This window comes from Metopolophium dirhodum, chromosome 8 (assembly GCF_019925205.1).
Source record: "Metopolophium dirhodum isolate CAU chromosome 8, ASM1992520v1, whole genome shotgun sequence".
NCBI classification, from domain to species: Eukaryota; Metazoa; Arthropoda; class Insecta; order Hemiptera; family Aphididae; genus Metopolophium; species Metopolophium dirhodum.
The window spans coordinates 8,223,798-8,367,976 of record NC_083567.1 but is presented as its reverse complement, the minus strand read 5'-3'; the positions used below and the strand labels follow the sequence as shown (position 1 = coordinate 8,367,976).

Here is a 144,179-nt window from a genome sequence, read left to right as displayed (position 1 = left end):
TGCCCAATACTTTATCATTAGGTACTTACTTTTTTTTTTATTGTTATACGCCTACCACCAAATTTTAGCTTGGAGAAAACTATCTCACATCGCTACTGTTGTCTTGTCGTGCAGGGGTTAAAGTGGGGAAACTCAGTCACCCTACCACTGACGGCGGTGAAAAAGCGTCCCTTTTAACAAATTAGGATTAACATTATTCAGGGTTAAAAGTTGGATGAGTAATCACTGTTTATACATTAAATATACATAAGACATTACACATAAAATTATATATGGAACGATTAAAACTATATGGAGACGGTAGTCCCCCCCTTTGAATTTTCTTCCCACTGTAAGCCCTAGAAACATGGAGTGGCGAATCCAGGGGGAGGGAAAAAGGGGCATTTGCCCCTCCCTCCCAATCGCGTTGTTTCCCTTTGTTTTACACTGTGCTTAGCCAATTTTGTAGCAAATGTAAGTACTTTTTGTACTTTTGCCCCCTCCATGCCCCCGCAAAAATTAAGCCCTGGATCCGCCACTAGAAACATGTATGATGTAACAAATTTTAATAGGTAAGTAGGTAGTTAATATTATTTTGGATACTTGCAGAATGCGCGCTGTGTGCTGCAACTGACTTTACCGTGCTTAACCGTCATCATCGTATACGGCCAGTGGCATAGCGTATCATGCATTTGTGCTCTATGTACAGCGATATAACATTTTAATTTTAGTGACACACCGCCTTTTAAATGTTTGATAATTAAAATTTAAAAAAAAAACAGTTTATAAGAATGTGAGTAATGTTAAATCATTACTGTATGGTTGTATAGTTGATGAGAGGGTTAGTAGGGGGCCATTAGCCGTGATGACCCCTTACTCGTAATATATAACTTATAATTTATTATGCGGCACAGTAATTATTTTTTACAATTTAAAAAAAACTCTTTTTACCTATTTGTTGTTTTATTTCTGACGCATTGTTACTGCACATATTAAAATGTGAACTAAAACGATCAATAAAATGATTAATATATGAATGTCTGTATTTTGATAATTATTTGCTACCTAGGTACTATTTTATATTTTATTATACAATATAAATTTAAATTTGACCGAATGGTTCCAATACCATTGAGTCAATTTTTTTTTATTTATAAACCATTTATTATATAAATTCAAGTACAAGTATACTGAACAAACAATTTGGTTTAGCTGCCTTCTTTAAGCGAAGCTTGAGTTGAAGCTTCAACTCAAGCTCAACATAAGTAGCGAGTTATTTTCTTAGAAATTACACAGCATATACAATTTACAATTTACAATTTATAACAAAAATAACAAGCAATAATGAGAAAGTTATAAACTAGGTAATTAAGATTACAAATTAGTTATAAAAACATTAGATAAATATTTATTTATATTATTACTATAATTATTTAATCTAAGATACCTCTTAAAACTAATTTCTAGATTATTGCAATATGTTGGTCCTAAGTAGTCTACAAATTTCTGACCAATACCTTTTTTTGAATAATTGACATTTAGATCGTATCTTATATAGATTCACGTTTATTTATATTTGGGTCAAATTTAAAATGATTTTTTAAATTAAATGAAATAGAATATTTTTTATATAAGAAATTTAAAGAAAGTATACCCAGTTCTTTGTAATTGTCATTAGTAGAACCGCCTCGAACTGTTTTATTGAGGGAGATACGAACTACTCTATTCTGTAATATTTCGGTAATATTTTGTAAATGGAAGTTCCATCTCAAATATTGCAGTCTAATATTAAACCTAAGTATCTGACTTTTGTTAGGTACTCTCTTAATTTTAAAATAATTTGGACTGTCAGTTTTATGATTATGATTATATATTATTAGTTCCTGATTAGAAAACTAAGTACAATTATAAATAGAAAACGCAACAAAAACAGTTTTTTCATAATTAACAGTAATCTTTTTTAAAATTAAGGTTCTGAATGAATCTATTTAATTCTATTTCTGCTTTATTATACACCAGATCCCATGTAGCGTTAGTAAATAATAAACAGGTATCATCGGCATAGGTAACAATAGATCCATTAATTTTCATGTTACATAAACTGTTAATATACATAGTAAACCAGACTGGACCAAGCACGTTGCATCGTGGTACACCACAGTTCATATAAGATTCATTACTCAAATAGGTAGTCATTTAATGAAACATATTAAGGCCTATTTTTTAGATAGCTTATAAACCATTTAAGACTTATTGAAAATTCCAAAATCTGGTAAAGCAATTAATAGTTGTTTATGGTCAACACTTCAACAGTATCGAAGGCTTTAGCAAAATCCAAAAAACCAACAATAGCTATTTGACTGTCATCAAGTGCATTATAGATACATTTTAATACATTATAAAGAGTATCAATATTCATAGACCTTTTCTAAAGCCAAACTGATTTTTAGACAACAGCTTATTTTCCTCTAAAAATGTGGTCAGTCTACTTTTCTATTATCTCTAATACTTTAGCAAAGAAACTGATTATTGAAATGGGTCTATAGTTTCCCAGTGATTGTTTATCACCTTTTTGAAAAATGGGCTTAACGATTGCCACTGTAAACTGAGTTGGAAAAATACCTTCTTTTAGACTTTTATTATAAATAGTAATTAATGGGTCAATAATAAGAGATTAAATTATTTTAACTGATATTTTGTCAAATCCTGCAGCAGTCCTCTTTTTGCGAATTGAACAGATAAAGAACCTCTTCTTTATCCACATCTTTGGTAAAAATACTATCAAAGTGCTTATCAAAAGGTTCTGGAACTTCCATAGTATCTGTATTAAATTGTTTACTCAAATGTTGTCCAACCTCAGAGAAAAATGTATTAAAAGCATTAATAATTTTATAACTTTTGCTACGGATGAAAGTTGTAGAAGGACTGTGGGATAAATTGAATATAAATCGTGAAAGAAAAATATACGAGTAAATAGTACAAAGTCTATAAAAGGGTAGGTATCTACAAGCCTTTAATTTTAAATCATATTATACACTTTATTAATCGATAAGTCATGACATGATATGATATTATACAAATCAATATGATTTGCTGTCGGTTTTTGTTCATTGTTATTAGAGTTTAACACAATCTATATTATCGTTTGCTTTATGATCCAAGGCAATAAATACATATTCATTTAACTGAGTGGATTTTCAACGGATTTATAGATTATACTAGTATACACTATAGAATTACATATTTTCCTAATGTCCTTCACTGTGTATCTGTACGTAACTATTTACTTGTGTAATTTATACAATATTCAGAAAATCTCTGAAGGACTTAATATAGAATCTTAAATCCTTTACTATTTAACTACAAACAGAGAAATCTATTATGAAGACGGAAACGTTAAAAATGGATCTGGGACATTTTCATCTCGATGATTTCCAAATTTAATCTACTAGCAAACAAAAAAAAATGTATACAGATATTTTACAAAAATTATTACTTACCTATATAATAAATATACTAAATTTTAATAATTTATTAATTACAATTTTGTATACAACATTTAAGTTTAAAACTAAAAATACATTGCATTATATATTTGAGATGTATTTGAGTTACAGAAACTGAGAATTATAAGAATTTGAAAACTAAAACAAAATTAGTATAATTAATATACATAGCTAGGTAGGTACTAAAAACTATAGGACTTACTAAAGGGAAGTACTAAGAAAAATGTTCAAGAACACGTAAGTACAAGCTTTCGTATTTAAACGATCCGAGTCCGAACTTACCAAAATCTATAATCATTCACTAAGGAGAAAATTCGTCTGAGACCACCTCCTGTATCAAATCAAAAATAAGTTTCGTCTGAATATCCAAGGATGTATGCTGAATGCGTATATAAATGCAAATGTTTCGTTATGCTTTATTAATATAAGGTTTTTAACAATTTATACGTTACGAGGTCCTTGTCGAAGTGGATACTGGGCAAATAAGGTTATTGGACCATCTTTCCACGCACATTAGTTGTGACATACAAACATATAACTATATAATATCGGTAATTAATAAATCCTATAAGACTATACAGTTGTGACTTGTGAACCAATTTCATGTTTTAGATTTGATATATTTTGTAATTTGACTAATATATTAATTGTTGTAGTGTTATAGTTATAATGGAACAAATAATATTTTTTCAACTTTATATAAGTACCTACATATTATAGCATTGGCATTTTTGTATTTCGACGATTATTTATATATCAACAACATTTAAATATATTTAGAAGTGATAGGTAAGTAATATTTAATATTAAATTGTTTAACATTTATGTGCTTATCATTGTACGCATCACTATTTTAATAAACAAATAATTTAATTAACTTAAATAACAAACAAATTTAAAATATCTGAATTCCTATATAGCGTTATTTTTTGTTGTTGAGTTGCGATGTAAGCTAGGAAGTAAAAACAAATATATTTTGTCTTTTTTAAGCATTCACATTTTGTCTTGCTGTTACCAAATACAATTTATAACTAAATAAACATTGTCCCACTCATCACTTGTTCGGTTAGTGTGTATAAGTATAGATACTGCGTTTTAATAATTTATTTGATTTCTCATGCATATTAGTAAAACAAACCCTATGAAAGTTCATAATTGGCCACCAAACAAACTTAAGGGCACATGCGTGAGTACGTGACAATTACAAGTGATTACTATGACGGGGCTGAAATAATAATATATGTAATATCAACACACCTGCGGGGATGTATTTACCCAAAGGATAACTATAATACAAGGACTAGTAGCGTGCAAACTATTGAAACCTTGACATTGTCCAATTAATTCCAAATAAATATAACATATAAGTATTAAAGACTAAATTATATACGCATACAATTATATTATGTTATTGACACAAACAATATGTGTACAAGTATACAACTCATCAACAATTTAAATATTATGTTTTGCATTGAATAATATTAAATTGTTATCTCAAAAACATCTCTATACATTCCACCAATTAGAAACAAGGAAAAGTTGGTGCCAATCAGATCAGTAGTTTCCAAGTCTATAGTATTGTATATAGGTATACAAAGTTACATTAATTTTAGTTTTCTTAACATAAGTTTAGAACACCTAATTTCCCTGTTGTGTCCATCCGTCCATCCGTCCGTTAGTTACCATACATAGGTACATAAATACTTTCATAACGGTTCTATTCAAAGTAAATCCATACTGGCTAATATTAAAATATATCAAAATATGAGTATTTAATATAGATTTATACAAACCAATATTAAAAAGTAGCTAACCGAAATGTAAAGGTTACCAAATTATTTTTAAATATTACAGTATATGGAATATTGGAATTTATAGTTTATTACGTTGTATTAAAATACGTTTAGAAACCGGGAATTTAGATAGCTCGCAAGAAGCAGAATGAGCTTCCCTAACTTGTTTATATACATTATATATATAAAGATAAACATAGATAGGTAAATATATATAGAATACCTATATGTATATTATTATTCCTTCACTCAAATTGTATTTTTATTTTAATGCTGATGTATGCTATAATCTTTTCAATTGTAAAAAAACAATAGCGCATAACTTATGTTTAAACTTCATATTTATAAATTATTTTCTTTCCATTTGGTGGTGTAAGTAGGAACGGGAAGGATTTATGGTAGATAAATCCCTCACTATAGTCTTCTGTTCCTTGAAAAAATAATTGTATTTTGTATTTATTTATTTAGCATTTTATTTTCATCCATAAAAAAAATCGTTGGGTCCTGTCATAAAAACTGTCTTATTTCTTTTCTTGAAACTAAAAAATATAAATGTACCTATGCATTTTAAGACGTATTCTTTGTGATGGTTGATTTTTAAATGAATAGCGTACTATACAAGGCACAAGCACCTATAAACGAGGTCTATAATTATAATAATCAATTATAGAACAAAGATAGTATACAGGTAGGTATAATGAGCAAATTTTGGCAACTATTATATTATTTCCACACACAATTATTCAAGTATTTAAAAATAAAATAAATGGCATGTCTTACACTAAAATATAAGTTATATTACATTTGAATTATATATATTAGACGAGAAATTAGCAACGAACGAATTTTTAATGTGATACCTATGCAAATATGTTGATATCTCGTATAATTGTAATTGTTTTACTAAACATACAAATGAAAAGCATGAGGTTTTTACATAGCTAACATTATTATAAATTATAATACTGAGTTTACGCTTCAAATTCATTGTAAGTCTCCAGGCACAATATTGTTTTTGCATCCCTTTACTATTATTTTCTAATTCAAGCATAAGTATAACGGAGAATTAATTACTTTAAAATTATGTATTTTAGTTACAAGATACATTAAGTTATAAATGTAACAATGTAACAGAGTTCACTCACTTTCAAAATGTACAGTTCACCTATATAGGTACTCTACTTTAATTAGTTATGTAGTCGTTGTACAACTTGTTAAAGCGTATGTATGTCATTCTGATTTAGTCCTGGTTACTGAAAATGAAAATTCGGCTATCAGAAAATAATTATCATACGTCTATAATACGCAAGGCATATATTTATTTAGATTTAAGTTTTATTTTCTCCTGTTATAGACTATAGTACTATACCTGTTAACTTAAGATTTTTTTATATAAAACAAAAAACACCTGTTAACAATATTTTTTATCTATGAATAAGTTAAGACAACATATAAATATGTATATTATTAAGAACAAAATATATAGTTAAAGCTAAAACGATTTTTATATATTTAAAAAAAAAAGTGCTAGACAAAATAACATGGATAGTTTGCACTCCTCGGGTTAATATTTGAACAAAAGTCATAGAGATAATTAGATAAATTAATAACATAAGCAAATTAAGTTTGTGAATTTGTACAGTAATAATGTGTATCATTCTAGAACTGTAGGATAATTAAATAATGAGTTAATGACTACTATACATCATATTTTGTTAGGACTTTTGCAGAAATGTTTTGATTATTATATTTATTCAATAGAGAATTAAAAACTCACCAGTAACCATTATATTTGTTTCATTTATACACTAGTATTAGTTAATATTTATCACGTTAACATATTTATTTTACTTTTCTCCTTTTAATGTATGTAGCTATATAAGTAAATAAATATTTATTGATGTGAATTATTAATTTATTATACAAACAACGTATCAACTATAAAGTTAAAAACAAAATAATTTTATACCTTAGATACTTTTATAATATATAAATCTAACAGGTTCTATCGTTTCATTTTAGAATAGAATATCCATATCATAAAAGTAATGTTTATCTAATTAATAATTATGTTGTCTATAGGAGTTCATTCAGACTTCAGAGTATAATATACAACTAAATATAACTAATATAACTAATTTGCATTATTGTTAAGAAGACACCACACCTGAATGTGTTGTATCCATCTTACAAACGTACAACACGTCAAATTTTACGTGTACAGTAATATATTTTACTCTGTAAATTCTTAAATTAGAGTGAATTGACCTGTTATAAAATTTAAAGGTAAGGTTATTATCTAGAGCATCTCGGATGCTTTTATTGATATTTTTATTAAGAAGCAAGTTATGACCTTTTAGAAACTGTAAATGTTTTGTACATTTTAATAAATAATCAATGAAATCGTCCTAGGTGCCCTAGATAATAATTTTACCTTTACATTTTATAACAGGTCAATTCACTCTAATTTTAAAAATAACAGAATAAAATGAATTATTGTTAAGAGGATTGAAGGCGGTGATTTAATAAGGGGTCGCGTATAGGCAATTCGATGTCTTATACTCGTTACGCAGTGTGGTTGTGTGCGAAGTAAATGATCATTAGTGTGCGTAGATACGTTTAGAATTTGCCATGTGCCACTCTCGCACGCACACGCACATGTCAATAAATCGAGAAAAACGAAATACATTCTTCTATGCATCACCTGTAAAAACTACCAAAAGCAGTAGTAAATTAAACACACTTCCTGAAGTTTGATTGTAACTTCGAAAAAAGGGTTGAATTTGTAAGCTCTTATACTATGCTTTGTATACTTTTTTGATATAAAACCCAATAAGCTCAAAATAAATTCAAATGTAATGCAATTATTTCATGAGATTTTTTAAAAAAATATCCAAATTTTATGGTCCTTTAAAATTGAAAATTAAAAATCGACTTCCTAGAAAGCCTAGTTATTTTACCAAAGAATTCATACATATATTAAAAATTAAAATCGGACATTCGGAAGTATGTGTAATTTACCACCGCTTATTGGTCTAAAATGTACGAAAAATACGTGTGATGCGATTCCCTTAACGTAAAATTTGCTATGTTGTACATTTGTAAGACGGAGACAACACATGTGGTTGTGAGGCGTCCTATTATCCACTGGGTTCAATAAATTAAAACAACAAGTCATAGGAAATCTATACAGAATTTAAAATTGAAAAAAATTACCTGTTAAACGCACTGTACAGTTAATTTTGAACGATAGCGATTCTTGATCATTTGTAGTTTTCGAAATTTTGTCCCCAGGGGCTCTCAACAAAATGTCAGTTTCTAGAGGTTTATGGTCCTCATTAATCTTGCCCAGACAGTTTGTTTGTTTTTGGCGTCGTCCTATATTACTACAGTATACAATGATCGTTTATGAAACTATACCAAACTTATCGTCTAAAATATGGTTTTAAAAGTTTAAAAATATGTTATTTTTACAAAGACTAATAATGTTGTGGCAAACTATATGTACCTACCTACTTACTTTTCAAACGTATATATGTATATATTTTATTTGGTTTATGATATGATATAATGGCTAACTTCCCTCATTTATCTAAATAATAATTTTCCCATTTTCATCTACTAAACTTAATAAAGATAACGATATAATTAATAATTATTAATTAAGGTTTTCATATGGGTATTCAACATAAATAACTAATAAGTAATACAATTATTTTACATTTAATCATACAAATGAATATAAAACTATTGTTTGGTAATAGTATTATATTAATACCGTTATAATAGTATAAAACTATTGTATGCAGACGCGTATTAAAATATATAATACCTGAATACACATAATATATTATTAATTTTAACTCTAATATTATTAGAGATACCTTTATACTTTATACTATTTGTAAAATACCAAAATCGTATTTTTTATTTATATTTTAAACTATACTGAAACTGAACCCTTAGGCTAGCAATCAAAAGTTAAATTCATTTTGTTGTAAATAAATAATTATATACCTACTGAAAATCTACAAAACAAGTTTAAATCGCTTAAAGAGAAAAAAAATTGAATTCACTTTATAGTAAAATTGGTTATTATAAAGTTACAAAGTTTAAAATATTATATAGGTACTTGTATATCTTTATACTAATTCAGTCTGGTAAATATTTTAGAACTGCGTATTAACAGACCTATCTGCAAATCACCTGTAAAAAATTACGAAAATGCAAGGGCGATTTTGAAATGTTGGTCAATTTGTTTGTATACAATCATTAAAATGTTTTAAAAGTAACAAATAACAATACATAATGAATACGAGTACAAATCAAAAACAATTTTTAGATACGTATACTATGCACACAATATTTCTCTACAGATGACTTCAATAATTCATATAAACATTCTATATATTATAATAATTATAATTAGAAACATTTTGTTGAAAAACCACTTTGATAATCAGTTGGTACCTGTATAATAAATTAAAAACAATATTTAATTGTCATTATAGATACCTACTTTATGAATAATAATCACTACGCAGATAATAATCCGTCCCTTTGTGGACGTATTATTGGAAAGCGGATATTGTATGGCAGTCAGAGATTGTATTAAGACATTTAGTATATTAATTATTAACCCTGCTTTTGTACTGGGAACGAAAATATGGTTTGTTCCATTTTGGTCAAAAATTACACTTGGTCGGTCTATTGCCTTCCTGGGATATACCGGGGTATATACATATATATTTATATATAATGTTGTTAGTGGTAGTCGGTAGACTACAGCACAATTTAACTTTCTCTTCCGCTCAGAATTTAAAATACGTCTATATAGTGAACTGGAAATTAAAATACATATTTTATGTAATGGTATACAATTTGTATAGAGTCAACAAATATGTATTAAGCAATAACTTTATATTATATTGTTCATATAAGACACTTAGTAAAATATTAAATTTAAGTTTAAAATAGCTACGACCATTAGTGTAGAATTACTAAGTTCAACTAAAAAGTACGATTGCTTTTGCTCTTTGTTTTTTATCTTAACTCTTCACTATTATTTTGAATTAATTGTTTTTACTGTTACAATATATTTGTAAAAATTGAGAAACAAAAAGAAAACATTGAAACAAAAGAAATATGTGTTACCTTGAAAAAATAAATATTTCATTAGTGCAAACTAAATGGGTTCCTATATTTTGGAATAAACCTTTCTCTCTTAACACTTTTAACAAAGAATAAACATTAAAAAAAAATAAAAAAATTTGTTTAATAAAAAGGAAGAATAAAAATGTCTTATTTATTTAAAATATACTATGCATATTGTCTTTCTCTACTTCATTGTTCCTATTTACTATTTAGAATTCAATATTCATATACTATTTATGAATTTTTTTTATTACCTTATTTATTGTTTTTAAATAAAATATCAATTGTTGTGAAATATGCAGACTGCAGACATATAAATTGTTTAGATTACTTATTGTAATACGGCATTTTATATTTTATAGTAGGACCAATGACCATGTTGCTATTATTAGTACCATAATATTGTATATGTACCTACCACAACGTGGACAGATATAAATTAAAAAAAGGTGGGTAAGTGGATGTCGCTCTGCTGTACAGTAGATTACAAGTGGGCCACTGTAATGTATGGTGTTAAATTTGAATTCAATGATATAATATCATTGTATAAGAAAAACGATTCTGAGCGAAAACGTTCAGTCAGCCTATGATATTACCAAGTATATTTGATGATATTATTGTGAATAAAGTAATTTATAAATAATCTATTTACGTGGGGCCTTGTTTTCAATTTTCGATCCTTAGCTATAAAAGTTGAACATTTTAAAAATTTTTAACTACAAAATAATTATTAAATTATAAATTTGATAAATTTTGTCATAATTTGAACTTTAAATGCTTAAAAAAAAAATTGTGCCTATGTATTTTTAATATTTTTCAACTGCTATTAGAACGATGTATCAGGAGCCTTATATTAAAAAAAATTATATTGGAAAAAAAACTAAAAAAATTGAAAACTGACAATGTCCGTAAACAGCTCAAAAAGAGTCAAATTATTTTCAAAATTTTATCGTGTATAGAAAATGCTAATATAAACATTCAGTGAAATTTTGAAGTATCTACAGTCATACGGTTTTTAATTACAACAATATAAGAAAATCGTTACATGAGATATCGAGTGAATATTAAATTTTGTAAAAATATTAATTTCAAACGCAAAGATTCAAAAAGAAAAATTTTTATGAATTCCAACTCAAAATAATTTGCTAATTTTCGTGATTTTTCCGTATTTTGTCAAGATTTGAACTTTAAATGCTTATAAATAAAAACTGTGACTAAGGATTTTTAATTTTTTTCATCTGCCTTTGAAACAATAACCTAGGAGCCTTCTGTTAAATTTTCATCAAAATATTTGGAAAATATTATGGTGTATAGAAAATGCTAATATAAAACATTCAGTCAAAATTTCATGTACCCACGGTCATTTGTTTTAGAGTTGCACTAAAAACCAAAATCGATTTTCTCGAAAACAGATTTTGCGTAAAAATTCCCGTTTTTCCTTAATCTTAATTTTTCTTTTGTTTTCGACATCGCGTTTGAAAACTACTGAGAAATTTTTACTTTTGACCCCTTTCAAAATACCAACTAGATTCACTTTCCTATCAGAAAAGTTACTGTTGAAAATCCACGAACTTTTACTGTCCTAAAAGGTGATGAGTGATGACAGATACAAAAAAAAAAACAAAACACACACATCATTGTAAAATTAATACATTCATCGCCTCGCTCAGAATCTAAAACTTAATTAATAAAAATAATCTTTTATATTTTAAACACCATTACCTACAACAAATATTAAATAACGAATTGAACAGAGTTTAAAATATATAGATAGTTGGAATTTTTAACGGGTAACGAAGTGCACAGGATCAGCTAGTAATATAATATTATATATTTCGAGTTTATTAGGGTTTTGATTTTCATCCATTGCTTAAAATTAAGATAAAAATTATAAAAGTTAAAATGCAATTGTTTTCGTATTTTCATGCACATACTTTTAACTACATAATATTTTTAAATATATGTACTCCTAGAATCAATAAAATTTGTTTTTTTTTCATTTCAGCTTGGGTTTGACAAATAACTAACGGTGAAATGTTTTATAATATTGTATAATCCGTCCTATGCATGTGGACATGTGGTGTGTAATCATATATAAGTACTTTATAGTTTGATGAGGGACAACTTTGATTTGGGAGCCGAGCACGGGAAATCACTAAATAAAAATGACGGTTTAGAATCTAAAAGGTCGAGAACGGTGAAATTTACATGCCGCCTGTGGGACAAATAACATACCTATCTGAATTTTTAATCAGTGTCTGTGCCTACACATAACATACCTACCTATTTATAAGTACTATACCTACGACTTGATGAGGCACGAATTAGTAATTACGCAATTTTCCTTATCTATACCTGATTTTAACGTAACTTGCATATTATTATCTCCCATTATAATGATACAATTTCAGTCTTCTAGTTTAAAAACAAAAATAATAAATGTAAAAAAGCACAAGACAAATCAAATAAATCATTTATATATAGGTTTTACATAACTTTAATTTACCTAGTACAGGTACTACCAACGCTATATATTGTGACTCGATAGTGAAAATATACAACATTAAATATATTTGTAAGGAAAAAAAAATTCATACCCTTAAAAACTTTATTGGACGGAAATAAGAAAACGAAAAATAAATAATATTAGTAAATTATTAATGGTTCCTTATCGAAAACTTGTTAAGACTGCTATGCATATACTTTAGTACCTACGAAAATAACGTCATCTGCAGTTTGTTGAATTATTGAAAGACTTCATCGATATGTACCTCACTCAATTCATACGTATACCTATATAATATATTTTATTCCTATCAATCTTGTACTCTGAGAACGAACATCAGTTACATGGAGCATATTTTATGGAAAAAAAACGACCAAGGACAAAATAAAGTCACATTGTATAATACCATTTTTGACTTATACTTTATAGTGCACAAAGCGAAATTGATCATAAAATACATTCAAACGTGTATTATGTGTAGTATAATATGTATAATATTCATTCAATATTCGTTAGAATTTCAATAAAATAACTCTGTACATGTATTACTAATATACTATACATATATTATATTATTTTGTTTCTGTAAATAAAGATTATTATTATTATTATTATATTATAATGTTTGATTTGTGTACCCCAAACATTTTTGAAAATATTTCTATCAAAATTAATTTTCGTTGGGTCATAATATTATACAATCACATAGTATTATACAATATTATGTAATCTATACCCAGGCCCGGTGCTGATTTTTCAAACTTTCCGCATTCATATAACATTTTCAATTTATATTTTATAATTTAGTTGCCACCATAATTATAATACTACTCCACTAGGTAGGCAATCTTCTGCCCAATACCTATTTAGGAAGAGTTGATTATAAGATGTGTTACATCAACAAAAATTACTTCACAGAAAAAAACTGTTAGGCCTTGTAGAATTATTGGATTTTGATAACTATTTTTTTTATCTGAAAGAAGTACACTTCCTACAGGTCACATTGATTCTGATTTTTTATTTTATTTCATATAATGGGTATAAAATAATTTGTAAAAAAAGGATTACAATTGACTTATTTTTATACTTAATATTATAAAGTTATAATTCAATGGGGTTTGTAGAATATTACGCTCTATTAGCTTAAAAGCATCATTAAATTTGGTTAACAGTCTACATTTCTACAGGACACAATCATATTATTTCCGTAGAGTATATTTTGTGGACATTGGCGCCTTAAGCCTGAAATCCTAATGTCAATTATATATTATAATATTAAAGTCAGTACATACGGTGTGCGCATTGTAAATAATTTCTGTTGGAATAAAAACGATACATTTTAATGTTAAAATTTAAATATTCAACCTGCTTTTTTATCCCCACGGGCCGTGACCGCTAGATCATTAATTTTAAAAATCCAAAAACATATTTTGGACAACTTCTCAGACAGCGAAAATTATATTTTTTAATTATTGTGCAGCTTTCAAAAATATCATTTGTAAATTCTGTTTAGGAAATAGACATTATATGACTAGTGCCTATACGTTAATACATATTTTTATATTGCAATTATAAAAAAACTTTTTTTTCTCCATCCGTGTTTTAAGTTCGTACAAAAGGTTATCAAACATTCAATAATGCTCGTATACACGGTTCGTCAAAAAAATGTAATACTTCTTTTACAATCTATGTATAGGTAGGTATTTAATACATTATTATCATTATAGTATTTACATTTATCATGTTTCACAAATAGGTACCCGATACCTATCTATTTACGATAATTAAACATTAAAATAAAAATGTTAAAAAAAATTGTGTGTGGGTTTAATGGACAATATTGTAAATTGGTGATATTTTTTTTTAACTATATTTTCGTGTAGATATCTATAGCAATTATACTGAAATGAATTCATAAAATAATTACTGTAATTAATGAAAAACACATTATTTTAACATACCATTCGTTCCTATGGTTACATAAACAATGATTAATTACATTAAAAAATGTATCTGTTTCTTTAATTAATTCGATTCACTTAAAAAGTTAATTACCATGGGCATTCAAAATAGAGTTCATATACGCTATTAGATTACCTGTTGGCCATACTTTTACAGTTTTTGAGAGGTAAATCTACATTGCGTTGAGCGTTAATTTAATGGAAGCGAAAAACAGGCACGAAATCGTAACTCCGACCGGATCAGAACATATTATTATATTGTGTGCGTACTCGCTGGCTAGAATAATAACAACTCTGCACCCGTCGTCTGTGAAATATTTGTATTTTTCGGTGACAATATTTAGGACGATATTGTAATTTTGCGTTTGTTATATTTTTTGTCACGCCTGCACCGAGAGTTTGGTTTTTCAATAGCGTTTGAAGCGTTGGAAAGCGTCCTTTTTCCGTCCAACGGGTGGTAAAGCGGAAATCCCAAAAATTGCTGCGCGCACATATCACGCACGTATCGCCAAACAGACACTGAAATCTATACCACGGTCCTTACAAAACATTAACGTTTGGTTACATATTATAACCTCCTTGCATGGCGCGTAAACATTTTTTATTTCATGAAATTGTTTTCGTAGAATAATCTGATTGTTGCATACGCCGCGGCTAAATATATCGGCTGTCCAAAAACAGAACACAGTAACCACCACTTTTGATATTTTGCAGGAGAGCCAGTTTACTAAACTGATAATTTTTGCTTATAATTTTTGATAACGAGGTATAGGAATTTTGCATGTAATAATGTAGATACTGTGTTTTAGATTTTGAAAAAACCTTGTCATACAAATAATATGGTAGTTACTTGTTACTAAATCATAAACAAATGGTAATATTGCAAAGAGGTTAGAATAAAAAAAATCAGCAATTTAACAAGGAATATGAATATGTAAAAAAGTCAACTTTGATAAGAGGTGTAGTTACTGTGTTCCGTTTTTGGACAGCCGAATTTAGCCTGCATGCGGTTCGCATAGATCCCCACATAGTGCATTACCTTTGCAATTATAAAATTTTTTTTATTCTTATTTTATTTTAATATAACAATTATTATTTATACTGAAATCTATACCACGGTCCTCACAAAACAAACTTTTGGTTACATCATTTATTCATATTATACCCTCCATGCGTGACACTTAAAATAAATAGTAAACCAAATCGTTTCTTTCATGAAATATTGCACACGTCGCCCGCGACTGAATAGCTCACTTCCCGCCCTTACCGCACAATATACTATTGAAATTCCGAATCGAAACCATACACACAGTACCTATTTAAGATGCACAGAGAATATGACGACGCAGAGATCCTTATATGGACTTCGTTGAAGTATCTGTCATGGACGTGGTCAAAATGCTCTAATAGACGAAAGTGGTCCCCGATACCTGAAGATATTATATACAACGAAGACGAGGCGTTCAACAGAGGAATGGGTGACTTTGTGGTGTTGATGGTCGGCGCTGCCGTCAACGCTCCAAACGAGACTCTACAGGTGCAGCCCTGCGAAATGACCGAATCACAGCGTGGACAGGCTGCACCCCAGGAGATCGAATACGGAGACTGAGTAAAGACCGAAGACTGCTCGGCGGACACCGGGATGCGGCCGGCCGAGGTCGACACGTCGGAGAAGCGCGTGGCAACGGGAGGTCTGGACTGGTGGTCTATTGTTCCGGAGGCAAACTGACGAGTCTCCACGCCGTGGACGGACGTGGCGCCGCTACGTATCCACGGCGTGGATGGGTATGAACTATGAGACGGGCCGGGCGTCTGTTTTGCTGCTGCCGATGTAAATAACGGACGGCAGACTCCTGGGCGGCTGGGCCCGCACCTCGGCTGAAGAACATCAAACGAGACGGTGGCGACACGGCAAGTGGTACGTGAAAGAGCACAATGTGTCCGGGCGGTAAGTCGCCATATACGTTCTCTGCAGGTCACCCTCGTTGAACGACGAGATCTACTCGAGACTATCGGCTGGTGGATCGGCGAGTGCCCGGCCGCGGCGGCTATAGCGGCAATGCGGCAATGATTGCGGCGCGTGCACGAAGACGCGACTCGTAACGGCGGCCGCGGCGGCGGAGGCTGCAGCTGAACACGACGGGCGAGCGATGGAGCTATATATTTGTGCTAGGACCACGGACGTCAGAATTGCACACGGACCCGTGGAAACTATTCCAACGTTTCAGGGTCCGGCGGTGCACTATTCCTCGGCGTGGCAACGGCCGAGTCGGGTTGCCAGGGCGAAATCCACGGAGAGTATCAGGACCGTAACGCATCGCGGGTGGTCCGCCGATTTTCTCCGGTTTTCGTCTAGTGGTAATCCCGCCGGTCGAGTCTTACGACTCCGGTCACCGCCGATTCCGGAAGCGCAAATATATAGCTGTCTTCGCTCGCTCAGTCTTTTTGGTCTGCGCCATTGACGTCGTTGTCACGATACGGTCTCGTCTTCAGCACTTGAAAATGAACGGAGGTTGGTACTTATATACTATAATAATAAAAAGGTTGGTGTCAAATGGGTGTCGCTCTGCTGTACAGTAAGTTACAAGTGGGTCACTGTAATGGATTGTGTTAAATTTGAATTCAATGATATGATACCATTATAATATTATATTATATTATAAGAAAAACGATTCTGAGCGAACACGCGCGATCAGTTAGTCTATGATATTACTAAGTTTATTTGATGATATTATTATGAATAAAGTAATTATTATATTTAACCTATTTACGCGAAGCCTTGTTTTAAATTTTCAATCCTTAGCTATAAAAGTTGAACATTTTATACATTTTTAACTACAAAATAATTATTAAATTTTAAATTTGATAAATGTTGTCAAAATTTGAACTTTAAATGTTTATAAAAAAAAATTGTGCCTACGTATTTTTAATATTTTTCAACTGCTATTAGAACGATATATCAGGAGCCTTGCATTAAATGTTCGCTTTTTTACCCAACAAATACAATTTTATTGATATTTATAGAAAAATAAACTAAACAAATTGACAATGTCCGTAAACAGCTCAAAAAGAGACAAATTATTTTCAAAATTTGATCGTGTATATAGAAAATGCTAATATAAACATTCAGTGAAATTTTCAAGTATCTACAGTCATACGTTTTTTAATTACTACAGAATAAGAAAATCGTTACATGAGAAATCGAGTGAATATTAAATGTTGTAAAAATATGAATTTCAAACGCTTATAAAAATGTAATTTGACTTCTTTTAGACATTTTTTAGATTCTGAGCGGAGCAAGGAAGCTAGTGGTTTTACAATGGTGTTTATTTATTTAATTTTTTTTTATATATATCATGTATACAAAACTTCTACCAGCAGGAGTGCTTCGATTTCAACATATAGTACCTTATCTTTTAGCAAATTGGATCAAGATGATACTTCAAAGAGGTCATTTTTCGATTTTCTCAAGAGTTATTTAATGCCACAGGAAAAACTACTGACAAATTACGAAAAACCGCTTAAAATGGCATTATAACGTTTTGTTTATCACCGTAGCAACGAATAAAAATTATAATATTTTGATATTAATTTAACTTAAAGGCATATAATAAATAGTACAAATTTAAAAAATCCAAGCTGATAAACCATCTCCGCTCAGAATCGTTTTTCTTATACAATGATATTATATCATTGAATTCAAGTTTAATACAATCCATTATACATTAACGCACTTGTAACCTACTGTACAGCAGAGCAACATCCACTTTTCCACTTTTTTTGATAATGGTAGACAACCTTAATGAATAATCTTGTATTACATTTTCAAATTTTAGGTTTAAAAAGAAAAATTTTTATGAATTCTCAACTCAAAATAATTTGCTTATTTTCGTGATTTTTCCGTATTTTGTCAAGATTTGAACTTTAAATGCTTATAAATAAAAACTGTGACCAAGTATTTTTAATATTTTTCAAATATTATTGTAACAATATATTAGGAGCCTTCTATTAAATTTTAAAGCTTTTTAACCAAAAAATAAAATTGTATAGATTTGATAGAAAAAAAACTAAAAAAAATGGAAACTGAAAATGTCCGTAAACAGCTCAAAATAAGTCAAAATATTTGGAAAATGTTATGGTGTATAGAAAATTCTAATAGAACATTTAGTCAAAATTTCATGTACCTACGGTCATTTGTTTTAGAGTTACACCAAAAACAAAAATCAATTTTGTCGAAAACCGATTTTGTGTAAAAATTCCCGTTTTTCTTTAATTTTTATGTAACATCCCGGTGCTTTTGAAAACTATTGGGAATTTTAAATTTGGACCTCCAGAATGCACCAACTAGATTCACAAATCGAACAAGATACTGTTGAAGAAAATCGGAGTAGTTTTACTGCCCCAAACATTAAAAACAGACACAAAAATAAAATGTAAAAAAAAAACACACATCATTGTAAAATCAATACATTCGCTCCGCTCAGAATCTAAAATAAGAAATTAAAAAATGATCGTGTGTATATAAAACCCTCACAGATTAATAATTATATAGATTAATATACCTTTTATGTTAGTAACTACTTTTAATGGGTAGCCAGGTGTACCTATCCCTTTGTTTTACGAACAATTTGTATTAGATTATATTATTTTGTTGTATGCATTTACTATTTAGATACTTGAAATATTAATTTGAAAAATTTTAATGAGGTTTTTTTAATTTATTTATTTATCGTAAATATAATAATAGTATTATTTATTTAATCTTTTGTTGTTCAATTCTTTATGGTAACAAATGTACAACATGTACCTAATTAAAACATATTTTAATTTATAGCTACTTATAAATTATTATTACTTCGATAGCGTTGAAAATTTAATCTCATATAAATATTTATAATTAAGTATAATTATTAGTCGATTTATGAATAAGTATAAATTGAAAATATACTTGATTGGAGAAAATATTAATTATTTGGTTAATCTCGGAGATTGGAGAATGTTAGCGCACTATTTGTTTTCTCTCTCTGACCTACGCGTAACATAGCAAATTTACGTTATATATAATGACTATAATCATATTAAATTCTAAAATTAGAATGAAATAAACTTTAATAAAATTAAAGTAAGAATATTATCTAGGGCATCTCATAGGCGTTTTATTATATTTTAATTTTAAAGCGTGTTATGATTATTTTAAAATTGTTAGTTGATTGTGCATCTTAAATTCTTAAAATACCTACTCTTTACTTCGTTTTAAAATTAAAATATAACAAAACGCCTACGAGATGATCTAGATAATAATCTTACCTTTAATTTTGATAAGAGGTCATTTCACTCTAATTTGAGTAATAAAAATGATTATAATCATTATTGTGAACTTAAAATTTGGTATGTTGCGCGTGAGTCCGAGAGAGAAAACAAATACTGTGCTGACGACAATCTGACATCCCTTAAGGACTTAAAGTTTTTGGTTTATTTTTTTTTTTAATCTGATTTAAAATGCTTTGTAGTTTGTACCCATAAAACTCGAATAATTTTTATTTATTTAATTTTGATTGATTACAAACATTCAAATTTAATTAAATCATAACAATACTAAATTTAATTTGTATTAAAAGTAGTGTAACAAATAACAATTGAAAAAAAAATGTAAAGATTTGCTTTATTAAAAATCGAGATAATCTTGATCCTATGAACAGTTTAATGTTTAAAATCAAATTAATTTTAATATATAGTTAAATTAAAGTGATAATTATTTTGAAACTTTTTAAACATATAACATATTACACAAATAAAGAAAAATGTAATAAAAAAAAAAATAGATTAGTGTTTTGTATGAAATAAATATATTATACTATAGGTACTATCCACTATGTAGGTGTTATATGACTTATGGGAACGACCATCTATTTGTATTCTGAAATAATCATGTTAATTTATTTCGATTATTTAATGCATCATATATATGGACATTTGATTAAATATTAAGAACTATTAAATTATTGTATTTTTGAGAAGATTTGAATACAATATTCTTTTATAATAACTCTAACTAATTTGAATCATGTACAAGTATTTTACAAAATATATTAAATGTGTCTACTCATTTATTATATTGTATGTATTATACTATTATGACTATATGACATTAGTACATTACCTATGTACCTACAACAAAATTTTTATAATATTTATTAACTTGTTGGTTAATATCTACACCTAGGTATTTGAAGTTTGATACGCTTTTTAAAGTTAAGTCTCCGAATCCTAGCGACTCCTGTATATGTTCTCTTCGAGATACTATTAAGCATTTCGTTTTTTGATCATTGACTTAGTAGTCCTTATCTTTCTCCTTATATATTATCTTTTCTGCCGTCCATATAACACTTTTTTCGGTTTCTCCTATAATTATTATGTCGTCCACATATGCATAGGATCTACTTGCCTATATTAAATATTAACGTAGGTATACTTACTTCGTTCTTAAAATAATGCATAATGAATTATACATTTTCTTAATATTATTATTGTAATTACATTTGACTCTAATTGAATATATTATAAACTATTTAGTTTTATAATATGCATCTTAAACTATATTTATTTATTAATTATTATTATACAATTATTAAACAGTAAAAATTTGCAAATAATTAAGTTCCATTGAAATATTGTCAATAATCGGTCATTTATTGATGCAATGTAATTGTGCAAAAATATATTATGTACCTATTATAGAAGATTTACTGATGCGTACTATATTATAATATTATGTCGTATATAACACATTTATATTGCTCAAATTATATTTTTACAAACTATTAAAATATTTGTATCAAATATAATATTATGGTAGGTAAACACATTATTTAATTTAAATAGAGTAAATTATATAGACCAGTTGGTAGACAGAAAAAATTCCAGAATGGGGAGGGTTATCATCATAATCAATATAAATTATTACAAAGAAAACAATTATAATATATACTATATAACTGTCTGAAGTTCAAATTCATAAGTTATTTTGTAGTGAAAAATCATAAAATTTTTATTTTTTATATCTAATACTTGATAAATTAATACAAGGATCTTTATAAATTGTTCTTACAGCAATTTAAATTTAAGAACATCAAAAATATATTAAAACAGTTTTATTTATAGACATTTTAAGAACATTTTGTTTAACGATTTTAGTTATTTTGCTGTAGTAAAAAAATCGTTAAGACTTGAAATTGTTGTCATAAGTTATGACAAAAGTTAACATAAGTTAAGAACACTAACGATGGATATAAATACAATTTTTTAAGATTTTTACTTATTTTTATTAAAATATTAACACATTTTTACTGTTCATTTCGAATAAAAAAAATTATTTAATTGCTTTTTTAAGTGCACATAATTTTTTTTGGGCATTTTTTTATGTACATTTTTGATAGGTACAATGAGATTTTCAAAATATTTAGAATAATTAATGTAAGCTATTTATACCGCAAACTTATTCACATTATTCTACTATTCGTCAGCATTGATTTAAAATGATATAACACTTACAATAAATTTGGAAAAAATTAGTTCAACCTACCGTATTATAGGTAAAGAAAAATTAATTACTTATAGTAATATTATAATTATTTTTAGAAATATAAACTAACAAATCGTTTTTGCTCAGAATCGTTTTTCGTTTAAAATGATTTATTATTAATAAATGTATTTTGTACCTATTCGAACCTTGAATTATCGGTTTTTGAAATTTACAATAAGTTATGACTTTATAAATTAAGTAAATAATATGTTTATTAATTTACTATTAAAATTTAAAGAATACTTGTACTTATTTTTATTTTTTAGTTATGCAGCCAGGTGCGTCCCTGAGGGGAGCGAAGTAGGCAACCCCCCCTCCATAAATCGTGAGATGTTCTTTTTTGCTAATAGATAAATATATTTTATACATTTTGTTATTTGTTTGTACCTACACTGATTATACAGACCGTTGATACAAACATCAGTATATAGTCATATAGATTATATAAGCATATAGATGTTAAGTGTTTGTTTAGCAAAGTGGTATTCAAGACTAAAATGTTTTTGCCCCCCTCCCACCATGGAATTTACCCGAAGATGCCCCAGATTTCTGCAGTATTCAAAAGTTCAATATAATTTTTCAAATTCAAACGCATCTACATTTGCAAAGTTTATGATGTAAACATAATATTAGATATCTTATATTAAATGATTGTAATTCTGGTCGGTCCATAAGATGGTGGAAGATGATTTATACAGCTGAAACGGAAAGGGAATTGCAAAATTATATAATTTACTTTGTAAATACACAAAATTAATTAAATTCCAAAAATATCATAAAAATTAAAGTTCTAAATACTTACATTAATGTAAAAAGAGATCAAAAAAATAACAATTTTTTTTTACTCTTGTGGTTAAGTTTGGTATTTAGAGAAATTATTTATTAATAGAAATTAACAGTCCTTACTAATTTGACATTCCTAATTTTCCAGCAGCTATATAGGTATACTTCTATTGGGAAAAAATGAAATACATTTTAATTTTTAATCTGTAAAAACAATATGCTGTGTACTTATTGTGTTATAGGTTAGGTTAATGAAATTTAGTTGGAAGACACAAAACAGATACGTATAAATATATATATATATATATTTATATATATCTTTTTACACAGAAAATGCTTATAGAATATTACATTATTCGGTTTTTATTTATTCAAATTTATTTAACATCTCTATTTTTTTCTCAAATATGATAATTTCTGGCTGCTTTAATAATAATTCAGTAAAAAATGTGAACCCTTTTCACCTGTAAAAGTTTAAAATGATTTATAGGTACCTACTGAACGCCCAACGATAATGCGAGTAGGTAGACAAATAGTGTATTAAGATTTAAGACTGACTAGTATCATTGATTATAAATAGTATTTAATATTTATAATCAATTCTAATTGCTAGTATTAATAAGTATAGATACCAACGTTTGTTTTTGTATATATTGCAGTATTGCACCATTTTAATATGTTAAGAGGGAGGCCAAATTTTTCTTTCTACTTTCAAGTTACGCAATTGTTGTTAAAGTACTAGACCTTATGTTGTAATATACAATATGAATACAACTCAATGTTACGATAAGTAGCGATATCAAATAGTATGCAGTATGCCAGTATGTACCAAGTACCTATAATCTATATATATATTGTAAATTTATAAATTCTATACTTTAATCTTTATGTGTACCTAGTATAAAATATGTCAACCTTATAAATAGGTACCTAATAGCCAATACCATATATATATTTTGTATATCATATAAAACGCATTTTTTATACATATAAAAATTAAGATTCCAAGTAAAATGTTTATTATACATAAGAGAATGTTAAGATTCTATTTACCTATACGGGTTACAAAGAACAAAGAATCGCGGTGAAAATATCAAAAACGATCATTAAATTAGCATAATCCTTGTACGCATATGGCCGACAAACATAGCCTTGTTGATCTTGGAAACAAAAATTTGTTAATTTATAGAACAACAAATATCACTAAGATATGGATAATTTAAATTTTTAAATGATAGCAAAATATGACACTGTTGAATCATACTGGTTCGTCTATTGAATCAACTATAACAGATTATATTAATATAGTTTAATATAATCTGTGCTATAAGTACTCCTACTTTTTAGTTAAAAGATTCATGAACGTCTACTGTAAATCTACAGTTAATTATTTACTATATTAACATGATAATATACTGAATCAGTTTAATTGTTGATTATATACTTCACATAATCACATAGATAAAATTATTCATTTTGAAAATATATGAAATAAAATAAATGCATTATATAAATTGTAGTAAATAATAGCAGTATCTTATGTAGGTACTAGGTATATGTTACTGAATCCATAATTTGTATAACATTAATTGTTTCTAAAGAATATCAATATAAACAAATCCACAAAATACAAATTGATATACGTACTATGTAATTTTATTTTAAACATTTGGCATTTATTTTACATTTTACACATAATATAGAACAAAAGTACGAAATTATGAAATATTATATTAATTTCATTTGAAAGTATATTATATTATTTATATTAATACTTATATAATTTCAAATGTTATGTATTTATATTTTTAATGTTGTTAAAAATAGTAATTGAGCAAAAAAATGTTTAGTTAAATTAAATGTCTATCCGTACAAAATACTGAATATATAAAAGTATAATAATAATATATACGGGTATTGTCAACAATCAGTAAGTAATGTAAGAATGTGGTAGGTATTCAATTCCAATGCTAAAATACTTTAATGTTAAAATTATTAGATTATATTATATAATACTGTCTACAGGTTATTCGTCTGATTTGTGTTTTTAAAATAATATTAACTTGGAATTATTATTTTAATTAATCCAGTTTTTCGATGATTTATGTAAATATCATTATAAATTATTTCCTATTTTTAATACACCAAATGAATTTACTAACTATTAATTGCTCATTATAATATGACATATATTATCTTTAAAACCAACGTTTAAGTAGCTATACATAATCGATATGTGTATTTATAAAATATATTGTTTTTACGAAATACCTACGTATACAAGTAGATAATATGTATATACAGTGTGGGCCACCATATTTTCTCGTGGTAGGTTTATCAGAAAACAGGAAAATTCAGTGACCTACTCTGTATTATATAGATAATTTATAGGTACTTGGTGCAGTTTTTATTTACTATTAGTCATTGTAGTTATTATACACAACTACACAAGTACAGCTTGTTTACTAAATATGTTCTTTTAAAAAATGTAGGTAGTCTATAATAGGTATAGATACTACTGTACTAGGTTTGGATGACAAAAAAAATCGTACAATTTTTATTTTGCTACATACATGAAGCTGAAGAGGTATTATTCAATCTAGACATTGATGAAAGACAAAGACAAAATAAACGTACAAGCGGAGTTATAAGGGAATTTATGTTATAGTCGTTATAGCTATATATTATTCTAAAAGTATAGTAGAGAGACTGCAGGAGCAAGTTGTCACGGTTTTTACTGGTTCATTTTTTATTTTTAAACATAATATATCTTTTTCAAGTGGCGTTTGCTATATTATTGAAAATACTATCTTGAGAACATCCTATAAGAAAATCAAACCCTAATATTAAGTCAAAATAAATTTTTTTGTTTTTAAATAAATATGGAATTTGTGATATCCTACGTCCTGACTTTAGGGTTGGTTGTCCACCATCCATGGGCTAATTGTCACAGGTAAATCAAATTATAAACAACACCAAAGTCAAAATTTTAGTTTTCAATGTTAAATTTGGATAAAATTTGAAACTACTAAATTCACATAAACCTAATCCATAAATAATAAACAACAAGTTAATATAATGTAAGAAATTTAAATATTTTATTTAGTTCAAAACTTTAAAACACATGTGATGACCTCGTTATTCGTGACAAAAAAAACCTCATAATTCTACTATTTAATAACAAATTAACTTTATAAGTTATCATTACAGTCGTAAATGACACACCAAATAATACGTTAATATAGGTGCACTATTGACTATGATAGCTGTATTAAGTATACAGAGGCAAAACTACAGGTTCGGGCCATGGCCTGGCCTGATAATGAATAGATTACATATACTGACTTAATTGATTAGAATTTTAATAATACATATTTCTAGTTTTGCTTAATATGTACTTATATGTCATCAAGTTAATAATAAGAACGTTAGCTAAAGTATATAAATTGCAAATATTTAGTGTTTTATACATAGGTACAAAATTACTTTCAGAAATAAAATTTTTTTCAACTTAAAATCTGTTATACGACTACCATTGGTTGCTCGAGACGTTAGATAAAAATGATTATTTTTATTGTGATTATGTACACTGTACAATAGGTACTTTAGGTACACGTCATAACGATAAGTGTCTTCATGTTTCAGACTTTCGACTTTCAGAGTTATTATAATATTGTGACAACTAACCCCGGGCTCCCTGACTCCTAATAGTTTGCATACCATTTTAAATATGTACACATAATTTATATAATTTATAGTTATGAATTGTGTAACACATTAGTTGCTTTAGCAAAATAAGTTCAGAAGTCTCATTATTAATAAAAGTTGAAACGATAAGCACAGAATTAATATTGCTATTTGGGAAACCTGTTGTATTTAGGTAATACAGCGAGGAGTTTGGTGCCCTTTGAGTTGTAATTTTAACCGTAGGGAGCTTCAGGAAGTACTTACAGTTCACTTAATAACATGTTCTGGTTTATAAACATTTGCTATTAATACGCATAGATAAATAAGATAAAATACAATGTGGTTTCAACAGATTTACAGATCATAGTCATCCTGAGTTAATTAGTGTGCTAGATGTAGGTAGTTGACAAAGAACTACCTAATATACTGAACTGGGCATGCTGTGTCTCTTTTATATAGGTAGGAACTAGTATGTTAATTATATCATGGGTGTGTGACATGTGCATATGTGCGGAAACTCCGGATTTCTATAATATACGTCCAGTATTCAGTAACCATTATTATGAACTAAGTAGGTACCTATGTTTATAGTTTAACAATATATTCAACATCCTGGTCACAGCAGGTAGGTAAATTCAATATAAATTAAAATTTCAATCATCTTTTAGGTGTTAAATACTTTGGATAAATGGATAATAAATGGATAGTAAATATCATATAATATAAAAAACAATAAGATTTTATTTATTATAAATTTATTGTATGAGGTATTTAATTTAAGTTTATGTCTATTATCATATGTGACTATGTATAAGTATAATATAACGATTCTGAGTGGAGCGATCAATGTATTAATTTTACAATGATTTTAAGATAAAATATGTAGAAAAAAATATACTTAGATTTTCAACTTTGAGGGTGGATTCTGGTGTCATATTTCATCTAGTTGGTACTTTGTGGGTACATTGACTTAATACATCAAATTTACTAAAATTTGGAAATCATTTTTAGTTAAAAATGTATGAAATGTCCAATATTTATAACTAAGGCTTAAAATTCAATACAATAGTCCTCACAAGTAGCTCCCACAGAAAAAAAAATATATCAGGTACCTACCTAACTCTATCTTTTGTAGACATTTTAAGTTTGAACGGACGAAATTAGATATTTGAACGAAGGACAACGATTTTAGTTATTTTGTCATAATTTAACATATTATTCATCGGTACCTACATGAAACTTTTAACCTATATTACTATATTTTATACACACAATGACATTTTCAAATGCAAAGGTTTTGACCAAAATTAATTAGCGTTACTAAATACTAATAGTAAAATAAATTACTTAAATAGTAGTAGGTATAAATTATAAATATATCATAAAATATACTTAGTAATATAGGCTGACAAACAGTCTTCGCTCGGAATCATTTTTCGAATACAATGATTTATCATTGAATTCAAATTTAACACATAAATTACAGTGACTTTATTATTCTTCATTCACGAGGTACACATGGTACACTCGATACTTACTGTACATCAGAGCGGTTACCAGGTAACCGTTACATACTTTGCACCTTTTTTATTTGAAATCGCAATAAAAGCTGGTAAAGTACTGAAATTGCAACTCCAAAGTATGAAACAAAAATGTGTCTTACTTTTTAGTGATTTGTATCGAATTTATACCAACGTAAAAACTCTACAAGTCTCCACGGCCCTGATTATGTAATCTTATTTTCATAGGATAATATTGTAAGTATTGTTTTTCATGCTATATATACCACCTAAAATCTACTGAATATGATAATAATATGATTGTAATTTTTTAAGTTTCGTTTATTGTTACAAAAATACCATTGTCATTTGCCATATTATATGTACAATGTACTTCTTCTATATAGTTACGTTTTTAGAGTAGAAAACATTTTTATTGAATTTTTTAACGAAAACAATAAATATAACCCCATGTCTCGATGTACAATATTATTTATTGCAAACATAATCTATGCGTCCAATAGTGACATATATTTATATGTTTTTAGTGGTTTTACTCATGCTCATATTTTGTCATGATTTATGTATAATTTTGTTTTAATTCATTGAAGATAGAACCATAATTTAAACAAAATAAATATTACATGAATATAAATATATATATATATATATTATATATACTTCGTGTGGTTTTATATTTTAGTTGGTAATTATTATTTTCTGTCATATTTTCTATGTAATACAATTAAATAACTATTTTATCACTGAAATTTTGAATTGTTCTAGTCTAGCTGATAAGTATAATAATAACTGTAATCAAATTATTATGACACTTATTTTAATTTATTAATATATTTATTAGAGCATGAATTTATATGCGTTTGCATATTTTTTATAGTTGATCATAATATGATATGCTAAGACGATGATATAAGTGAGCTGTGCAGAACACATTAGGAATGTGTTTCATGACATAATTGTTCTTAAAATACAGTAATAACTTTACAGTTTCATATTTTTTTGTTTTTGAAGCATTTTTTACAATTTTACCGAATAGATTTCATTTTAATGTGCATACTTTTTTATTTTATAACAAAACTTAAATTTGTTAATATTTTTGTTTCGTTGGTACAATTTTAAACATAAAGATTAAAATTAAGTACGCAATTTGGGAAATAATTTCCATACGTTCCATAGCTGAAATGTATATCGTTCGTCGTTAGTGGACAGTGGTGGTATGATTAATAAGTCACATAATATTTTTTTATATACGACAATACATTTTACGCATATTTAAAATATTTAATGCATATATATTATATACATGGCTGGTTTTTAGTGCATATTATACAAATCTGGGCTCTATATGTGGTTGTTATTATATTTGTATTATACAATGTCCTTGGTTTAAAAAGTTTAAGCATTTTAATTGATAAATTAATTGTACAACTATCATAAAAAAATTGTAGACGCTACTAACTTGAATTTTTTAATTGTGCAGCATTGCAACTTTAAGTAAATGTATATTTGACAAAGACATTTGAGTGTTATAGTGGGAGTTTGGCACAGCACCTCTTAATTTCGCTATTAGTTTTTATACTATGTTTATTCCAATAATAATATACAAAATATAAATGCATAATATCAACAATTTAGAGTTTACATACGGCATTATCATTCTGTCCATGATTTCTCATCGTGTGGGGTTATACTATTTATTATATTTTATTTTTTTATTGATATAAACGCCAATCGGCTTTTTAAATATAAACAGTATGAAATAATACATATAAAAGTAGTTGTTATAACATTAGACGACATAAGTGTTGTAGATAACAAAATTGTAATAAATTAAAAATAAATAAAACACAATGAAATTACAAAAATTTAAGGCCATAATAATATATCAACATTATTATCATTTTAACTAGGGACGCATAGTTCTAACAAAGGGGTTTTATTCGATAAAAAGTTTGAACGGAAAACTGGGATGCGAAAGGTCTCGGAGAATCTAGTATGGGTGGATGGAACTCTGCGGCTTATACGCTCAAGGAGTGGAGGTGCATCAATCTTACCCTGAATTAATTTTAACAAAAAGTTATGATCGGCCCTTAGACGTCTGATTTATATCTACATTATACCATTAATTAAATAATATGGATATATTTTCATTAATTATTAAACTTATACAAATAAAAATATATCAGTGGTCAGGAGCCCCCCTTGATAATTAGGCATATTTTCGGCAATGAGTATCTAGTTAATTTTACATATAGGTACGGTGTACGGCGTTAAAATATATAGTGATTAAAAGTAATGAGGGGTGACATTGTTGTATTATACTGATCCCATCATTACCAGAACCCTCTTTTTGGACAATTCATTCCGTCTTTCTCAAAATAAACTTTTTACCAATTATTGCAGACGACAGCTAGGGGACTACACTAGAAACTTGTTCGTCTAACTACAGACTTATTGCACTTAATTTTCGTATAGTTGATACGCCCATTTATATTTAACGAAGGTAACAGAATAATGATACCCATTCCAGTAGGTCGGTAGGGGGACATGGGACGAGATGAGTGGATGAGTTCACGAGGTAATATGAAACGACTGGATTTTTCCATGCCTATAGTCAGCGATTGAGTAATATTAATAAAACATTTTTGGAATGCTTTATGGAGTTGGTTGATTATTTTTAAGAAATTAATGGTAACTGATTGATACATGAATTAATAATAATATCAAGAGTTTTTCAATTTTCGTCTCTCGACGAATAATTTCGTAAAAATGTCTACATTATTTCAATTTCCGAGCTAAGAATAATAATTTATTAATTCTTACTGAATAATTTACTAATATATTTATATAATGCAGTACCTAGTTTGGTTTTGTGTAGTATTATTAAAAATGTATGTAGTGTTCAATGGTGTAAGTTTAATGTTGAAAATAATTTTAAAATAAGTCTACGTGGGGCGTGTATTATGAGACAAGGTCATGTGGATATAACTATTGTGATATTTGGCGTGTAGGGTGTTTTTCAGATATAAGAAAAATGAATGTTACAAAATAATGTATTTTCTGAACACTGCTCGGCGGTAATAGACGCATTCATCCATTATATCTTCCAGTTTTTTTCTTGTGGTCCCTCACCAAATATACCTACTTGTTATTGCAATTTTAAATTTCACAGGTTGTGCATTTGCATACTTGGGTAATTATTTATTTTTAAAAAACAAAAAAAATCGATTTGTCTCATCTTATTACGGGACTTATGACTTGTTTTAAAAATAATTTTTTGTTATCACAATTATTACATTTAAATCCTGTATAATGTAAAACAGTTTTCATATGTAAAATAAGAGTAAGGTTTATTAAAAATGCAATAGGTACCCTATACATAACAAGGAGTTATGCGTATTGCGTATTATTATAGGTGTCTCGTCAGTCGTCTCACACCTGCAGGGATCCACTACATACAATTATATAATATTGAGTATTTCAGTGAGGTGCTGTATACATTTTCACGTGACAAAAACCAATTTTTTTTTATCAGGTAAGTACCTACTTAAAAAGTTGTAAGTGTTAGGAAGGCACGTGTAATACAAAGGTAAACCTATATTTTATAGATTCGTTGCGCATATAATATGTATAATATTATAAAAGGTCGCAGGACGATGTACAAAAAAATAAAATTTGATCAGTTTAGCGCATATCAAACACTGAAACGCGCTCTGCTCTTATAAAAGGATATAAAATATTGATATTGCGCATGTATATAGTGGCCGTAATACGACAGCTGGTTATCAAATTATTTAGGTGCGACGATGAATTTAAAAAAATAAAAACGAATGCGTCGAAATTGTTACTCTCGTCGAGCGGGCGAGACGCGTAGGTACCTATTGGTATAACAACGGTCATGCGGTGCGGTCCGCGGGGTTTCGGAAGAGAACGATTTTTGTTTCGAACCGTCCCGACAACACGCGCGCAGCGTTCAAGCAGCACGGCGGCGGCGAGCGCGCCGTTTACATGCATGCGCGCGGCGTGCGCGCGCGCGCGTGTTTTCCAACGACGATCGAGAATCCTGGTGTCGTTCGGGACCGGGCGAACTAGAGCGCGCTGATGCGGAGCAAGCGTGATGCGCAAGCGCACATCACTGCCATAACGATTTTATAACAAACCCGGCGCGCGCGGCGGTGGCTGTCGGGTCGGCGGCGGTTGAATTAGGGGCGGGCGTGGTGAGGAGTTGCGCCTTGGAGTGGAGGGATGGCGGAGACGGTGTTTTTTTATCATTATATCCATTCGCTTTCGCCCCTCGCCCTCCCCGCACGGTCAATGTTCGCCCATTTCTCACTCACTCCCGCGGCCGCTAGCCCATTTCTCTCTTGCTCCCGTGGCCGCTTGTTTCACACACATTCATAAACACACACACATACACACACACACACACACACGCGGTCTCGCATTCGTTTGCCCTCAACTGCGGTGTGTGCGCGTACATACTTATGCGTGACGATATATTATAATAATAATAATAATAATAATAATAAAATATCAAGATACGCATAATACAATAATAATAATAATATAATTGAGTAAATTATAATATTATTATTGTAAAATAACGAGTGACAACGCCGCAGTGTTGTGCGCATCGTGTCTATACGTATATTATAATAATACCATCGTCGTACGAGACACACTACTAGGCGGCGGGCGTTAACTTTATATTTAATAATATAGTAAATAATAATAATAATATTGTTTTTTTACGCGGTACACGTCGTCGGACAGTGCAAGCTCACCGGCTGACGACGACGACGACGACGATGGCCATCGTCACGGAGCGCGCACTGGCCGCCGGGTCATCATCGTCATCATCATCATCCGTACGCGTACAATAGTTGACCGAAAAAAGAAATCGTCCGACGTCGCCGTCACCGCTGCCGCCGCCGCCGCGTCGCGCGCGCCTGCTGCCACCGCCGTCGACGCCGCCGCCGCTGTAGCCGCTGCTGTTGCTGCTGTGGCCGTCGCAGCAGTAGTAGTACACACGGACGAATCCATCACGGTGCCCCGCGATTATGCGGCCTGCTAGCGACGGACGATACGTGTGAACCTTAAATTGATAAAAAAAAAGAGGAGAGGAAATCGGCCGGGTGCGTGCAATCATTATATTTTCAGTTTATTTTTCTAAACATTTTTTATTTTATCTTTTTTCGTTTTTTTTTTCATACATATATATGTATAATATATATATATATATATTAACGCTCTTTCCCTCCCTCCCACCCTCATCCAACCCTCGCTTCACACCCCGCCCAACCATATTTCTATGAGATATAGTTATTATCAACAACACACATAATAATAATATAGGTACCTACAGTTTCTCTCATATTTCTTTCGTATTTCATTTCTTAAAACTATATTATTATACTTGATAAATTATTGCTGTTGTGTCGTAGTTTTTTATTTTTATTTTTTTTTTTCTGTTCTATTTTCATGGCCGTAAATAGATAAAAAAAAAAATTAAACTCGTTACGCGTTTAATGGTACACGCGGTGTGACGGTGACCCGTGGACGCGACACACAAGGCAGAAACGACGACCGGGTACGTGTCGAAGACGACGAGCGTCGAACAACCAGCAACAGCAGTACCGGCGTAGCACCGCATCATCGTGGCGAACGAGGATCGCGTCAGTCCAACAATGTCGAACAACAGCCAGAAGCTGCCGACCACCGAGCGGGTTATAAAAAGTGAGTTGCCCGATGAATGATAATATTATAGCAAAATAATAACATTATAGCGTAATAATGTAGTAATAATAATGCGCATAACCCATAACAATAATATATTATTGCGTTTTCGTTATTTGTATTTTTCTGCGTTTCGTTCTCGTTTTAACGATCGTCCTTTTTTTTTACTACCACCCTCGCTAGCACGGCCGTTGTTATACCCTCGCCCGAGTGTCTGTTCAAACTTTAAATATAGGCGCGTGGGTGCCGGTCGACGCGTTTTTTGCATTATCACCATATTATTATTATTATTATTATTATTATTGTTGTTGTTGTTTCATTTCACAACAATATTCTCGACACTTATCATCTCTGCTTGTATAATAATATATATTATTATATCACGAAATAATTCGACCGAAGACTTACTCTGATAACGGAACGGTGGCTGCTGCACCAGCTGCTGTTATAATAATTATATGTATGTAGCTCCTTTACGCCGTCATCGTCGGCATATTATGACACCTTCTTCTCCTCCTACCAAAAAACGCGACTCCCCCCCCCTACGTCCCTCCCCACCAACGACGGCTCTCGCCGAAATCGGGTCGACCGTTCTCGCGGACGGACGACGGCAATAATCATTCGCTTGTATTATAATATTTTGCACCGGAGCTCGTCGTGTGATCAAAAAATGTACAGAAATCACAAAAAAATAATCATAGTTAAATCGTATCGCCGCGCGCCCGGCGATGTGTGTGGAAGTAACGTGCGTTAATTCATTATAATATTGCACGAAAACAATACTTACGTCACGGCGTCCGTGTGTAGTACGGTCTGCGTACGCATAAACGTTTGTTTCTAATGAGTTTTCCTATAGATTAGAAAAAATCGCGGCGGCGGCGCATATTAAGCACGCCCGGGCCACCTACCGGAGTGGGGAAGGTTACAGCCGCGTTTGCCCTGGAAATGCGTTATCACAGTTTTTTCACGTCCATTCTATATTATAGGTACAACCGTAATATACGTAGAGGTACAACGCCTCGTATACCTAGGTGCCGGCTTCTTTATTACTGCTGGTTGATTGATTTTAACCCTTTTGTAATATTGTCGGTGCGGCAAAGGAGAGACCGCGACGTCGGCGGCGGCCAATTCGATAAGTCCATTTTTGTTTAACCTTTTTCATCGACTTCAACGCCGCCGGTGCCCTTAAATGGTTTCCATATACCTATCTCCGCCAAACCACCAATAATATTATTCAAACGTATGATAATATACAATTTAATATTAACGATATTATACGCCATTCGCCCGGTACCCGTTAGGGACAATAAAAATAATACAGTCATATTTTTATACGAACAACAATAACAACTGCATCGTTTTAACAGACTTGATAATGACCGAATGTAACACGTTTATAATAATATACGATAATATGATGTATGTAATTTATACGCGGTAATTCGTGAGGCCGTTTTGTATTCGTTTATACCCACGCGTTTCCTACGTGGATAACAATTTTAATATTTCCAATCGATCCTTTCACAATGTTATATTATAGATCCTGCGCGTAATGGTAAATGTACATTCCATGGATATAACACTTTTTGATGACCTTATTATTTTATAACATTATTATTAGTACAGAGTTCAATTTGAAAATTAATAATTACTGTTAATTTAACACAGATATGCAGCACATGTTATTACTGTATTTGTTCGTCACTACTGTCGTTATTTTCAAAACTCAATCAACACAATACCTATACATTATAATGAAATATAATATATTGACATACGTACTGTACACGTAATAACCCAACGAGTTGTATAGCTTTTACACCTTAATCGGTGTTTATTGATTATTATAAAAATAATACTATAATATTATTATGATATGGACATAATATAGGCAAAACACTATTATGTAAATTCTTAATCGATAAATTGATATCGCATTATTCTGACCCAACTCCACCGTCGTATTAATATAGTGACCCGTTCCCAAAGAAAAATGGGTATTTCAATGTGTATGTATACATAATAATACCGTTTTCGGATGTAAAATATGATTCCTTATACATACACATGTATAAGTATTGATTTTGATATTAATTAGGTCAGAAAAGAGTCTGAAGTAAAAATGTAAATTTCGTCACACAGCGCTGACATTGCGGAATTATAAATTTGTAGTTGAACGTGTTGGCTGTTAGGGACAGTCGCGTGTTTGTGTGTGTGTGTGTGTGCATACCGAGATATTTCAATGGCCGTAAAAGAGAAACACGAAGAACAAGTGTACGTTTAGAAAGAAGGTCGTGTAAATGGGAAACAAGCGCGGGTGGGAAACACACACACTCGCGCGCCACCACTAACGTACCGAGTAGTTTCAAATAGATAATAACCAATAGGTATTATCCTGCCTATGTATTATATTATATTATATACCTCCTTATTCCTTAAACGAACTGCAGGCGACTGCGACGAATTAAAAATAATCAATAGCAATAATATATTGTAGGTATACGCGCACTTGTTTGATTTTTACACGTCTACCTATATTATTCGGTTATTCGAGAGGAGTTCAAGTATATATCATGTACCCACCCATCTATCAGGGTCTAAAATTGTGCGCAGTAGCACACACTATGTGCAGTAGCTAATATTAAATGTGCAGTAGCAAATTTAAAAGTGTGCAGTACTTATTTTCGGCTTTTATAAATTTTTATTTGATTAATATTCAATATTGATTTTTGAAAATTACTAATAAGCATATTGTATTCGTTTAAAATCCTTTACACTAAAAATAATAAAGACTACACCATATTCTGGGCGGCTTATAATATAATAAGTATATTCACCCAATTTATTTCGTTTTTAATTTTAAAATGTTCAGTCATATAGCCATACCTATTAGCATTTATTACCTATTATCAAGGAATTTTATAGAAGATTGTCTTAGATTGTATTATAACTAATTATTAATGAACAGCAAAAACAAATATTAAATGATGTTATACGTGACATGTGTGCACTACTTGTCTATGTTCATTATTTTTACATATTTTGGTGTGGAATTAGGGGTGCAGTAGTAAAATATCTTAATTTTAGTCACTGCTATCTATATAAGGTCTATACTGTATATTAACTATAATAAGTTATATAGTAAATTAAGTATATTATGTCTATTATATAGGTACCTACGAATTGAATACAATGCAACACAAATAATAATTTATGATATAATATAAAAATTTAAAACATGAAACCCACCCCCACTTGGTATTGTTCTCTTCTGAACGGCATACAAGTTCAACTTGTGTCAAGACTCAAGAGTAACGACGGTTTGACTGTATACATTTTTTTTCAAAAACAAGTAGGTATCAACTCTTTCTGTTCTTCTATTATTCCGCAGCAATATTGCAAGTGTTCGCGATCCTTCGTGTTATTGTTAGCTTTACAAAGTAAAAAACATTTCAAACTCGATTTTTTTCAAATTTTATTTTGAGAGTTAAAACTTAAAATTGAAGAGTAGGTATTTAAATTGTTGATGAAAACTTTGGTGGAATTTGAATATAATTAAGAAAAGAAATAATCGGTTTTTAAAAGTAGACGCGCATTAAACCCGCCCTTTTTCATTCTGATACCATCTCAATAAATTCATAATGTATCCTGCAGCCTTTGACTCATGAACTTCGTCAATTCTGATTTATATCAAAAAAATCAATATCAGGTGTATACAGTAGTTTATGTATACAGTTTAATTACACTTCACTTAATTTATGTTTATTTCAAAAAACCATTATGATTAAATAATATTTATTTATTTATGAAATAAAAAATTTTTATAGACTATTAATTAATTTCATAAAATAGTTTCATATTTTTCATGTTTGAAAATGTAAAAATGTTTATTTATAAATAATTATTTTTAACTCTTAACAATATAAATCAAAGCTTAAATGAATAGATTAGTGTCAAAATTCTTAATTTCGATAGGTATAGTTTTAGACTTTTAGTTGTATTATATTTAGAATAAACAATTTTTTTATATTATATTCTATAAGAGTACCTCTAAGTGTAACATCTGTTGTCTCCGTCACTATATCAAAACCGCAGGGTCTTTGCATATTTATCGTAAGTAGCCAAACTTTTAAAATCAGGTAAACATTACATATATTATACGAATATATAATAAAGTTGACTGACGAAGTGTTAAACAAATGCTAAATATTATATATAGACCGTTTCAATACTTTATATATTTGTAATAATAATACTTATCGATGTTATACCTAAATAAATTAATATACTATAATTTATACCATATACCTAACTAAAGACGTGCAGTTTCTTTAATAATTCAAATATTGATAAAAAACCTACATATTATTATATTAAAACTTCGTTAGTAATATTTTTGCAGTTACCTAACCTTTGTTAATTCGAATGGTTTAGCCATAACATTTTAAGAAAATCGATGATCTGTCTAGCTTTAGTATGAGTGTGTGATAATCAATAGATAAAGACAACACATTTTACGCTGACGTCACCTTAATAATTGTATTGTTTATATTTCGTGACTATTTAAAATTACACAATATAATAACTTAATTTAACTCAATGGTATTTTAGTTTTTTATAAAGGCTGTAAGATGAATTGGTTTTACGGTACATGGGTATATGGGTATACCCCTACATGGACCCCCCTATGACCATTGTCTGATGCTTCTACGCATACAATTATATAATAATATATTCTTATATTCTTATATTTTAGTATTCTACCAATGAATATTGAATACATTTCCCATATTCTCGTACTATATTTAACTATTATTATATAAATTAGCTGCGAAAGAATAGGAATCTACCTTAACGTATGATGACTGGCTTACAAAATGCCCCTAATAATAATTAGTTATTACTCTAGCCTCTAGGCATGATTTGTAAAACATTTTTACGTACCTATTTAGTATTTTAGTACAGCGATTCTAATTTCTAAATGTTTTCTGAGAATAAATCGTCATCTTGTACTCTGCCAGATAACGGCAATATGGTATACAGCATCGATTTCTGTAACAAGATAATGTATGCACTTAATATTTATTTTAATCTTATTACCTATACTATTTTATTTATTTATAATATTACAAGAGAAAACAGAAATATAACTCTCTTTCTATAGGTACTTGCGATGAGTTAAAAAATAAATATTAATTGTTAATAATACTTAGCTAAATATTTACTTATAAATTCATAACATTTATTTAAATTATTGTTAGTTATTATTTTTTAAATTATTTTCAAAAACTTTTAACACAAACATAAATAATTGTGTATCTAGTCCTTGCGTTTAATAAGTGCTAAAAATAATTTGTTAATTAAACATAAATTATTTTTATAAGCTGTTTCTCGACTACATTTAAAAAAAAAACAACATCTTTGGCCTACCGTAATATGACGACTTGTTCCATCACATTCACGTTTAAACTTCGTCACTATAATAACTAATAATGTAAATATAATATTTGTATATACATTTCTGTATTTGTTAGGCGTACACGATGTTAGAGACTTTAGTATTTGGATCGAAGTCAACCATATTATTAAAATGAGTTAAACAAATTTAAGGATTAAAATTAAAGCAATTATTAAGTAAACATTGGTTTAGGTACTTTATTATTGGTCGTACAGGCTTAAAGGGGGTGCCCAGGTCACTTACTTGGCTACAAAAACAATAAAATACCCGTAGAAGTTTTCAACATAGGGCACATCTCAAGTACTACACAGTACGTGTCATGGACTTGATTTTTTTTTAACCCGTCAAAAAATCAATACATCCAGCTGTGTTCTACCACCGTGTATCCGAGCCTTTATGTTTCTGAAAATAATACATTTTATTGGTTAAATTAATTTGACTAATTATTGTTTGATAGTATTTTAATCTACACACAGTTCTTTTAAATTCAATCATATAAACGAAAAGAAAGCACTCATATTTCTCAATTTCATCACAACTAATTTTATCGAATTTATATGGAAATACAATTTAATAACACATTGAATAAAAAGAATAAAGATATTTTTTTATATCGCAAATAATTACGAAAAATTGGCTTATTATCTATGAATATTATATAAACTTGTTTATCAGTTGATAATATCATACTATACAGTCTAGAAATTCAAAACTCAACTCAACTATGACAATACTAAGTGTTATTCACATAATATTTTCAATAGAATATATAATAGGTATATACAACCATAATAAGGTACCTAATTATTGTTATAACCAAACCGTAGTGGAGTCCAGTAACAAATTTTATTTTATCAATCGAATTCCATATTATTTAAATGTGTCCTAAAATGTTATCCGGAATACGCCTCGTAGGTGCAATAGAGTTTCATTGTAGGTCGTATAATAATAATAAATGTTTTATCGTTACAAGCGTTCGATCACAATAAAGTTTACCGAGTAAACGAATGCATATAACCCGATTCAAGAGCTCAAAACACGAAAATCTAATGACCAATACTATATTCATTCCTCTATAGGTACTTCTCCGCCGTTCGCACTTCGTTTTTCCATTTACGCCATTATAATAATATTATGTACGGTCGCAAATACGGACGAATTCGCAAACTGCTGTACACTGCTATGTATACGCGTACATAAATATTGTATATTGTATATATTTTATAAAGCAGGTATATAGGTACGCGTTTTCGTAATGCAAACAGTGTATTTCCTTGTTAACAGCGGCGGTAAATATATAACTTGCATGTCTCTGTCGGCCAATATAACTGCTGCTAATGCGCGGCGCCGCCGTTCGCAAAGTGTACATAAAGGGGAGTGTGGCGAAATAGGTCACTGTTTCAGTGTAAAAAAAAAAAAAAAAATGAAAATGAAAAAAACAAAATATATAATATTAATATTATATAAATGTCGAATAACAAACCAATTATCTTTGGCCATTAAAAGTACATTAAGTGTATCACACACACACACACCACTCGGTAACCAATTCGACTCCTCTTGCAGTGATATTATTATAATTCTGTATAAAACAGTATGTAATTTTATTATTATATGGCAATCGGACAGTATACGATAAAGTATAATATGTAATAAAATATAATATGATTATTTATCTTCGATTCGTCGTCGTCGTCGTCGTAATATTGCGCATTCCGCATTGCGGTACACGAGTACGAAATCGCGTACAACATGGTAATAATAATAATAATAATAATATCAGATATTGTATGGCTTTTATATATATTTGTTTTGTTTTATCGTTATTACGTTTTAGCGTTTACCCGGTACCTATACGTATAATATACTTTACACGTATCGTGGGGTCCACGCTATTATCAGTATTATCGTATTATAATAATCTCCTCTCGTGTACGCACATCCCGCACCGCACTGCTGCAGCTCTCGAGGTATATTGTGTATAAGAAATATACAATACCATATCGATGTAATAATAATAGGTATGTAAGATCCTAAAAGGTCATCAGTCTCTTAAGATTAGATGGTACTTTTGATGTAAATGTCTTCTCCTTTTGATGTGTTTCGAAGCCACCGCTTCAAATCATATAATTTGATACGTTACATATTATTATTAATTATTGATAATTTTCGATTTCTCATTAATATACAGACGGTGCAGACTTCATTTAAAAAAAGGCTTTTTGATGCAATTTCAGTATACATTTTCTCGGGTTTTCTGAAATATAGAAATTATATTTTTTTTAGTAAAATCTATGACTAATAGTAATGACGTAAACTCCATGACTATGATTATTGATATTTTGTACGTGGAAATTATCGCTAGAATTTTGATTCATTAACGTCTGCAGATAATCGTAAACAAATCATCGTTTCAGTATAATTGGTATTTATTTCAACAATTGAATTAAATTTTTTCGTGACTTCAGGCTTAATTTTGTTCAACATAATATATTCTATATTTGATTGCAAACAAAGTAGACCTAATTATAAATTATATTTTTTATAATAATCAACTATATTTAATTAGATGTATGAACATTGTCCTAGTTGAGTTGATCGTTAATGGACATAACGATTTTTGAAATACAATTTATAATTTAACTCAATTAATATATTGCTCTAATAATGTGGATTAATATTATTAAAATTAATTTTCTCATTTAACAATGTTTATTTTAAAAAAATGTTTCGATGTTCAAAGTTTTTTTTTTAAAATCAAGTACACCTTTTTAACAATGACATGTGTGTTACTGTTGTACATTATACCTAATATAACCGAGTTTAGGACTAAAATGTGTTCGAAATATATAATCTGTAGCAATTAGAAATAATAAATAGCTGTTTAGGTGTTCAGTAATAATATTAATACTTTCAGGAATTAAAAAAAATTTGAATATATTTAGATTATTAACTGAAACAATCGAGGTAATAATAGACATTATAATTTATAATATTACGATGCTTACTAGATGTTTCTAATTTGTTAGATCAATGTCTTTTTTTAACAATATAGACATATAGTTTGAATTTATTTTTTTTAACAACTTAAGCTGCTGCTGCTTGTTCTTGTTTAATATTTATTTTTAATTCTAAATTTGTCTTTTACGTTGCTATTAATGTCAATAAGTAGGTAATATATTTTAATAAATGTAATTTATAAATTTTCAAAAATATAATTTAAATATTAGAATTTATTTTATATTTTATCACACAACGAAGTGGTTGGGCAAATTCCAATTTTTTTTTTAAGCGCCAGTTACATAGTTCACGTATCATCATGACATGCCTACATGTATTTGTAAGTTGTTACTAAATTTGAATATAGCTCTGGCAATAATGTAAATTAAATAAATTAGTCTGGAAATTTTGGCTAACTTGTAAAATCTCGGATAACACCAGGTGTCAAAAACAATAACACAGTTTGTGCTTTGCACCCGTTCACACATATTTGACTTATAATCATAGCTAATTTTAACAGAAAATACATTCATCGCTTCGCTCAGAATCTAAAATACAAAAAGTAAAAAATACTTAAAATTTTTTTGAATATATCTATTATGCTTATTAGGCTTACAAAAAATATATTACCATTGTCATTCATTTTAATTATTTCCAACTATTGATAGTTTAAAATATGGTTAGATTTAGGTAATTGTATTTTAGTTTTAACTTTTAACACATCGTAAAATAAGTATTGTACCTACTTATAATAGAGTGAAATAAGTACAATTTATTTAAATTATAAATTTGTTCAACTAAATTACAGCCAAGAATTTGGTTCATTTGCAGAAATATCTCTACTCAAACGAATTTTTTTTGAAATTTTTTGTTAGTTGCATACCAAATCTATATTTAACACGGTGACCTTGGTAAAATAATATATATTTCTTGAGATTCATTGTGAATAAATTTGAGTTTCTCTTGAGTTTTAAAAGCTTAATACTATGTATAAATCTCTAATACATTATATTTATTACTTATACTTGGGAATTAGTTTTCAAATTTCCAATAGTCTTGTATATTATATCATAGTACGTAAAAACCTATAAAATAATTTTACAAAAAAAATATTATTATTATGTATGATTCTTTGGATATAAGATACTCATCATTTCGAAAACTTTTATTGCCCGTAACAGTGTAGCATAGTTTAATATTAATGTCTTATGCTAAAAGAATCTCCCTATATACAAATATCCATTATTAACTTTATACCTATATAACTTAATATACGTTATTAACATTATTACTTTCATAAATAGGATTTAAATTAAATACATTTTTTAGCATGTTTTCCATTTATTTTCATATTGGTAAATTCTAAATCATTGTAAGTAAGTAGGTATGTTAATGTGTATATTACACAGATATAGCTAAATAAACTAACATTTATTGGCTTATGGTTTTTAATATTTATACGATAATAAATTGTTATTGATAAATTAAAAAGAGGTAAATGTGTGCGGCAATCCCCGTAATAATATATTTGCAGAAATATCTTAACAGCTTTACGTCTTAACTTTTAATTACAGTTGTTAATAGTTACATTTAAAATGACTATATTATGCTCTTTATAAATTTGAGAATTCTTTATAGATTAAAATTGATTATAATGAATCAATGAATGGTTTAATTACTGATTTTGATGATTGGAGTATACGTCATATACATTTAAATAGGTAAATCATTTTATACTTATGTTGGCAAAGAATGTATTTTGTTTGTACAATGATAATATATTTTTTCAATTTAGTTTAAAATGTTGTAATTATAATATATTTTTGGGTAGTATGCTAAAATTACATTTTTATAATTTTCCAAAAAATATAATATAAAAAAAAGTAATGGAAAATAACGAATTCGATTTCAATTTTCTACAAAAAATATTTTGTTATTTTGTTTTAATCGAGATAATAATAATAATATTATATTAAAAAATGTCACCGATTGTTTATTTTATGATAGTTTAATTCGAAATAACATTCAAAAACTTTTTAATTCTGTAAAGCTTAAAATAATTTCTGAAAATATTTGTGTTGTATTTTTATTAAATTGATAATTTTAAAACCTGAAAATAAAATATTCTGTTATAAATTAACTATGTTATTTACATTATTATTAAATTATCTCAAATGTCAAACATTTAGATTTTTCAGAACACTCAATACCGTTTTTACTTTTTTCAAACATTATTAATTTTCAATTATAATATTACTGTACACTATACACTGCCGATAGGTACGAAGAATCATATCCGGTCTCAATACAGTCTGTATCCTGTATTTTTATCCGTCTTTTTCAATTTGTCACTACATGTAATCAGAGAATTCAATATTTTGTGAGTTAATTTTTTAACTTTAGAGATAGGTATAGGAAGATACCAACTACAAAGTACCTAATTTTCTATGGATATTTACCTATATAATCTAATAATCATCAATAACTTTAAAAAAATTCATATTTTCGTATTATTTTATTACGAAATACATTAATCGTCTCGTGCTTTCGAAAGATAATATGCGCTTTTTTATTTCCTATATTCAAGTTATTTAAAGAATTTAATATTCACCATCCTCGTACATTTTTGTTTTATTATTATAAAAGATCATTTTTGATCATTTCTGCAGATCAATAGAATTTATATACCTATTGGCTATTTGTATATTATGTAATTATTTTTTACTCGATTTTAAATTCACTTATTTGAAAAATGTTAAAATTATTATTTATATTATTTTCAACTTTTGGTGGTCTCTTACGTTTTGTATCTTTACGCAGATATTGTGTTGTGCGTATGCGTTGGCGTGTATTTCTATAGCCAGTATTAGATTAAGTGCTATATAATACTAAGACGACCTAAATTTATCTTTTTTACCATGTAAAAAATCCAAAATTATAGATTATACTAATATAGTTCTGGTTTACCAGTTGATTTTTAAAACTCAAGTACCCTTATGGTTACTTATTATAATTATTTTATACTATATAGAGTCATATTACACTATATCGTGTACGAGTGTAAGCAGTATACATTATATGCTTTTGTTGCTGAGGCGTATGATATTTGAGGCGGAAGAAAGGACATATTATTTTTGTTGAAGTTTTGTCAATGGCGGTGTTGTAATTTTTTTTTTTCGGTGATGACTGAACCCTTGCAGCGAAGTTTAAGTGCTTGGTGTAGTTGAGCAACCTTTGTAATTGGCCGTATTTTGAGAGTGCACATCTGGCTGGAGTATTATTATACGCCGTAATGTTGATTACTATTCGTTAATCATAATATAATATAATATGAGTACTTACGATTTCTGCATTAATGCATTACTTGATGTGGTTTTCTTATTGTCTTGAGTTGTCGGATGTGACATAAAATGTGTTGCGTCTTATCGATTATATTTCAAACGTGCGTAGCATACATTTATTAGCATAATACTATATATATATAGGTACCTACTATAGTGGAAAGGATAGAGTGTGAAGTGTTATATAATTAAAATGTGTTTTAGGTACGAAAGAGACGAGTGAACTTTATTGTTTTCCTTACTCATCGTGTGCCGCGTTTATTACGCGTAATGTTGTGTGTGGAAATAATCGAGTTCTTACCATATCGCATTCCCGATTGGATGAAAAAAAATCCAATATTCGTATACCGCGGTATACACATATATCATCTTTATACCTATTTAAATGAATGCATAATATTATGCATGCGCGTGTATGGCTGGCACCCAGTGCCAACTAAACAAATAACTCATTGCTATTTGAACAGGTTAGTGCACTCCTTTTCGGTTATGTTTACACATGAACGATAAAATCGATATGAGCAAACAGCAATTCAAACTTCATCAATGGCTTCTGGCAAAATGAGGTTTGGGGATCAATCCAAGTGTTGATACAATATATATGGTTTGAGGGCGTTACTCTGATATTCGTAACATATTATTGTCTTCGACATTTGAAATTATCGTATTTTATTCATACCAAAAATATGGTTTTATTTCTATAAAAGCGCGTTCGCATAATATAATAGAATAATATATTATATGCAGCGTTTTCCTGGTTTCCTATATCATGTGTATAATATATGTGCAATGGATAATTTGTTATTAATATTTTATATACATACGATACGCGTGTAGCAAGCTGATGTGTGAAAAAATGGGAAAACAAGGCGATCCACCCCGTATTAATCGTATATATAAATAATATCGCCATTTCTGAATAATAATAATAATAATAATATGGTTAATCTTCGGGTTGGCTGCCAGCACTTTAATTCCGATGTTATTCAATTCATTTTATTTTCTTAGACTTTTTCAACTCGCGCGCTGCGGTGCGACTACTACTTGGGTGGGTTTAGCTTGACGAAACCTAAACAAATCGCGGTCTCAAAGCCAAAACCGTCGGACCGCGGCATCAGCAGCGAGGAGGAGAAAAAACATCCCGTTAAAAAAATATGCGTATAAAACGTTTTTCTCGCGCAGTTTTAGCGTATCGGCGGATCTAAGTACACACACACACTCACACACACACACACACACACACACACGCACATGCACACACACACACGTATATATAGGTCGTCGTTATGTATACGCGTGGCACGCCCTGTGAAAACACCGTCCGGCCACACGGGGTCATGATGATGATGGAGCAATAGAGCATAATAATATGATGTATGGTACGATATAGTGTACAGTTGAATATAAATCGAAACGTCTGCCATCTATATAGGTACTTTTCTCATACCGTGCATGACATCACAATATATTCTTCCTTCTCCCGTAGCAGGATATTATGCTCACACGGCTACACTAAACATAATATTAATATGATCCGCTCGGTCAAATTATATTATAGGAAGAACAGTGGCGTAGACGGTTTTTTTTCCCCTACGAGGCGGGGAAAATGGATGAAAAATATTATATAGGAAAGATCCTAGACAATAGGATAATATACATACATATACACTAAACGTATGTGATCCAATCGTCACATATTATATTAGGTGCAAATGTGCAGTGTACGTGACCGAACAGTGGCAAAGACGTTTTTTTTTTCTATATAGCACGGGGAAGAGGGATGGAAAATATTAAAAGAAAAAGACTAGGCAATATAGGTTCCGTTGAGGTACAATAGACATGCCCAAGAAACTCAGAATTTAGTAACGCCATTTTATACGACGTTCGTGTTTATCGTTATACTTTTTATCAAGTCTAGCGAGTAAAATATCAAATAATCGATTAATTGGTCATTTTTAAAGGCAGTTTGGTGGGGTATCGAACCCCCGCACCACTCTTATACGCGTATATGCCCTCGGGTGTTATATCATACTAATAACGACGTGAACTGTTAGGATGTTATTGGTGCTTTTCGCTCGTGCTCCCAAAGCCTATAACTATAACTCTAAATTTTAATAGTCCTGCGGCTTTCCGAAAATGGAATAAACGCGAGTGTTCACGACGATTATAATCGAATAAAACTTAATTAAATGCCACAGCATATTATCATTAAACAATATATATATACATTTTTATAGTGGAACAATATTATTGTCGATATTCCGGTTCCTCAATTTTTTTTATCGACCAAACTGTACCATCCATAACGTCGTTTCGGTATAAATTAAGTTAAATATTTATTAGATTATTATTTTGTATTGTTTATTTTTTTTTTTATTGTTCAATTATGGTAATTTTCTTAAAAACATCTAACTAGTAACTCGTGACAATGATTAATATACTAATTCGTTTAGTATAATTATAATTTTTGATTAAGTGTTATTACAAGTCACTGACGAAATGTTCAATCAATGGGCGCTGTTTAATATTTTAAACAAAACCATTAAATTAAAAAATACTGAAATATTACTGTAATAATATATTTACTATTATTTTACTTAGGTTAGAAATTTGATTAACAATTAAATTTTAGTCATGTTTCTCTGTACCCAACATAATAGTATCGCTAACACATAATTCAAACAAATATAAATAAAGCTTATGAACAAAATATATTTAAGCATCTTGGTAGTTAAGTTAAGTATATTATAATTGTACCCAAAATTATTATGGATGTAAAATAATAAAAATTTCAATTTCTAATTAAATTGATCTAAAAATATTTTTCTGGAACATGCATAAATAGGTATTGTAGTGTTCATATTATACATATAAAAAAAATATCAAGTTTGAACTACCTAATAAAAATTAAAAATGTATGAGTAGGTATAATGAAAATGTTTTTAGTTAATCATGTTATATATTTGACGTTTTTACCAACAACAAAAAAACTGTTTTTATATTTTTTGATTAATTACTTTGTGTAGTATCTATAGCAACACGAAAAGCACACATAAGCTTTAAAGTATTTGGGTTGGGTAAAGATGTTTTGTATGATATTTATTAATTCCGTGTTTAATAAGTATTAGAAAAAAATGTATTTGAATAATGCTACTTTCACAGTACTAGCTGCAGGTTACAATTTGAACTTGCACATAATAAGTTGCGTGCTAAGAGTTTTTTTTAACTACTAAACTTTCCTTCGTCGTGATTTTTAAAATTAATCACGCGATTTGAAAACACCAAAATAATTGTCCAGTCACTTGAGTGAATAATTTGATTCCAATTAGTTATCATAGTTGAATAATTTTCTTTTACAAATATTTAAAATAATAATATCATAATATAATATTATATTGACATCACAAATCACAATTCAAAATTGACCTCTATTGACCTTTTATCAACTCCGTTTATTAACCGATCGCAATACACGACAATGTAATTGCCTTAAATGGCTTAAATTGAAGAATATTGGCTCAAAAATAAAAATGTGATATTATTGTGTGATAATTCGTTACATCAACGTTACATCGTTTATTGAGTACCAACTCTCCGGTACCGGTGTTTTCTATTGTCAACACAATTCTTTAAATGTATAAGAAAAAAATACTTCTTTTATAAATTGACCTTTTATACATGAAAAACATTTAAATGTCAACAATTTTTTTTAGTGTTCGATTTTAAATAAAATGTTTTAACATTTTGATTCTGGGTACATTACAATGCACCTGTTGACAGCATGACACAAAACAATCTTATTGATATTGTGAAGTTTTTTCTGTTTCTTAGAGATCTATTTTGGATAGATTGCATTGGATTTAATTACACTTGATGCTAAAATATCTAAATAAAAAAAATGTTCCGTCAAAAATGATGCGAAAGTGGCAACAAAGGAGAATGATTCCGAAAAGAAATATTGCATAAGACACATGTCTTTTAAAAAGAAAATTAGAAGAAAATAATAAGAGGGGAAATTTAATTTTTGTTTTTCTTATCTATCTAGTTAACATAAGACAACTCCAAATGTAATTAAAAACTTCAGACTATATTATTATTATAGTAAGTAATTTAATTTAATTTGATGATTTCTTTTAATATCTTAAACTTTGTAATTTGTTTATAAACTACGGCTGTGTATAATCGGTTTTGACTGAAATTTAAAAGACTGTATTAAAATATCTTATAACTGAGTATATAGACATTTTCAATCTGCTTATTATAATTAACTTTAACTTTAATAAGTTTTATACCTATCGAGTTAATGAAATGTCTAAAATCACCGAATAGTGTACCTATTATGTTTATGTAGGTTAGTGAAACGAGTTTTTCAAACGTCCAATCTAAAACTGTGTATATGATGGCCTTTTAAAATAATTTAGCACCCCCCCCCCCCCTCCCCTTCCTCATTGACATAAAATATACATTAAAGGAAACTCGCACAAATTATACAATGATTAAAGCCGTTGACTATATTATCAACGTTCCGGGTGGCTGTTTTTGGTTGGGCTTCGTGGCAAATAACAATGCATGTGAATGTGACACAAGCTAATGAATTTAGCGGTTTATGTTAGTTTTTCTAAGGATTTATATGGCTAAAAGCGCTGATATTATCCCTGGTGTCCCGAACGAAGTTTAATAAATATAAAATAATGCGCGCTCGTGTCAAATTTAATTCGGCAAAACAAATAATATACTATAATAATATTATATAGGTACCTATGCACTATGAGTAGCTACGTTTTAGAAGTAGAATATTGTTGTATTGAAATACAATATACTGCACATCATCAAGTTTGTAGAAAAATATTTTACTTTTTTATAATACGTCGTAAATTCAAAAACTGGGCTCTGCAAACTCTCTTGAGTAGGCGCTGTACCAACTGATTTATTTAATCTATTTTATTTACCTATCACATAACGGGTAAGACCAAAAATCACAGCGATACACAGTCTAAACGAAAACCACAAGACGCATAATATAAGAAAAGGTATATAAAACGGTGTAACACAAAAATATATAAAACTCATCGCATCATCTGCAGTATCGGCACATCGCATGCGTTCGAGGTTCGAGAGGATGACTCCAATGTAGTCGGTAACTATATAAAAGGCGTGGAGAAATATTAATTGTTGAGTGAACTTATGGCGTTATATTATGTCTATAATAATATATGTTTTTCGATAAAAAATGTTAATGTATAAGTTATTAAAACTCTTATTGTTTGATCGTATTTTGCATGGTATAGAAAACATAGATTTACTGCCTTCCACGCCTAAATATATTTTTACAATACCGTTCAATGTAATATATTTTGGACGGTAAAAGGTTGTTGTTAGCCGTGTCGTCGATTTCTCGTCGTGCAAATGACTGCAGGTCGAATATCGACATTATATCATATTGTATATTATTATTATGATGTTGTACTCCACCGCCGAACATTTCGTCCCGTGTGTTCAAGTGCCCAAAGGCTATACACACAATAATGTGTGTATACATTCATTATACATAGTTAATTGTTCGGCTTTGGTATATAATGCCTAAACTGCTGCAGACATTATATTATATTATATTATACAAATAAGGTTATGGTCAAATAACATTACGTATAACATAATATGTATATCGTATAATATATTATATATGTATTATGTTCTCCGAGAATACCATGTTAAGGCTATTTCGTAATTTACCTGTTGAACGGGTCGACCGAAAGTGAGATATATAGGTACAGGCTCAGTTAGTGTGAGCTGTATAGTGTGTATAATGCGTGTGTTCGACAAGGTGTATGGTATAGGCATGCTGATCATCAACTATAGGTATGAATCGCCAATATACGAAACGAGAATGAATCATTACATAGGGAATGTTATTTTACTAATAATATGTATGGGCGAGGCCTATTTCAGTTATTAACCGATCGAGCGATGACGAAAATCGAAAAATCTTTCCGTGCCCAACGCCGTGGCGTGGCCAAAGTCACCTGCACTCTGCGATAGGTGTGTTTTGACTTTGGTGCACTAAACATTGTATACATCGACTGCAGGGACGCGATGACCTGTATTACCATAATCTCGTGTTATGATTTGAACAATTCTAGAAAAAACAAAAACTGATATCTGCCGCTAATTCTTTTCGTTTTTATTATTTTTGAAATCTGATCAGTTTAATTTGTGTTATTGTATTATTATAACAGTTTTCTGCGTAATATTTGCCGTGATATAAAACAATTTATTACAGATTTTTCCTATTGTCGATTTATATTGTATTGTTCATTATCTTTTAGGTATATGTAAAACTATGATAATATATATTACTCATAAAAATACATAATTTACGTAGTAAAAAAGATCTGCAATTGAAAGCATGAATTCGCTATAAAACAAAACATGTATTATTTATTAAATAAACACATTTCTATATTTGTAAAAAACATCTATTCATCCTTATTTGTTCGCTCGTCCCACTTTGCCAATTATTTTCAAGCTTTAAAAATAATTATTTAACGTTCCATTTTTACCTTGCTTCACAGTTTACATTATATATAATATGGTGTATTTATGCGATGTAAAATGTAGTGACATGTTAAATATGAAGTACGTTGTATAGTATATTTACAGTACAAAAAAATATAATTCATTTTTACTAGTAATATTTCGTTCTCGATTTCGTTGAACTTTAATACGGGTTTAGGTAGGTATAATTCAACTATATATAGTTAGATACAAGCGTAGGACTATAATAGGTACTGTTTATTGTCTTAAAAAATGTCCACTTAATATATATAATATATTATTAAAAACAATGTTAGTAGACATTTCGTATACAGTATGTCTATCAAAACAAAAATTATTATCTCGCATGTTATTTCTGCAATTATATTTTGTTCACCATGTGCTAGACTACCAGGACTTTTTTCCCACGAATTAATCATTTTTTGTGCTTGTCAAGTATTATATATAATATGCTCTGTAAGTATACTACATTTTGTACAAGATACAGTATTATTAACTATCTATAGTTCCATTTATCATTGTATATTTGTATGTTGTATCTCAGGATGCGTGTAAGTATCATACTTCAGCGGTTATCATACCAAAAGTAATGACAGTTAAAATGTTTTCAAAATAATTTATTATCGTATGTAATGTATAATGGACGATTTTTTTTCCGTTTCATCTTAATTAGGTATTTTAAAATATCTTTTTTTGGACGGATATCAGAACATTCACAACATTGGTCTGTATCCGTCATAATTTTGAAATTGCTTTTAAGACAATTAAAATTAAATATGAATTTATGGTTTTAGCAAAAAAGTTTTAAAACTATAATAGGTATAATATCTTTCTCTTAGATTTCAATTTGAATCTCGTTTCAAAATTCCTCAACCAATTATTATTTGGGAAGTTACAAACATGTATAAATTAATGTGGGTATTGAGTACCTTCCGTCGAATAGTATATATTATACACTTCAATGTAACTTTTGAAAATATCATTAATCATTGTGCTGTAACATTCGGTTACATAAGTTTTCTTGCTTCCAAATTGTTACGATGATACAAATTAAATAAAATTTTGTTGACTTTAGGGATTTGCTGACCTTAACATGTTTCCGCCCCGGGAAATTTTAAATTCAACCCTTAAATGCGCTTGCGTTTCGTTTCAAAAATATGTTTATTGTCATCTTAAACTTTGAACTTAAAATGTAGAGCTTATTATAATACTCACCTATCGACCGTTTATCGCAGTACTGTCGTAATAAAAAGCCCGTATAGCGCTATCAAAGTAATTCCAGACATTTAATGTAAACATTTTTTTGTATCTCACTCCAATTATTATTAATCGTGAGTCCATAGTGACATACGATCGGAAATTGATGAAATGTTATAATAGTGGCCAGTAGGATTGTATTTCCTCCTATAATCTATATATATATATATATGTCATGGTGGTATAACATAAAGCTATAGTAAATGTTTGCTTTGTCATTCAATTCGCGAGTGTTCGCAAATGTCATTATTTGTTCTATTGGGGTTTCTCTGTTTAGCGTCCTCAAATAAATTAATTCTATCGGGTTTTTTTGTTGGCGTAATTAGCGCTGTACTCACATCTTGTCGTTTTGCCATGATTAATAATCTATTCTACAATACAACTACAGCGTCTATACACTTGGCATAATATATAATATTAATATTGGAATGAAAATAAATCAAAATATATACAATACGTTGTATAGGCAACCACGGCGCTTAGTATTCTCTTGACAAGTCCCTTTGCACGATGACAACCGACGCCCCATGCGCGCATAACATCATGTTACGCCGAATTCGCGAAATCATCGATGCACTGCCGTCGAATAATACGATAAATCGGCAACATTTGATTGCTATTAAATCGCCAATTTCGGCGTAACACATATTATTATATCATATAGTGGCTATACAGGCATTACGCAAATATTATTACTTATAATATATCGATCGACTTGTATAATAGTATTATATTATGTGGAACCATCGCCCCATCGGCAGCCGGGGGCCGAGGATCGTATTATTCCGCGCGAGACGACAACAGATGATAGTCTAGACCTAGTATTCTTCTACTTCTTCTTCTCGCTCTCACACATCCGGTAAGACTCCACCGACTCCACGTCTCGACTGTAAATTTACCGCAAAGTAATATCCACGCGATAACGTAATAATGGTTTTCAAAAAAATGAAATAAAATATAACTCATTTACAGAGCGAGGCACTATAATTTATACTACGACCCGAGCTATGCGGAAACGGCACCGTCGTCGTCGTCGTCGTCGTCGTTATATCATTTGGCGACGTTAACTCACTCACACACACACATTTATACATACATTATAATATTATATTCGTTGCCTTGCACAGCAAAACGGCGAATGGGGTCCTTCACCCCGCGCGCGCGCACCACCTCGTGAACCCGCTCCAAATCCCTTACAGCACCCGCCGCGCCGCGCCTAGTCAGATCTTCCGGCGAGTACTCCGCATACGAACGCCCGCAGGTACCTATATTATAACCACGGTTGTGTCACCATAATATTATACCACGGTTGTCGTCGTCGTCGTATGACCGTACGCGGCGGACCATATAATTTTATATTATTATATATTATTTAGGTCATATAGGTGCTCTCCGCATTCGTGCCGCGTTGTTATCATCGGCGCCAACGCGAGGGGTGAGGGTGCAGGCCTTACACGTTGTCAGTGGTGTTATAATATTATTCGAGTATATCGTTTGTGTCTATTCCTGATGACTATATGAGATGGTGTACGGTGTACGTAGGTATACTCTCAAAATGAACACAATGATATTATACATAGAATTAACGATTAAGACAGTTGCAGTAGTTTGTTGTTGATGTAGGTATATAACCGTACTCGTATGACCGACATACAATATTAAAACAATAATTATTACAATACGTGGTCGGTAAAGCTGAGAATAAAAAAAATAATGGAATGGGCGGCGGCGGCGGGACGCGCGCGTATATAATCCCGGGTTGACCTCGTTCGTCGCGCTCGCGATTATCCGGCAATTGGCCGGTAAGTGGTGGTGTTGGTAGTGGTACGGACGGACTGTCGGCTTAATAATATAATATTATTTCGGTCGGAGGGTTGTCTTTGCGGCCGACCCACTCCAATAATCCCGACGCGGAAACGAATAATGAAAAAACGAAACGACAATGGTACAATATTATCATATTCTACAACCGATTTCTGTTTATCGCGTGCCGCGATAGCGATATAATATTATATAATATTATTATAGCGATCGACAATCGAGATGTGTATAATATACACTTCTTCGCTCGCGATGGTGCCGGCCCGCAGAGATGACGCCGACCGAGTGTGGTGAATAAACGCCGTGTGTTGTAGTAAGCGCGCGCGCGCGTGAAGCTGACAATCGATACCGCCGCGGTGGTGCCAGTGGTGCCGGCGGTGGCGGCTGTAGTGGTGCGGTGGCGGAGTGGCATCGGCAGCGGCGGCGGGCCGGGTCAACCGCCATGGCAACAGGTACGACCGAGTTCTCCCGAGCGACACGCGACGACGAGCGTTTGGACCGCCGCCAAGCGGACACCGCGGCTTAATGGATATTTCGCAAAGGCCGCCTGCCCCGGTATAACATCCCCGGCTTTATGATAATAATAATAATATATACCTACGCGTATCCGCAATACGTCCATTTTGTGCGATCGGTTTGAGAGCAGCTTTTTCCACCCTATGTATAATAATAATAATATATTACACATACGTATAAACGTATTAATAATGCACCCACAGTAACATAGACGGGGAGGGGGACTATACCCCACGCACGCCCGGGGTTGAAAACAAGTATTGAACTTCACATCTCGTACGACTAAAATCTCGTGAAATACGACCGACACTTTATATTTTGTAATTCGTAACTAAACATAATGTTATAATGTTATATATTGATATAACGTAGCGTTGCGCTTATTTTTGCACACTCTCTTGCAAACGGTGTACATATTATATTATATTAAAATATTATTACTGCTAACATATCATCACAGGTACTACACATTTTGATCTATAATGATCAATGATACATTGTGGGTGCGCACTGCACGTTCTGAGGCAGAAAAAATATTTTCCCTAGTCAGCCACCAATAATATTATTGTACGCATAAAACAAAAAATAAGGTTTCGTTGTTTTTTCGACGTTTCCGGGTGATTTAACCCATTCCACGATGTCGTGCAAAATATATTATGTACCAGCTATTCCTGCCGTATAAGTATACTATATTATAGCAGCCGGTATACATGTGTACCGTTCTCCTCAGAAAGATTGAACGTGCTTATTTATTTTTCGTGAGAAAAATCAATACAACGCACTAAATTTCTTTTAACGTTGGAAATATATTATGTCTGCCATTATATCTATACACAACCGATGACTGTAATTTCGATTTACATAAACATTACATTATTTCCAGCGTATACACAAGAATCCGCCTCGTTATTCATACGCGCCATTATAATAATATCAATAATAATTTTATAATTAATATACGAAGTTGAACGATGTATCATTAAACCGATTTTTCCCTATATAATTCCGTCCGTTTAATGCTAATATATATTTTTTATAATATTAATAAATTACCAAAGTTTCAAAAGTGCTTGATATATCCCGTGCTGACAACTAGTTATTAATAAACCCATAAATCAAGTTTTGTTCATTTTCCAGTAAAATAAAAAAAATTGTGATTATTATTGCAATGATAATAATTATGCGCTTTCATAATCACATATTTTTTGGGTCTTAATTTTCAAAAAGTTTTTATGAGAAGATTTATATTAAAAACTAATTATTTTTACTTAAGGTCTGGGAATTATTAATACTGAAAGTATAATAATGTATACAATTTAATTTTCGATTATGACATTATTAATAATTTCATTATAATTAATAAGTAATAAACGTGGAAATAAATTGTTATTATTTTGTCACTGTGACTTGTTCTTTAAAAACTATAGAACTTCACTCGAATACCGGCAGTAAAGTATGAAAAAAAAGAAATAGACAATTTAGTTTGGTCATTAATATTGTTTTGTTCTCGTAATCGGATATAAAAAGAGAATTACAAGAGATTATAATCTCGTGTTTGCGGCTTTGTGCTATTATTGTTTGCTAATGTCAATTATACTCAATGGTATTTAACTTTCGATCACCAGTTGCACACGACGGACTGCTACAAATATTACAAACCGTTTTAATAGAACATGAAGAAAAAAGTACGATCGTTATCTTGTTCACCATACTATAATATATATGTTATAACTTATATAAGTTACTCCGACACTCCAATATAGGTAGGTAGGTACATAATATTATATAGGATAAGAAGGTATAGAATGCGCGTTATTATATTTTATAATTACAGTTATTAATTTGATAATTTTAAGACACGCTCGGAACCAAAAAGGTTGCTTGTAACTTATAAGACTATAATAATATGCAATAATGGTTAATACTAATAATAGTTATATTATACGATTTTATAAGACTGAATAATAGAGATTAAAATACATTAAGACCGCAGTAGTGAGAAACTGAAAATATAAATATTAAATATGAATAAATTACGTTCAATCTTGACACGAAAGAAATGATTTTTAACAATAATAGGCACGTCTCCAGGCGTTATTACAGCCGATTTAAATTATCGATAAAACAGTTAATATTCAAAATATATAATACTATACACGAAGAAAAACGAGATACCCTGGTATTAAGTTTATACCGCATAGTAAGTATTGGAAATTTAATTTAAAATATTTATCGCGATTTACCAGATACCTTATAAATATATTCATCACGAATGCGCGGTGGTGACCGACATAGCATTAGTAATAATTATGCGTGTACAAACCATAGTGATCTATTATACAAGGCGCTTTTTTCATCGTAAACGATTATTTTTTTTCAGTCGTGGTTTAATGTGATATTTTAAACAATCCGTTTGTTCGACAAAACGCAACGACCCCCACATATCTTATTTTTGTACAGTGTGAGTAAAATATTTTATTCCGTCGACAAGACGATACACAAATTTCGAACACTGAACCAATACAATTTGTAGTAATTCGTATACATATACCCAATCAATCTAGTATGGTTTATTAATCGCTTTAAAGATCGATGAACAAACAGTGGAAGCGGAGCAAAAACTCGTAGAGTCCAGAGACAGACAATATAATATGTACAAGTACCTACAAATGTATTATTTGAGCATAGAAATGCTTACGGACCACCGTACGATACGAGTTGAATATCCGAAATTTTCCGGGAAATATATAGATTTGCATGCATCGTTTTGAAGCCATGGTTGTTATGATAAATTTGGCCTAAATCAATATGACTGCATTTAAATCACATTGAACGTCGTTATTTTAGGCGTATACTTGTCAAATTTTGTAGGTACTTCTATTTATGAAAATAATATGATTCGCGTAAAAAACACCATCATCCGTGGCTCCATAACGATGATAATAATTAATGGCATATTGGTATTATAATAATATTGAATAACCAAAAACGAATTATATATATTAATTACTCGCGTCGACGCCCTCCCGCAGACACGAAACACGTCCATATCATTGGTGCGCGCGCGATCTGTACACCGTGCATGACGCCATTATCACAGTTATCACACGATATTTCTATTTCTATTTCTATTTATTATTATTATTATTATTAAGTGCCTATTCGGCTATTATATTATTGTTTTACGATTATTACATATTATTATTTCCGGCCAATGCTCCGCGTGTACAATAATCGACGTCGTTCGCCGGTCCTCTCGGCGGGGCGGCGACCGCTTTTCGCGCGCACTCATTTTATTAAGGTGGTAATAGTATAAATATTAAATGATAATAACAGGCGAACGTTGCCTTAGACTCGAATTGCGAACATCGTATCGTAATATAGGCCGCCCGCGATGTTCAAGAATTTACAGACACCTATCGCAGCTTTTATAATACGTCCAAGTTAAAAACGTTAGTGCCGTAGAGTGGATACATTTTATATTTACCCAGGTATATATTACTATGTTCCCATAACACGAAACTGACGGAATAAAAAAATGTAACTTGCTGCACGGAAGCTATTTCGTTCACTGCGGCGGCGCAGTACATAATATATTATACAATAAGTGTATGTGTGTATAGAGTTGTTGCGCGGTATATAATATTAATAACTGTACAGTTGGACGGCGCAAAAGTTGTGATAAACAATAGTTTAAAATGATGTGATTTACATAATATTATATGGTGAAATATGGCTTTGGTCTTTGGAGTCGGGCTTGAAATCAACCCTTTTATAAACGAAACGTCCAAGTTTTCAAATCTAAAACCTTTGCGATCACCACGCCTCGCAGCTTCGGCACCGGGGTTATACGCGCATTATAATATTATACATCTGTACATGTACCTACGCGATGTGTGTCGATTCACAACAATGACAACAATGACAGTATAATATAATGTGACGGTGTGGAGCTGATGATGTGGTTTTTCACAGTAGCCGGCGATGAGGGATATACCGCCCGCTTGTCGCGTGACGATAAAATACGACTCGCATTATAAGAGCCACGTGATCTTTCGTGATCTGCAATAGCGTTTTGACGTGGATCACGCCGAAACCTTGATTCATCGTTTAGGGTCCACGCGATCGCAACAGCAAATTGCGCGCTAAAGACAAATCCCGTGGCCCAGTGCTGGGGAAACGTTAGGAATTTATAATAATAATAATAAATAAAACGCGCGTCACTGTATGCACGTACAACTGTCGTGCAGTCCTTTATAGGAAAACGTTTTAAACGGACGGAAAAGTTTGAAGAGCTTCGTGCGGCACGATCGTGTGCATACACGAATTCAGGGACCAAAATTGTGCGCAGTACCTATACATAGTACATAATTATATATATATTATATAACTGGTGCAATTTGAAATGTCGAGTGTGTATAGTGACTCTATTCTGAAAATTGAGTAATCCATATATTGTTTTCATAATTATAAACTTTACTCTTGTGTTTTAATTTGATATTATCGTAAACAAATCCTAAACCTATAAATATTTATTAAAATACTCACGATTTGGAGTAAAATAATCTTTTACATTTCTACCGAAGACTATTGATTGTGTTTTTTTAAAAAATAAATACATATAGGTACCTTCCGATAATAGTTTTGGAATGCTTCACTTTGTATAGTATTGAGATTTAAATAATACAATAACGCATTGACCTATAGTATAACTCAGTTATTTTATGGCGCTATCCTATAATGTGTGAAGTGTACGAAGCTATTTACCAGCCAACGACCATTGCCCAATGCAGTGTACCTGTATAGGAATCGGCTGACCAAACAGCTTTTTTATTTATTTAAATTAGATATTTAGCCGATGGTCTTGAACAACTTCTATGCATTAATAACGATAATAATAAATGCGCAGGCACGTTCTTTTGCGGCCCGCGGGTACTATAGCCCGGTTTTGTATTTTATTTTATTTTTTTGGTTTGCATATAATATATGTGAAAACATTGGAAACGATGAACAACACTGAAAGGTTACGCGTCAGTTTTAGTGTTATAAAATGTTGTATAGGAATACACAGTATATGTTTAATATAATTAAATAACACATTACTCGTTCAAAAGTCAAAAACGAGAACAAATTACTTTCAGAATTTATCTGTATACCTATAGGTATATTCATATTTACGGTTGTCATTCACCATAGTCATTACTCATTAGTCATTACCGATTTTACGAACGGCTTTAGCATATTATATTAAAACAGCTGTATGCAAAATTAAAATATACATATTTGTAGGGGCAGCTCGTTTGTCAAACTTGCCAAAAAAAAACCTATTTTTTAAAAAGGAAAAAGTGATTTTGCAATTTATTCCCCTGTTGTATCTTTGTTTAAACCATTTTTCCTGAAACCTGGCTCGAGAATTTGATTTAAAAACCTGTGTGTTCACAATTTTAAATAACTATAATTAAAATCTTTGTAATATTTTATTTCAACTAAAGCTGTAGAAAAACAAAAATGTATGATTAATGATCATTAGATATTATATTTTTTTGCTACATCAACAACGGCATGCTCAATGTATAAAGGCGCATTACAATAATACTGCAGTTGGCCACTGATGTATACAGTGTACACTGCACGCTCGCTCAAAACATCACTAGGTACAGGGTATAATGTTTGGTGGACCTTAGACTCCCAGTGACAATTTAACGTCTGATTTGTATATATGACATGAGATACGTTAAGTATATTATCATTATGTTGAAATTATTCATACCAAACAAGTACAAAACTTAGACTATGTGTGCTAGTGGACTGCATTGAAGTAAAAAAAAGTAAAGCGGTTTTCCGTAGTTTCGAATCGTATTATAATCGATGTCCACTAACCGCGGACCACCATTATAAAATGTGAGTGCGAGTGTCACTTGTGTACATCAAAAAGTCCTTGAAATTGACTGTTGGAAATAAACCAATTAAACGATTAGCTATTACCATACGATTATGATTATTTCACCGGACATGGATATACAAAAATACAAAAGTATAACAATAATATAAGCCGACAACAAACGAACAAATTGTATAACACCAATGCCATCATTGCACTTACATATATTATTATTATTTTTAACGCATAGGTATTGTAGGTACTCTATTCCTAATTTATCCACAATTGTTATATTTACCGAGGCGTATTATGTTGTGCAGTGTGTACGCATTATACACTTCCGATGAGGCAGCGGTGTCCTTTCCTTTTCTTTGAATTTAAACACAAAATATAGTAAATATATTACATTGTTAACCGTACAATATAAATTATAATTATATAATATATACTACAGTACGGTATACTATACTACCATATTATTATTATATTTATGCGCCTTTTACGATCATTAAATGCGTGCAGCTTAAACGCAACTGTATAATAGGCCGTAAAATAAAAATGCTCGTGTAATGTTTTTAAAATTTTAACACTACGATTTCATTTTAATTTATAATAGGTATAACATACGTAATATAGTGTATAGTCTTGCGCCACAAGATCAAATCGAAGCATCGAATATTGCATTGTAAATATATCAACATTTTGTTTTCAAAAAGTTTGGCAAACGATGACATGTACATATTCTTACAGTCCGGTATTATAGCGATTAGTGATTTTGTCATATTATGTCCTACACAGCTATAGTAATTCTTCTTTTTTTAGGGAGATTCTGTTCATTATAACATTATTGTTATTACAAAACATAAGTTATTTTTTAATCACGGCATTAAAATCTTATTAGACCATAGGTTCTGTTTAATTTGATTCGCAGAAAAGCTGTGCAACCTATATCACTCACCAACGTAATTCCAATAACGTGATCGCAACATAATGGTTTGGATTTATATTTAGGTGCACTTATGGTTTATATTATATATACTAAGGGTACAATATTATAATAACAATATAATCCTTATACCACAGCCTACGGGTTCGTTAAAATGTTGTTCTTTGATTGTTTAATACATAATATACATACACAAAAATGTAATGCTTGGCCAATCTGAATTGACCTATAATTAAAATTCTTAGTCGAGCTATTTGTTTTTATTCGAACAATTTTCATCATCCCCTTGTTATCTCCCTTCACATGAATACATTGATCGAACGATTTCATATCGTGTACACCTGCCGGCTATACCACCTACATGCACATAATATAGTTATATATATATTATATAAGAGTTATTATCAAATTCGTTTCTCTACAAATGTGACAGTACACAATTGTTTTTACCGTCACGATTTTTAATTAATTTTTGTTTTTTAAATGCACGTTATCATATTTAACTTGAATATTTTGTAAACGGTAGGTAGTCTCTTCGATTTTTTAAAAACAAAATAATTAATAATATGTTCACTTTTTTGTGATGAGTTCTGCGCCAATCAAATTTCCAGAGAATTTGCTAATTTGACCATTTTTTTGTATAAAGATTTAATCAACATATTTACATATCATATTATTTTGTAAGCAATAGCTTTTGACGTTTTGCATTTTTTACTATACATAAGGAGGTACTTACTTTCATACTGTAATTATATACACTGAAACATTCGAAACTATATGTGTGTTATCAATTATAATTTATAATATCATATGTAATCCATAAAATATATCTATGATCTAACTACATATATAATATTAAGTTTGAAAGTACATATAAAGCCATTTGTTTTTAGTTGCTCTCTCAAAAGTGACAAGGGTGAATTCGTCTTGATGATTATAAATGAGTCAGTAATGGTTACTTGGATTCATGTTTTATTGAGGTGTATAGTAAAATGTCCTGTATAGAAAACAATAGGGTGACTTTAAGAGGTTAATTTGATAACTGCACAAGTCAAAAAATACTTATTGTGCGTACCTACTTACTTACATTAGGTATCAAAATTAACTTAGAATTATTACACATGCTTACAACCCTTCAAAATCAGTTTCCTAATGTCTCAAGTGACTTCTCCTTTCTATACCTACTGTGCATAAACTGTATATTATATTAACTATTAATTTTAAAATAAAATAATCGTTTAGAACACGTCAAAAAAAGTTCTAAATTTGTTTCACGGGTATACACTATAATATAACATAAACATATTATACCAACCAGATATGATTTTTTTGCTGTATTTATACAATACGCTTGATAGAAACGTTTAAAATACAGAAACTATAGTAGGTATAGTGATGGAAGAAAACTATTCTTATATGGTATGAGTATCAGAGTATCCTGCTATACACACCATACACGCGTATTGTGATATCCTCATTCGCCCGCCATTTTTGTAACAAGAATTTTCGCTCACACCTGGCTACATATAATGCTATACACTCGTTTGAAATACAATATCATATTATTAGAGAGTTTCCCCAGAGTCGGCGCAGGAAAAATAATATATAGATATAATGGTCGATGGAAGGTAGAAACGAATCGCGTCCCCGGGAAAAAAAAAAGTGTTTGTTTACGAATTGTGTTCCAGCTCGTAATAAACTCATATGTACATACTATATTATATATAAGACGTAGGTGTATATATATATATATATATATATATATATATTAGGTATATTATATATAATATTATTATGAATATTACCTCCCTCTTGCGCGCGTGCCCACTATACTTTGCGCACTCACCCGTCTATATTATGTACTATTATAGTTGGTATAGACATATATAATATTATACACGTACAATAGTATCGGTGGCGGCGGCGGCGGCGGGCGTCAACTTGACGGTCACCAATACACACTCACACACAAGCGAAATAACACGCAGATATACCTACTCACACACATGCATACACATTGACACACACACGTGCATACACACACACACAGTCACACACGCGCGCATACACTCGGATACTCACACGGCTCGCGCGTGTGTGAGCGCACGCGCACTAGGGACTCGGGCCGGGCCGGCTTGCTATATTAGCGAAAACAGAAATGGCCCGACAGCCGGGCGCCCACTCTCGCAGTCTCTAATTTCAATGTGCTTTTTTTTTCTTCTCTCTTTATTTTCCTCTCTTACTTCGCATTTTTCATCCGTCTCCCTCCCTGCTATCGGCCGACGACGGCGTCCGACCGTGCACTATATACTTATATACATACATACAACATACGCCGCGTGTATACCGCACAAATCCCGTGCCAACACGACACGCGTGCACACATTATAATAATGATGACATATATTTTGTGCATACATATAATATATATATTATATATATTGTACTGCAGGATGGCTCATCTTTGGGCAACACGATCCGATTGTGAATTCATCAAATCAATCCGGGTATATTGACTGGTTAGGTTAGGTATGTACTTTTATATGTACTTATAAGTAAACATATAAACTTATAAACATTTCGAATTACCTATAGGCACACCCCGAAATATTGAGTGTTTGGTGATAAGAGGTGGGGGTGAGTTTGTGCTGGTAAGATTACGGCGAGAACCCCCCCCCCCCCCCCCCCCCCCGACCAAAAGGGAGAAAAACCGGTCAATTATATGATTTTATAAAAAAAAAGTCGTAAGAAAATATATCGTTCTAACGAACTTGACATTTAGTCACAATGTTTCCAACGTTTCCATGCATCGGTCGGTTCTCAATAAAGAGTTATATAACAATTGAGTTATTATATATTTTTCAGAGATATTTGATTTCTCGCTTGAATTGCTACTAGGACCGACTATCGGACTATCGCTGGGTCACACGACCCACGTACCCCCGTGTTATAGTGTATAATATATATATATATATATGTAATATTTAGGTACCATTGTCAAAAAGCGCTGTACGAAATTGCGTATTTTTCGTCTGTCGCGTACATTTACGTTTCGGTGATATATATTATTTAATAATAATAATATTATATATTATAGTACCGAAACACCCCGCGGCGGCGATAAAACTTTGTATTAATATATATTATATATATATATACGCAGTCCGCCCGCTACCCCTATACGAATACACTAATACACTATACATAAAAGCAGCAGCTGCGGAGTAGGTATACCAATATATCTACACTGCTGCAAAAGCTGTACAGGGTAGGTACTTAATTATACATGCGAGTGCGCGAATTACAGCGAGCAAATTTGAGCTTACGCGCCCGCTGCCCCGAATGTGGAACGCGATCAAGGCGACTACCGTGTTATATAGGTACACTATATAGCTAGTACTACCTAGCAGTGTATATAGGTGGTATAGGTAGTTGTATAATATATATAAAAGCAGCTCAAACGTCCTAAATAAACTATTTTGTGGAGGAGCGCTCTTTCTCCGCCCGCCCACGGCGGTGCACGTTAATTTTGTTCGAACTTTGGTGAATAATTGATACGCGACGGCCATGTTTACGACCAACAGGTTCGTATATGTATATGAATACAAAGTATATCGTACATAATTGATAAAATAAAAATAACGCGGTTTTTATAATATTATTATGAGAACCGCTCGCTCTACGCACCGCGGCTACCACTACCCGGGTTATTAGCGAAACGAGTGTATATAAATTCAGTAGTCAGTTTTTATTTATTTTTCGCGTGTGGGTGTTGTTGTTGACCCATTAAAATTAATACGGTTTTGCGAAAACTGAAGAAACACGAGCGAAGCGTTGCTTGGTAAAATGTTTTACGATTCTTTTTTATATCAAGTTTGCTTTAGTCATGTTTTATGCAATGTGTTCTCGAAACAAGATACGAACGAAACAAAAGTTGTACCGAGTTTTTTGCGTTAGAATAATATAGTTTCCAAACTAATTTGTATGTATTTGTTTTCCACACAACTCATAAGACACCTATTTACTTATGATAATACGCTCTTCATAATTCAAGATTCAAGAGTATCTCGATAACGTCTATTATATATAATGTACTCCAGCCTAAAATTTATAGCAGGACAGCAGGTACATAATAGGAAATGTATTTGAAATTATTTTCTTTACCATACTTTACCATACATACCATACATACCATACTTCATTACCTATAATGAAACAAATTTGACAACCGTTTATAATGCGTAGTCATGCAATTGGTAGGTATAATGTAAGTATTTTGTTTAAATCAATATATTTTTACTGCTGAGATAAACTGTTTTTTTTTTTTTAATGTAGAAATTATAAAATATTGATGAGCGTAGGTATATCATAGTACCATGTTGTGAGGAGGGGGTGGTTAAACGATTAGAGGGTTGGATAAATTAACGGTTACCATCGCCACCGGTGGCTGGGGTTATCGCCTCTAGGGAGAAAGGGAGGATGGTTAATAGTATAATGTAGGTACCTACCGGTGAGGGTAACTGACAGGACATACCTATATACAACATGGCTATATTTCTGCCGACGAGATGCTGTGGTATTTATGGTGGAAAGGGAGGGGAGGAAGGAAACGTGCGATTAACGCAGTCAAATAAATTAAATTTGTTAAATTATGTGTGTGATCGATACCCTGAGTGTATTGTGGTGCACGGGCATATCGTTATTATTCCGTCCACGGGCCGCTTCTGCTGTGACCGCCAGTAATAAATAAAATATTATGCATCACAATATATTATAATGCTGCTACAAACACACAGATGGGGAAAATTGTGCCCTCCGCCGTAAAATGTAGCACTCAGTTGCTGGTGGCTGCGGTGTTGGTATAGACATAAAGAAGTTGCAACAGTGTGTCCCTATACACTCACTCGTAAAGAATATCCTAAATTAAAATGAAACATTAGGTATAGTGTTGTAGTAATGGAGATACCTATACTCAAATTACACTTTTATTTAAAATTAAATTGTTTGTATTATATTGTGAATTTTCTCTAAAAAATACGTGCATGCAAATAATATATAAAAAGAAAAAATAAATGAATCATTTTGAAAATCTCTAAGATATTGGTCGTATCACTTGTATTTATTACCTATACTAACGTGCATAATAATAACTTGCAAGTTCATAGTAGTGTCTACATTATAATATTTTTCTTTCGAATATAATATTCTTTTTCTGGATATTAATTCCTGCGATATACTGTCCTGGATATTTTCACCGACTCAGTTTACAACGGTCGTCTTATTATTATTGATGACCCTACGTCTCTATACCCTTATCGACGACTTAATTATGATTATTATTAACGCACGGAAGTTGTCCGCATCCGGCTCTGAAATTCGTCCACCGTCACCTCGAAATCGTGTAATAGATCAATATTGGTTCCCGCTCACATAATATAATATCACAAGCTATATAATTCAATAATTAATAATACCTCCAGTATAACGTTTTCGCATTATTCTAATGCATATTCGTCGTTCATAAATAATATGTATTACCTATTGTAATGTAAACGTTAACTAAGTTTATGATACAACATGTAATATATATATATAATATGTACTACGGATACCGGAATGCGTCACAAAGGCGACTGACAAACGGGACACAGTATCCGATGCCAATGTCCTTGTGAAACGGATGACTGGGTGAGGGTAAAGCGCAGTGGACTTTCGTGCGGAAAATGGTTTACGGACAACTAGGGAGTGCGTGCGGCGTTAAGTCGGAAAGACCGAGTGGTGTGTATGTGTGTGTGTGTGTGTGTGTGTGTGTGTGTGTGTGTGTGTGTGTGTGTGTGTGTGTGTATATACCGATTATGCGACGGGTCGACGCACACACAAAAACTTATATTTCGTTCTCGCGATAAATATTATACTGGCAGAACACGCTCTCACATGTGTATATACATATTATAACATATATAATATAGAAATGTATACAACAAAAAATGTAGGTATAAACCATACAGTTTGAATGATATATATGTGTGATTGAGTGTGTGTGTGTGTGTGTAAGAGAGCGACCGGTTAATATTATGTGGCGGGTACATATATTATATACACACTTGTTTTGCTACATTCGCCCACCTCCTCCGCGGCGCGAGCCAAATTGTATTATTATTTTAAAATTTGAAAACATTGATAAATCATCATCGCGACCGTTCAACGTGAACCAAAAGCTGACCGTTCTCCACGTTTTGCACGAAAAACCCGAATGTGCGGTCATAAATTTGGCATTTTCCCGAACGCTGGAAAATTAGAAAAAAAAATCACCTCTATGTCATAATATAGTATAAAGGTCTATCTCTCCTTTAGCGCAACCGCAACGGGACAGATCCAGGTCAGATTTTTTCGACCGTGCCCTTGCGTTCACACTTACAAAACGGAACAGTATGTTTTACACTATTTAATTTTTAATTTACTTAAAAATTATTACATAATATTACGTAGCCAAGTAGGTTATATCTTGCATTAAACAATAATATATATATTTACCGTATATTAGTCTACATGAATTTAAAAATCATATTAGACCGTTCCTCAAGAACTATTTTACATAATGTCGTGATATCATATATTATAATATCATGTACTATAAGAGTCTATGCAGTGTTCGATTTGCGATTTACGCGGACAAGTCTTGGTGACGAAAATAACACTGCGATAATGTTTTCATTGGATCATTGCGCATATTATTTTCCTTTCCACATATTATGATGCTGTACGTATAATCCGTTTTGTCCGTGTCCAACGAAACGGTTAATGAAATCTGTCGTTATATGCTCCATGTGCGTGAGAGTAAACCCGCATATACACAACATCCGACTCGGGTAAAAATAAATACTGTTATTAATTTGGCTTGTGATCGTGCGAAACGAATGATTAACGACCCCCGCCGCCTCGCCGGTGATCGGTCACAATAGCCGTCGCCGCCGCTGTATATCCGCACAGCTAAACTTCAAAGAAGTCTCCTCTCGCGGTCTACCTTTGTTTTTTTTTCTCACTTATTTTCTAAATTTTTTTTCGTGTTCGTCTGTTTAGAGAGACGTATATAATTCTGTGTTTACCCAGTACCAACCTGTTAAGATTTTTCTCATAATAATAATATATAATAATATTATCTATAAACTAAAACATAATATACCTCCTCTATAATAAAATATAATATGCTTGGCCGTCGTTAAAACAACAGTAGTTTTCCGAGGTACTCGCATATAATAGCCAATTAATTAAGTACATGAATAATATACGCAATTATTACCTATATAATATCTTTATATTTTTTTATCAAATCATTTCGCCACGCGTTCCTCTTCGTCTGCAGTATAATAGGTCGTTTGTAGCACTTTTTGTGATTCGATCGCTATATACGACGCGATTTTTATACGGCTTTTTTGGTCGTCCGCGCAAGTATATTATGTGGTCGTATTCTACAGTGATGATAATATTAATATAATAGTTCGTCAGGAAAAACGCGTTTTCACCAACAGTGACAAAAGTGTTTTTCTTGTATATTATACATATTCTTTCCGCACCGTATAGATACTGCGGGGTTAAATGCATCACTCTCGAGTACGATCGCAGTGACTGCCACTAGAAAATAAATCGATCGTTTAAACGTGGTATACATTATATTATGTATATTACTGAATAAATTCCGCATAAACGACGCCAATATTATATATAATATATATACGTAAACCGTATAAAATGTTGATATGTCAACTGGTATATATAATACCTATACGCGTTTATTCGAATAACATATAAATTATTTATCGATTTATATTTGTTCGCGTTTTGAACTCGTTTGTGACTTAATACACCGTATTTCCCATTGCGAATGACGCCGTATATGTATATCATATAATATACTGCACGGTAAAACGATTCTTTGCTATAATACATCGGAAGGATTTCTATACCTATAAAGGAATATGGTGCACCTATATGTAGGTATATAATATTGCATTCAGAGTTCAGACTCACTCGAAATGTAAAAAAGACGCAAACCGCGCCGGATGGTGTGCAATGTACTCGTATAAAGAAAAATGCTGTTAAAAAAGTGGAAGTTTTCAATGCATTATGTATATTATAGTCACCGCGAGCAGAGATTATGGGTCTCGTGAGGTTTTTTTGGCGTTACGCCATCGTCACTGGTCCGACGTGAAAAACGCGTACAACACTTGGCGTATATATATATATATATTATGTATACACTGTGATTATATACGTCTGAGTTATATACCGCCGAAGAAAATATTTCGCGCGAAGTTTGCTGCTGTATAGAAAAGTTTTCAGACACAATATAATGTATATAATAATATATATTATAATAATAACAAAATGACTTGTACGCTGTCGAGAACAGCAGAATTATAAATGAATGGGCGCGCGTGTTCAACAATAGCGAGGATATGCCCCGCGATGCAGAATATTATTGGCATAATTGTATTATTCAATAGCGAGCGTTGTGTCGACATATTATTTTCATCGTCTTCATAATTTATATTATATTATTATACATTCACGCGCGTCGCGCTGTTTACAAAAACATATTAGACAATAACAGACTACGGAACAGTACATTTTACATTATTCCGACCGGGGGTGTGTTTGATAATTTTGATTTAAATTTGTTTTTAGTATCACATTATTAACTGTACGATTGGGAATAAAAAACGCTAATCGTTTCGTATATGACTACACGTCATGGACATTTTTGAAATTCTCCATTAGAATATGGAAAATGGTCGAAATACTTCGAAGCGAAGCGAAGAAATTAATTTATTCTTGCAACCCTGCAAAAACAATATCCGTTAAAGACCCAGAAATCACTGTTTTCGTCTTATAATAACATTTTCAACTTAAATTTCTTAAAAAATTTTTCAAGTACCTATTTATTATTTATTTTGTTAGTCCATAATATTAATAAAGTAATAAACTACATTAAATAATAACTATATTAAAAAATCGGCTTTGACAATATTTCTTATTTTTTAATAATTTTAATAATTTTAATAATTTAAAAATATTTTTTTTAGATTTAGTTTAATACTATCTTAAAGGTTTGGAGACTACATTTAAATACAAGGTCACTCGATTCACATAATATTATTACCATTACTATAATATCAGATATAAATCCTGGAAATGTGGTTAAACTTAAAATAACGTCCTACTAATCACTATGAACATACACAGTAGCTGCCACGGGTTATGAAGTTGAAATACGTAATAATATAGCTAACCGAGTTCTCACAAGAATCGTTTTCTGAATGCGATTATGCTTTATAATATGTGTAACATCATTAAATACGTTTTTAAACTTGAAGCGATAACACTATACAACACTAAAAATGGGTTATGTCAAGTGCAGCGCCCCACACACCCTAGCGATCACGTCGTGTCCTGCTCGTATATTATAATATTATATTATTATTTAATTTTATATTCTCGTTTAAATGCATTCATTAATGCCGCCATTGTGGCTGTCTACTTCTTCTACATTTTATACGGGAGACATAGGAGTTGTTATAATACAATTTCTGCTGCGTCAAAGTTCTTATAACTTTTATAAAAATAAAACCCCCATTATATTTTCTCTTCCACTCCGCGTAAATCATCGTGTGTGTACTTATATATGTTATATTTTATATAATACAGCGTTGTTTAGTGCGTTTTTTCTTCGCAGAAAAGGTCTACGACATAATTTACGACTCATTTCCTTTATATTTAATCGACACCGGGATGGCGTGTGCCCAGTTGTTCTGGCACAAGGTTTTCCCGTGCCCGCCACTCCACCGTTTTCCCTTTTAGCCTTTACCGCAAGAGCTTGTGGTAAACCGTAAGATTTTTATTATAAACGAGTGGTTTTTTTTTTCTTTTTTGGAGGACACCGTGGCTCCGGACTCCTGTGAGCTTATCGATTTTTTTTTTAATTATATTTTACCGCAAAATAGCAGATAGGGGATCGAAAAATTGTCGGGCACGCAATATGGGCAATGCGACCAACCCCTGTACAAATAACGTTAAATCAAAAAGCACGAAGTGCTAATACATCGGACAACCTATTTCAGGGTAATTTCATGTTTTCCAACTTTTAATATTCAATCACTAGCGAATTAACATAAACAAGTGCTAATTCTTTTGTAATGCATTTATTTTCTAAAAAAACCAACTCCACATGTATAATACTATCATATTGTATTCGTTGACTTTTTTAATTATATGGATTACCTACATTTTCTATTCATTTTTAAATTATAATAAACTGGAGTTATCTAATATAAATTTCTTTATGTAAACTAAAAGTTAAATTATATTGGATTATGACTTATCTATAACCAATCAAATTTTAAAGCGAAATGTATTTTGTACATCGTCATACCTGATTGTGGTTTTCAAATAAGCACCCTTGTCATGGAATTATTTCTATATCACTATTACAAATCTTAATTTATTGGATAACGGATTCTTTAAATTTAAATATGTGCTTAATATTAGTTTATGCTCTTTGTTAAGATTTATATGACACTTACATAATTTTAGCTACCCTCTTACTTTTTCACCCAATTTGTGTGCTTATATAGGTAAATATTTGTAAACAATTTTTCAAAACAGACAATTCTTTAATGTGAATTGATTTTTATCTTCCTTTTTGTGGGTACAAATATTAAATTTAATATACTTTGGTTGAAATTCAATCGTAGACTTGTCAATATTTAATTGAAAACACTTTTAATTTAGAGCTTCGAATCATATGTGTATCATTTACAAGTATGTTATTGTTATCAAATGGTAATAACTAATAACTAATAAGTATTGAAATATATATATATATGTATTATTAAGAGTTCAATAAACTTTATCACAAAACGTTATCTTTTTGAACTGTATAAAGTAATGTACCTATGTCAGTTGTAGTAGTAACTAGTAGTACTATAGTATCAAAGTAGGTCTGATGTATTGTAACAATAGTATTTGCAAAAGAAAATCGTACGCAAATACAAATGTAAATGTTATTACGTTTACCATTTACCTAAGCTTTGTAACCAAATTTAATTTCTTCGTAATTACTTGTACAATGTCAATTTTCTTGTCTCTCCGCGTAACTATTGCCGCTCTCACTGCTTTCTCATTCAATGAGCCCTAAACATTATTTAAAAAATAATCCAATGCTGAGAATCAAGCGTACTCATTTCGTCATCATTCCTTGTTAGATTTATATAATATTATGTTCTATTGTTCAAATGTTATAGGTATTTTTGGTTAAATAATTTTGAATTGTTATGTTGATACCTATAGTTATTTTAATTTTAATCATTATTATTCATCTGGTTCAATTAACTTTAGGCTTCAGTCCATTCAATACATATTTTGATTTGGGCATTTGGATCAGGCTCATACTATTTAATAAATAAATAATAAACGCATTGTTCGTAGTAAATATATTTGGTACCTAGGTATTAATATTTTTTTGATATGGTAATGTCGATGTCATGCAGGGTTTCATTTTTCAAACAATAATCTTAGGACACAATATATTTATATTAATATATTTCGTCGCGTATTAAGTACAGTTAAAAATTGTCAAGTTTGTAAAAATAGGTTGGAAAAATAATAAGTGTACTGAGAACAACTAACGGCGATGTTCCCATCAGCAACACGCTTGGCAAGTCCCAATAACAAAAATATTAATATACCCGAGTGTGAGGTAGGTTGTAAGTAGGTATATAAAGTTTTATCGCTAGGCATTTGTTTACCAAATAGTAATTATTATTATCATCGTGCATAACAGTTATATGTATATATAATACAATATAATATTCGTATATGTTTGTGTCGTAAAACCTTCCACCTCCCCTGCACCTCCGCACACAATGTTAATCAATCTTTCTCGCAATGATTTACGTGTAATAACAACGTGTACGCCATATTATCATAAAATATGATATTATTATTCTCATATATATTACCATAAAACAGTTTATAGTATATTACAATAATAAACATGGCTTGCTTGCGGGTCAGTTGGCAAACCAGCCGTCTCTCGTGTCCCATGCACTGGCCAAGTTCTAAATATATAATCAAACCATAGATGTTTGTCACATTAGGGCTGGCTAGCACATGGCGTATTTTCTAAAGAATAATGAAAACCTTGAAACGTTCAAAATATTATAATGATGGTCCCGCCGAATCAATGATACGACGACAACTTACTGACAAGTATCGCGACGACACATCGACGATTCCGTTGTACTTATATTATTATGATCGGTCGTTAGTATTAACTATAAAAATCGGCTTTTACTATATTATGCTTCCTGGGCATCTGGTTTTCCTGCAAGTTCGTTGGCCTAAAAAGTAATCCGCTATTACGAAATGTACCGACATATTATAGATCGTAATTTCCTATTCATCTATACTTGTGCTGCTATGCTATCAAAAATAAAAATAATTACCTATTTTAATAAATTGTATTTAATTTCAAATTTTAGGTATTATTACCTTAATGTACGATAGGTATCTAGAATCTAGATTTACATTATACCTATCTAAATTTAATATTCTTTTTTTTTAGAATCAGAGCCACTATTTCAGTTTAGTTGATGGTTTTCGTTTTTTTTAATACCTACACATATGGGTTCTTTTATTAAGGTTTAAATATTAAGGTTTTTTAAAATTATTTAAACCATTTAATAACCACGAATGGGTTCAATCACTTTAATCACCTCTATTTTAGTATAGATACCTAATATAAATTATAATGTATACATATTATTATAAATTATGATGAAAATTTAAAATTGTGATTTTGCAAAATAGTTCAATGAAAAGCATAAATTTAAACCAAAATTATAATGCATGCATATTATTATATATTATCATCATATTATAATATATATGCGTGAATAATAATAATTAAAGGACTGTGGGTCATCGAGATCAAAATGAATACTTACGCATCTACATTATACATGTGTTGTAATGTTATATTATAGAACGTTCAAATTATTGTTATAGGAGTGGGAAACGAAATTCGGTTATTACATTATAATACATATATTATCTGCTATATAATATAATAGAAGCAAATCGTCGATAGCTGATGCTGAAATGTATTCTATGTGCATTGTTCTTCCGATAGAATTGTACCAAACGGTTTTATCGTTTGTATCTTAATCGATCGTGAATCCATTAAATATACACATATATATTTTATCTATTTATTTCATTTTGGTTTCTAACAAATAAAAACCCATTTGTGAGGCTAAGGTGGTAATAATATTGTATTGTTACATAATTATAACTAATTAAAAAATACATATTGCATATACATTGTATTACCTAATAATAATTAACGTACAAACTGGAAATAACATATTACAACCAATATCATAAAAATACTAATATTAATAAAATTGTGATCGTAATGACTATACGTACATCATATTTGTATCAAATTGATATTTTAAGAACTACTCCAAAAGTCTATTCTATAGTAAAATAAATAATAATAATATTCTATAATATTATAACCATTACCTATTTTGTTTTTAGGCGTACCGTTTCCGCCGGGCCGAAAGTTGACCACTGCCGAAATATGGGACTCGAGGACAAACAAACCTCGACCAGACATATTGAAACAGCACTTCATACTCGAGGGTCGGATAGACGAAGCGGCCGCGTTGCGCATCGTCAACGAAGGTGCATCGCTACTCAGATCCGAAAAAACCATGATAGACATCGAAGCTCCTGTTACCGGTGGGTACAATATAATATATTATTGTAAGACGTCGTGGTAAATTAAATGTAACGTTTTGGACGTTAATATTAGGTATTAAGTGTCTATAGACACTCAAACTGCATACTTTCAGCGATAGTCATCTGTTAATTTTTATCAACACAGAAAAATTGATTGAAATAATAATAATAATATGTGATCTGTATTATAAAATAATATCATCCTGTATGTATTATAAAAGTGTAGTATAGAATATAAAGGAAAAAAATCTCATCGCAGATTTCCTGCTGGTACAAAACAGAGTTGTACCTAATTTTTTATTATAATAATTATTATATTATTTTTGTAATGAAATATTAACATGAATTATTATTGTATCTCAATTATTATGATAAGATTAACATTTAAAGGCACCACAAGATAAACATAGAAGAAACGTAAAGTTCATAACATTATTAATTTTGAAGCCAATATGAGCAAGAAGAAAGCATAAGAATTAAGAATAATGAAACGGAGAACAGCTTTTATTATGATCACAATTGTTGGAAGGAAGAGAGGGCAGCGTTAAGAAAACAGATATCGGAATAGGAAAAAAAGTTTTTTTAATTTACTCTAATGAGGGAGAGAGCAGAGCAATTGATTAGAAAATTAGAAAATTGTAACTATTATTTTTTAGTTTTTATTGTTTAAATAATATCCTAACTGTATAATATGCACCCAACCTAACCTATATAGGCTGAACATTTGATCGTATTAAAGAAATATTCTGACCAAGAACACGTTTTCAACAAAGCTGAACCTGTGCATTTGGCTGACATGCAATATTTCTGTATGATTTTTGCTGTTCGTAGCTGTCTCGGAAATCCCCAGAAAATTTATGATAACCATTTTAAAGACAGTCTGTGTAGTCTGTAAATTCGTGTGCGTCATGATGCATAAAAATTTTGAGTTTTTTCATTACCTCCCTAAAGCAAAAAAAAAAAATACATCATTATTTTCTTCTAACCTAACTATGACCCGTGCAGTAGATTCACGTTAAAACGAATAGCGTTCGAAATTATTAAAATATATTATTCGCTGCAGTGCGGCCCAGTATATATAGGTACCTTCATATTTTATTCCTGCAAGGTTATCCTGCAACCGGGATATGTCTTATTCGTGTATTATAAGTTAGTAAATCGTGTTATATAAATCTCGAAGAATGTACATTCGTATATAATATTGAAGTAGGTCGTTTGTTTGTCGCGCGACACGCACATGTGGCAAAGACTGCTGCAAATCCCGAGAATAATGCTATTCTTTTTGACAATGCATATCATAATATCTTATATGTACGAGTTGGTGTTCTAAGCACGTTTCATTTTGTGTTTAACTATTGCTCAACGGATACGATATTGGCTCTAACGAAGTTTAATACGCGTCACACATTAAATTTCCAAAGTCCTCTTTGGTATTCTTTGCGAATTTTTTTCGCTAACTTTAGCGATTTTTATTTGAAATCACGCGACGTTTAAACCTAACATAAGTAAAGTGCAAAAATATATAGTAAAGTCGAAACTCGAAATGTTTGTCTCGAAAACATCATCTAGATTATAGAACAATACATAATATTAAGGTACTATAAAGACATATAGTATACCTAACTTATATCTAATTTAAGGCAGGACAGCTTTAAAACAAATCAATTATTTATATACAATTATATATGAGTTAAATATGTTTGAATTATAAAGTACATATTATTGTACATTTATTATTTTCATTTTAATGTCAACTAAATTTAATAAAAATACTTCCAAGATTAAATTATTTTTTTTCTTTTTTAAAACACTGACAAATTTAAATCTTCATTAGAACAAAAAAATGTTAAGTTGTATCTCAGTTCTTTTTTTTTAATAATATTGCTTATATAATATTTTAGGTACGTAGCAACTAATTGTATAAACTACAAAGTGATAGTTGTCTGCAATAGATGACTATAATAAGCATTTTATAACTGCAGAATGTAATGAAACTATTGAAAATATCTGTTATATTATGTTTTCAGATAATACACACATTGTATTTTCATAATTTATCATTAATTATTTGATATAAATAGTGTTAGATTTGTTTGCATACTGCTGTAATTCAAATCAACAATAAGAATTATCTACCTACTATAGTATCATTATTAAATGTGGTGCTTATATAATATGATGGGGAGGCACGTAACGTATAAAACAACCCATTTAAAAAAAATACAAAAAAAAACTGAAAAATATAGGTGGGCAAGTGGGTGTTACTCCGCTGTACAGTAGATTACAAATGGGTCACTGTAATGGATGGTGTTAAATTTGAATTCAATGATATAATATCATTGTAACGAAAAACGATTCTGAGTGAAGACGATCAGTCAGCCTATGATATTACTCGGTATATTTGATGATATTATTGGGAATAAAGAATTTATTTACCATTTTATAAAAAGTAAGACACACATCATTGTAAAACCAATACATTCATCTCTCCGCTCAGAATCTAAAAAAATCACGATATCACACAAAATTACTTGTACAACCAAACGAATTTATACTATTGGTAAAAAAATATTCTACAAATCTGTACTTTACATTATCAAAAATATACTTACTTTTAAAACTGAATACGGATGACGGGTGTAATAGCCAATAGGTACTAGACAAATATCTAGTATAAAAGTACCCGTGCACACAGAACTAACATAAATCACATACTTAATATCGTTTCAAAGATATAAATATTAAAAAAAATTAAAACTTGGCTACAGAAAAAACAATATATAAAAATGTACCAAACTTATAGGAGCTTATTATACTTTTATTATAATTGTAGTAATTATGTATACTGATAATTTTATTTGTATAATAGTTCTATATTATATTACAGCATGATTTAATATACAATATAAATTAAGTATATATACATATAAGAACAAATATGTATTTAGGTTAGGTTAGGTTTTGTATTGATATTATTGAAATATATGCGATAAATGTATCCAGTGGCAGACTGACCTTAAATTTTTCATAATTAAGTACTTACCACCATTATAACTTATAAAAAAGTTATGATGTAATTAAAATGTGGTTGAAAGATCTAAGAGATTGGGCCTTAGCATGTAATTCTGTGCCACAGCCACGGGGTGGAACCACCCTCTTTGAAAAGTTGACGCAGCTGCGTCAAAATTGAGCCCTTCAGCCTGCCACTGAATGTATCGTAATCATTTAATTGTATTAACTAATCAATTTATAATAATTACTTTTCTTTTATGTACTTCAATTTTTTTTTTATACAGTTAATATTTAACATGAATTTATATTTAAAATTTTGAACACATGTTCATTAGTGTGCCCACTATCTTCTTAAAAAATGAATTTTAATTCAAAATTCAAAAAAATTATTTCGAAAAGAATTAACTTTTTTGAGATTTTCTTTCAATTCTTTTTGTGAAATATTTTAATAGTTACATCAGTACTTTTATATTTAAGTTGTTCGGTTCTATTATAACATTAATGTTAATATAATTGTTTTTTCTGATTGTTTGATTTTAAATTTTAGTTTGTGGCGATATTCACGGTCAGTTTTACGATCTAATGAAGTTATTTGAAGTCGGTGGTCCTCCTGCGACAACAAAATACCTATTTCTGGGTGACTACGTGGACAGAGGGTATTTCAGTATAGAGGTAATTTTTTAATATTACACATTTAATTTCTATAAACAATAAGTTACATTTAATTGTTTTTATTTCCATTTCAACCCAAGGCACGTGGCTTTTACCGTAATTTATCATTTTAGATTTTGTAAACGATAAAAGTACTATAGGTTTCTTATATCTAAATATAGTTATAAAATATTTTAGATTTCTTGCGTATAAATCATATATTTTAAGCGTAAACAAAGAAAGTGCATCGTACACATCCAACTAATAATTTAGTCGGTAGGTACTTAAAACTTTAGTGAGAAATTACTCCGGATCTCCTTATCCTATACCCGACACCCGTGTATGTAATACGCGTTACGTTTATTTTTGAATTACAATATAGAATGGCTAAACGTCCATAAAATCAGATACCTAATGTCCTATTCGAACTTACTCATGTAGGACCTTTCTCAGCTGATATTCGCATACATTCCATCAGTGTCATCGATTTTTTTTTCTTACTTAATAAGTGTTTAAAAATATATCCGCAAAATTATTATACATTTACACAATACCTACATCAGCACATGTTTTGGTTGAAGGGCAGAGATATGCATCAAGAAACCGAATTGAAATTCCCTTGAATACCGTTGCACGGAACGCCCAAAAGTGAAAATGGAGTATATAGAGTATAGAGATAAATAGATAATAACATTAAATATTAATATTATATATTATATTATATTAGATTATCACTGTTTTACCTATTATCATTTAACGTCATAATAGCTATACGAATATGTAAATTTATAATAATACCAATACTGAATACACTATATCTGCATGATACTATCAATTGTGTTTTACTTTCACATTATCTCCTGGTCATCAGAGTTCAACCTTATGATATTCTTGTACGTATGAGTACAATGTGAATAATAATAATAATAATAATAATAACAATAATAATAATAGTAATTGTATATTATTTAGGTTTATCGTTTATTTGTATACATATTTGTATACATTCAGTATTATTACATTAGTATCATACAATTATTACATTGAAGTTTACTTGTATAGTGTATACTGTATATAAATAAGGGACGAGAATAATACATTAAAGAAAATAAGTCATTTAATTAAACATCGGTATGACGTTATAATATTATTTTATTAAAATATAACCTAGCTATACCACTGAAAATAATGGTTTTAACTTTTAATTTATGTTTAATAATAATTGTATTTTTATTTTTATTGCAAAAACAATAACAACATATGAACTTATAGTTTTAAATTTAGGGCAAAGTTGTTGAAGTTTAAATATTTTATCATAGGTACATGTAAAAAGATCCGAAAAATGCTTTCAAATATTTCATTGCCAGGCAAAAAAATAATATTTTCTTAAATAAATTACTCTCAACAAATCAATATTTGTATGGTGATAAAACACAAAAATAATATGTAATGTTTCATTTTCAATGTACCTATTGTGTGAAATATGATTAAAACCTCTCAGAAATGGACAAATTCATACTTTCACTGAAAAATAGCCAAAATATGTAAAATTGTGTACCAAATTTACTGCGGAAAAAAATTATATTTTAACTTGTGAGATCTTGAAACTAATTTGTATCTTTAATATTATTCTCAATAAATCTCGTACACAGAAAAATAAACTTGCAAATATAACTTTCTCTCAACAATAATCATAATAATAAAGCTATTATTAGTCATTCTGTCTTATATATTATATGCAATACCGCAAGAATTTATATTTGCACTGATGTTACAACTGAGGAGAGTTAAGTTACCTACCCCAACTACTCGTACAATTAATATACATTAATGGTATCTACATAGTACATATTATCATAATATAATACCACTGCAATTTACCTGCACCTGCGTTTGTTATTTCATACGTAGTTATATATTGTTTATAAATGGTTATTTTGTTTGTAGTGTGTGCTTTACTTGTGGGCTTTGAAGTTGTGCCATCCCACTACGTTATTTCTATTAAGAGGAAACCACGAATGTAGACATCTAACCGAATACTTCACGTTTAAACAAGAATGTAAGTAAATCAAATTAATGCAAGCGTTTGTATTTAAAATTAATTTAATTAACGATGTACCTACCTACACAATTTAATATTGTACGACTCTATTGAAATACGCATATATCTAAGAACTGCGACAATGTGTGTGACTTTATGTGACTAAAATAATCATTATTAATGTTTATTTATAGGTTCTTTAAATTGTTATAATTTTTTCGCAACCACTTTGTCACTTAATAATAATTCAATAATTATTAAATTAACAAATCAGTTCTATACATTAACTTTATAATAGTTTGTCAGTCTGTAAAAATACTACTTGCGTATCACAGTCGGTATCAATTTAAAATCGCGTCATTTGATTTATTAATATTTTATAAATTATAATAACATTCTACGAGCAATAGGCATACAAAGAAGAAAATAAAAAATAAAAATAAATATGAATATGAATACAATTCTTAAGTTTGGGTATACCTAAAAAAAAAAATTCAATTCTTAATTACTTTCGATACAATTATATAATCAATAATTAATATTGTATTATTGTGTTGATTATATTTTTTCTCTGAGTAGGTATATGGATGGAACTAACTTATTTAAAATTTAAATGGTAATAGGCATTGGAAAAAATAGTATGTATGCATGTCTTACTATAGACCCGATTTGTATTTTAATAAAGTTATAAGACATCAAAAGTGTGTTTGTAAATTTATTTATTTAGTCAAGATTCATGCAAATTTGAATATTGTATGGTCGTATTGACAACAAACTTCTATGGTTAATAAAATGAAATATTATAATATATATATATATTTATATATATATATATATAATATAGTTAATATCAAACCGGGTGATTCTCTGAATGTCTTCACTACTTTTTTGGTGGTTCAGTGAAAAGCTTACTTTACAACGCAAATAGTCCATAGTAACACTTGTTGAAAGTTTTGATTGTTTTATAAATATGTGTAGAATATACTGTAGATTAAATAAAAATATCTTTGGGTAGGTATCTGTTACATCATATAAAATAATTTTTTTGTATTTTTTTATTCTATATTTTATCACTTTATATGTAGGTATATTATGAGTATATTTTTAACGACGATATTGAAAAAAAATCTCTAGGTTCAATATTATGTATTATTTTCTTTGTCAATATTGAATGACCTATGCAGTGTATATATAAAACTACGACTTAGGGGGCATATACATATAGTGATTTCGGTAGTATTACTCACGTGTATATTGTAGACGACGACATTCCCCAGCGATTTCCATTACTTCTCCTTGGTCTATTGTAAATACAAATATTTCATTTATTTCGCCGCAGGTATATCTAATACGATTATAAAGCTTTATTGGAATGTAAAAATTGAATTAGTGGTATTCGGATAGACGAATGGATAAACATATACTTTATGCGATGAATATATGACAGCTAATATTAGCTATAATATTCGTCAGCTGAACGTTATATATAGTACTACTTGTAGAGACATAGAGTTTTATTCCAGCTCTATGTAACTTATTAGATTTTTAACCACATTAATATTTCTAGGTAAAATAAAATATTCTGAGCGAGTTTATGACGCCTGTATGGAGGCATTTGATTGTCTACCGCTCGCTGCGCTCATGAATCAACAATTCCTTTGTGTTCACGGTGGACTCTCGCCAGAAATACATAATCTGGACGACATCAGAAGGGTAAGTTGCTGCTAGAACTCGTGTATTTTGACGCTTAGTTATTTACATTTTTCTGCTGTTTATATATTATTATGATTATGCGACGTTTTCTTTATTTGTTCAGTTGGACCGATTCAAAGAGCCTCCAGCTTTTGGTCCCATGTGTGATCTTCTTTGGTCAGATCCTCTAGAAGATTTCGGCAGTGAAAAGAACGCTGAACATTTCAGTCACAATAGCGTTAGAGGCTGTTCATATTTTTACAGGTACATATACAATATACATTATAAATAGTATATTATACTCTATACTGTATCGTCTCTATGTGTATTACTGTGGTAACAAGTCCCGCATAAATGGTATCAAAAAATTACTCACGTATTAATATTAAATTATTTTGTATAACAATAAAAATACATCGATTATTTTTTACATAAAATCATTTTGAGTAATAATTGTTGAGATTTTTTAAATTTCATCGGGTTTGATGTGTTAAATTATTAAGTTCTCAAATCCTTATAGTAACAATGCACATTTAAGCAAAGCTGCAAATATATGAAAATACAAAAAATTAAAAATATACTTTGCCATAATTCAAACTTCTAATGTTTTGAATTATTAACAATTTTTAAAATAGTTGAGTATACCGTCACATTTATTTAAATCGTTTGATAGTTTAAAAAAGATTTTCTAAAGTTTTTCAATCGTTGTTATGATTTACGATGTATTAAATAGATACTTTCTCCGATTTTTTTCCCGATTTGTTTACAAAATTCCCAACCATAACCTTTGTCAAATACTGTGAATATGTTTCAATTAAAATACAGTAGTTATATAAAATTCACTTATGTAATTATGTAAAATTTCTAATGCACTTGACTGTTTTTTACCTACGTAAAAAAAACCATAATCCTAAGAACAATATCAGTTACGCTAAAATGTACGCAATCACCCAAATGTACCAAATAGTCTATGGTATTTTTCTTATGTAATAAATATAAATTTTTCGTATAAAACGTGGAAATAAATATAAAATTGTGGCTCGGCGCGGCGCAGTGACTGAAATCAATCACGCGACATGATTGAGAGTAAGTAACGTCCGCTGCCACTAGTTCTCGGATGGTGACCGCGCGGGTTCGTAGTGCACAAAAACCTTGCAACAGATACACGTGTTCCTAACCGACCGTACCAACCGTCCCAACCCTACAGGGTTATACCAACCTACAGGCTAATGACCCCAGTCGTCAAAGCCTTAAAACTAATAAAAAAAAAAAATTATTATTATTATATAATTCAGTTTCTATATTAGCAACACAATACAAGTACCTTTAACCTTCATACCAGAATACTGCAAAAGATTATGTTACGAAATTCAAAACATTGACGTTGTTATAATATACTACCAAAATAACTACTTATCTGGTACTAAGGTCGTAGATTAAGATACTTTCTCGGTGTCCTTGTATCTAATTTCTGATTTTCTGAGTAGCAAGCTAGAAGTCATATGGAACATAACCATATTATGCTATAGCCTATAAGTAACATTTATCAAATATTCAAATACATTTATAATAAATCTTTGTTTTGCAGTTATAAATTTAAATTTAAATATTTTAGAAAATATATTTAAAACTATATTTTTTTTTTGGATGCAAGTTGATTATTTTTTCAAACAACACTCATTATTTCAAAAACTATTAACATTTTTAAAAATATTTATTTTATGTAACTTGAAGTCATTAAAAACAAATGTTTTCTAAAATAATAATATTTTATACTATTTTTTATCATAATTAGGTTTTTATTTTTATTAATGACAACACGCATTTTTAATGGTATATTCCAAAGCAAATTATTTTTTTTAGTATTTTGATGCATAATAATTTAACTTTTGACTAGTCAGTAGTTAATCAGTTATCGATATTTAAAGTATACCTAGCTATATGAGCGGAGTAATGTACCAACATTTTCCGGGGTGCCCCTTCCTCCTCATCCACCATTGAACTCTTTCAAAATTGAATTTTTATCTATTGAAGTCCTCAGAAAAACATTCTGCTTGAAATATATCATTAAAAATGTGTGTTGTAATCAAAAAAATTTCAATAAAAAAATAGTAACAGTATATTTTTCTTAGAAAATATCGTTTTTAATAACTTACAATTAAATTAAAAATATTTTCAAAAACATTAATAGTTCTTGAAATATTTAGTGTTCTTCTATAAAATAATCACCTTTTATATGTAATACTAGTTATTAACTTAAATTGTATTCTTTAAAACCATATAAATGTAGGACGGTAATGCATATTTTAAATTAAGTATCCAGTGTATTTTTTTTTTTTTTTTTTTTTTTTATTGGGTAACCCGCGGCAACATAGGCCATTGGGTGTGGGGAGGGCACTGTAGGTTTTATATTGGGTAGGTTTGGTAGGTTTTATATTGGGTAGGATGGTACACGTGTGTGTTGTGTTTGGCAGAATTTCTAATGGGGCACCCGTAGGTTTCTGCCGTGCCCCGGGGTGGGGGGATGGCGGCACTTGTTCTCCGGACACCGTGACTTGCACGGAGAAAAATGCCGCCCAGTGGTCGAGGATCGAACTCGGACCGGCTGTGCCGAATCCGTCGCGTTAGACCACTCGGCCACCTCGTCCCCCCCCAGTGTATTTTATATCAACTGAAATTGATTATTAAAAATGCATCAGTTATAGTAATATATAGTACTACACTACTACATAACAATTAATGTATAAAGAAGTGAACCACACATTTCACTCAACAACCAAAAATGGACTCTTCAGTTATATAACCATTAAACTATGTAATTATTTTAATTTCATACATGTAAAATTGAATAATTAGGAAATTGTGTGCAACTGGTAATTAATGAACCACTCAAATAAAATTATCTTTATATTTGACTAGGCAAGTCCGTCATAAAACATTAAAAAATTGATTGCAGTCAGAAACCAATAAAAATATACATTGTTACATTTAATATTTTTTATGGATGCGCATAAATCATGCATTTAGATAAAAACTTTAATAAATACAACATTAAACAAAATTTGGTAAGTTAAAAGGTAGGTAGATTAAGGTTACGACTAAATAGCTTAAATAAAAGATGGGATTTATAAAAAAAAGAAATAATGAATACAAATGTTGAGCTTGAAGAGGGTAATATAATAATATTCTATAGTAAAGTTATGCACTTTGTTGTATCAAATTATCTAGATAGGTGCATATCATGTATTAGCATGAGAATTTAAATTCATAAGTATGATTATATGGTTTTATTTTATTTAACAAACCTAATTTGTAAATATTTTTTTAAAAAAATTTCAGTTATGCAGCATGTTGTGATTTTCTCCAGAGCAACAATTTACTATCCATCATAAGAGCACATGAAGCTCAAGACGCAGGGTGTGTTTCGAAATTTTTTTGGATATTATTATAAGTCGACTTTTTTTATAACCATTTGTGTTTATTTGAATTAGATACCGAATGTATAGAAAAAGTCAAACGACCGGTTTTCCATCTTTAATCACGATATTCTCCGCTCCCAACTACTTAGATGTATACAATAACAAAGTAAGAAAATAACATAACTTTAGTGTTATCAAATATTACTTTATAAAAACGATTGTTAACCATGGTGCATATATAGGCTGCCGTTTTAAAATATGAAAATAATGTTATGAACATCAGACAATTCAACTGTTCGCCACACCCTTACTGGTTGCCAAACTTCATGGATGTGTTTACTTGGTCTTTGCCGTTCGTTGGCGAAAAAGGTACTTTAGTCATTTTGATATCATTACTCACATCAACATATTTTAAACGTGGTTTTTTTAGTTACCGAGATGTTAGTGAATCTGTTGAATATTTGTTCGGACGATGAATTAATGACCGAAGGCGAAGATACACTCGAAGACGGTATGTACAATCATTTTACACATAATTATATAATGTATGCACCAACCAACTATTTCAAATTACTTTATATTTATTTATTTTTCGAGTACAGATATAATAATATTTTATTGCCTTCTCGATCGATGCTTGAGCTTCTATGATTAGCAACACTGATCGAGAAAGCATTTTTCACAGTAGGACAGTATATATTTTTATTTAAATTTCTATATTAAATACTATATTAATATTTAGCCAAATTTTAGCTTTAAATTTATCCTCACCCTATATTATTAATTTAATATTGTATTGAAAAATAATTTTTTTATTTATTTATTTGTATACTTTGCTTTTTTTATTTATCTTAATTTATGCTTCTCTGGGATTACAGCTGATGGTAAGAAATGTCTATATTACATTATTAATATTGGTTTAGTTTAAGTAGAGAACAAAACACTAAATAATGTCGCTAGAAAAATGGACTGCTCCCTACGTAGATATTCAAAACTCCTACCTCAATATTTTTTATTTTTATTTTTATTTTTACTTCCCTTTATTTGTTGATTTTTTGAGTTGCTACCATTTATGAATTTTTATAAAACAAACCTTCTAACTCACTTGAATGTTTATTTTTTCTTTTATTTTTTTGCTCTTTATATTTGCCTCACGACAATAAAAAAAACAAATAATAAAGACATAGCCAATTGTATCACAAAAATAATTTAAAAACGAAAACGTGATGAATTTCATTATAAAAAAATAAACAATACAATAATTTTGAATTTATTGACCTTTCATACATTGGTTCATTTCAAAACCATCAATATTTAATTGGCAGCGATTAAAATAACAAATAGCTGAACAGTTAGTTTCAATTAAACTAAACGAAACAATGATAGACGAGTACGAGTATATTTAGATCTGAAAATGTACATGTACTCGCCGTCTGACATTTTATTTTAATAGTCACACCCAACCCCTGTATGTAATCCTTTTTCGATTATCATTTAATTTAACGAATATTGTATATTAAGTTAGTTATAACTCATGTAGATTATGGATCATATTTATCACATTACAAATATAATATTTTATTTTATATTTCCAATCTAAAACAAAATCTAATTTTTTTTCTCATGTGTAAAGGCATTTTTTTCAAAATAATTAATAATGTGACACTGCAATTTAATAAATTGATTCGGTATATTTTATATTAAACCTAAGTTAAATTATTTTGAATAAAGTACTTACGTTATTGAAATGCAAATATATTTTTTATAATAAAAGAATAAAACCGAATTAATATTGTTTCGAAGTAAAAAAATATGTATAAACTGAGATTTTGAATACTTAATATTCCTTATTGTAGTTTGTTTTTTAATCAAAAGTTGATACATTTTCTATTGCAAAATTCATCCATCTAATCATATAATTGTATAGGTACCTATTTATTATATATATGCAGCATAATTTTATTATAATGTTCAACTTACGGAAACTATAAAAAAAAAAATTGAAAAAAATTATAATAAAAATAACATTTTGACCTTCGCTTTTATGTTTCTTCATCTTTATTCTCTCATGTTTATTATAAAAAATTTTAAAATTGAGAATAAATATACTTAGATGTATAGGCTATTGTACCTACTTACTTTACTTATTCTTGGACGCACTCTTTCAATCTTCTATATATTTTGTTTTCTTTTGTTTTTCTGTTTATATTTTTAAAATCTTTCGCTCTCTGTGACCGACCGATCGACAGCCATTGTTGTTAAACCGATAGTTCCGAAAATGCCCGGTAAGTTTTCTTCCCGAAATTGTTTTTTCTGTTTTATTTTAATTTTCAAACATATCAACATAACTTACAATTTTGCTGTTTTTATTTCCACTTTTCTTTTTAGCAGCCCTTAGATTTATTTTTTCGTTGTTGTTGTTGTTGTTTTATTTTATTATTGATATTATTTTTTATTTTTATTTTAATTAATTATAATTATTTTCGTATTTAACACTTAATATTATATTTATGTTGACATTAATTTTTTCAATTTTTTTTTTTTAATATTTCCGAGTGTTATTAATTCGCTTGAATGTTGGTATACTAATTAATTTAATAAATAATAATAATATAAGAGAGTTCAGCAGACGATTATAGGAATTTCTCATTCAGCTATACACCTACGACATTAAAATATTATATATTAGTAGTCATCTCTCGTTTTCAGTACCTATTACCTCTATATAATATATAATATATACTCGCACACATACAATTATTCTTTAGGACCGAATAGACGTTACGTGTTTTTGATTCTAGAAACGTAGGAAATCTTTATTCCTTTGTGGTATTTCCTTTGAATCAATTAACATCTTGAAAAAAAACAAAAAATAAAATCAGTCAAGCTTGCAGGACTGTGCATGTAATAAAACACCTAATATTTACCAACCTACCTGCTATATATACATAAACATTATACATCATATTTTATAACTGATCGCTTCGTTAAAAAATAAATAAAGCTATTCCAATATACACTCCCCATCTCTACCACCACCACTGACTATTTAGGTTTCCCGTAGAATTTTATTTTATTTAGTACCTAATTAAAATAAAATAAAAAAGTATTTACGTTTGTTTAGAAATTTGTTGAAAATCAAAGTAGTAAATAGTAATACCTATACATACCTGTAGAACTAACTTCACATCATCGGCCCACTCCGGTGCCGTCTAAATCTAAGTACCTATATATAGACATATAGTGTCACAATAACGCGTATTTGACTATTCATTTCACTGTCGTTATTACATGTATATTACACTTTTTGGTATCCGAAATACCTTTCAATACTGAAGGTAACGGCACTTATAATGTGTAAAAATCGACTTCTCCAGTTGAACACGAGCAATCCAATAAATTATAATTATTAGTTATACATATTACCAATATAATATACACTTCACTCGTTTAGTCTTTTGACATTACACCAGTATGATGATAGTATACATATTACATATTATATAAACTTATTAATATATATATATATATATATATATATATGTATATTAATATATACTTTTTAATAACGAACCAACAAATTGTTATTTTAGGCCTGGAACAAAAATTGCACTAGTTTTTAGCTTAAGGAATGCATATAATATATTATATACATCCTATATAATATTTATATAATTACGTTATCGTTTCATTGTAGGTTGCAGGTAAAGTATTTTTAATTAAACGAAATTAAATTTTAAACCAATTATTCATTTTACTGAATAATTTATTGCCATCGATGATCGATCACAACAAACAAACAAAAATAATAATAATGTAATGTACACGTTATCACCTGTACCTATATCGACCTACATATTGTTGGATAGAAATAATAAAATACGTACCTATTGGAAAACGGTTTTGCGCATACGATGTAGTATTATATTATGCGTATTGCGTATATGCATACTATAATATATTTGTTTATCGATTATTGTCGATTAATGACGGTTTAAAAAAAAAATATTTAATTTCAATCTTTATTTAAATTTTTTTTGAGGTAGGTGGTAGTTAAATAATTTCTACAACACGGACATGTTTCATCGTAATTTATTAGAGATAGGTATTAGAGCTGTGACTAACACACGCGTTACGCCGTTACCTACATTATACCTAATACAACGATATCGCTGTGCTTAAACCATTACGTTATGAAGAAAACATTGACACTTGTCCATATAGATATTATACTATGTTATTTAACAGGGGTGCTCTTTGCTCACTGCTCATAAAAAAATCAATTTAGTGGGTACAAAATCAATATATAAACATTAACCAATCTCCTTAAATCATAACCGATTTCTCTCAAAAATTTCGAAATCATTTATTTATAGAATATTTAAATACTTGCCTAAAATAAGAATGCTTGTATACTTATACCTATATATTTAATATTCCAAATACCAAAATAGGGGTTTCAAAAATAAAACCTCAATGAGTAGTGGATTGTGGATACCCCCTACAACTATTGTTATTAGCGCCCTGCCACCCTATTTAACAAATACAGTTGTAAGTTGTTACGCGTCGTCTGTATTATAGAAGTATTTTTTGTTGTTTTTATATATAATTATAATTTATTCATAGAGAAAGAATTTTTATGATATAAAATAACACCCAAAAATACCCTCAAAAAATGTAAAAATAACCTAAAAGACTAAAATATTTAAATGAATAAAGTAAATAGGTAAAAAAAATATTATTCCAAATTTATTTTTGATTTTTAAAATTTGTTTACAATAAACAAAATAATACTGTAATATATTAAATGAATAAATTTAAAAATAACAAATTAAAATAGAAACAATTATCAATTAGGTATAATTTATAATACCTAATAGAGGTATATCTCATATTTTCAAACAGAAGGATGTGACGATTTTTCATTAAAATACCTGTACAAATTAGTTTAAATGCATAAAATCAATATTTAAAACGTTAAGATGAAAAAAATGCAAAATAAAAACTGTTTAGGTACTTACTATAGGTACTTGTATTAGAGTTTGTAAGGAATGAAAATAAATTAGTTGTTATTATTGTATTGAATATAATATAGAAAATAAATGAAAAAGTCATAAAAATTCTATCTCTAATTATTTTATTACCTATTTAATTTTTTGCCAGTAAACTACATATTGTTGTACAATAAATATATAGATAGCATATAATACCTATAATATAATTATATGTATTGATTAGGTACCTATACTTACGAGGGTAGAGTTGCGTTATTTTTAATAATAAAACATATATTGTGTATTTTCACAAAGCCTTTCTTTGTATCATGCCTTAAGCCCCCCCCTGCCCCACTCGAAAATTCGTTGATAATATGATTTACAATTATTATAATTTTTTTTTTTCTGTTTTCGTTTTGATGTACAATTTTATTTGATGCGGACATACGGACTTGTTTGACGGCGCACCAAAAATATTATTATGACAACATTGCGTATGTTTCACTTGTTTTCTGTTTTTCATCACGTCTTTATAATTGGTAAGTATACGACGATATCTCGCTTTTTTTTATTTTCACTCAAATTATTGTAGTTTGTATTTATATCGGCATGTATTGTGTTCGTCGTGTTTTGTATATCGTCTTTTTAAATAACCACCTAGGTGGATAGGCAATAGGCATACATACTTACATTGCTGTATTTTATTAGTGCAGTATGTCAAAGCTTTTACATAATATTATGCGAATAAACAATTTAAGTAATATAACTATAGGTATCTACCTCTATAGATACAGCATGTCGACATGGAGAATTTATTTCGTTAGCTGCAAATTAACGAGTGCCAAATATATCATAAAGATAAATTATAAATTATGCACACACACCCACACAAACACATTTTATCTTGTGAGATATTTTGGTACCATTATTCATTTTGGGAATTTTGGCCATTCCAATTTTTTAAATGTTTAACAACGTTTGTACCTGCATATTTTTTTCAACATTTATAGCCAATAAAAAGAAAACGGCAACCCTTTCATTAAATTACCTATATATTGTTATCACATAATTGTTTAAAAGTGCAGTCTACAATTCGTATCCTGATCTGACACATTGCTGAACCAACGCCTGTCCGATAGGTATCCTTGGCCTGCATGGCTGCATGTACATCGTATTCATATACCTACTTAATATTTTCATCCTATCCTATATTTATAGGTACATTTTTTATATTGTGATGTGATTAAGTTGTGACAAGTGTGCCTACTACCTACCTTACCTATCTAATGTGAAGTTATAAGTTATAACTATTATATGAACAGAAAAAAGTCCTGATACTTAATTTAATAAATTAATAAGTTTTATTGGATTTCAGTATAGATTGTATATTGTATAAGCTTCCAAGAACTTTTTTGAAGTGGGTATTTAAAATATCTCGTTGTATAGTAATAGTATTGTATTAAGTATAAATTAAATTTGTTCACAATAGTCAGAACATTTTTTTCTATTAGGAACCAGTTATAGGTAATATTCAAACTTCTTATTTTTTTTAAAAAAAGCAGTTTTGAATGATTATTAACAATTATTTTTACTTGAAATTTGGGACAAAAAAAAATGTATCAATCAAATGGAGACAATATTTTATTAATATTTATTTTCATATACCTAATAACATTGAGTACCTATATATTATGCAATATATACTCAATGCTAATAAGTAAACACATTTTATTTATTATGTAAAATCCATCGATTAAAAACCGTTTTCAGTTTTCACATATTTGATATGATTGTTGTTAATATTTCAATATGGTTCATTTCAATATTTTGTAAAGAATAATTGTTTAATATTTTATAACTTTTAAGGAGGTAGGTACTTATTAGATAACCATAGATACATCTTAAAAACATATTTTCTCAGGACATTTTTTTGGACAGTTTTCGATGTTTCATTGATTGCCTGCCTTGGTTTTCAATAATATATTTTATTTCAATATTTGTTTTTATAATTTTCGTTTTGTTTTGTATTGTTTTGTTTTGTTTTGTTTTATTTTATTTAAAACTTTCTTTTTAATTTGTTTTATTTATATTAATATAAACATAATTTTTTCAACAGTTAATGCAGCCAATTTGAGAAAAGAAGTCATCAGAAATAAAATAAGAGCAATTGGAAAAATGGCAAGAGTCTTCTCGGTTTTGAGGTAAAAATATGTCTATAACAATTCTCTTTTTATTAGTTTTTTAATACATTCATTGGAATATTATAAAATCAATCGTACAACCTATAATTGCAATTTACAGGGAAGAAAGTGAAAGTGTATTGCAGTTGAAGGGTTTAACACCAACTGGTGCTCTCCCTCTCGGAGCACTGTCTGGTGGCAAGACATCATTAAAAAATGGTAAAAAGTTTTTTGTATATTATGTATAATGTAATTTATATATATTTTTAATAATATGTTTAATTTAAACCACTTATATTTACCTTAAATGAAATGTATTATTGTTTTATTAATATTTTAGCACTGCAAGGTTTTTCGCCTAACCATAAGATTACTTCATTTGCTGAAGCAAAAGGTCTTGATGCAATTAATGAAAGAATGCCTCCACGCAAAGACACACCACCATCCAACCAGTGCTCGCCATCTAACATAGCTACGTCATCAACTACACCTGCAGTGACACCTGTAACAGAAGAAAAATCGCCAACCCCATCAACTACTCAGAAACCAACATCATCGGAACAACCATTACCAAATACCACTCATTCATGATTGCCATAAGTTTAGGTGAAACATTTAATGGCTATTTCATCTTCTTAAAAATATACTATTGTTTAATTGAAATTAAAAACATTTCTTTTTATTTTAAGATTTCAGATTACCTAGCTATACCAGGATCTATGTGCTGTTATCTCCTTACTACAGTCTACAGTTTATTCAATTTAACAACTACTACAATTATTATAATAATTTATCATATTCATTTCAATGGTACATTTTTAATTAAAATATTTGGCACCTTAAAAAAAAAAAGTTCCTGGGGACAATTATGTCAATATAAATAATATATATAATATAATTTTCTTTTTTTTTTTGTAAATTATTGTCTTATATTTCTACGATTTTAATTTGCTGTTTTTGTTGTTATTTTGTTTATTTTTTGTATGGTTATTTCAAATCTTAAACCTCAGTTTAAAATAAGAATGGTCAGGTATCTATTGGACTATACTTGTGCATCGCTTGTTTTATCAATATCTAAGGCATAATATCTTTTGCTATACGATCTCTTCATTTTACTGTACACTCTTTTCATAATGTCAAAATATCATTTAATTATGAGTATTTCATATTAATTATTATTAACTAATAATTATTTAAATTTTCCCATTTAATTTTTTTACCTCAATATAAATCGGAGATATTTTTGACATATATCACATTATCATTCTATTACGTATCAATTGCAATGTGCAGTAAAATGTGATGCGTCACATTAGCCTATGTATTATGCTAAATATTTTGCCATTAATTTTGTCAAATCTAAAAACCAAAAAAATACACATAATTAATTTAGTATAGGTATATCTTTATTATATATATATATACTATATACATACATTAATATTTATAAATATTTCTTTATTAATACTATTTTGTATATATTATAATATTTAAATAAAACCATTATATTAATATATCTACGATAAAATGAATTTTATATTTAGGTCCTGCAAATTTAAACATTTGTCTTCATTTTATTTCTTTATAGTTTAAATTAATTAAATATTATTGAATGAAAAAACTTGTTAACAATTCACTCAATTTGAATTACATTATTATCATAGCTACTAGTTTTTAATTATTATAAAAGAAATTTTAATAGATCATTTTTACTGTTCAACCTTTATTTTGGAAAGATAAAAATATTGTCCTTGTTTTATTTCTATTATAAACAAAACTATTGCTTATTATGCAGGAATAATTAACGCTCATTAATTATATATTTTTTTCCACATTATTTATTTCAATTTGTTATCCATTTCCATCTTTAGTAATATTATTGCACGTGTTATCTGCAGTTGTAAACAAATACAATATAGAAAAAAAAAATGATGTCAATCACAATTTTTTTCCTATCATTATAATATCACTAATCTTTTATTATAAGACTGTTAATTTATTCGTACAAAGACTATGAATAAAAAGTAAAATTATTAATATTATATTTAGCGGAATATAAAAACCAAACCCTCCCTATCAAAAAAATGTATGTAACTTTTTTTCTATTGTGTGACCACCAAAAATTCTTTTATACATAATATAAATAATTTAAGACAAAAATACCCTGTTAATTCTTCTATGTTTATTTGTTTTCAGAAGTTAAATAAAACTTTATACAACTTGACTTTGAGGTGACTTGATTTTATTAGATCCTTTTAAATATTGGAACTGGTTCAATTTTGTCATATTTTGCTTACCGATAGTATACTTATGTATTATGTATCATTAAAAAATGAAAAATAAATAATAATAACAATAAAATATAAACTTAGTTAATATGGTCTGACAGCCATTTATCAATATAGTATTTTATTTTAATATGGTCGTAACTCGTAATAATAGAAAAATTATCAATCAATAGATATGAATTTTAAGATGAATATTTTAATATTGTTACATATGATTTTGTGATTATGGTTCAAACGTTCTTTAACCTTGACACTTAATAATTTTATTTGGTTTTTACTCATAAAGCACATTTACCTATATTGTAATTTAGACATAAGTAGGTTCATTTGAACCATAATTTCCTTACGAACTTATGTATCCTTATATTATTTATAAATTATAAATATAAAATACTACACTGACTAATGGCTACAAAAACAAAATATATTATTTGAATAAGTTAAAATAAAAAAGCAGGTAACTAAGGTAGGTACCTACCTACAACCTACTAGATACGAGGTCGGAGCCCAGAAGTTACTTATATTTATATTCTATACACAAATATACAGTTGTAATGGTTTTAACAAATATCTATCTAAACATATTTTAAATTAAAAATTTAGACTGTTTTCTTTGAAAAACTGTATACAAGTTTACATAATATTTTTATTATGTAACTGTCAAGCTATCATAGTTTATACTAGAGGCTTCAAAAAAAAAAAAATTCTAAACTGTAGAAGCCCAAAAAAGTTTAAATACGTCTCTTATATTATTATTTATTACCTACTTAGAGCATCAATTTTTTAGTTTTTCATTTGGTAATCCATAAGGCCATAAATTAATTTTATTTAATAATTCTAAATGAAAGTACAGTAGAAGACGCTTATTAGGAACATGGATAACTGATACAATAGCATTATTGAAACTAAATGTCTCGGGACAGCCATATATTAGAACATTTAAAATAAATCGGATTATTGAAACATCACATCGATTATTTGAAACAATTAGGCGAAGGTCAGTTAACATATACACCGGTTATCCAGCGATAACCAATGTACTTTAATCTTATTTTTGCTATTGTTACGGTACTTTATCGTAAGAATAACACCCCCTGGCACCTCCATCAAACAAGGACATTTTAGAAGCTCTAAGTATCCTCAGGAGAGCCGTCCAGCACCGTGCGGATGAAATAGGTTTTGAGCAGCATTACTCGATGAAAATATAGTAGTCATAGAGTTACTCGACGCAAAAAAATAAACTTTGATTGATAAATATTTCAAATAATATAATAAAATATATACATTTGTACATACTTGTTTTAATTATACAATATACATACTTTTTTTAAATTATACAATACATATATTTTTCATTTTTTTTTTCAATCGCTTATTAGAAACAATCAGTTAGTAAGTTAGTTGATACATTTCACCTTGATCCCAACGTGTTTCTAATAAGCGGCTTCTACTGTATATAATATAACAAACTAACAAATCTACTTGAGCACAGTAAAAATATTCTGATCCTTCCATATTTTTTCATAGAATGATTATAATAGTATGATTAATATTAGTGTTAACCACCAATATCTACTGCAGAATTAATCTTTGTCCAATATCAGAACATTCAGAACGTAATTGTGTGTAGAACCTGTTGTTCTCGTTCTTTTAACGAAGAAGATGAATAATATACAAAATATTTGCAAGGAGGGCTCGCAATAATTATATAGGGTAGATAGGTACCTATTATACATGATACATCTATATAATAAAATCGAACGTTTACTGACTAGCGTCTGGCTGATCAACATAGAGCTATGAGATCATTGAGAGCTATAGAGACTTGCAATTCTCATGGTACCTTTGTATCACCATGTAAGGATGCACTAAGGATTTTTAAAAGTTAGCATTTTAAAGAGATGTTCACACAAATATTTTGAGATTTTATAATTGTTGGGGAATCGAAATTATTATGTTTTATTTACACTTAAACAGTTGACATTACAACGAATATAATTTATAATAGTATAACTGTATAAGTAGAAATTAGTATTTTTTTTTGTTGAAAATAAACGCTTGTTATTGCAGCAGGTTACCTACTTGGACAGATGAGGTAATATCATGCATCAATAGTCGCGTTTATGCGACCTCAAATAAAGAAATTATAATAATATATATTTTTATAAGATAAATATTAAATATAGGTACCCATCTTAAAACAAGTATGAAAGTTCAGTGCTGGATCTAGTGGAGGGAGAGGCAAGTGGGTATTTTTGGCCCGGACGTTATTGGTATAAGGGCGCTCTTAAGTTTATGAAAAATAAAAAAATAAACGTTACCTTTAATGTACATGTAGCGCAAGCGCCTTTAAATGTACAGCAAAATTATTTTAAACATTGATTACTGATTAGAACACAAGTTATTTCATTTGTCAGGTAATTCTGCACGGTTACACTTTGTAATTTGTATACAACATGATTACATGAATAATATTATACACATAGGTATAATTTACAAGGTACCTACATCTTAATTCAAGGTGTTCAGTTTGGTAATTGAAAAAAAAATCTCCGCAACAGGAAAAAACATCCACAGAAACATTATACCGGGAATTTACTGAATATAAATAATTTATAAGAATTATTTTATAAATTATATATTAATAAATAAAATTAATATTGTAGGTACCTACCATAGAGTAATATTACTTTATTACTCTATGGTACCTACACAGTACACGGCTACAATAGTCAATAACCTACCTATATTATATATCTATATTGTTATCCGCATAGAACAATACTTTATAATATTATAGTGAAATCACTTTTCAAACGGTAACGTATTTAAACGGTATCACCGCATCGACATCCGAAACACTGCCGGCCGGTTGGTCGCACTGTGCCTATTCAGCGTATCGCCATTCAGTCATTGGCCCAGCGCCTTCTTAGTTCCTTGTATTGTTTTCGCCCCATTTTATAACGACTGGTGGTTATGTTTTGTAGGTAGTTTGAATTTTTAAAATGACATCACATAACAAATAATCATATTATTATTTATTATACATCAATACATTATTCACTTACATGGACATGATCAGCGTTTAAAGTACATCATAGTCGACGTCCCGGACCAACCACCGTCTTTAACATAGAAGTAAGTTTGTTTTCTATAAGAGTAATCGTTTCCATAACACGGAATTTATAATAAATTTATAATAAAGTACAATAGATCGAATGTTATTACTTATTAATAATTATTGATACAACTAAAACTGTTACTGCTGAATCTTAATTTGTGAGTTATAATTTATATAATGAATCTTAATATTGTAAGTGTGGCGCATTTTAATGTGCTTTAATAAATATAATAAAATAAATAATAATAAATATAGGAGGTTAGGTATTCTGTTCCCCAATATATTTATAATTATATACACATTATACCTATGCTTAATTTTAATACAGTAATTTGGTATATGGGGGTGAACAGCTCAGTATTAATGCAAAATAAATAGACCCAGTATTAAAATGAGTGGGTACATGTACATTAGATTTAGTGATTTCAGGTTTTATAGGTAATTAATACCTATCTAAACTATGAGGAGGTAATGGTGAACAGAAACAGTTTTATCCCTCAACAAGGATAACTATGGTGTATTGTTATTTCAATATACGATGCTCCATGCAGAGAACTAGTGCTTACATGATTCCCCATAGCAGCTCAAAATTAGGAAAAAAATAAAGTTTCTATAAAATTATTAAAAAAAAAGAATTAAATACGGATTATGTAATTATTGTTAATCTTCTACAATGTTTATACTATATGTTTTCAATAAGTTTGATTTACATATTATATAGATATAGACTATATCATATAGTATGAAACAAATCTGTCTAATTTTAATAATGGAAATTTTTTTCCTACTATTTAAAGAGTACTTTTGTGTATTTATATTATTATTATAGGTAGTATATTTAATATAAATATCTGTCATCTAGTTTTATAAAAACTGACATAATCACTCTGTTATATAGGGGATTTTTACTGAACATTTGATTATAAATTGCCTAAAAAAAAAATTGTAACTATGCCAGTTTTGATATTTATCAATAAATTTCTGTAAGAATAAGGGACCTTTTATTGTATCTATTTTAGATTTAGTTTTTGGGTAGAGCGATGAATAAAAGATTTTATAAAGATGAACTTATATGGTTTTTTTTGTGTGTGTATACAAAATTTATAGTAAAAACAACGCTTAAATTTTCATCTTCTACATCTTTTTAGGAAAGTGAATCTAGTTGGTACTTTTGGGAAGTCAACATTCAAATTCTCAGTACTTTTCTTAATAATTGGGAAAAACATAGAATAATTTAGAGAAACAGAAATTTTTACATAAAGCAACTTTTTGGCTAAAGTGATTTTCTTTTTTTGTTCTAATTAAAAACGAATAACCAAAGATACTTCACCAAATGTTTATATTAACATTTCCTATATTCACATAGTATAGTTTTCATAATATTTTTACCTTTTTTAATGTAACATTTTTGATTTTTTTTCGCTAATTGTCAATTTCAAACATTTTGCTTAGTCTTAAAACTTATAATATAACTATAATAAGTTTATGCAATGTTTCTCATAATTTTTTTACTGGAATTTAAAAAAAAAAGTTTAATTCCACAAATATTTTTTTACCCAATCAACTAAGTGTTGAAACCTCAAAATTAAAAAATGTTCAATTTTACTTGAAAATGTTATTCAAAACTCCTTATAAATGTTTCATATAACTAAAAAATAAAGGTATAAGCACAAGTTTTTATTTTTAATTATCTGATGAAAAATTTTAATCAAAGAATAACAGTACTTTTCTGTTATACGAGACTACGGCTATTATCGTGACTACCACAATAGCAGAACGATATTTATTTTTTTTTATATAATTCTAATGTGGCCATTCCCATAATTATTTATTATTTTATTTATGGATATTTTTCGTGTTCGGCAACAACAATGATAATATTATTCTTTGTATTATTATTATTTTATTGTTTTTAGTGGCTGGCCGTACGCCGAGTGTAAACTGTAAAATATATTACGAATGATTACTGGGTATTAAAATCTTTTCTTTATTTCATTTTTTTTATATATATAATAAATTTGAATTTGGCCAATACTTGCATATTAAAAAAAATAAAAGAATCAACTATGATGAATAAAAAATATGATAGTCTGTGGCAATAGGAAAGTGTGCACATTTTGGTAGTCTTTAATAACAGGATTGTAATGTTTTACAAAACAATCAAGGTAGTTATGATAATAGATGTAGTCTCGTATAACAGGAAAGTACTAGAATAACTACTTTGATTACTTCGTTGTTGTTTAAATAAGCATACATTATTTGTGGATATTTGGGAACTTAACTTATTTACCAGACATCCATTTTTATATTCTATACATATTTCTATATGAAGAAAGTTAAAGTGTAACATGTAGTGACTACGGTCACCGTATATGTTTCTTGTATGTAATTATTTATCATTGAGTTCAAATTTAATACATATATTACTGAGACTTACTCAATGACTAAGTACACTAACGCTTACTGTACAGCAGAACATTATCTCTACCCCTTTTTAAGTTTTAAGGTTCCGGTGCTAGTTTTTCAAATTTTCCCTCAAAAGAAGAAGTCTTCCTACAACCCGCATCGATCTCTGATTTTGTATTTTATTTCAAATAATTGTACTAAAAAATTTGTAAAAAAAATGCTTTTTATCTTGTACTTTCTTAGACATATTATAAAGTTTGAGAATAAAATATTGAAAAACAGAGATCAATGCAGGCTGTAAAATATTTCCCTCTAGCAATTAAAAAAAAAAATTATGAAATTTGGTCGATTCTACAAGGCGGTATCGTTATTCCCGCAAAGTGTATTTTTGAGGACAAAATGGCACCGGGTGGTTAAGACAGGCAAAAATGTTATTTACTTAAATCAATGATTTCATAATACAGTACTGTAGAATTTGCTTATTAGAAACATTCTTGGAAAAAGGTGTAATATTTCAATTAACTGAAGTTCCTAAAGTTTGTTGAAAAAATAGTATCGAGTGATGTCTGTTTTTTTGCTTTGTCTAGCAACTTGATGATCAAAGCTCACCCCCTTTTTAAGCTCAATGCTGCTTCTTTTTCATCTGCACGATGTTGAACTACTTTCCTGAGGACACTATTAATTTTCACAATTTCTTTATTTAATATAGGTCTCTCACTGTTTTCTTCTTCTACATCTATCTGTTCAGATGTTTGAGGATTCATAACTGTATTACCGATCGCTTCTATAGAAACCTATGAAATTTTGCGGTTTGAGTGCTCATCAATCCAATCTCCATACCTTTCTTCCAAGAGATAGGCTGGTTTATCAGGGAGGCTGTTTATCATCTGTTTTGGTAGATCAACTATGACATAAACAACTTTGAATCATCTCCACGCTTTCAAGAATGATTACTTTTTACCTTGGTATCAATTATCTGTGTTCCTCAATGGTTTATTGAATATTTTGTATTTTTAAAATTATATTATTTCTAGAAAATTCAAAATGGTACCAAATACTAGAAATCCCCTTTAAAGTTTGAAATTAAAATATTTTTACTGCTCTCAAAGGCAATGGAACCAAAAATAAAAATATAATATTGTTAACCCAATACCACTGCTGTTTATACACCGCTCGTGTTAACTCGCTACCATGGCCGTTGTTGTTGCAAGTAACCGATTATGGTGGGTACTAGTTGTGGTGAGAGGTGGGGATGCGCAAGAATGACCATATTTCGTTTAGACAAGATACCTTTCTTTTGTGAGACAGACAATATCATAATTAGACTATTTAAGACAACCGAAAGAGAAAATTTGAGCACTAAAAGTTAGTAATAGTTCTTGGAATTAAACTGTGCTATAGTATAATGGTATAATAGTTTTTAAAAAATATAAATTCATTCTTCATTTGTTTATGTATCAACTGTTTTTTTATTTTTTAGTTATACCAATTCAAGATGAGCAACCAAACAAGTACAACGGATTCAACATTTAAAATGCCTATGGCACCTCCAGTTTATCCTTCTCAATCCGAAGCTTTACTTTTTCAAGATATTATAGAAGAGAAAACTATTGCACTTCACAGTATATTGAATGATTTTTTGAAAGTGCATCCTTATCGTAAATTTGATATTGAATTTAATATGTTTTTAAAACGTGTAAAACGCATTATCATTGATGGGCATCGTGCTGGTGCTAATGTCTCTCGGATTACCAATTCATCACATATCGCTCCACTTTACGCTAGGCCATCAGCAAGTTTCAATTACAGGCCATCTACAAGTTTTAACTATAGACCACCAACCACTATGTCAATGGTTAGTTCTAGTGACCAAAGCATGTTGAGATTACCAGAAAATAATTTTCATTCCATCGAACCTAGCGAACTTTCAAATCCATTTAAACCACCAGATTGTCTTCAACCTAAAGTGGTATTAACTCGTATTGAACAGTCAAGCTGTGATTCTCATAAATCACCTTCCACAAGTTCCACAGTTATGAAAGTAAGCCAAAATCATAATGTGACTGTTGAAGAAAATAATACTCTTGAAATTGCTCAGCATTCTAAATCTCTATCAACAAATCAACCAACTGCACGTAATACATATTCTGATGTAACATTTGAAGAGAATAAATCAATATCTGAATCACATAAAAATGAAAACATGAATGATGACAATAATTCAATTGAATCACTTCTTGAAGATGTTGGATTTAAAATTATTGTTGGATTAACAGAAAATAAAAATGAGACCTCAAAAAAGAGTAATGCAAGTCAACATCAAAACAATCAATTAAATGTATTAGAAAATGTTGAAAAATTCTTGTCTATGTGGTCTTTGAATATGAAACTAATCAAATCATCAGAACAATCATCAAAATTTGTTTTAATTTTAACTGGTAATTTAATGTATTATTTTAATAGATGTTTTTATTATTTCTTAATATAACCAAAATTATTTATATTTTAGGAAATTTGTTGGGAGAAGATAAGCAGACAGTTGTTGAAAAGCGTCACGAAGCTGGCGTTTTAGAAGGCAGAAAAGAAAATAGTTTAGTCAAAACCAAAAATGGACTATACCGTTTGGTTGGCAATATCATTGGTGGATCACCTAATGAACTATATCAAACATGCATATCGGTCAATGGCATTCCAAGAACATGGAGAAAAATTGTGAAACAACTAACTGGGGTTGAAAATAAAACAAAACAAATGTTTGATTTTTCAATAAGTTCCCCTGCTGGACCAATTGCCAAACCAATTAAATCTGCTGTGAATCTTGATGCAAGTATGACCAGAAAAGGAACAACTTACAGTAAAAATATGACACTTGCAAATCACAAAACAAATATAAAAAGAAAATTGTCTGAATATGCTGAAACTGAACATAATAAAATTAAACATCGTAGATTCTGTGAACATACGCCATTATTACTAGCATCCACACCAAAAAAACCAAAAAAACAGTCCACTATGTTTGAAACTCCAAGTCAAATTTTGAGAAAGAAGATAAGTCAGAATCTAAACAATAATCCAAACAAACGACAAAAGCTGGATAGTGTTAACGATTCTATAAATATAAACAAAAGAAGACAATCTCACTTAAAAGAACAGGTATAATTATTCTAATACATTTATATTAAAAACATAATTTATGTGTTTGTGTGAACAACAGTATAAATAGTTATCAAAATACTACAGTATTAATCTTTTTACATTTTTCTGAATTAACCACATTTTACTAGTTTTATAACTAAACAAAATGTATAATAATACTTTTATTATTTTTGGTCCACTAGTAATAATATGTGTTCTGCACTACTGTAGTGCTACTTGCAAGGTATCTTGTTTGATCACTAACTCCATATACTGTTATCAGTCATTGCAAAAATATATTATCTTTCTATTTTCAACTTGTATTGAATTACCTGTTGGGCAGATACGTAGGTACTTACGATTATAAGTTTAATCATTTCCACCGCGTAGTCCTGTATGAACAGTTTATCAGTCATTGTTTATTGTCCGTTTGTATTTATATTTTATAATTATTATAATTAAAAATGTATGCGGCCTGCAAGTAATTTTCAAAAATTACATTTGGCCCTTTCTAAATTCCTAGTGAGGACTGCTGATGTAGAAGAATCATTTTATAAATAAACTTATAATTTCTTCATTCAAGGCGATAAACGTATCAATTTAATGCTTGATTTTACCTCGCAGATTTTGGAAAACCTTTCTTGGTACCCTACATGGTGGTACAAAGGAACCATGAAAATTTCAATGGTTTAGACTAAGTTGATCAGTCAGTCAGGAAACGTTTTATTATATTATATTATATAAATTAACAACATTAGCATCAATCTTAATAAATTATTGACAAGACATTAATAATATTATTTTAAAATTAAATTAGCAATGATTTTAAATAATATAATATAATTATTTTTTACTATTTACTATTTTTATTTTTTTTAATGTTTGTAAAGTCATTGCAAAGATTTTTAAAAAAATGAATATTAAATTATGCATTATTACAGTTATAATATTATAATTAAAATGGTCATTATATTGTATTTATACTATATTTATAACATAAATATTTATTTTACTTCCGGAAAAGAAATATTAAACAGCTTAGACAAGGGTTATAGACATTTGTACCAGGGTACTAAGATTTATGATTTGTTTCTACTGGACTAATCTTCTTTGGCCATCCCTGAACTAAATGTTTCAAATATAATATTATTGATGGGAGTATAAATGAATCTTATCTTATAAACTTAGTTAAATTAACTACTATTTATCTTAAACAAAATTTTAGTAGTTTTGTTCACTAATATGTTATTTTAAATTTACAGATAAACATATTTTTGAAGCCAAAAACACCTGAAAAAACATTGATGAGTAGTATTAATAATACAAAACATACCAATCAAACATCAGTAAATAAATCAGAAATATTGAACAGTTATAAAAGCAGTGCTACAAAATCAAAAAATAATACATTAGAAAACTCATCTGTAACAAAAAACCATACCAAGCAACAATCTAAAATGAAAACAACCATAAACTCCACCAATAGCAGTGTAGACATATCTAAAATTAAAACAAGTTTACTTTCCAAATCTAAAGAAAATAAAAAAACCATTAACTCTACCAATAGCAGTGTAGACCACTCTAAACTTAAAACGAGTTTACTTTCCAAAAATAAAGAAACCACAAACTCCAACAATAGCAGTGTAGACAAATCTAAACTTAAAACTAGTTTACTTTCCAAATCTAAAGAAAATGAAAAAACCATAAAGCAAAAAACGCCACAAATACCCAAAAGTAAAACAGCTACAAGACATGTAAGCATTGTGAAAGAAATTAAAAAAAAAAATGTATCAGGGTCAGCAATTGCTCTCCATCAAAGTAATAACAAATGTGTAAAGGCAATCAGATCTAAGACAAACAAATGTGATGAAAGTTTTAACAGTGAAACACATAAAAAGTTGAAAGTAGATAAATCTAAAACCAAACAAATGCATTGCCCCAACAGTTCGTCAACAGAATCTGACCTTTTTGGTTGCATAGACCATGCTGATTATGGTAATGTCAGTGATTTTAATTTTATGGCATCTCCAGGAAAATTAAGTGTAGCATCAGGTAATGACCAATCCAGGAGTGTGACGCCTCCATTGTTCAGTTATCAATGGAATTCAACCGCCAAACCTTCAGCCATTAGTGAACCACCCACCCCACTGAGTAAATCAATTGAGGCCAAAGCATTGAAGCGAGTTAAAGCTCCCAAAATTACGCTGGAAGATGAAATAAAATACAACAAAAAACGAAATACCAAACGATCCATTGATTTCAAAACAGCCTCAGATAAAATAAACAAAATGTTGGAATTTGGTAATGATGAAGATGAAGAAGATTAACCATTGTTTTTTGTATTTTTGATGATATTTTTTTTTTATTAACTGAATTTTGCAATCGTTTGACATAATTTATCATCAATTCAACTTATTGTTAATTACATCCATTGTCTTTTTAAGAATTGCTAATTTATAAATATTTTTTAGAGATTTTATACCTTGTTATTTAAATATTTGTAATATTCCTTTTTTCATTTTTTTGTTATGAAAAATATTTTTAGAATAGTTTTGTTCCTAAATGGTATATAAAATTGTGATGTGTTTTCTTATAATATAAGAGTTCTAGACAAACACCTATGTACATCTTTGGGATTTGATTGTTATTTACATAGTGTTTAGACATTGCATTTGTGTACTCCGTACTTTATATTCAGTTATGTATAACTTGCTTCATAAGCAAAACTGATTAAATAATTTAGCATATTTTTTGAATTTAGAATACATAAGATACATACTTGATTTCAAGACATTATCATTCTAAGTATATAATTGTACTTGGCACATTTTAAAAATTTGTACATACAAATTTTTATTTGTTTTTTTTGTTTCTTAATTGGCCAAATTAGATACCTGTAGTATAATACATACCATACTTGAATTGATGTACAATATTATTTATTACTTATTGCTTTCCAAAGTTTCTACTTTTCAAGCCATTTACATAATTGTAAGTTTTTTTTTATTTTGAAATTTTTAATTCATATTTTTAGTGAACTAGTGCATGCATATTTCATGTTTTTTAATGCATGATTTCATGGGTGGAGTAACGGGTCTGGACATTTATGGTTAAGGTTAAGTTAATGTTATGGTCTAGCAGCCGTTTTATCCATTTTTTTTTTTGTTTAATATATTATTAGTTTGATTATTAGAAAGAATAAGAAAACAAAGAAAATAAATTAATTAACTTGTATACAATATTACTTCCATATGTAGTTACATACTTATTAATCTTATTATATATAATTTTATGTAATGGTTGTATTCATAGATCATAGGTCTTATAACTAAAACATTTTATATAAGTAAATGATATTCATATACCAAATACAAAATATATCAGCATTAATAAATTATCAAAATAATTTTTTTCAATTCAGTGTTATGGAGTTATTTATATGCAACCGTACAATAAATAATAATCAATGGTCAATTGCTGGGAAAAAACTTTTACAAAGAAAAATTGGAAAGCGATGCCAAAAAAATATTCATACAATGAATAATTTATTAGTTTCATACTGTCAATCTGGGTGACTTGAAACCGTTTCATTTTTTACTATACTTGTATCAATTACCGAGATCTAGTAATACGTGAACCGTTTTTGGATTTTCTTTGTGTAAATTTACTGCAAAATATTCTTATCAATAGCCAATTTTTCTTAACAAGTACAAAAAAAAATCTATTATTCAAATTGTAGTCATTTTATTAAACACATTCATGTGTTCTAGATTTATACAAGAATGTCAATTTATATGTTTGTATATTTTTCATATGTTAGACAGTTGTTCACAAGAATATATATTTAATCAAAAATAAAAAAAAAACCACTTTGATTTTAGTTAACATCATACTACACATTCAACAAACAGGTACACTTTTAATCTATGTACTATTATTTAGTATTTAAGTTATTATGTAGTTATTTTAACTAAGTTATAAGTAATATTGTTTATTAAAAGTTTTTATTCATTTTATTTTATCAAGGAAAATCTTAAACCACTGTTTTATGTTATTAATTTTTTTAAGTAGCATTTTATCTACTTTTGATATTTTTAAAACAAATAAATGGATTCACCTCACCATTAAAGACTTTTCATTAAAAATTAAGGGGTTTTAAAATGTTCCTCATAAGTTGTTAGAATAACAGTTGAAATATATCAAAAATACATTGCTCCAGATTTTTTTTAATAAGCATTTCTTATTGAAATGTCAAAATTCTGAAAATTTGCAAATTATTTTGTAGTTAAAATTTATAAAATGTTCAATTTTTATAGTTAATGATTCAAAATGTAGAACAGGGTTTCTCATAAGTAATTTTAAACTGTAACCAAAAATATATAAATACAGTTTTTTTGATAGACGTTTGAAGTTTAAATTTGGACAAAATTACGATATTTAAACAAAGAGTAACAGTTTTAGTTATTTTGTTGTAATTTGAAAATAATTCATGGGTAGGTATTTATATATATTATAATATGACAATTGGATATTAAAAATTAATTAATAATTTTAACATAAGACACTAAACCGGTGTGAAAAATAATGCACTCGGTGCGGGATAATTTTAAACCGGTTTAGTCTAGCGAATTTCTAGTAATTATTTAAAAAAAAATCTTTTTCTAAAAATTAAAATATTTATAAATTATAGCAACTAGGTAATCAACTACTCGTCCAAAATTGTATTTTTATAGATCGAAATACTCCGAATAATTCAATATTATATTAATGATATGTTATCTTAAAGATTAGAACTTTTTGCAGGTCAGATTAAAACCTGAATTTTTATTATACTTTAAAAGGTGCTTGAAAAATAACAAATATTGTGCATTATTTAAATGCATATTTTAGCTTCTATACTTATAGATGAAAATCGGATTTTGATTCAACCTGCAAAATCTTAAAAATAAAAAAAGTTAATGAAATCCGACTGTTCTACAAGGCGTGCAAGTTAACACCGGTTCTTATGTCCTTAACATAAAAATCTAATAATTAATATGCAATTACGAAATTATGAATAAGTGCCATTGAAGTTGATTGAAGCATTTTTTACAAAAATTAAAATTAAAAACAAATCATTGTAATATCAACACATTTACTGCTCGGAACTAAAATGTTACAATATTGCACTCGGTCATAACTAATAATTAATTATTTTCATCAATATGACTATGGCCTTATAAACAATGATCATATGTGCATATTATAACAATGTATAATAATAAATTATAGTATTCTAACGTTAAAATAAATCAATTTAACTCGTGCATTTAAATAACAAAAAATACTATATTGTTTTTATTAATATAATAATTATAAGGACATTGCACATAGTGGTTATAATATTATTAAGTATATAATTAGAATAAATTATTTCATTAACAATTTTTCAATTTGTTATTACGTAAACTCTGTAATAATTATACAAAAAAAAAAACATTACCTATTTATTCATATCTATACTTGAATAAACGGTGATAGGTAACTTATAAGTGTGACAAATGGAACACAACTGCAACACAGTATTGTTATTATTACTGCTACACATAGTTATTGTTAATGTGATTGCTCATATGACGACTTGACTGCAATTGTTGCAGTGCATCGAAGGCATAATTATTGATATTAGTAGATGGCGGTAGAAAAGGCTGCGGTGCGACAGACGTCATTGTCCCATCAGATGACGATAAGTTATTTTCTCTGTGCCGTTCGATTTCTTTCCACAGCCTCAACTCAACACCTCGTCTAAACGATACAAATTTAACAGTGTTAAAACAATAAATTACAAATGGTTACAGAATTATTACTCACTTCAACCCAAGATCTCTTAAATCTTCTCTTGTGACCTCGAGTTGTATTTGGTCCAACAGAAACTGTTCGTTGACCAACTGAAAAAACCGATCATAATTATTACAAAACGCTGAATTTCAACTCTACTTCTGGACATACAAATTCCATCAGATTTTGATCCTATAAAAAATAAATATATAAAAACTTACTATTTTTATCGAGTGTTCGTCAATACCAATGTCGCGAAGCCATTTGATTAGATCTTTGAAACGGCCATCCACATTGTTTTCGTAATCGAAATCTCTAAACTCTCGAGAGCAATTCCGACAAGAGCTGCAACAGTAATCTCCACGAATGGCAGCGTTCTGTTCAGCAGTCCATTTCAACAAAGACATCAGGTCCTTTTGATCTTCCACCATCTTTTTCAGCAATGTGTTTTGACACTCCAACACTTCTTCCAGAAATCTATTAAAATCATAACTCTGATATACAAAAAAATATAGTAAAATAATATTAAATATACCATCGTTTCGACTTCGTAGATTCCAATTTATTACGAATACAAGTCTCGTCAGGTTTTAATTTTAATGTCGTTTAAACAACTTTCCACCTTAAGTCCAAAAATACTGATTTTTTTATATTTAAGCCTATAAGATTTAAATACAATTTTTTAATGATTTATTTTATATCCGGTTTACAAATTGTAAAATTGTATGTGCGATTATAATCTAACTCATTAAGTAATAATATTATCTCTCTTGTAGCTATATTTACGAAATTACGAAATAGCTGTTAGCAGACTTATAGCTATATTATATTATGTATACACCTATATTATGGCTATATGTTTACGTTAAATTTAACAATACACAGTACCTATTGAACGAATGCGCAAATGATCGTAATAATATCGTATTGAATGTTGACATTAAATATTTAAACTTATATTTTAAACACAAGTTAAAAATATTGAGAAGGTAGTGTTTTTACGACTAGGACTAAAAATTAACATACCGAAAATATAACCAATGATTTGATAAGTGATGTTATAATATTAAAGAATTGAGGAAAATACCATTCAACCCAAGTGTGCTTATTTCCATGATGTATATTATACATTTTTTTAAACGAATAATAGTTACTTTATTTAATTATCTTATAATTCAATTTAAGAGGTTTAATTTTTTAATATCATTATATCACATTTGTTTTTAATAAAAACTTTTTACAACATAATATATCATTATCATTTTTAATACCTAGCTAGGTAGGTAACAAAAAATAAAGGTGTATTACTTATTTAATTTTTTTTATTAAAAGATTTATTCGTGGTAAAATAATAATTTGGAAAAACTTATGTTTTTTAGAGAAAACCAGCAAATTCGGGATTAGAAAACACACATTTATACAAAAACAAAAACGTAAAAATTGCTTAGGAATACTACATTATTGAATATTATAAATTAATAATTCTTATTTGCAAACATTTTTAATGATCTAATAATTTAATCAAATTATTGTACCCATATAGGTAATGATTGTGATTAAATTTTAAATATTAAAAAAGTGGATATCATCATAATATTATGATAATTTTATCATTTAACGTTTTTTCCGAAATATTTTATACGTAGGTACTGTTGGAGAGTGACCCATTTTACGGGTATTTTCCGGCTTTTGAGATATGCGTCCTGCTTTTACCCTCATTCAGGAACATTTTAAATACAATTTTTATTCGATAATATGACGTTTGATAAAAATAAAAATTAGCACCCCTGATGGTTTTACGCGTTTAATGTCATCCAGTTAGTATCGCTAATTATTAAAAAAAAAAAATAGAAAGACAAAAAGTGTCTCACTTTTGAACAGGAAAATTATGGTCACATGCACACACCCAAAATATATACATACAAACCTCAGATAAACCATGTTAGCTAAACGTAGATACAACAAATAAAACAAACAATCATTATTTTAAAATTATTTACTTTCATACGTTTCGTAACTACTAATATTATAGTATGAAATAAGTTGTTCGTAATACTACGATCACTGCACCTAGGCGTCATTTCACAAAATACACCCTTGTGGCATCCCCTTTAGTGGGGGCGTGTATTGCTATTTTATGAAGTGATCGCTTCATGTAAATGTGGGGGTGGTTAATTTAATGATAGGTACTGATAGACTCGTTTATAATTTACAAATAATTTATGTACTTTAATGAATTAAGTTTGGTGTGGGGAAGGGGGGGGGGGCGGGTTGACCATCTATGGGTTAACCATCCACATTAACGGGGGAACGACTACGTTCACGCCGCCACTGCCACAAATTAGGCCTTGTTTATGGCACGTTATAAGAAATAACTAATATAAACAGTATATAATTATTCATAATAATATTATGTATAAATAGTCGGGAAGGACTTGTTACCTGTGGTTTTCAGCCTGGAACATAATCGCACGCCTGCTCTTCGTCGACGGGCCGTCCAGGTAGCTGTCGTCGGTCTTGTGCGATTTTACTGATGAACCGAACGACGGCGAGCTGGTTTTCGTGTCGTCCGTGATGGCGGAGAAGACGCTACCATCTAGCTTAGTATCTTTGGCCGCGAGGTTGTCTTCGAACTCTACACGGAAAGAACCCAATGTCCCAATAGGATGTTATAAACTCAATATAAACCTTTAAATTCGACAAAGTAGATCCCGGTCGAAACACGGAAATAATTGGTGCAAAAAAATGTAAAATTACAATGTTATTTTATCGTTTTGGTTATTTACCGGTCAGAGTCCAAACAGACCAGAGGATACGGACCAGTGATCTACAGCCTAATACAGCGATTCTCAACCGGGGGTCCGCGGACCCCTAGGGGTCCGCGAGTAGGTATTAGGGGGTCCCCGGAAAAAAAAGCGTCATGGCGGAAAAATTGAAATTTGTTGTAATTAATTGAAATTACTTGTGAAACTAGTAGTGAAATATTGTAAATGTTGTAAATAGGTTTTTCGTAACTTAAACGATTTAGTATAAGTGTATAATACTATAATAGGTATAATATATCATTCTAGGCGGCGTGGCGGTACGATAAGATTGTATGTAATCTGGTAATGTGGCGTTGCTCGTCACAATTACATACTATTTTTATCTTAAATTCAGATAAAACATTCCATACATAAAATATTCCAAGTTAATGACAAAATAGAATCTTTTGTTAAAAAGTTAGAGTTTTGGAAAACGTGTATTGAGAATAACCAACCAGAAATTTTTGAAGCACTGCATGATTTTCTCAGTGAAACTGATATGAACTTATCACAAGGCATCAAACACCAAATTGTTCAACATTTGAATGAGCTTAAAACAGCTTTTGCAAAATACTTCCCTAAATGTGGAAAAGAAGACCACTGGATTATGTTCCCTTTCAGTGAAATTTATTTCAAATCTGCAGTTTTATCAGCCCGTGAAAAAGAAAAATTGATTGAACTGAAAACGGACTCTTCACTCCAAGCAGCATTTCTTGAAAAAAAATCACTGATCACCTTTTGGGCTAATGTGAAAGACGAATATCCTGAGCTTTCTTACAAAGCATTCAATGTTTTGCTACCGTTTACGAGCTCTGTATTAGTGGAAAGAGCCTTTTCGTCATACACATTTATTAAAAATAAGTACCGCAATAGACTCTCGGTGAGTTCAGACTTACGAGTTTATTTATCATCCGTGGAGCCAGATTTCAAAAAGTTAAGTGCTAGCAAACAAGCTCAAGGATCACATTAAAATTACATTTTTAACTCAATATTATTTTTATTATTTATTTTTATACATACAATGTATTGCGCATGTTGATCAAAATAAATCAAATTTTTCATTATTAAACTTATTTCGTAAATTCATATCTATCTTATGTAAAAATATATGACAAATTGGCATTTGGGGGTCCGTAAAGTAGTAGTGAGTGGTCAAGGGGTGCGTGAATGAAAAAAGGTTGAGAACCGCTGGCCTAATACAGAAACAGAATAGTATAAACATGACCAATGTGCTACCGGGGTAACAATAAAAATGATAATTTTCGTATGTGATATATTTGGCAGTAGGTACTATTTAGTTTGACCACTACGAGAAATAGTTAAAATATTATAAGAGGCCTCAAATTCTGAGACAATTATACAAATAATACATTTAAAGAATACAATTATTCAGCGACATTTTTTAACGCTCGTTTTATAAAATAATTGTGTATTGCTTGATATTTAAAGATGGTTATTTTAGTATAATATTTGTATACAAAATTATTTTTTTTAACATTTTCAAGGTTTGTATTTAAATTTTTGTGGTTTTTCCCCTTGGTGGCCTGGTCCGTTAATTAACTCTTAAGAGGCCGAAGGTAGGTTAAATGCGTTAAAACAAAATAAATAGTAAATACCAGGCTTAAGGACAGCAATGACGGCATTCACGGCACTGCTCACCAATGTGTCGAGCGTGAACATCCAATGAGGCTTAATATTGTGTAATCGCAATACAGACTTGGCCTGAAACAACAACGACATAGGTATAGTCCTAGGAGAGTACAAAATAAAATTGTAACACATTTTAGGAACATATAGGCAAGGGAAGCCAGATTAAATTTTAAGAAATCCGGGACATCGCGGTAACATCCTTAATTATAATATTATTAAGTCATTAAGACACAACGGTGCAAGATAGGGAAGTTTGAACCAGCATCAGTGTATGTGTAGATACAATGAAGACCAAGCTAAATGTTATTGTAGGCTGTGGCAGTTTTGAATGGAACACCTACCGAGTATTGACTAACAATGACAACACCCGTCCAGAGGATGATACTCTATGTTTATAAATATGAATTCACTTTTTTGTAATTTCGTTGTTTTTATATTCTACAACCACAATAATTATAATTCTAACGCCCCGCCAACCGCTGACCATATACCACACAACATTATACGTACAATAACTGTAAAACAATCTATATACTCGCGGGAGCATAATATATTCTAGGACGATATTTTATAATAGTTAGTAATGTCTAACTATAGATATACGTAAAATGTTCATTACCGCATCTTTAAATAAGCACAATGATATGTGCAGCTGGTGCACGGCGACTGCGTCGAAGTTTAGTTGCTCCTTGAGGCTGTATATGGTCCGCTCAACAACGTCCCGATTTTGGTCTGTGATGTAATCCCGGAGTCCTTTCATCAACACCTCCAGGTGCTCACCGGTCAACTTGGGCTGCCCAAACTCTCGACGTATAAACTGAAGCCACACCTTACCCAACGTGGCCTGGTCTTGGGCCAACACCCGGGCCAGCGTGGTCCTCCGCTGCGAGTCTTTTTTCAGCCTGTAGAACCCATCGTGTTCCGCTTCTGCTGTGCTGCCCGCCGTACCCATGTCGATTTCAGGCGACACCAACGCACCCGAAGACTGTCGCCTGTTATACCGTTGACCGTCGAGACTATATACGAGTTTGACAATGAAAAAAAATGGCACGAGTCGTTATTAATCGATATTAGTCTGTTGTCAAATATAATATACACCACTGCAGTCTGCAGGTACTGTATAGATTATTATTATATAATTAAATGCTCTGATGTGTAAAATATATTATTATAGTATTATATTTGTTTATTAAACTATTGAGTAAAATATACCTGTTGTAAGAGTACTGCATGTTTGGTAAGCTGATGGAAGAAAGGAACTGGTCTTGTTTGATCTTTTCGGGTTGGGATATTGTTAACCAGCTGTATACAAACACACTCCAATGTAAGCGCCCTCACTAAGTAACACATTAGTAGCATAAATCTGAAGCATTTGTTTTGCATTTGTCATTAGCAACGTTATATAATGCAAATTTTAATTAAAATATTATTTGCTAATGCTGGTCAATAAGGATTTAACTGTTTAAAGAGTTGATAATTGCTTAACAATCGGTGCAATGGAAATATTATAAATGTGAGGTTTTAATACATTTATAATAATATGCTCTTAAATTACTAACATAAACTAGCTTAAAATAGAAAATATATTCACAATTAGTTACATTGAATGTACCTTTAAATTTGTATAAGAGATTATTTCTCAAAAAACAAATTTTCATGTACTTTAAAAACTGTCAGTTATTTATTTTTCAAATGTTCAATCAACCAACAAATAAACACAATACCTAAAACCACAAATATACATTTTTAATCACAAAATATTTAATCTTTTATAAATAAATATAAACCTTTTAGTTAATAATCACTGGTAACTAATAATTGTAAAATATTATACTACATCCTTACTCTTTAATATTACATTGTTGGTTTCTAAATTAAAAGTTATTTCATTGTGAAAAACCATAGGCCCATTTAAACTAATTTTTTTGATCAGGTTAAGAGTAATGTTTTGGAAAGCTCTTTTTACCAAATCAGTTCCCCCACTACATAAGGAATAATTCCAAAAATAAGTTTTTAATTCAATTTAAATGTGCCGGTTTGCAAATTGCTAGAGTGGTCAGACGCATGTACATAATGCACAGATACATACTTAAGGGCTTAAGGCAATTTAACAAAATATGTAAAATAAAAAACCAAAATTTGAAATACATTGTTTTTAAGTAAAAGTATAAGTATGTCTTGAATAAATGTTTAAGAAATAATTGGCTTTGTATTGCAATTTACAGATAATCTGTTATAAAAGAATATATAATTTAATTTAAATAAAGTATTTAATTTGTTTATGTAATTATATTTTCTATGATTATTCAAGTTTTTAGGTAAACACTACATATTAAATGATTAATATAAACTATAGTATTAAAAACAATCATGGAATTATAGAAAAAAACATGCTTAAAACCTCAACCTTTCAAATAATTTTAGAGTATTAATCATTTAGTAATACAATTAAATAATATTGAAACTGGATTACAGAGCATTATATAAAAATTACTTAATTTTATTACCTGTCTTCTTTCAATACTCGTTGTTTACTAGGATTTTTGTTGATATTTTCTTGATTACTTGAAATTGGATTAGTTTTTACACCTTTCTCTACTGGTACAGATACACTGCGATTAAACTCAAGAGGAGCAATTAATGCTTTGGATGTTTTCTTTTTCCTTAAATAAACATCATCATTATGATAACAATCTAATAAAGTTTAATTTAATTGTAAATTAATAAAGTAATTAAAAAAAATTATGAATTGGTTATATCAATTTTTTAAAAGGTGATAAATAATCTATTTATAATTCATTAAGCATACTCGTTCATAAATAAATCTTCTAATAAATCAGTAGCTGTAGCTCGCTTATCTGGATCAACAGTAAAACACCTAAGTATAAAATTGCTAGCTCGGTCACTGAGTTCAACCGGTATTTCTGGATGTGTTTTATAAAAACCAACTTTAAATACAGCTGCTACTGCTGATCCGAGTTCTGTAAACGGTGGTTCACCAGTCGCCATTTCTACAACTGTACACCCTAATGACCATATGTCAGCCTACACAAATACAAAATAATTTAGATTTTCAATTAATTAATATAACTTATAATAATAACTTAACATACTGGGGCGCCATATTCTCTTTGTCCTTTGTCTATTACTTCGGGAGCCATATACTGCAATGTGCCTGTGAAAGTTCCAGTACTAGGACACAATCCAGCAAGGCGTTTAGAAGTTCCAAAATCAGATATTTTTACTACACCACTATACGTATTAACCAAGACATTATCACCTTTAATATCACGGTGTACAATTTTTTGATCATGTAAATATTTCAATCCTTCAAGAATTTGTTTAGTATAAAATGAAATGGTAGGCTCATTTCCTTTTAATGGTCCCCATTTTGAACGTAGCAAAGCAGAAAGACTTCCTAAAAACCAGTAATTTTTCATTAAACATTTAGACAAATTATATGAAATTAAATATTGAAACTAACCTCCGGGTACTTGTTCCATAATTATCTTAAAAAAACCATCTTCAGATATTGATCCTAAATACCGAACAATATTTCGATGATACAGTTGGGAATGAAGTTTTATTTCTTCATGCAGTGGCTGTACATAACTTAAAAAATAATATATATTGACAATAAAAAATGTAAATACAAAAATTTGAATTAACTAAAGTAAATAAATACCCTATATTTCTCTCAGGTATTTCCTTAACTGCAATTCGTACTTGTGTGTTGAGATCAAGAGCTGCATAAACTATACCATAAGTTCCTTTACCAAGAATTTTTTTTGTCTGTGAATCACTCAGCTCATATTCAAACTAGAAAAAAATTAATTTTAATATATGTGATATTAATTATTAATAACAAAAAACAAAAACCTACATTGATTGGTTCTTCAGTTGAATCCTCGTCTAAGTTAGTCATCATCCCTTCTTCACCCTCTGTCATTTTTTTAATGAGATCATAAAATCTTTGACGATATTGAGAAGATGGAAAATACATTTGAAAATCATCAGAATTTGCATGAACATATAAAAATAAACACCTATCATCTATTTTGCATAAACTATAAATAAATAAAAATGTAATTAATATTATAATGTAATTCATTATCAATTAAGTAAATATACCTAACACCCCTTATCATACTAGCAACGAACAACCACTTATGTACTTGTTTACAAATATTTCTAGTGCATTGTATACACTGATTGCATAGAAAGATAGATTTTTCTTCAGCACCGAGATTCACTACAACGTAACTAGGCATATATACTTTTAACTGTTCTAAAACTAAAATCTGAAAATTAAAATTATATTTTTTTACAACTATAACTTATGGCATTATCAAAGATTTATTTATTTTTACTCACAGGAAAACGAATGCTATCGTCAATTTCTGTTTTTGTGGCCTCTACAAAATATTCCATCCAAAATTTAAAAATGTCTTTTTCTAGTGTATATTCAATTTCTTCATTTTTTTTCCTAAACTTATCAATTAGTTCAATATTTCCTACTGTTGACTTTAAGTACCTAAAACATAGTGTATATTGAGACTTGCAAAGTTGTATACAATCTATATTTAATTAACTTACCAAATTGAAGGTTTTAATTTAAACATACATTCAGCTGCTTGAATTGCTTTACCGTAGTCTTCTGCTAGAACACTAATTTCAAAAAATGTTGCAACAGCCCAGTACTCATTGAGAGATGATAAACTTCCTTTTTTTCCAATCAAATTGTTTAAAACCATGCCTATTAATAAATTTATAAAAAATTTAATATTTTTTAATTATTATTATTATTGTTACTAGATTAATTAAATATGTCTATTGACAATATTCAAATTGTATGGATTTAAAATTATTATTTTATACTTATTTAATTTAAATAAAATATTGATATTAAATGATAGAACGTATGTGTATATTTGTAAATAATAATATTATATTTAATCAATGTTTTAAAAATTTTCATTCAAATGCTTTCCTTGAAAAATGCTATATGGGAAAGTATATTGCGGGAACTTTTTTTTTGGTGTTTTTCCTCAGGTGATTTCTAAACATACCAATGTGTTGAAGTTCATCAGACTTGGAAAATTCATTTCCAGCAACAAGTAATAATGTGGCTAAATTAATTCCAGCATATTCATTTGGTTGTACTTCAAATCCTTTCCGATACCAATGTATAGCATGTTCTAAGGCAGCTTTGTCTTCAAATGAGGACTCAACAAATTTATCTTTATAAATACGACCACATAGACAAACCATATCAGGTATATGATTTTCTTTCTTCTTCAATGCTAGTTCAATTACCTGCAATGCTTTTTTTCGATCTCCCGGTTTGTTACGCCTAAACATGTAACATTAATACAAATTAATTAAATTATATTAAATCATTGCATAGAAATGTTTAAAAAAAACTGTTTAGTTACCTATTTAAAGCAAAAGGATATAAATATCGCAATGCTGGTGTTTGTACATAATTTTTTTTGTTTGGAATAGTTTGTATATCTTCAACAAGTTGAACCATTGCATCATAGTCCTGATATAAAATTTAATTATAAAATATTTGACAAGTTATTTATTATTGAAGCTGTTAATTTATTTAACTACCTGTACATCTCTAAATGATATCAACATAGTATGAACTACATCACCAGAAAGAACATGTGGATCATCAAGCCGTTTCCTCATTATAAGCAATTTTTTACGTAGCTCTTCACCAGAGTAATTATCTCTAGCTTTTCTTAAATCTGATAAAAATTTTTCTTTAATATGAACTCTATATGAATCCAAAATAACAACTTGTGGTTAATCAAATATTATTATAGAACCAAATGAAAAATTTAAAAAAAATGGTTGCCCATACTTAGTCTGAATTTCGACATCTTTTAACAACTTTCTTAATTTTACTGTAACTGATACTCTAGGTTCAAAAGTAGATCCACCACTCTCGTCCTGAAATGAAGTATTGGTAGTGAGACAAGTTCCACAATCTGCTAATTTATATGAAAGAAATGTATATGATCCACATGACAACTAGAAAAAAATTTAAAAAATGTAGGTACAAAATTAATTAAAATACGTATAAAAAATATTACAAACCTTTAGTCGTAACGTAACTTCAGTATCTAGATCATTATACAACATGATGTTTTGTTTCATTCCAAAACTCTCACGTAAGCCCAAATGATAAAACAACGAACTTTGCTGAAATTGTATTGATAAATCAACTATGGCTACATCTGCATTATAAAATGTATCCAACTCCGCAGTTTCTCCAAAATCTAATTTTTCAAACTAAAATTATTGTTGAAATAAAGTTATGTTAATAAATGATTCTAAGAAGGTAAGTATAAGTAACTATTCATAAATAATAATAGGTATTACCGAAACAATAAATAAGTTAGCATTAACAATCATAGATGCTTGTTTCACTTCCTCTAAAGCTCTTTTACGATGTGCCAAATTACTAGACTGGACGACATCTATGATGCATACAATATCCATTTTGGTACGATTTGAAATGTCACTACAAACACTAGCACTGTGAGCCAAATTCCCTATAGTAAAAAAATAACAGAAAAAAAAAGTTTTTCATTTTAATGGTATGAATATATAATACCTATTTATTATTGTATGTGGGTGTTAATTATACAAACAAATATTACACACACAAACAGTCTATATTTATTTATCAAGCTAAGTAGATGCATACTTATTAATGTAAGATTGGTTCATGCATATGATATTTTAGGCTTCAGTCACAAATATTTATTACTTCATCAGTTAATATATACAATAGGTTATAGGTACCCGTAGGTACCTACCTAGTTATAAAAATAAAAATCTTACCAGTAGATTCGACATCTAGCTTACTGCTAGAGCCAAACATGTTGTTCTTTCTTTCATGAGCACATTCAATCATTTGATAATACTTAGCTTTAAATCTGTAAAAAAGAAAATAACTGAAAACACGAGACTTTTAAATACATATATAGTTAAAAATAATAACGAAATTGTTTGAATAAGAAATAATTGATAATTCCTCAATAAGTTGAACTAGAATTGATTACAATTACAAAATACTAAATAGTAAATACAAATTTACAAACTTCAGAGATAATTATTGTTAAAACTTATAGACATAACAGAAATGAAAATTCAAGGTTTCCAATGTTGCCAAATGTACATTTAAATAAAAATGATAATATTAAACATTTTATTATTGTTCTGCGATTTTATTAAATCTTTTATTTACTTCGTAGTTCGTAAACGAAAATACGAAATAGTTAACCTTAACCGGGAATTAAGATAATAATAAAGATACTATCTTAATTCGTAACCACCAAAAACTATAGTAGATTAATATAATAGACAGCAGTTAACAGCACGATCTAAGGCATGAATACATACAATATTGAATCGATGTAAATTAAGTAATCAAATTATAATATTTATTAAATCGTATTTTCATAATTTTACGATTAATTGTGGCGTGTGAGCTGTGTAATATCCATATTGCATAATATGTCTTTTCAAATTTCATAAGACCCGGCAATTTATTTTTAAAATAATAGTCATACTCTACTCTTATAGATAAAATTATGTAATTTCAAGAGTTTCAATCACGGACTAAGATATTATCCGTGATTTCAATATGTTTTGTAAACGTCTTGATAACGGACCAAGATATACTTGATAACCAAGTTCCAACAATGAACAAAATAGTATTTGTTTTTCTAATATAATTTTATTAAAATATTAAATCATAAAACTTGAATATTATTCAAACAAAAAAACTTAAGTAAGGAGTAAGGACTATACAGTTAGTACAATAATTTAAAATGTTAAGCCAAATGTCCTAACCTGTTGCATGTATAAGGTTTATTAATATGGCGGTTGGCGGGAAGATTTAGAATAATAACTGTTGGGCTATATCCATGATGAACCTTTTAAGTTAGGACTATATAATTATATTAATATAGCACAGTCTTAGAAAATATCAACATGGAATAGCTATAGGGTATGAGAATAAGGTTTATGGTCTATAACTATTAACTACGTTTATGGAACAAGTGCACTTTACCACCCTATGAAAAATTTTCGATTTTTTTTTTTTTTGGAACTTACTCATTGTAACTATTTAAGAACAATGGTGCAATCAGAATTTGTCGGCCGGACTTAGTTTCGAAGTTATGGCCTAATGAAGTTCACTATTTTGCGATTTTTACGCATTCACGCATTACTCTAGTTTACTGCCCATTTTAAGAATATTTATATTTTTTTTTGAAACGTATGTACTATAACGAGTTAAGAACAATTGTGCAATCAACATTTGATAGCCGGACTTCGTTTTAAAGTTATATACAAAGGCAGTTTTCGAATTTTGCGTTTTTATGCATTCGCACAACGCTGATGTTAATTGTCTTTATACTGTACTAATCTATTATAACCCAAATATAAACCCACAGGGCTAAAATTGTGGGCAGACGGCAACCTAACAAATAAATTTAACCTTGTTAGTAAAAGTAACACAAGTATAATGACTCCGGTCGCCCAACTTAAGGGACCTCCCTGCGCCTGCGGCTCCGGCCGCCATTCTCGTTGGATGGGAGCCAGTGTTTATTTCATGGGGGTGGTCCGGGGGGGGGGGGCAATTACCCCCCCTCCCCCACCACAAAAAAAAAATTGTATGACAATTTTTTAATGGGAGGGGGTACATTTGCGGTGCAGGGCCGGTTTGATCCATATTTCCCGGGCCGAAAAAAATCGCCAATCCGCTTTTGAACCAATAACCTTACAAGTCTCCCTTCAATCTTGATTAAATATGAAATGTAAGCAAAGGCTACATTAACTATTAAAATGATTCGATTCTTAGAGAGGATTTAATTTGTATTTTAGAGTTTCAAAATTTGATATTTTATGTCAATAAATTACAATAAAAAACATTTTGATTCATTTAAATTTGTTCAAACTGTAATTAATATTGTTCAAAACAATTGCTACGTCACTAGTGAACCAGACACCAGTCAACCCTTGGTAGATAAACATGAAATATATTTAGATATCGCATAATTACAAATTGCATTAAATAGAATAAAGATGTCAATTGATTATAGAATATTAGATACATTATTAATGAATTTATCAAAATTATCACAGCTTTATTAAGTATTAATACTATCTAATTCAATAAGTTTTAATTTTGGTATAGTTGTATAGTGTAATACTGTAATATACTAATATGTCACGTAATACAATATAAGTTATTACAAAATAATTTTTTTAAAAATATCACTTTTAGTTGATTTTAAATTATTACAATAATTGTGATGAGAGACGGAGTGGTTCGAACTCTGCCACGGGCGGAATTTTTCTTCAGGCAGTCACGGTATCCGGAGAGAGAGGCCGCCATCCCCCGACCCGGACATGACAGATATCTACGGGTGCCCACATATAAAAATTCTGCCAAAACAAACTCGTGTTCAAAACCTACAGTACTCTCACAGGGTAATAACCTCAGTTGTCAAAGCCGCAACCCCCCAAAAAAATAAATAATTGTTGTTCTAATTGCAATCCTATAGGCTATAACTTGTATGTCACCTACAATAATAATTCAGTTTCTGGCATTCATTCTTATTTTTTATTTAATATTTATATATTAATAATAACATAAAACCACAAATCATAATATTAAACAATAATAATAAAAATAAAAAGACCAAAATAAATTCTTGAATATTTGTTAATTTATTATATCAAACTACCGTTTTTTTTTTTTACTTAAAATAGGTAGGTAATGATTAATATAATAAAAATGTTTGAAATTTTGTTTTTTAAATTTAGTTCCTATACGCTTTGGTTAGGCTTAAAAAGGTAGGTTTAAAAAAAATCATCATCAAAGAAGTATATAAATTAAAGTTTTAAAAAATATTACACAATATTAAATGTTTTTAACTGGAGTTTCTTGATAATTAAGACATATTATATTTCTCACATATTGGAATAAATTACGTTGTTGTTTCTAACAGATGACAATGAACATAACTTCTAGAATTGAAAATAATAATTAACAAACTTTTTAACACATGTGCACAAAAATATAGTTACAATAAAAATTAAAAACAATACTTTAAAAGTTTAAAATAGTTATAAGATTTTAGATTCTGCGTGGACTGCGCAGCGATAAATGTATTGGTTTTACAATGATGTGCGTTTTTTTTGTGTGTCTATAATATGTACACCATAGTGACTATATGGTGTACATGGACACACAAAAAAAGTCGATAAATCTAGATAAGGCATAGTCGAAATAATGCTTAGATTTTCAACTTGTTCGATGGGGAAGTGAATCTAGTTGGTGTATATTGTGGAGGTCAAAATTTAAAATTCCCAGTAGTTTTCAAAACGCGGGAATAACAAAAAAAAATAATTAACTAAAAACGGGAATCTTTACGCAAAATTGGTTTTGGTTTTTGGTGTAAATTTAACATACAATTTTATATAGGGAGGAGGGTGTCGGGTGAAATCTTCCATGAGTTGGTCTTATGTAATCGGACTAATCGGTAGAAACTTTTTTCCTTCGGGCCCTTATTCCAAATTTCCTGGCAACAATTCAGCCTATATCCGCAGCTGTATATCTATATATATATATATATACCTACCTATGACAAGTAACATTATTTACAGTAGGTATTACATAAATATAAATTTATTTAAATAAAAGACCTCTTTCTAGCAGTTCAGAAGATTTCCCCATTCTGTCCAATGCTTCTTTTAAATTAAGAGAAAATGTTTTTTCAGAAGACAAAAGCATTCTAATCTATTTTGGCCTATGATTGTCTTTAACCTATTCGTAGCTATCATTACCTATGGGCTATGAATGTATTATCTATGGCTCCAATAGGAGATGACAGGCACAATAAAATAAATACACATCGCATCATAGTAAAATCAATACATTCGCTCCGCTCAAAATCTAAATAATTCTAAAATGACATAATAGACAATACGTCAATACATAATATACAAATATCATCAGGATTTCCCAGATGTTGGTAGGTAGGTGAGGTACCTTTGCGGACTCTTTCTTAAATTTGGTTTTTTTTAAAATATTTTTTTTGGCTTCTCCTTGTGATTTAAGTACCTTTACAGAATAGAATCCGGAAATGCATCACTCTCGACTTAAAGTAAGGAGATCAAATAATTATTGAAAAAAATCAATACTTTTGCACCATTAGACATTTAGACGTTCAAACGTAATATAATGTTCGTTCTTGTCCAATTTGCAATTATATATGGACATATTGTAGTTGTACATACGAATTAAGGATCTATAAAAACACCTTGGAGTTATATCACCCCACGCGGTACGAACGCCATTTAACTCCATTTAACCTACGTCCGACCGGCATACCTCACGTGTCGTTTCGTCCATCGTTATTCATTCTGGTGGGCGCGCTTGGGGCGCTCTTTGCTCTGGTTTTCAGCTTGAATTGAAGGTCGACCTATAGTTGTTGATAAGCTGTTATTAAGGTATAAGCATAACTGATAACTGATAAATTTTAATTTTAATTAGATAGGTACATACATAGTATACTAGTATTCTATGGTACTTATTAGTTATTATCTATTAACTTCACTAAATCTGTTTACTGCAGTACCTATTGAGTAGGTGTTATATTGTATAATATACCTGTTCATAAAGTATTTATTTTATCGATATAATATGATATACTTAATACCATTAATTGTACATAGTTATAGATCCGTCATATTTTATTGGGTATAATTATAAATGTAAATTATTATTATTTTATTATAGTAATCTAGTTGATTGCTTGCTGAGCTAAGTGCCGACAAATACGTCACACTATATAGTAGTCGCAGTCATTACACGGATGACGTTTATTTTCCTAGTATTGTTTTGTACAACGACAATACAATTTACTATAATATAATTATTTGATTTTAAGAATATTTAATATTATATGATTTATGTATAAAATTTTGTTTTAACATTTCCGGTTTATTCAGTAGTTATATTTATTACATACTTACACGGCTACATCTAAAAATGGCAAATCCAAGTGTTGAAGTTTTATATAATCAGGTACCTATATTTTATAATATTACAATTTATAAATTAGCTTAATCTCCTTAATCACACATGAATGTATTTTAAACATTTTGAGTTACATATTTAGTTTTACAATAATATGACATTTAAGTACGGAGTACCTACTTAAATAATATTAGGTACCTAATGTACATGTTATATTGTAATATTATTAGTTATTACTTAGGTGTATTTATTTTGAAAAGTTGTCGTTCATTTATTAATAACTAGTCAATTGTTTTTTAAATTTATTTTGATATATTTACAAGTTATTACCTACCTAGGTAGTAAGTACTCGAATATTCACTAAAAACTAAAAATTCAGTTTGATAATTATAAAAATATAATTTAATAGTAAATTGTGTTTAATAGTGTTAATTGCATTTTTCAATCCTGTGGTAACTAAAGAAAGTATCTTTGTAACATCTATTGACTGCTATCTACATTCTACATAAAATTATAGTATGAATACTAATATGTACCTAGATTTATATAATACTATGCATACTATACATACATTTATTTATATATTTAACACCTAATATAACTTTATAAACATCAGTCTATATACAAATGTTCAAACAATATTTATAAGAGCAATATTTTTAATGTTTATTATTTTAGATATTTATCAACAATAATTTTGTAAACTCAGTAAGTGGAAAAACATTTCCTACTATAAATCCTGCAAATAAAAACAAAATTATCGATGTCGCCGAAGCTGATAAAGTAAGAGTATATAATTTTATGTAGTACAATATAACACTTAAAAATAAAATAACAATATATAATATGCTAATATAAAACCGCAAATACAAATTTAATACCTTTAATATTACATGCATAATATCTAATTTGTAAATATAAGTGTATTTAATTAATTTTAAATAAAATTACTGAAAAATAACTTATTTATTTTCTTGTAGGGTGATGTTGATTTGGCTGTTAATGCAGCAAAAACTGCGTTTAAACCAGATTCTGAGTGGCGTAAAATGGACGCATCTGCCCGAGGCAAATTGATGCACAAGTTATCAGAATTGATAGATAAGCACAAAATTCATTTAGCAAATTTAGAGTCTTTGGACAATGGTAAACCATTTAACGATTCATTATTGGACATAGATATGGCTGTTTCAACTCTTCAATATTATGCCGGATTTGCTGACAAAATTCATGGAAAAACTATTCCAACAGGTATTAATTATTATTGTAGATACTTTTCCAAGTATTTTTTTTATACTTAAAAAAGTTAGTTTAAAATTGTTGTTTACAAATTGTTGAAATCTATATCTCAGATTATCTATTTATTAAACAAATGCAACATTTGAAATTATTTGAGTAGATGTGTAATTGACTATTAACAATGAGTAGGTATATTTACAATATATACTGAATGCTACTTACTATTAAGTACCTATTAAGTGTATAAAGCTAAAATTGCATTCAAACAAATTGCATTGGAATAAATGTAGGCGCAAATAGGGTTTGAAATTTGGGGGGGGGCTTAGCCCCCCCCCCCCCTATTTGTGCCTATGGGAATAACTACTTTTTTTTTTATTAAAATTTTATATATGATAAAGTTATATTAAATTTAAGACTTTGTACACATAACAAGTTACAAGGATTATGCACCCAAAAATATGGAAAATATTTTTGTGTGATTTAATAAGTACTAACAAATTGTATAATAATATGGATAGAGTTTGAATCACAAATATGTTAGCAACATAATATCTATATTTAAATTATTTAAGTATCTAATATTTTGACATGCAACATAGTAATTCCCAAAGTTTTAAAATGTGTTACATTATTTTTCAACAATTAGAGTAAAGTGGATAGTAAGAAAATAGATTTGTTCCTTTATTTAATTTCTGCTTGTTTGTTCTTCTTTGGTGTTCAACCTTGAAGTTGGCTCTTGTGCTTTTCTGGATTTCTGATGTTGCTGATTTGTCCTCTGTTTTAAATTCTGCTGCCTGTTTTATGTAGAAATTATGTAGGTATCAGTTACCAATCCCTAAAGTCAATTACTATTTTCTGTTAAGTCTGATCCACAAACGCAATGAATGTATCATTATTTACTTTTAATTGTTTTTCTATTAGTATTCTCAGACTTAGAATTGCTTTCCTTGTCCCCCTAATCCTTTGAAAGCTATACTGGCCATAACTGAGTTGGTCTTCAATCTTATTTTCAATCCTCATACATTTTATTTTCACTATAATTTACCACTATTTACCACCAGGCTCAATGTGTAGAATTCATTGCATTTATTTGCAGTTACTTTTTTTTTGTTATTGGGATAATAATGCTTCTCTTCTGTGATATCTCCCATATTGTATACTTAATTCACTAGTATGAATAGTTCTTATTATTTATTAACTTATTTGAATACATATTATCTTTATAGATGGGCCACATTTTGCATTCACTAAACGTCAACCTGTTGGAGTTGTTGGACAAATTATTCCTTGGAACTATCCAATTTTAATGCTGGCATGGAAATGGGGACCAGCTCTTGCTACTGGATGTACAATTGTACTTAAACCAGCTGAACAAACTCCTCTCACTGCCTTGCATATAGCTGCACTATCAAGAGAAGTAAAATATAATTTACAAATAAAATATTACAATATATAAAACTTATTCACTTTCTTTGTAGGCAGGATTTCCCGATGGAGTCATTAACGTTGTACCTGGGTATGGTCCGACTGCAGGTCAAGCTATAGCTAGCCATCACAACATAAATAAAGTGGCATTTACTGGATCAACAGAAGTAAATACTAAAAACAAATTAATTTGATTAAATTTTTTATGTTTTGTCAATTCAATAAATTAATGTCCAAAATAAGGTTGGAAAATTAATCATGGAAGAGGCAGCCAAGTCTAATTTAAAACGTGTATCATTAGAGTTAGGCGGAAAAAGTCCTTTGGTAATATTCGATGATTTTGATGGTAAACATTTAAGATTTTTTTTTTTACAGATTTTAACTTTCTAACTATTTTAATATTGTATTTGTGCCTTTTATTGAAACACAGTTGATGAAGCTGCTAAAATTGCTCATGATGCTGTGTTTGCCAACATGGGGCAGAATTGCTGTGCTGGTTCTAGAACATTTGTTCAAGAAGGTATTTATGAACAATTTGTTGAAAAAGCTGCCAGCTTGGCATCTCAAAAGAAAGTAGGAGACCAATTTGATGTTGATACGCAAGTTGGGCCTCTGGTAAGATTTTAAAATGTACTTTTATTGTACATCATATTTTATTTATGTTTAATAATATGAACTCTGAATTTTATATTATTATTTCATATTATATGACTTGGGCCCAGATTTTTATGTAAATGCATATTCTTCAACACTTAATACTACTTAAATAAGAAAATTAATTATGTTTATGTTTCTTAACGCGTAGTTTCTATTGTTAATCTTTTTACATCATTTTTCACATTTGAGAAAAAATTTTAATAAGATATATAATTCAAAATAATTGTATAAAGGTTGCATATTTTATAATCATTAAATAATATTATAATAACATTTTTGATTGTGATGGGCTATAATTAAGGCTAAATAATGCATTAAGGGGATCGGTGGTGGACAGTTTTTATGGAGTTTGAATTAGGACATTTTCAAATGGCTAGTATTCAACAGTGGTCGAAAAGGCTCAAGATAAGTGGAGGGATGCCTTACAGTTCAGATTTCCTGATATCATCATAATATTCTTCTATTCTTCATCTAACAAAAAAGTAGAAGGATGCCATCCCTCCATATCTCCCCCTCCACTTCGAGCACTGATAATAATGATACGGGCATATGATATGTGTGCATAGACGCATAGTTATTGATCATTAGTGTGTGTGATACGTGCACGTGCATGTACAAGTCACTGGCTCTGCGATGAACATGTGAACATTAAACACTTGATGCTCATTTGTATGTATCTTGTTCCATCCTACCAATTGACCTGATAAAGTGATCAATTTTCAGAAAACTGATCTGAATTTGTTATAATGTCTACTTAAGATTGGTCGTCAGTCCACATTTTAAGATTTCTGATTTAAGCTACCTCTGATAATCAAACGATCTACCGAATAATTTTATCATTTTCCGAATATTTTATATAATACTATATTAAATATTTATTATTTGTCATTTCAATTATTTCAAAATTAATTGATAAATATAATTTTAAATACTTTACAATTAGTACATTTTTAAAAACCTAACACCATTTTACAAGAGTTTTTATTTTGTATAGACATACATATTATGTACAAACTAGGTGTAGATATTCTACAACATTTTTTGCATTAAAAATCCTGGCACTAATTATTACCCACCAACTATCATTTTATGACATAATTATAAATTATGTTTTCAGGTAAACGAAGAGCAATACAACAAAGTCTTGAGTATGATTGAATCTGGTAAAGTAGAAGGAGCTAAAGTAGAGGCTGGTGGGTCTAAAGTAGGTGATACAGGATATTTTGTGTATCCCACTGTATTCTCAAATGTGACTGATAACATGAAAATCGCTAAAGAAGAAGTAAATATACAATTCCATTTATTAATTTTTAGAATGGATGATTTAAAATAATGTATTACTATTTTATTATTATTCAGTACTGTAGCATAAATTAAATTCCATTATTATGTACTATTAATTAGTATATACTATGTAAATAGTATTTAAAAGATAATGTGTGATGTATAGATGCGTGTTGCATTAACATTTTTTTTAGATTTTTGGGCCAGTTCAGCAGATTATTAAATTTAAAACTTTAGATGAAGTGATAAAACGTGCAAATGACACTAAATATGGATTAGCTGCTGGAGTATTAACTAACAATTTGGACACTGCAATGAAATATATAGACAATGTTAATGCTGGTTCAGTTTGGTAAATCAATTTAAGTTTTTAATATTCACATTATCATATTTTTAATGTTTAAATGTATCAACATAAAAGAAATATTGAAGGTTTTGAGATGTGTGGTAGTGATACTAGATTTAATTCTAAAATAAAAGTACACAGTAAAGATATATTTCATCAAATAACCTTACTTATAATTTTTGTTTGTTATTACCTATTAGGGTTAATTGTTATGATGCCGTTAATGTCCAATGTCCATTTGGAGGGTTTAAGCAGTCCGGACAAGGAAGAGAGTTGTAAGACCTTTATATAATACTATGGTTAATATATTAGATTCTGAATGAAAGGCTGTATTGGTTCTATAACAATATATTATTTTCTGTTAACACATAATTTAAACATGTTTTACTTAAATGTTATTGTCTTATTGTTTACAGAGGAGAAGAAGGTCTAAAGGAATACTTGGAATTAAAATCAGTCACAATCAGAAAGAATTATAACTGTTAAAAAGAGTAGGTACTATTGATACGGTAAAATATTACTCATATTTATTATTGATTCAAATGTATATTGTATTATAAAATTATACAATTGACTAATACAAAATGTTCAGTAAATACTAAATTGCATATGGTTACCTAGTACATACCTATATTTATACACTGTTTTCCTAATTTGGATACAGTTTATTAATCTCAAAGAATAATTAGATTGGTTTAGCACATGGTGGTGTCACAAAAATGCATTAAAAGTAAATAATAAATGCAATGCTATCTCTGTTACCAAAAAAAAACTTTTAGTTTTAAATTATAAAATAAATAATATTATCATTAATCTAGTGGATTCAGTTAGAGATTTTGTTGATTTGGGTATTCTCTTTTCCTGTAATTTATCTCTCCCTTTTAGTACTAATCTAGTTATAAATAAAACCATTTAAAATGCTAGGTTTTACTATTATTTATTTTATTATTTATATTTTACATTTTCTTTATTCAAAGTTAAGAAAAGAAGAATGTATATGAGACCGGTTCCTAACTTATATAGTTCAGGCTACGAAAACTTGTGGCCCAATTTATAATTAATTATATAGTGATATTGTTTTTTACCGTACGCACGTTTTTGGTAACTTAGTTGGAGTTTTAATCAACCAACTTATTATCTAATTAAATGCTATATTTCTTATGTAACTTAAATACACAACAAGTTACTTTTTTAGATTCTGAGCGGAGCGAGGAAGCCGGTGGTTTTACAATGGTGTTTATTTTTTTTTTCTAAGACTAAGAAATAGAGACAATTACCATAGATGATAAAGGTTAAATATTATGAGATTGCTCCACCAATCACCTCTAAAATTGTATTTGTCATTCACCTGCCTATATCAAAATAAACACTAAACAGTTTGTATCTAAAAAGCCGAGGCGATTACTATAAACGATAAATGTTAAACATTTTGAGAGGTTGCTACACCAATCAGCTCTAAAATTGTGATTCACCTGCATATAAAAACAGTATAGATGTTTTCACATCTTCCGAGGGTCGCCTATGACACTAGCTTTCTGTTACTTTTTTAAATTTTAAATTTTAGTAGGTACTATATTAATATAGTCTATTAATTATTTTTTTACTATGCTTTTATTGTATTAAATACACAATGACTTATAACTTACATTATTGGACCGGACATACAGCAACGTCGAGTTGAGGTACCTGTCCATAAACACATTTTCTATAACATCCATTTTGTTGTATTCTGGACCGCCCCATGGTGGCGATGTGACTATAACGTCACCCTTTATCTGATTTGCCAGTTTGAAAAAGTCTCCAACAACCAACTCAATCTTCTCAAGTACGCCATAAATCGCGGCATTTTGCTTGGCCATCACTATCTATAATAGGTACCTACTTAATATACTATTATAAAATAATATAATATATAGGTGGTACATTATAGAAAATTATTACATTTCGGTAATTACAATGTACAATTAAGTAGAAATAATATGTTCACATTTTATTTCCACGAAAACGGTTTTATTTATTTTTAATGCAAAAAATATTACAGTACCTTTGTCGAACAGTCGGGCAAGCTGGATTATATTTCCGCCGGCGCCGCAAAATGGGTCCACAGCCACTTTCACCCGGTCACACTTTTCTGCCATATATAGGCGCTGAGTGTCTCGGGACAGACCGAGTAAAAGCTCTCTATAAAACCAAACATACGATTATAATATATTACTAACCACTGTGACAGGGAGTATAAGACCATTTCCTCTGGGGTTTTTACACCTTTAGCCATATGTCGCGAGGGCGGCTCCTTCACGCCTTTTTACGACGCGGTCACATCCCTCCGACGGGATTCGTCAGGGCGCCCAGGCGCCAGACTGACGGTCCCCCGCCGGCTGCTCTCGTTCGAGATAGATCGGTGGGTTTCGTATAACCGCGTCAGCGAGCGCTGGATTCGACCCAGTCAAATAGCTCCCCTTCTACTAAGGCGCTACTCCCGACAGCCCCCGCGAGGCCATCCACATATGTCGCGAACGCGCGGCCGGCGAGCGCGAGCACGCGAGGTAAACGCGCGCGTCGGCCGGACGCACGCCACATAGCTCGACGGGCACTGATACCGTTCGGGCGTTAGCAAAGTCGGGTTTTCAGTGGGGCTGTCCTCGTCGCCCGCGGGATGAGATTATAATATATATCATTTTTATTTTTAACATGATATGATACATATATAATATATAAATGTTTTTTTTTACATACCCTAGTCCATCAGAATACCTTGGTCGAATTTCGAAAATAAGGCATGTCTCTTTTTCAAATATTTATATGTGCTTGGTCCATGGGAAATATAAAAAAAAACATTATTTAATTTCCGATTATACCTATGAGTGAATACACGTACGTGGTGTCCGCGCGGCTGACGGCTTCACGACACTGCTGATCGGCAGCGGAGTGCCGTTTTCCGTAGTCACGGCTTCCAAGGGGGACGGTTTCTCGACGATGCCAACTGGCAGCGGAGTGCCGTTTTCCGTGGTGACGGGTGCCGGGTTCTCCGCACTGTCCGGTAGCGGAGCGACGTCCGCAGCTGTGGTATCTACGACCTGTGCTGCAATCGGACCTCCGGCGACCGACTTCAGTGGCGTCTGATCTTCAGATCGGCTGGAGAGTCTGATCAACTCCACTACCATAAACATTCCGGTGCCGACGGATTCCGAAGACTAGTATCACAGTCACCCGTCTTGCGTTATCCGACGCGACGCCATCCCTCCGTCTACCGTTCCGGCTGCTCCCGGAAAAACCTTTCTCAATGCCCGTTGCACTGCAGGACTCCTCACGATGTTGGCGATGAACGCACTCATCGCGAGTCCTGCGCACAACGGTCAGAGCAGCAGCGCTAAGACGGTCACAGCCAAAGTTCCGACCACGGTGACGACTAGCATTGAAGTTACGCTGATAGCAGTGAGATTGTCGTCCTGCAATAAAATAAACATTAAAGTTAATAATTATTCATAGTTAAATCGTAGTTAAATCATAGTTAAAAGAGTTCTATTCAACCATCGCCTGTAGTGAAGAAAATGCCACTGCATTTTTAAGGGATCATGGCTTATTGATGTTACAGTAAATGATGTTAAACATCAAAATAACGTTATTTTCTTGACATTGCCAACAAAACGTTACCATGCCATAAGAGCAAAAAAAATTGGCAGGCAAATGCATTTTAGAAAACAAAAAATAATTTGGAAATATTATAACTGTATCATTACACATTACAAAGAACAAACTAATTGCCCAGATTCTTAAACAAAATAAACTATTTAAAATATTTAGTTCATTAAAGATAAGGATTAGTCAAAGGTACCAGATTGTCAATGTTTAAAAAATTTGACTAGAGGTTAAATCATAAAAAAAAAAATTGAAAGAGGGTATTGGCGCCCGCAGGCAAATGCATTTTAGGAAACCAAAAAAATAAATTTGGAAAAATTTTACAGAAGAAAAATACAATTCAAAGTTCAAACTAAAATGCCCAGAATATTAAACAGAAAAAACTATTTAAAATATTTATTTCATTAAAGAATGATTATTTATAGGGCACCAAGTTATCAATTTTCAAGTCAATACAAAATATTCAAGTAGAGTTGATGAAATGTAAATTACAAAGGATGCAAAGAAATTAAAAGATAAATGGTCCTGCACGGACTCTACTGTGTGATTGTAATTTATGAAGGACATAAAATGTTTAATTTAAAATAATATTGTGTTTGGTGGGTCTACAATCAATATTATATTACAAACTATAAAGTCTAAATGCAAATAAAAACATAGTCAGATATCTGTTTTAGTCTTTGTAAATATGTGCGGAAAAAAATTAGATTTAGTACAATGTGAAAAAATGTGGAAAGGAAACGCTGAGAATTCTTTGACAATAGGATATTAAAACACAAAACCATATATTAAATTAAAACTATTGATTTTATACATTTTCTATTTACAAAAACTCATAAAATAATATTTTGTTGTATTTTAAAATACATTTTATAATTTGTTGTGGTAAAAAAATCATTATATTAATCATATCATATTAATAACTATACTGGTACAACTCTTGCTGACAGTCTTTAAGAGCGTGTTAAAAACTATGATAATTAGTTAACATATAATTTCCTGCCCTATCGTAACCTAACCTAACCTAACCAAATTAATAATATTTAAATATTTTCTTTCATTGTTATGTTTACAATATCGAATACCTTGATAGTTAGTAGGAAAAGATCATCGCAAAGCTCACGACCAGTGATGATAGTCGTCTATCATCACCATAGCTTCAACTAACCATATGTTTACCTAACTAACCTTCTTACGACTTATTAGGACACTTTGAATAAAAAGATCCTGATTTGCAGGTTGCTGAACTTAAGTGTTTGATTATCAAGTCGATCCTTTGACTGTTGACACCCTAATCCATGCTATGGATGAAGCCCATAGATAATAAAGATATGGATAGTCCACGCCTATGTTAAATACATTTGAGGCCGCGTTCCCGCGGAAGGCAATTGAGGCTCCTTTATATTGATAGTCGATACTCGATATAGGTATACTTTATTTGGCCTCAATTGTTCCCCTCGAAGACCGCTGATAAGACCATTATATCTTTATTATCTATGATGGAGCCATACCCAGCTCACTCGTGTAAACAATTTGAAGCACATAAAAGCGATCAACGAGTCTGTATTAATGATTTATCAGCTTCTATCCTCTCACAACACACACTTGGAGACAACACATGCACATGAAAGGTTTTTTTTAAAACAACATTTTTAATGATTTTTTTTAAAAATACCAGGATAATGTCGAGCATTAATTCAAGAGTTTGTAACTAATACAATCATAATATAATATGAGTATAGTACATTTCGTAATATTTTTTTATAATATTTACTGTTAGTGAAATATTAAGTTTGTATTTCTAATATAATATATGTTATGATATTTATGGACGACACTTGCACCATGGCCCCTCGATATAGTAATGTGGCGACCCGGCACATCTCTTTTAGATAAATGATTAAATACTTAATCAAGTCTTCCAATTTACTAAACATTTATATTTTGTAGATAATTTGAAGAAAAATTTAAAATTGAAGAGATTTGAAGAGACTGTGTGAATTAACAAAATTTTTGGTATGAAATGTTTATTTGAACACCTGTTATAATGTATTATATTGAACTTAAGTTATTTTTTTATAATGTACTATAGTAACCATTTGAACATTTATTACAATATACGTATATTATACATAGATTTCAAGTATGATTTTTTTTAGTTTTTTTTTTGAATGTTACCTACCTACTACAATACAAGACACTTTATTTTTATATTTTGAAGCAATATATGTTTTGGATTATTTAGATCTATATAAACTAAAGTTCAGACCCATAGTTTAGTATTTAAAGTTTGTATGATCAAAGTCGTGGAACCAAATTTTATCAGACTTTACTAGAATGTTGTAGTTAAATTAAACTATAATAAGTATGTGGAATAACAGTACCTAACCTTCTATGATAATTTGTTATGAATATAATATTTTAAGTAATAGCTCAAATTTAGCACTTTTACGGTACTTAATACATTTTCCTAATATTTTAACAGAAATTATGGAGCTAAAAATATAGAAATACTTATATTATGTCACGGTCCATAGTTTATAGTTTTGTTTCATTTATAATAATAATGCTTTTTAATATACTTTTTTATAAATTAATATTTATTACAGTTGGCTTTTATGATTTGTTTGAACTATTAGTACGTATTTTTTTTGTGAGATCCCTATTATTACAACACCGTTACCAATATGCGTTTTTTTTTTGGTTAGTTAATATAATTGCACGTTTTCATGATTTCTTCGTATTTATGCTTATTTTCTTAAAATGTTTTTATATTTTCGGTTCATCCGTTACCTACCTACATGCCTATCTACCAAGTGTGTAAATAAAGAATTTTTTTTGTTAACTAATTTGAATTATAATTTATTAATTTAAAAAAATTTTAATAAAAACGTTTTCATTCAGTATTTTTTTGAATTTTAAGTGCATATTTTTGAATATTTCAGTGCATATATTTGCCTGTTTTTAGTGCATAAATGCAGACAAATATTTAACACTTTTTCATTGCATTAAATTCACAGCCCTGCTAATTACTTTTACTTCCAATCATAATACCTACCACAGTTAATATTAAATGTCAAATTGTCAACAATCAACTGCTTCTTCAACTCGATAACACTAAGAGGATGTCAGATTTTTAGCGCACCATTTATTTCTCTCTCTGACCCAATCATTTTAGTGTTTTCTTAATCGTACATTTGGTATGCTACGCGTGGGTCAAAATATATGGAAAACAAATAGTGCGCTGACATCCCAACCGGCAACAAGTTTACACGAGTGAGCTGGGTATGGCTCCATCATAGATAATAAAGATTTAATTGTATTTAACATAGGCGTGGACTATCCATATCTTTATTATTAGAGCTCGGATTTATATGTAAATACATATTTTCTCTGCGACATGATAAACTAATTTCGGCAAGTGATAAATTTGTTTCACAAGATTTTTGATAAAACGAGCTATATTTGATTTTACATATGTTTACATATTTTGTCATAAATACATGTTATTACATATTTCACAACTATTCAATTTGTTCTCACATATTTAGACAATTATACTGTTTAATGTCTTTTCTTCAGAGTTCAGAATTATTGAAAGGTTATCATGACTATATTATAATTTTTTTTATAATACATATCTTGAATTCTTTAGCAAATATTTATGTACATATTTTTGTTGTATAAATACATGCTTTGGTTATATAAATACATATAAATCCGAGCCCTATTTATTATCTATGGGCTTCATCCATAGCATGGATTAAGGTGTCAACAATCAAAGGATCAACTTGATAATCAAACACTTAAGTTCGGCAACCTGCAACTCAGGATCTTTTTATTCAAAGCGTCCTAATGAGTCATAAGAAGGTTAGTTAGGTAAACCTATGATTAGTTGAAGCCAAAGAGTCAATAGGGCCTTTGCAATTCAAGATCTTTACCTACGTATTCGGCATTGTTAGCATAACTATTCTACCTTTACACTTTTTCTTCCCCCGTCTCCCACAGCTATATACAGGTTCAGCCACTCTCATTCCACACCTCCATAATATGATCGGTATTCTGTCTATCCATCTCTTCTTCAGTCTTCTCGTCCATCATTTCTCCCCTAAATTAACTTCTATAGCCACTCTCACTATCTCTCATCATACAGTGACCGAACCACTTAAACCTATTCTCTCTTGTTTTCACTACAATATGTACACTACCCTACACTACCCTTAATTAATTAATTCCTTATTCTATCCTCTTTTGTACCTTAACACCTTACTTATTATTCTCATATCTGCTACTCTCACTCCACTTACCTACCCTAACCTTACATTTCTTTTTCATCTTTCCCTTTCATACACCAAACATTCTGAAATCCTGTTGACCCGATGTATAGGTACTTAACCAATGCCATTAAATATTTCAAAAACAAAAAAAAAATCTATGATAAATTATCTCTTAGGAACATGCTTTCTAGCCCCACCAAGTATTTAATCAATGGCATGAATACCTGGTAACACTATATTTAATATTATAATATGATCAGAAAATGCATAAATTACTTGAATCCCGAAAAAGTACATAGTTAGTTATTTTAAGTTTTTAACTTACCCTGTTGTTCGTTGTTATTTTTATTTTTATTTGATGCAATTGAGGATGGTTTTTTTTTGCATTTTGAAAAATGTAAAGCCATTCTAGTAACGTTTTCTTTATAAATGCTTTCGCAATATAAGCATTGAAAACGTTTGCCTTCAATCGGTACAAAATATCGTTTTTTTATTTCTTGAGGCTTCATCTTGGTATCTATATTTAAAAATTTTTAAGGTGTTTTTGGCAACTGGAAAGTGGAAATTGGTAAAAATATTTTTGTTGATACACTATAGACTATAGAGACTAGAAACTCGAAAATGTGTCTTAAAATAGAAATATCAAATAGTCATAACAACACAGGTCGACAGCTGATAACATGATAACGATTGACGATCGACCGTATACGGTATACCGAACAAAATATAGAAAATGTGATTATTTTTTTTTATAGTACTTTATTCATTATTGTATTGTTATTATTTGATAAAAAATATATCTCTTTACAATTCAGACTAGGCGTTTTCGATTTCATTTGATTAGAGAGGTCACACAACATTTTTTTTTGGTAAAAAATAATTTACCGGTAAAAAAAAAATTGGTAAAATTTACGGTAAATTTTTTTACCGGTAAAAATTTACCTGGTAAATTTACTCCACTCACATCTCTAACATTTTTTATTCAAATTACCTTTTTCCATATAGTTCGTTCTATAACCAAAAAATACAAATAATATTACCTATATAAACACAGTTATTGTTTACACAAATTTTAAGTTAAATTTGGACGAAATTAGGTAAGTACATGAAAACCTAGAACACCGATTTTAGTTATTTTGTTGTAATTTAAAAATATTATTCGTTGGTAAATGGTAACTATATACTTGAAACTTTTAAAGTATATTATTATATTTCATACTGACATCAAATACAATTTTTTCAGAAAATTAATTTTAACCTACTCGTAAAATAAATTTCTGTTTGACCAATATTAATATACCATCCAATATGGTTAGTGTGATAAAATATTATGTTTCAAATTTTCAACCCTAATATTATTTTAATTTTGTATTTTGTAAATTGAGTTTTTTCCAAAGAATAATCAAATAAAATACATTATTATTAATATGAAATAAAAACAACAAGAATATTGTGATTATAATTATTGTATACAGAATTATCATTTATGCTAATTTATTCTTAAATAATAATAATACAAAATATATATTGTATATTATACTTCGTACCGTGAGTAGGCTATTATTATTGGAGGGTTGTGCAAAAATAAGGATTTAAACAAAATTCATAATTTGACGTAACATTTTACAAATTCTATTTTTACAAATATTCTTTTCAGAAATTATTGTAGCTACTGACACTGTTTGGAGTGATATAAGCATTTATTTAAATAGTCTTATGAGTAAAAGTGCTATTCACACTTTTGTGTATAAGGGACGCCATGAGATAAAAGAAAAGCTCGGATTTTGTTCTAGTCCCAAGATTGATCCACCAGAAGCCATCTTTAATTCTTCCACAGAATATGGTCGGTATTACTTTTTACACGTATTATTCAAATATATTACTTATATAAGTACACTTTTATTTGATTATTTCATAATGATAAGGTATTATTACACAATACATATCATCTAAATAAAGTTTTTTTTATTTAACTATATGCACTTACATCATTAAATTATCTGCGTTACAATTGACATATATTAATAACTGTTAACTTTTTTTTATACAGGTAGTTCGGATGAAAATTCCAGCAGTAATCTGGATTTTCCTAGAAGAAAATTTGTGGTAACTTTTTCTTCAGAAGAATGGAAAAAAATAAAACCTGATGATGTGCAATACAGACTGCATGATAAAAAACGACCATCACAAAGTTTTAAAACGTACTATGCATTAACCAAAAATCAATGGACACCTATTTTGGCTGAACATTTTTGGGTGCATACACAACTTCCATGCTGCTTATCATTCCGCAAAGCAAATGTTCATCCACATGGAACAAACTTTGTGACCGTATTTGGACGATGTAGTGTATGCAGCTCATGCTTTAAAGGGATTATTTCTGAAAAACCATTAGATAATGAAAAGTAATATTTTTATTAAATTTTAAGCAAATTTTTTTCCTAAATTTTGTAATTTCATACAAAGTTGTACATTTTAATTTTATTTTTTACAGGGTATTAATGCAATGCACGTATACGGGGAATTTTGACATGTTGCACGAGCCAAATAAAAAACGCCGTTTGTTGGGAACAGCAAAGGAAAAAGTAATAACAGCCATTGTTCAAAAAAATTTGTCTAGCGCCACACATCGTGAAACAGAAGCTGTACGACTGATGAAAACAGGTGATTTTAGTCCGTAATAATAAGTATAAAAAAAAATCCTTTTCAGGAGGAGGGTGTTGGAGGGGGAGCGTTAAATTTGAAAAACTACAATTTTATTCACCTCAATCTTTTGTAACGTTAGGTTAGTAAAAAAAATTAAAATCGTTATTTTAGATTAGTAGTGAAGCGATTCATTTTACAATGATGTTTTTTTTACGTCTGTGAACAATTTTTAGAGCTGTTATGCTTGAGTCATCGACTTAGGACTTGTTCTGTTAGGAAAGTGAATGTTTGTTCTTTAAAAAGAACAGAAATGCATCCTAATACCCAAGGATGGGCAAGTTAACGATTTTTTTTAACTTGTTAAGTTAAGTTATTTTAAAACAATAAAGTTGAGTTAAGTTAAAAGTTACTCATATTTTTTTTTCGTTAACTCGTTAAGTTAAGAATTAACTTTGAAAAAAAAGTAACTTAACTTAGTTTAAATTTAAAATTTGCTAATTTACAAAAATAAAAAATTCCAGATACAAAATATAGATTATTAGATAGTTTTTCTTTACGCTCAAGAAAATTACTGGGGAAATTTAAAATGATACATCAA

The 144,179-nt window shown here is 29.6% G+C and overlaps 4 protein-coding genes across 9 annotated transcripts; 3 read left to right on the top strand and 1 right to left on the bottom strand.

Moving 5' to 3' along the window:
* The first annotated feature begins 32,934 nt into the window (after positions 1 to 32,934).
* LOC132951308 (serine/threonine-protein phosphatase 2B catalytic subunit 3-like) lies at positions 32,935 to 96,891 on the top strand. 3 transcript variants are annotated; one of them, XM_061023130.1, is made up of 16 exons: positions 32,935 to 33,609; positions 33,970 to 34,210; positions 76,588 to 76,791; positions 80,351 to 80,475; positions 82,402 to 82,513; positions 84,063 to 84,208; positions 84,312 to 84,451; positions 87,527 to 87,604; positions 87,679 to 87,772; positions 87,849 to 87,975; positions 88,037 to 88,117; positions 89,856 to 89,891; positions 94,726 to 94,801; positions 94,902 to 94,999; positions 95,121 to 95,386; positions 95,470 to 96,891. In XM_061023130.1, the coding sequence occupies exons 2-15, from the start codon at positions 34,162 to 34,164 to the stop codon at positions 95,369 to 95,371; spliced, it is 1,617 nt and encodes a 538-aa protein (XP_060879113.1). In that variant the 5' UTR covers positions 32,935 to 33,609; positions 33,970 to 34,161; the 3' UTR covers positions 95,372 to 95,386; positions 95,470 to 96,891. The 3 variants fall into 3 exon arrangements, with proteins under 3 accessions (XP_060879113.1, XP_060879114.1, XP_060879115.1); XM_061023131.1 differs by lacking the exon at positions 89,856 to 89,891 and having other exon boundaries at positions 94,717 to 94,801; XM_061023132.1 differs by lacking the exon at positions 89,856 to 89,891 and having other exon boundaries at positions 32,936 to 33,609.
* A 3,148-nt stretch (positions 96,892 to 100,039) lies between these two features.
* LOC132950441 (uncharacterized) lies at positions 100,040 to 109,150 on the top strand. Of its 2 annotated transcripts, none has more exons than XM_061021905.1 (4): positions 100,040 to 100,206; positions 104,076 to 105,033; positions 105,105 to 105,748; positions 106,993 to 109,150. In XM_061021905.1, exons 2-4 carry the CDS (start codon positions 104,091 to 104,093, stop codon positions 108,055 to 108,057), a joined length of 2,652 nt encoding a protein of 883 aa, XP_060877888.1. In that variant the 5' UTR covers positions 100,040 to 100,206; positions 104,076 to 104,090; the 3' UTR covers positions 108,058 to 109,150. The 2 variants fall into 2 exon arrangements, with proteins under 2 accessions (XP_060877888.1, XP_060877889.1); XM_061021906.1 differs by lacking the exon at positions 100,040 to 100,206 and adding an exon at positions 103,944 to 103,960.
* A 931-nt stretch (positions 109,151 to 110,081) lies between these two features.
* Positions 110,082 to 123,138, bottom strand: LOC132950440 (mitogen-activated protein kinase kinase kinase 15). 2 transcript variants are annotated; one of them, XM_061021903.1, is made up of 24 exons: positions 123,120 to 123,138; positions 122,860 to 122,954; positions 122,395 to 122,567; positions 122,110 to 122,304; positions 121,874 to 122,043; positions 121,618 to 121,786; positions 121,437 to 121,546; positions 121,071 to 121,354; positions 120,598 to 120,757; positions 120,376 to 120,535; positions 120,133 to 120,302; positions 119,885 to 120,068; positions 119,687 to 119,820; positions 119,486 to 119,613; positions 119,115 to 119,419; positions 118,811 to 119,046; positions 118,509 to 118,664; positions 117,214 to 117,303; positions 116,621 to 117,017; positions 115,968 to 116,073; positions 113,990 to 114,182; positions 111,769 to 112,024; positions 111,581 to 111,657; positions 110,082 to 111,514 (listed from the first exon to the last, which is right to left on the bottom strand). In XM_061021903.1, the coding sequence occupies exons 2-24, from the start codon at positions 122,930 to 122,932 to the stop codon at positions 111,310 to 111,312; spliced, it is 4,131 nt and encodes a 1,376-aa protein (XP_060877886.1). In that variant the 5' UTR covers positions 122,933 to 122,954; positions 123,120 to 123,138; the 3' UTR covers positions 110,082 to 111,309. The 2 variants fall into 2 exon arrangements, with proteins under 2 accessions (XP_060877886.1, XP_060877887.1); XM_061021904.1 differs by lacking the exons at positions 117,214 to 117,303; positions 123,120 to 123,138.
* Positions 123,139 to 127,658: 4,520 nt separating this feature from the next.
* Positions 127,659 to 133,622, top strand: LOC132950443 (aldehyde dehydrogenase, mitochondrial-like). 2 transcript variants are annotated; one of them, XM_061021907.1, is made up of 12 exons: positions 127,659 to 127,677; positions 128,044 to 128,119; positions 128,750 to 128,854; positions 129,052 to 129,319; positions 130,534 to 130,724; positions 130,786 to 130,899; positions 130,976 to 131,078; positions 131,163 to 131,347; positions 132,507 to 132,671; positions 132,868 to 133,025; positions 133,220 to 133,294; positions 133,436 to 133,622. In XM_061021907.1, exons 2-12 carry the CDS (start codon positions 128,084 to 128,086, stop codon positions 133,503 to 133,505), a joined length of 1,470 nt encoding a protein of 489 aa, XP_060877890.1. In that variant the 5' UTR covers positions 127,659 to 127,677; positions 128,044 to 128,083; the 3' UTR covers positions 133,506 to 133,622. The 2 variants fall into 2 exon arrangements, with proteins under 2 accessions (XP_060877890.1, XP_060877891.1); XM_061021908.1 differs by lacking the exon at positions 127,659 to 127,677 and having other exon boundaries at positions 127,830 to 128,119.
* Positions 133,623 to 144,179: the final 10,557 nt, after the last annotated feature.

Coding starts and splice junctions, on each gene's coding strand:
- LOC132951308 (XM_061023130.1), top strand. CDS start 34,162: ATGTCGAACAACAGCCAGAAGCTGCCGACCACCGAGCGGGTTATAAAA. Junction 87,773..87,848: donor TAGATGTATACAATAACAAA/GTAAGAAAATAA, acceptor GTGCATATATAG/GCTGCCGTTTTAAAATATGA. Junction 87,976..88,036: donor GCCGTTCGTTGGCGAAAAAG/GTACTTTAGTCA, acceptor TGGTTTTTTTAG/TTACCGAGATGTTAGTGAAT.
- LOC132950441 (XM_061021905.1), top strand. CDS start 104,091: ATGAGCAACCAAACAAGTACAACGGATTCAACATTTAAAATGCCTATG. Junction 105,034..105,104: donor ATTTGTTTTAATTTTAACTG/GTAATTTAATGT, acceptor TTTATATTTTAG/GAAATTTGTTGGGAGAAGAT. Junction 105,749..106,992: donor AATCTCACTTAAAAGAACAG/GTATAATTATTC, acceptor TTAAATTTACAG/ATAAACATATTTTTGAAGCC.
- LOC132950440 (XM_061021903.1), bottom strand. CDS start 122,932: ATGATTGAATGTGCTCATGAAAGAAAGAACAACATGTTTGGCTCTAGC. Junction 119,614..119,686: donor ATACCTGAGAGAAATATAGG/GTATTTATTTAC, acceptor TTATTTTTTAAG/TTATGTACAGCCACTGCATG. Junction 119,047..119,114: donor AAAGAGAATATGGCGCCCCA/GTATGTTAAGTT, acceptor GTATTTGTGTAG/GCTGACATATGGTCATTAGG.
- LOC132950443 (XM_061021907.1), top strand. CDS start 128,084: ATGGCAAATCCAAGTGTTGAAGTTTTATATAATCAG. Junction 128,120..128,749: donor TTGAAGTTTTATATAATCAG/GTACCTATATTT, acceptor TTATTATTTTAG/ATATTTATCAACAATAATTT. Junction 130,725..130,785: donor TAGCTGCACTATCAAGAGAA/GTAAAATATAAT, acceptor CTTTCTTTGTAG/GCAGGATTTCCCGATGGAGT.